Below are 144179 nucleotides of genomic sequence, written 5' to 3' on the forward strand. Positions count from 1 at the left end.
CGTCAGAGGGTTTAACTTGATTAAATATCAAAAGAGGATGCATGATAAATTAAACTCTCTCACACCAGTGCCTCCTTTCCTATTTCCACCGTGACTGCAGTTTTGAAACTCTGTTTAATTCTGCACTGTCTCCACTTTCTACACTTCCATCACAAGATTCTGTGCTTTGGAATAGTGTAGCCCTTGGTCAATTAGTTCACTGATTAAAGCTCCCTAATAACAAAAGTTACAAGTTTTTTGTCTTGCGTTCCAGCTGTGTGATAACTGCGGTGAATACTTCAAGCATTTGGTATATAACAAGTAACATGCACTCACATGCACAAGCTGTGCAGGTGGTCATTCTCTACTTTGACAGTTGCTATTTACGAACTGCATCTAACCAGCCCTACATTTTCTAAAGTGCTTATTCCTGGTCAGGGCCTTGTTGGGAGTGCGGAGTGTTAGCTGGAGCCTATTTCAGCATGCAGTGAGTGAGAGACAGGAAAGCACTCTAGACAGGTCACCAATCCATTGGAGGGCCCACACACCATTCACTCACACATTCATACCTACAATTTAGGGTGTCCAATCAAGCCTACTGCACGTCTTTGGACTGTGGGAAGAAACTGGAGAGCTCGGTCAGGATTCAAACTCCCAGTACTTTTGCTGTGAGGTGGCAGTGCTTCACACACTACAAATGAAGAAAATGGCAAATGCTCTTGAGGCATGGAAAGGTGGCGCAGCTGAGGATGACCTGAATAAGCAACACCTGGATCCACTATGGCAAGACAAGACTCTTCTGAAAGGACCAAAAGCTCTGGTTGTGGAATGAAGCTCCTGTTCACACTGAACCAATCAGCACTAATCTGACTGATATTCAGTATTTATCTAGTAACTGAAGTATTAGGGTGCTGAGCAGTAGTTTTAGCTCTGAAGCTTTTCCTCTGATCCTGACAAGAACAGATTCCAGGGCTTTGTCCTTCTGATGAGACTTGGATCATACTCTGTCTTCTATTATAAAAAAATTAAACTCTATTCTGTGAATTATTAGCAACAGAAGATTTCAAGTAAGCTGGAGGTTGGTTTCAAACTAGGCCTATATATATATATATATATATATATATATATATATATAATCACTTGTGAAATTAGCCTTTTCACATGTGATTGCCTTTTCTTGTGAATGAAAATAAGCTATGCACAACAGTAGAACTAGAAAGTAGCACAAGCACAGAAGAGCAGCCCGTATGTTTTTGCTTTTTGCTGTACTTTTATTAATAAACCGAAAACAAATATGCAAATATGCAACAAATTAAAGAGATAATAAGAGTACTACTCTTCAGGCCTCGGGGGGAGGGAAAAAAAGGCCCGTACTTTCCACGTTTTATGCTCTCCTCCGATGCACGGTTTTTCAGACTTACCACATGTTCCTGTTCTGCTTTTCGTCCTTCACTCTTCCAGAGCTAATTTGAGACATCATGACCGACTCATAATGATACTAACTTTTTATTTGAGAATGCATATTGTGCTGTAACCTTGGCAATCTAACCCTTGAATGTAATTCTGGGCTGTCAATGACCTCAGTGAGTCAGAATCTTTATTTTATTACATTAAATTTATTTAGTAGACGCTTTCATCCAAAGCAACGTACAAAAGTGCATATCATGGTCATTGGGCAACTACAGAACACAGGTTCAATAAGGTACAATACTTATTTCGTACAGCTATTTATAGCCAAGAACACAGTTCAGTTCACGCAGTGAACATTATTCTGACCTAACTTATGCCAAGCCAACCTAGGGAGAAGAACAAGATACAATATTAGGACAAATACAAATGACAAAAAGTGCTGGAATGGGGGTACACGTAACATGAGCGTCATGAAAGAGGGGATTTAAAGTGAAATGATTCACAGAGAGGTGGCAGTTAGTCCATGGTATTGTCTGAAGAGATGAGTCTTTAGACCACGGTGGAAGATGGGTAGTGAAGGAAAGGTTCGAAGAGGGACAGGGAGCTCATTCCACCACTGGGGAGCTAGGGTAGAGAAGCTCCATGATCCCTTTACTCAAGTGGGAGGTTTAAGATGAGTTGGGCAGCAGCATTTTGAATCATCTGTCGTGGTTGTATGGCACAAGCTGGCAGGCTTGCAAGGAGAGAGTTGCCGTAATCAAGGCGGTTTTATGTGTTTCACGTGTAAAAGGTGCCCATTGCCATGCTGTGTCCCTCTCCTCGTCCCCTGGTCTTAGGTACCACGGTCACTTCTACATGCTGTGCAAACACTCATCACCTGTCTGCATCCTCCATGCTGACTGGCAGGCTTACATTGCTAGCCCTTTGTTACGTCCCAAAAACCAACCCGAGTTTCAATAACCAGGGACAACAATGGACAGTAACATAACAAATGCCACAAACAAAACAAGGAGTCAAAATCTACGTGCAACAACAAAAATATGAAATTTATTACAACCAGTAAGACAAAAAACAAAACACATTACCATGTATATTGGTTCAGGCAGAAAACAGACAAGAGCTAGGCTAGTCCTCATCTAAAAGAAAGCACCGTTCTAAACCTCACTACCGGGGCAAAGCAAAAGGAGTGAGTCGTCCGGCAAACTTCTTCCCGCTCTGGCCTGACCATCTGTGTTAAAACAAGAAAACTGCCTGCAACTTATTGGCAGAAAGAGTGGCCCAGATGACACGGTATCTCCCTGGAATACTGCAAGCATCTATTGCGGAGTCGCGCAGATGATAGATCCCAGGCGACACAGCACAGGTGAGCCAGAGGGGCTTGGTGACTCATAACCCGGCTCAAACAGGCCCACGGAGACATAGACAATTATGCCGCTCTGCTGATCCTTTATCCTCATCTGGGCAAATGAAGCTCATTACGCTCAAGCCACAGTCCCCCAATAGCATCCCACGTGAGTTCAAAGAGTACACTTGTTAATTGGTGACAGTGTCTCCCAGTTTGCATTCAGATCTAAATGTCCATATTAGCTTCACATGTGGGGACTTGCAGGGAATATGCAGCTCACCTTGGACTGCGCTGCAAAGTCCCCACAAGTCAGGGCATTACACCCTGTGCTCAGGGCCTCTGCAGGGCCTCCACAAAGACTTGGTGTGAGGAAGAGGAGAGGGAAATATGCTGAGGAGTTGAAGCAGGAGCCTGACAAAAATAGCACAGTAGACAGTTGTGTGTTTGTTCTCCAAGGTTAGATCAGTCAAATGAGGACCAGCTTAATGTGTTGCTGCTTGTTCGGCTGGGGGGGGGGAGTTTTTGAGGATGTGCCCTTGCCCAGTACAGCTCTCCACCTTTTCCATTAGAGCTGTGCAACACTGGGCAGTGGGGGGGGGGGGGGGGGGAGGGGGGCCTGAATGCTCTGTGCCCCCATTCCTTCAAGGCCTCTTTCCAGTCCCAGCTCAATTACCGCTCAATTTCCTGCTCTGGGAGGAGCTGTATGTCAAGGGGCCGTTGGGAACGTGTCACGCTGTTACGTAAGGATGAGAGAGCGAGCCAGACCCTGTCCGTGTCACTTATCTGCGCCTGCTCCTGCAACTGCTCAAAAGACGAAGCGTCGGAAAGAGTAATACATTTAGCCTTCGATTGAGATTTCCTCCCCCTCCCGGACAGAAAACCAAGGAAAGCCAGTAACGAGAGCTCCTCAAGGGGGCGGCAGGCGTTTTAAACTCCGGTAGGCCGTGCAAAGCCTGCGTCAGACATGCTGATATATACGTTTGGCACGATCTCAAGGCTCGATTCTGCGGAGCACTTAATCAGTGTCAGGCTCCCGCGGTGATGGAGGCCATTGATCAGACCCACGATGCACCTCTCACCGATAATGTGGTACTGCGCTTGAAACGCTGTGGCACACTAACGCGAAGCAAAGGGCGATGATGCTGAAACGTGGATGACCTACAGCCACCGTTTTATGTAATCTGCACACCAGGCCCCATCCCCTGCAAAAGGTCAGGCAGGTACAGCGAGTCCTTCATCACTGATTGCATTCACCGCAACACCTGGGGAATTACATAAATGAAACAAATAGAACCATTAAGGGGTCCGCGCCGGCTACGATCGCAGCGAAGACGTCTTCATCACCTCGGCTGCCGTGACAGCCGTGAAACGACTCCGGACACGCAGGATTCAATTACTCATCTCAGAAAAGTCAAATCAAGGGAATGGGGGAGGGGGATTTCACAGCTATAAGCAATGTGCTTGATGTAGGAGAGCCATTTTCATTGTTTGGATTTTCTGTGCCGCACCTTCAAGTGGACGGGGGCTTCAATGCGGAGACAGACATTTTTGCATGAATACTCATTTCCTAATAAGCCTGTTGAAATATGACAAATACAAAAGGGAAAACAGCAATTGTACAAAAAACTGTGTGAGGGTTTGTGGCATATGTGTTTAAATCTTTTTGCCACTGTGAAAAAGGGAAGCATGTGTACTTCTACATAATTACACATTTTCATGTCGGGAAAAAATAAACAATTTGCAGACATGAAAATACATGGCAATTAGTATTTTGTGAAGTGCTCAAATTTGTCAAGCTTTAAACGCATTTAACGTAACATGAAATTTGCTCATCCCAATGATTTATTACCATGTCCGTTACATTGTGTGACAACGAACAAAGAAACACAAGTCAGACAGCTGATAGAAATCGATGAACAGAACACGCACAAATGGTAAATGGACTTTTATCCAAAGCGCTTTACAATTGATGCCTCTCATTCGCCAGAGCAGTTAGGGGTTAGGTGCCTTGCTCAAGGACACTTCGACACGCCCAGGGCGGGGTTTGAACCGGCAACCCTCCGACTGCCAGGCAATGGGTCTTACCTCCTGAGCTATGTCGCAAATTACAGTCTTTGGGAAACAGACCGCCTGCAGATAAATGCTTAGTGCCAGAGTGACTTGTCTCCACTCTGCTCTCTCAGGGAAGTAGGATGGAAGGTCTGTCACTCTGTACCCAAACATGGTATTACAGAATGGCTTTTTTTATAGAGGTGAATCAGCCAAAATGCAGCTCAATACTGCCCCCAAGTGGTAAAATCTGGTCTTCCTCCAATTTCTGAAGAATTTCTTAAGATGCATCAGCATTCAAACAACAAACCCTGTTTTTACACCCCCCCACCCCCCCCACCCCACCCCACCAACAGACACAGACCATTTCCACTGATAGGGTTCCTGTTCCTGTGTGTGCAGATGAGGAGCATGAATCCCTGTAAGTCAGCAGGTGTTACTTGTACACCTGAGCTTGGACAATGAGTATCCGGGAGGCGCAGTTGATAGCGCCTTCAATGAGCGCAGCTCAGAGATATACTGTGGGGAAGGATGGACAAAAAACTGACCTTTTGAGAGGAATAAGACGGTAAAGCCACAGTTCTTTTTTCTGTTTTAGTGTATGTTTTTGAATGGCCCAGAAATTTTTCACGTGCAACAAAGAGCATATCTGACAACCAATTGGCTTTGCAATGGCTGCAAAGGGGGCGTTAGTGGAAGCAAGAAAATACATTTTAAGTAACTCCAAATCAGCTTGCCTAGGAACACTGGGCCTCATTCACAAAACATGTGTACGATCGCATTAGATTGCAAACTGCGTGTAAGAACACTAAGAACACTTCCGCATTCATCATTTATTTCTTATATGTATTTGTTCATGGCTGTTTCCTTATGCTAATAATATGATTCATGAACAGGATTGTGCATAACATTTACACAGCCAGCATTAATCATCTCACACACCTGGGACATGCACGAAAACAAAATGCCTGCACGTGTCATGATTCTTAGTTTTCTCATAGGAACATTTTTAAGACCAAAAGTAAGAATAATTTAAGAAACGTTTTGTGAAAGAGGCCCATTATGTTTTAGGAGGCTGTACTCGTGAGCAGAGTCACTTTACAGCCTTTATTCACAAGCATACATACATGTTGTTACTTCTTTCCTTGAGAGCAGCAGTCTCAGGTTGATGTACTATAAGAAATAGATCCAAACAAAAAACGATATTAAATGGAGGGATACCATCTCCAATTCCACTGGTGTCCTTTTGCACTCTACATCATTTTAGATTAGAATTAATAGAAAAAGGGATCCTCAGAGCTACTTGGGCTATGCCCGTCGAGCAAAAGGCTTCTGCAAACAGCGACTGCTGTCGGGTTGAAATAAAAACCCTTCCCAGAACTCCAGTCATTGTGACGTTTTACTTTTTTCCAACCTAGTTTGTATGTACTGGAATGAAGCAACAAACCATGTGGTACATTAAATTAACAAGCAATTCACATACATAAACACCCATTTAGGTAAGGAATGTGAGGACCAGGCTACGCGTCCACTATATGTATTCACTCCCAATTAGCATGACTGGCTCCATTCATGCCATGAATATCACTGCCTTTGATTACTTGCCTTCAATCTTATTTGACCGAAGGCGCACAAGCAGGTTTCCCATAGCTATTGTTTAAGTAAACAAATGGACAATTGTTAACAGCTTGAAAAATAAAGAAGCTTTCATTTTTCATACTAGAATATTTATTCCATATGATAAAAAGAAAACAAAACTCCACTATTCATAAATTGTCGACCTCATAGGTGCAAAAATTATTTTATACACCTACATCACTAAAAAAAATATTAAGAAGAGCATGGATCCAATAACTGCAACTACAATAACAAAAAAGCATAATCACATCACCAGTTATAACATTGGTAAAAATAATCACTAAATTTAGGAGGAATGGGAGAGAACAAAAAAAACACAATGAAAAATTTAACAGAAAAACTTAGCATTCACTAGTTTGGTTCCAGTTGCAGTCAATCTTTATATTCCTTGACATATGGGCCCAACATTGCATGGTCTTAATGTAAACAAACACGCTGTCCCTAGAACACATCTGCGGCAGAGCGCTCGACCTGGCACTTTGCAGAGGGGCTGAAACAACAAAACAAGCAAAGAGGCATTGTAGGCTGCAAGTGGTCTGCTACATATTTTGCTCTCTATTGCCTCTAGTGGCGAAACATTGCTCTTCGTGAGTGATGTCACCATTTCTTGGCTCTTTGGTTCGAGCTGAATCGAAGGCCGAACTCGCTCAAAATCGGTATTGCAGACAGTACAAGACTGAACAAAGCTGAGCAAAGGACAACAATGTGCACATCTTGACATATACTATTTCAATGGGTAGTTGAAAGACATTCTGTTGAAAACAGAATTATTTTGGCTGTGCTTTGTTTTGGTGCATTGCTAGCCAAATTCACATAAATAGTAGTGTTCTTCGTTAGGTCGGGGGGTGCAGCGTTGACTTTAACCGATTTCCAGATAGGAGAATGTACACATCTCTAACCGGGCTAAATTTACAGCTTATCATTTGCCAGGTGTAATCAGATCAGAGCACACGGACATCGTCCTCGCTAAAATGAAGAATCAAGTGTGATCCCATTGTGATGTGGAATCAAATGAAAACCATTTCTTCTGCCAGAAAAAGAGAACTTGGATTGTGTGTGGGAATAAATTCAAAGGGAAAACTAACCCCATTAACATTTTGGCCAGGACAACAGCCATCTGGATAGCAGATTTGTAGACACCATATTTCAGACTGTATCTTGCCTCCCTCAATCCAATTCCCTTAGGCATCTTAGCACTTAATACAGGGTCTGTTGTCAGTATATTCAATTATGCTGAAAGTACACTTTATTCTAGAACTGCTTGTTTGCACTGTTATTGTCAACTGCCCTCTGTAGTTGTCGCTCTTATAAACCCACTGGAACTGACTTGTCTGCCAAACACATGTACGCTAACAGAAAAACAACGTCTCACGCAAAAGATTCTGTGTGCTACAGAATAGTGCCTGACACTACGGCATCTGTTCTTTTCTGTGTTCCACAAGCCACGATGTACATTTTCTGATGCTAGGAAAAGGTGAAGATCCATATCCATCCAGGTAACTGTGTGACTGGGAAAGAAAAAGTGTATTAATAGACCAAATCCTGTCACGTTCTGACAATGAAACATCTCTAAAACAAAAATATGAGGACTCATGAACACGACAGTAATTGCCATCACGAGTAACTGCTAGTCTTTTAGCAGTAGACAACCCCAGTTGGCTTCTTGCCTCCTGTGTAACAGTACAAGACTTGCCCTGCGCCATCAGGAATGTATACAAATAACTGCGGTTACATTATAATGTGTACAGAATGTTCAGGCCGCTAGTGTCCCAAAAGAAAGTAACACATTTTACTTGATTATACATACAATTCATAATTGTACTTTGTACAAGCAATTTTTGGTGTTTACTGTGAATACAACCATTTACACATTTTAATGGCTTCCGGAAAATGTGAAACTAACACGTGTGGGTGCACAAACGCTAAGGAATCATTTAGTCAGGAATTGGAGCAAGTCTCCGTGTCTAATGCGGTATGGAGTTTCTCCCCATGTGGATCATAGGCTTACAGGTGCTTGTCTGTGGGATTGGTGGGATTGGTCACAGTGCTGGGGGAGGCTGTGACATCACAGCAGGTAGGCGGTGCTGCCGGGTGGAGGGTGGGCGGGCGGGCAGGTGGGGAGGTCACGTGGCGCAGGTGGTCACGCCGGAAGGAGGCGTTCCCGGGGCGGAGGCGGCGGGCGAGCAGTAGCGGGACGCGTCTCGCCCGCGCGGACGCAGCTGCCTGTCCCGCAGGAGCCGCCGGCTGTAGCGGGGTTCCGGCGGGCCGCCGCGCTGGTACAGCCCCTTCCTGTGAGAGCCGGCGCCGGGCCTGTGCCGGAAGGCCCGGGCGGCCCGCCTCGCCGCCGCCGCCTCCCGCTCTGGGCAGCAGGCGGCGTGTTCGACCGCCGCCTCCTCGCTCTCCTGCGGCAGGCCGCAGTGCGGGCAGCGGACGCTGCTGGCTCCGCCGCGGTCCGGCAGGCCCCCCTCCTCCTCCTCCTCCTCCTCCTCCTCCACCTCCTCCCTCGAGCCCCACGGCCAGCCCCGCCCGTCGGCCTCCGCCGGCGACCCCGCGGCGGCAGCGGCGGCGGCGTCCCGCGTCTCCCCGCAGCGCTCAGCGTGCTCCTGCAGCTGGCGGCCCCGGACGAAGACCCGGCCGCAGCGGCCGCAGGCGCAGATGTGGGGCAGGTGGCTGGAGATGTAGTGGGCCGAGCGGTCCTCCTCCTCCAGGGGCGCTCCGCAGAGCTCGCAGGGCTCGCACTCCGAGCCCGGCTCCTCCCTCTTAACCGGCGCCGGGCCCTCGAAAGGGCCGCCGTCCTCCGCGCCCGGCTCCTCGTCCCCTCGGCCAAACGGGCACCGGTCCTTCTCATCCATGTACCGTGGGCTCGACGGGCCGCCGTCCTCCCCGACCTCTCCCACCCGGACCGCCGTGACGCCGTCCATGGTGGAGATCTCCTCCAGCTCCACCTTAACGGCGACTCCTCCGTTCCTGGCGGGCCCGCTGTCGGTGCCCGTCCCCACCGACCTTATCGGCGTGTCCGCGAGGGGGTCGGGGCCGCGCTCGCGCCAGTCGTCCCCCTCTGGGCCCTCGTAGGCCGAGCCCTCCGCCCAGGCGGGGGCGCCGTGGGCCCGGGCTCGGGCCTCCGGGCTCTGGAAGGCCTTGCGGTTGGTGCAGGTGAGGCCGTGCTCCACCAGCAGCTTCTCGCAGCTGAAGACGAAGCCGCAGTCGTCGCAGGTGAAGGTGCGCCCGAAGCGGGGCCGCTCCCTGGCGGGCGCCCGGCGCCCAGGGGGCCTCTTCCGCAGGTCGCAGGGTCGATCCGTTGCCCCGTCCGCCGGTGCGGGCACGGGCACGGGCACGGGCACGGGAACGGGCCTCGGCGCGAGGGGTGTGGCCATGGCCTCCTCCGCGGGCGGCCTGGCGACGCCCTGCGAGACGGGCGCGGGGCCCAGCAGGACGGGCGTGGGGGCCAACGTGCGTTGGACCAGGCGCTCGCCCTCCGCGCTGCCCCGCCTCGGCTGCTCGTACAGGCGCACGCCGAACATCATCTTGGCTTCCGCCGGGCCCAAGGACGGGGAAGAGCTGGAGGAAGACGAGCAGGAGGTGGACGAGGAGGAGGAGGGGGGCGGGGGGAGGTTAGCATTAGCGCTCTGGCTCCCCTTAAGGTCCTCCGGGGAGTCGGGGATGTAGTACATCTGCAGGTAAGCCATGGCCACCTTCAGCTCCTCGAAGTCGCCAGGCTCGGTCAGGGTCCGACCCAGGTACATCAGCTGCAGGATCAGGTCGAAGCACTCGGCGCTGACCGGCATGTTGCTGAGGTCCAGGCGTGCCCGCTGGTCCTTGATGAACATCATCCGGAAGTAGGAGCTGCAGGCTGCCAGGACGGCCTTGTGGGCCCGGAAGTCCACGTCTCCCACTGCAACGGAGCAGTCGCAGAGGAAGCCCCACTCCCTCTGGTTATTGAGCTGTTGCAGGACGTGCTCGCTGTGATTTGGTCGCGTCATTACCTGCCGTCTGCCTGGCATATCCGCCTCCCTGTGAGTCGGGAAAACAAATGGGGGGCTCTTCACAACAATGTGACTCACAATAACCTGCTGTCTAGGATGTAGCGCAACAGCTAATCCTCAAAGAACACGCTTTTTTATGTTAGTTCAAGAGTGTTACACATCATATTTCATAAAAGCTACTAGACAGACAAGTAGTAGGCCAACTTTAGAAAAGGTCTAAATTTATGACAGACAGTGGCCACACTTAGCCTAATTCTGTCACTGAGTTTTTTTTTAACTCACAGTTTCTGTCAGGATTCCCTTTTTTACTTCATGTTTGCGACATTACTGTGCAGCGGTAATTACTCGGAACCGCTCAATTGCACAAAAAAGTCGCGCTAAAGCAGATATTCTGCTCCTCTACTTCCGCCTTCCATCTTGTGGTGCTTAGAGAAACACAGCGGTTACAAAACCAAAAACCGTAGATAGCTAGCAACCTAGTTTAGCAAGGTAATTCTGCCTGCTGTACGTCTGTCTGATGCCGTGCCTGGCAATAATGAAACACTGACACTGTCAAAGATCACGATGATTTAGTAAAAACTCCAAATCGATCAAGCTTCAAGTTAAGCTACCATATCGACCTCAGCTTGCTACCCGGCTGTTTAATCAGATTGCCAGCTAACAGAACATACAAGCTAAAAAAAAAAAAACCGTACATCGAACTTCCGTGACAATGAAATGGCACATGGCACCTTATAACACTTTTTCGTGCACACCACGTGCTTCTAAATGGCATTTACTATCTTTACCGATCAGAACAGTCACGCATTTTCCTGCCTAAGGCTGGCTAATTTCATCCTTTGTTGATACTCATTGTTGACGTCTTCACAAGCTATGTGGTTAAATGTCCCTCCCACGCCTTTCCATTGGCCTGTACTACGATGGAGTCATGCGGGCATTGTGGCTGTCAATCACACCAAAAGTCATCAAACTGTGCTTGTTAACGTGTACTTGAACCTTTTCAGTCAACCCCGTTAAAATCTACAGCATACCTAACAGCAATAGCTAGTACCTTATAAAAGTAGGCTAAGTAACAGCAAACCCGAGACGGAGCTAACCTACAACACTGTGAGGTCTCACATTCAAACGGCCACCCAGCGATAATAAAAGCAATCGAGCCATGGCTGCTCACATACAGAAATAGTCGTAGCCTACTCAAAGAAACGCGTGGCTGATACTCACCACTAATACGGAGCGCCGAGTCCTTCAGAAGAATATCTGAGATTATGCTTGTGACCTGAGATTTTGGTCTTTATTTTTTAGCGTAAAGCATGAGAATTGTCGCGACGGCAGACCACTCCTGCAGCGCGTTTCGAAGCACTTCCGCACAGACACTCATCTACCGCACTGAGTCTGTGTCAGTCTGTTCCAGGTCCAACCCTTCCTACGAAAATTCAGCCCTCCGAAGCTGGTTTAAACTGCTCGAAGAGAAGGGCACTGAACATCTGTCACAATTATTGGCCTGCAGGACACCAACATAGCGCGTAATTTTCAATAGCCTATATGTACATGATTCAAGTTTAATGGTAAATAATGACAATTATAGCCTATGTATCGTTTGTCAACACCAAATGTTGTACGCTAGCAATGTATTGGTTAAGTGCTTTATTTTGCCAGTCCATTTGCTGTGAGAATTAACCTATTTGGTTCTATGTGGAAGTTTAAAATAACAAAAAAGCAGCTAAAATTCACGAAGTTAAACACGGGAGAAATTGCTGCTTGCTGTGGCGTATGTATAACAATAGCCTACTTTTATGATTTAGTAACTCCTTGCAAAGCATTTGACCAAATTCCTTGAACATATTTGTACTTTCCGAAAAACACATGAAAACAGCTAATTGAAGCTTCAAATATAGCTAGTTGGAAGTGCAGTTGTTCGTGTTGCGTGACATCACTTTTCTCACACAGGTAAATGTTTTACCTTTGTCTGTATAGCGCAACAAATGTGGTCGTTTGATATACAACACATTGAGATTGGAGTCGCGCAGGAAAGTAATACATATTGTTAGTAGCCTAACTCCAAGAAAAGCATTTGACCAAATTCCCAGAACATGTAGTAGTTTCCACTTAATTTCACAACACATTAAAACAACGCAATAAAGCTTCCAATACAACATGTTGGAAGTACAGTTGCTGGTGTTGCGGAACATCACTTTATGCAGACAGGTAAATGTTCCACCTTTGTGTGCACAGCGAAACAAATGTGGTCACGTGATAGACAACAAACTGAGCTTAGAGTCGCGCAGGAAGGAGCGCGAGACCGAACGGGAACTACCCTGCAGCAACAAATACTAATCTGAACCTATTTACGTACATAAGCGGTAAGAGGGCTTTTGCATAATCGATGCGAATGAACACCTTTTGCTATTTTCTGCACTGTTCGTAATCGTGTTCAGTTACGACCGGGGATGCATGACACGCTGTTTTTAATTCCCGCAAGAAACAGTTTATTCAGTTCAGACGCGTAAAAATGGATGTGATGCAGTCTTGAAATTAGCTTGGCCGGCTAGCTATCGCGAGTTGGCAAAAATTAAATTTGAGCACCTATCGTAACCATGCAGATCATATTGATAGGTCATGCATTTCTTGAACCGGAATGCATACATGCATGCAAGGGGAAATGGCGCTAATTTTGTCAAGTAGCAGGCCTATGTACATTGACGACGTAAACTGCATTTGATGCTTCAACTGTGATTATTGTCTGGTATGACACGTTATGCGGGGTGCTCTTTAGGCTAGTAGGCTATATCATAAATACGACCGCCACTCTCCTGAATTGATATTTTAGCAGACCGGAAGAAGATAGATGCACCTTGCAAGCTACCTAAAGAATGAACCGCTAATTACCCCGCAAAAAAAAAGTTTAATAAAGAAATTGAGACAACTTAATGGGATGAAGAAAACATCCACTTTGTCATATTTACCCGACATTTCTAATACTTCTAATTGTTTAACCTTTTAATACAAATGCAAATTGAGCCAGCTAAACAATGTGGCCAGGACTGATGAAAAGGCAGGAGAATGCAGTAGCATGCGGTTGCTCATTCCAGATGAAAACAGCTGGCTCTGTTGACTGCAATACAAAAATTTCGCATTTTGACCAGCAGGGGGCGATCCGATTGACCCAGGTTTAACGCGTCAGAGGAGCGAAAAGCCACGGATCATCGAGGTTGGGAGTGGCGACTAAGGGCGCCATGGAAGTGTCCAGCCACAGCTTGTTCCTTCTGCAACAGCTGAACATCCAGAGGGAGTTCGGCTTCCTGTGCGACTGCACCGTCGCCATCGGCAACGTCTATTTCAAAGCCCACCGTGCTGTCTTGGCTGCCTTTTCCAACTACTTCAAAATGATTTTCATCCACCAGTCCAGGTCAGATATTGTGCAGAATATTAATCGCAGGCACTAATGAATAAATATGGCTATAGCAACGTATGTATAATATTAAAATGATTCCATAGGACAGTTCTATTATTTGTTATCATAACCCCCTTTTTATGTCATACGGAGACTTTTGGGCTACAAAAAGATTGTATGGAAAGTGGTTATAAAAGTGATGCCTATTATAATCTTATAGATGTCAGGCAAAGACACACTTGTTTTAGTTCAGCAGACTTCTTACAGCCTGATTAGAAAATGAAAAGCTGAGAGCTAAATTTTAAAGGTAAGCAGAGTTGCCGTTATTTTTTGGCATCATCAATAAGTGATTTCCTTTGTTTTTATAGTGATCAGGACTAGTCTTGAAACCTTGCTTGCTCACCAGAGATAGAATAAAACAAATAATGTGTTTTGGTGAGCTGTAGATTCGAGAGGGTACTGTAAAAAGTTTAGGCAATTTGAGATGGAAGCATTGAATCCACATCCCCGTGATGTCCCCTGTCCCATCTCCTGATTCTCCTCTCGTCCCCCACAGCGAATGCATCAAGATCCAGCCCACTGACATCCAGCCGGACGTGTTCAGCTACCTGCTGCACATCATGTACACAGGCACCGGGCCCAAGCAGCAGGTGGAGCCCAGCCGGCTGCAGGAGGGCATCAAGTTCCTGCACGCCTACCAGCTGCGCCGTAACCCCAGCGATGGGGGCCAGGACGCTGCTGCCCAAGACGCCCTCAAAATGTCGAACCTTTACGGCATCCAGATCTCGTCCCAGTCGGCCGCCAAGGAGGGCCCGGGGCCGAAGGGGGCCCCGGGGCGGGGCCCCGGCGGGGGGCGGAGCACGGGCCGGTCCGAGCGCTCCCGGGCCCAGCCGGCCCCGTCCGCGGGCCCCGGGGGGGCGTCGTCCGACGGGTGCGGCGGGGCGGAGCTCCGCAGGGTGTCCTCGGTGGCCTGCGGGGAGGACCCCGTCGCCGCGGTGACGGTGAAGCAGGAGCAGGTGGAGATGGAGGTGTCGGCGGAGGAGGAGGAGGAGGCGGGGTCGGGGTCAGGGGGTGCGGGAGCGACCCGCTCCCCGGGCCTGAAGAGCCCCAGCCCGAGCTCGCGGGACAGCTGCGAGGCCCGGCAGGGGCCGCGCGGGCACTTCTTCGCCCGCGCCACCGGCTGCCCCCCCCTCGGCGCCCCCGGGGGCGTCGCCGGGGACGGCGGCAGCCCCGGGGAGGCGTCCAAGGGGGCGGGCGAGGAGCTGGAGGAGCTGGAGGGCTCGGGGGAGCGCCTCCTGGGCGGGAGGAGCCCCGGCTCGCGGGAGTCGGAGTCGGGGTCCGGCGGCGGCAGCCTGGAGGAGGCGCTGCGGCAGAGCCGGGCCCTGGCCGAGGAGCTGGCGGCCGAGCTGAGGGGAGGCGGCGGCGCTGGCGGCGGCGGCAGCCCCCGCTCACGCAAGCGCAGGATCGTCTGCGCGGTCTGCGGCCTCCGGTTCGCCCATAAGAGCCAGCTGCAGGAGCACATGTACAGCCACACGGGCCGAGGCTCCCGCTACCACCGCTACAGCCGGCTCTGCAGCCAGCTCATACAGGCCTCCCAGCACTTCTGCGAGAGCCAGGCCGAGCTGGCCGCAGAGGAGTCCCCCAGGGACGTCCCGGACAATGGCAGCTCCTGCTACTCCCTGGACTCCGAGGTCTCCCAGGAAAGCATTGACACTTTCGTTGTGGAGTAGGGGGAAACAAAACGGAAAGAGAGAAAATAAAAATTAAACGGCTTCCCCTCCTGGGATCGTCCTCGGTAGTTGCCGTCCATGTTTCTCTTTCGTTGTCTGTAGCCTTTACATCTTGTCATGTGACACTATTCACACCCGTCCCTGCCCTGGTCTGCTATTGTCAAAGCTCTTGGCAACGTCAGCATTTTTCTTTTCTTTTTTTCTCATCACCTGAGGGTCTGAGATACAACAGCAGTGGGCTACAGTACAACTGTAATCTCATCTGACTGAAGAGCAGCTAATATTTATTGAAAATACATATTTATGTTTGGGTACACTGTGTTTACGTTATAGGCAAGAAAATCTGTCTCTGGCCTTTGAAAAGGGAATTATTGTAACAAACAAGTAAAATGAGACCGGTAAGAAATTAGAGGTATGTGAGTGGACAGCTCACTTCAAAGATTTGTGAAGAAAACACACTAACATGAAAGTCATGGACATGTCCCAACACACTTAGTCATTTATTTGATATTTATATGCAGGCATCGCAGTTTTACAACAGTACTTTACAGTTTGCCTTAGTAACCTCCTTTTTGGGCACCCACAAATAAATAAATAGCCGTTTTTAAATCTTTAAAATGTTCGCCATTAAGAGAAAGTATATTCTCAAATTTCAAACTGGTAAAGGGGTTTACTGACAAATACACATACTGTGGACCTTATCTATCACATCCATTGCTCTATTTTTGATCGCTGTTTAGCATACTTTCCTGGTGACTCATGAATGGGTTTCATGGTACTTCTAAATGATATACCATTCTCCGAAGGGAGCTCTGTTCAGCTATATATGTGTGCCGTGGTTACTGGATGAATTGTAGTTGCTGCATTTAAAATAGTCACACTGGAATGGTTGTACTGTAAAGTACATACAAGTGAATTGAGAACCTCATATTTAGATTTTAGCAACCACATTTTTGTTCCCACGTAGCACTTATTTGAGCCTGCATTGAAGTGAACTGATCCAGAAAATGCAGTTTGTCAATTTAGACAATTGGGATTGGGCAAGGAAAAAGACTTGCCTACAATTTGCTTCATTGTCTTTGTGAGTGTGTGTTAATGGTGTGGTCATTTTTGCTGTGGTAGTTTCAGTTCACTGTTCTGCAATACCTATTGCAATTTGTCAGTAACATCTGTTAGAATACATTAGGATGTCCAAGTATTTATTAATAAGAAACACTAATGTATGTTAATGTTTTGAACATTACAAAAAAAACTTTTGCAAATAAAATTTCATTTTTTAGAAATTGGCGTAATATTTTTTTCTGTGACTTTATCACACATGGACAGACAAATCACGATTGTGGTAAAAAGCTCATATTTTTACTTTGTGATTCAATTAATTTTTTGTGTCTTGTTTTTGTTCTGCAATGTTCAGGTATATTTGACTGTTTAATGAGCTTTTATCATTGTGACTTCAAAGGCAGATAGTTTGAAAAAAGTAGATATTTTCAAATGCAAATCAAAACTAGAAATGCATCACATTGCTTCCCTTGGAGCCCCTGTGGGCATAGGAAGATATATATAGATTTTATTTACTTTATAAGTTCAATACATTTCTTGTGGAAATAAATTGTGAAAATGTGTGATTACAAGCTTCATGCTTCCTCATTGCACTGCAGTACGGCTGTGTCACCTCTAGAGGGAGTGCTAGGACCAAATAATAAATAGACATGTTCTGACACGTCGATGCAGGGTGGGTCCTTATGTGCAACGTATCGCAATGGCTTTACACCATACATTAGTTGTGGCTTTGTGGTGCATACACGAAAGAGTGTTAGGTGTGCAGAATGACCGAAAAGAGAAATATTAATATTGTCTTACTGGTCAGCTTAACCTGGCAGCATCTTTGGGCACTTAGGATACTGAATTCAACATGGAAATTATTCCAGATCGTTGTGCCTGGCAGTTGCTGGTAGTATTCTTAACTTATATAGCTATGTATGTTTCCCTTGTGCCATCTCCTAGTACAACTAAGTTTTTGTTGGTGATAACAGATTAAAACCTGATCTTTTTATACACATAATGCTTACTCTTTGTGTCATATAGGTATTGGACTCTGCTCGATTTACTGCCTTACAAATTGCTATGGAAACAAGATTTACAATCTGTGGTGTCATACTTTGAGTCAGAGAAGATAAAAAAAACTAATTTTGGCACACAGAAATATGTGGATGGATAAAATTACAAAAATGAACCCTTCTGAAGCCTTTTTACTGCAGATTGATCTGTAGTGGAGTCGTGTCAGTCATGTCGTGGTCATAAAAAGACTGAAGGTACACTGACTTGCTAGTACGCTCACACAAATTAACAGCAACAGGCTACAGTGGGATAGGGTCCAGCAATATTCAATCAGGGTATGTATACTGTATAATATTTTATATTACATTTATATTCATGAATTAGATGGTAGGCCACATGACTTACTACAATGTATACTACATTATAGCATGCACAATGCTAGTCATGGCAACGATTAGTCATCTGCAACGCATGTTTCATACTGTAAGTTAAGACGGATTGTGGCAGAAGGCTGTAACCAGTTTATGGTTCCTTTGGATTCCTTATCCAAGTCAATAGCACCATCCTTAGCCGTAGGCCTGATGGACATGCGTATTTTGCTGACTCATTTAAAAATGATAAACACGGTCTACGTGGAAAGGCTGTCTGCTGTTGGATGATGTTTACGCTTATGAAGCGATAGCCTGCCACTAACTGAAAACATCTGTTTGTTGGAAGGACATAAATCTGGATATTAGGTTGTCAGCCTTGCTGAGGATGATGCTGCCAACTCAGTTTTATAATCATACAAATAAGACACATTCACTGAGCATTGTAGAAGATACTACTATTTATAGAGGTACTATTTATACGGCTAACATGGACATGTGCAAGCAGGAGCACTAGGCAACAACAGGAAGACAGAACATTGTGAATGGTCAGAATGGAAACATGTTAGCTGAAAATAAAATGCAACATGAACAATTATATCATGGCACTACATTTACCAGGGCACTTGGAGGAAAAAGCCCTCACCTAACATGAACGCCAACTTTTTTTCAGCTTAACAGGGCATTTTAAATGACAGATATGTCTGTCTGCATGCAAAAGGTCATAATCAACAGGAGTGTCACACTTAGCTGGTTAATTAGGAGATGTGTGGATATTACTGGACAGTGAAATTATATTTCCTGGCTTGAAATGCTATTAAGCCTGAGATTAATTAGGCAATTTTAGATCTGGGCAAAATAACCACAGCTACAGAAGTCCAAATAGCATACCAAATTGAACACAACGTTTGAGAGGAGGAACCACAGGCAAAAAGGGTGATTTTAGCTGGACAGGTCAATTTTGAGAGATTATGATATTTAGCTTCTACAACTTTTGTTTCATAAAATATATGAAACAATGATCAGAGACAACTTTAAATTGTTAATTAAAATATTTCATACCAGCCATATACCAAGCATAACATGAGCTTCTGGTAGCATCTTTCATAAACGTGTGTCACTAAGGCTGTAGGATTGACCCTGTTGACTCGCATATCATTCAAAATTGTGACAATGATTTCTCAAATATAGTTATTAACTAGAATATTATTGGTTTCTGTTGTTAAAAGGCTTTTTCTAATGTTAGTACTCTCCTCAGCTTGCCGATATGAATTGCATACAGTGTGTTATGTATCTGTAAATATTCCGTTTATTATATGTTTTACATTCAATGTATCATCAGCCATTTTTTTCCAGCTTACTTTACAGATTGATTCAATCCACTAAGAAAATAAAGTGTTTAAACGAATATGCAATTTCACTTTTAATTATTCATGAGCCAATTTGCATATGTTCCTAAAAAATAAATAAAAATCATAATACAGAAAATGTTTGCATTAGTGTCCACATTCAAAATATAAAATCTCATTTTGATGGGATGAAACAACATTTTTTTCACTATTCACCTGTGGTATCTCCCCTTAAGGTGTTCCTTTAAAAAAAAAAAAAAATTCTTTAACTATTTTATATTATGTGCATTTAAGTGCTTACAACTGTATTTAAAAATGTTTTAGTGTTTGTGTGAGAGTGCTTGTGTACGTGTATGATCACAAGTTGTGTCTGTTTGTCTGAATGTGATATAATGTCTAAAGTGTTTCTCCTCTCTCGGTCTGTAATTGGTAGTAATTTATTTGCCGAACTTTCCTTCACTATACTTAGTGAGCATCAGTGCAATTTCCTAATCAAATTCAGGCAGACTAGGTGATTAACAATGCATTATTAGAGGCCTTGGCCCTGGAAGAGTGCTCTGACAGCACCGGGCAAGGCATAAAACTGTCTCAAGTGTTGTTTTTTCTTAGAAGATTAATCAACACAAAGGTGTTATTTGGCATTTACCAAACACAGGTCTTCCAGAGGATCTTTGTCATTCTCAGCATTTCTCTATTTTAAGTTCTGTCTCAAAAGCCTTGATGAAATAAAGACTGGTGAGAAAATATGTTGCTTGTCTCTTTCGCTCAATCTGTCAGCAGTGTTCATGAACAGTAACACACCAAATGCATTTTTTTACAGCATGGACATAAATGCATATGACACATGTGATAAATATAAAAAGGTAAAACAGAGCCACTGGTCTACAATAGGTATAACACAGAATCCATTCTGATAAGAATTCTCAAGGGTAAACTTGATAAAAGACTTGTCTTGCTTTGCATTTAATATGGAGGAGCGTACGTGTGCCCAGCTGGTTAGCCATTTGGCCATAAACCCACAAAACCTGTTCAGCAGTAATTATGTGTGTTAGTGATGAAATCACATAAGAAGAAAACTACAGAAAATGCAAGGCAACCTTCCATATTTTGACGGTTTCAACACTGACTACAATTCACATTATTGACAGCTGAAATACCTTACATTTACATAGCTAATGGACTTCAGATCCTTTTCCAATTGCTAAGAGTGAGAAAAATGGTTACACACAGGTTACACATTTCAGATACAATTGTGACTAATTGAATAAAACACATTTAAATGGTCACTTTTTATCAGTGTAAAATAGAATTGCCACTGGCTAGCCTTCACAGAATATGTTTTTTTTTTTTACTCTGGCCTCCAACACAACAAGCCGCTAGATGGATTGAATAAAATATAAATGATTTTTAGGTTTAATTTAATCTGTCCATTATATTTAAAACTGTCTTACCAACATGACAACATATATTTAATGCTCAGATTCCCCTCCCATGACCTTTGAGTAAGCAAGAACACAATAATGGATAGTTCCTTAATTGTACCGTCGTGGTACTCATTTCTGTCTGACATTTTTGGATATTTTATTAAAAGTCACAATGCACTGGTTGGTTGGCACTGCTGGAAAGCTTTTCTTGTTGAAAACGAAGGGATAGATGTGCTCTGTGTGCAGTGTGTATGCGTGGGGGAGGGGAGGTGTATGGTGTTTGGTCACAAGACATTTCTGCTGGCCTCCTGTTTGTTCCTCCCCAATAAGTACTGTTCATTAAGGTGTAGGGAACAGAGTCAATGAGGGGCTCAGAGACACGCTTGTGCCCCCTGGTGGACGCTGGCAGCCGCAGCGTCCAGTTCCGCCGCAAGTTGGTCCAGGGCTGCCTTCACTGCTGCCTGGACCAAGGAGGAGGCGGTCTGTACCAGAAGCGCCTCGCAATTCCGTGGGCCAGATTCACAATAAGGGAGGTCGTTTAGAAAGGACCTGCCCCCAAGGTGGAGGTCCTCCAAAGGGGATCCCATTGGTCCATTGGTAACCACAATGTCTGTTTCCATGGGCACAGTGACCCTGCTGAGGTGTCCCATGCAGTCAATCCCATTGTGTACCCTGACATTCAAGGCAAGGAGATCCTGCACGCTGCTCTCCAGACCAAGTCCACTCAAGGAATGCCCCTCTCCCATTGCATCCTCTGTGTGTGCATTCTCTGGAATTCTGCCATTCTCAGCACATGTGACATCCACTGGAGATCCGGCATCTGATTCCTTTAACCTATCCTTGTGGGGGTTTGCTCTGAGATCAGGGGACCAATCCGAGTCTTTCTCTGCAGCAGAGGTCTCCTCCATCAGCGGTGGGAGGCCACCAGCACTTTTTGAGGGGAGGTCAGATTTCAGTCTCCGCTCAGGTCTGCTGTCCAGCTCATCCTTACAGCCACGCCGAGGTTTAAATTCTTCTGCTATCATTCTCAACCCCACGGGGCTCCCACCGCCATCGGCCCTATTGCTGCTCCCCACGGGACTTCTCTCTTCCGTCCTTCCTTGGCCGAGAGCACTCACCTCCACGCTCACCGTCAGGTGACCCCCTGACTTCGTAGCAGCTTCTGAACAGTCACCCTCTGGGACACTGAGTTCTCCTTGTCCGTGGAGAGGCAGTCCCACGGCCTCTCTGTCCAGAGGAGCTGTTGTGCCCCTGTGCTCTGCTGAGGTAGGGGAATTCTTGCTTCCACGTTTAAAGAAAAGTCCCATTCTTTTCCTGAAGGAAGCTTTTGGGTGAAGCCGGGCTTTAGATCCACTTTGCACTGCGGGTTCCGAATGCACTCCTTTAGGCTTCTTGCGTTTGTCAAATGCAATCAGTCTTTTCAAGGTGGATCCAGTTCTGTCTGAGAATCCACCTTTTCCTTCTGTGACAGCATCGCCTTGATAATGTAAAATGGTGGCCTTGCGGTCTTCGCTTGGGCCAGTGGGGTCATCCACAAGGAGCTCGCCAGCAAGACTGGTCTTCACATCACAGGAGGGTCCATCTGCACCTCGTTCCCCAACAGATCTCCTCCTGCGTCTTCTTATGCAGACCATAGAGGGGGCCCAGAACCACCTCCGGGACCTTTTCTTTGCCCGCTCTTTCACTGTATTTCTATCATCCCGACCCTCTCCCTCTGCGTCACTCTTCTTTGAAGTGGAACACACCTCCAAAGCTACGGCTGGGGCCTGCTCACTCTTCATCTCCGGCTGCTTGGCGGTGAGATTCTGGAAACTCTCCATGGCGATGCTCGGGGAGCCATCATCTGCCGTGTTGCCGTGCTGGCTTTTGGGAGAATCCATTCCGGGCTCCTTGCTGTCACTCCTGTCATCGGGTCCCTCAGTCTGAGCCTCTGTCTCGTTGTCACCTTGAGTTTTAGCCCTGAATTTGCCCAAAAGCAGCCTTGGAGGTCCCGTCAGCTTCCTCTTCAAACCAACCTTTTCTTGGCTCTGTTCAACTTGGACCTCCTGAAATGACATTGCTGACTTTCACCAGGTTTAAAGGTCTTCCCTTCTTAACAAAAACTCAAAGTACACATCAGTGTGCTTATAATTCAGAACAATTTCTTCTGGGTGGGATTTTACATTTCCGACTGCGTTTACCCTAGTTCCTTTATAACGATGTCAGGAAGAAGCACCAAAATACCTGAAGTAAATCAAAACATAACATAAATCATAATTCAACATAATCCAATTCAACAATGGTTGGTGATCAGTGTCATAAGTGTCATACAAAAAGCTTGAACACAGTAACTGTGACAACAAAATAGAAGCTATTGCAAGAATGATATGTATATGTATACATATTTTTAAAGGCTATATATATATATATATATCTGTTTAAATGGTAAAACCCTATAAAAGATTTAACTTTACCCTCCAGTAGAACATTACTGAAAGAGCATCCAACAAATGTATCATGAATCACTACAGTTAATGCACAGATATGCCTGCTCAAAGAACTCACTGTTTTGAAAAGTAAAACCTAATCACGTAATGCCAGTTCCATAAAATTCGGGGATATATTACCAATCATGTTTGGATACATGCAGTTAAGCGATGTCTTGTTTCATTTTGCCTTTGTGTACCGTTGACGATAAGAGATGAACTGTATGATGATGAGATACCCTTCTCCAGCTTTTTTCATACCGGAAAACTCTAAAAGCATATGTGCTAAAAATGTGAATATATTTTTAAAAAATGGAACCAGTGCACTGTATGTTAATAAACATTTCTTTTTTTTTTTTTTACAAATCCGTAAAACACATTTCTTAAAATTAGAGATGAATGCTAGACATGCACTCATATTGTCCGCTTCCACCGCACGTCATACCGAAGCTTTAAACCAACAATGTATACTGCATAGTTATGCTATGTGTTATCGATTCTTATCTTGCATCGTAAAATAAAATAAACCATTTGCGTAAGAACCCTTCAAAATCTAATAAATATTTCATCATGAGCTAATAATCGTCCCTGACGACATTTAGGCTTTTAATTATTCGTTTATTCTTGGTAATATATATTTTTTTAATTTAATAGTTTATAAGAAGTTAAGCAAAATCAAAGATTATGACAATTAAACTCTGCTCACGATTCCAGCAAAACATACAACATATAAAACAGGATGAGCTAACTTACTGTCCTGTAATCTTCTCAAATTACTGCAAGACGGTGTTTTTTTTATTTCTTTTTATTTTTTTATTTTTCCGAAGTTCAAAATGCGCCGGAAGGTGAAAGCCCACTGGACCGAGAAGCAAAGTCTTCTGCAACCACGCGCTTGTCTGCAAGCCTGAAAACACGCTGGTGGCTGTCGTCAGCAAGCAGGTAGGTGTCGGCCACAGTTACCATAGAAACCTAAGGACTGACAGTTTGTTTCCAGAAATGTTTAATACCGTCATTGAGAACGACACTACAGGGAGACCAGCAGGTAATTGCCTAAAATGGCTTAAGGTAGCGATGTGATAGCAGTATGAGTAATTAAAACCGGCATCCTGTCCCCAACCATGAAAAGTGAGGAAATTTGCAAAAATACTATCCAAGCGCGCAAGAACCAGTGCTTAAAAAAAACAGAGTATTGCCTTTCGTTTCTGTTTTTTGTTAGGATACTGGGGGAAAAAAAACCTGTTTCCAGTGCAGATTTATAAAATCTCACCACACCACCCATTGTGTGTTTGTGTTTATGTATGCATGGGCATAAGGGGTGTGCAGATGTGTAAGTAGGTGTATGTGGGGGTGTGCATGGGTGGCTTTGCAATTGCTGGCTGAAAGGTCAACTTGGAGGTTTAACAAAAGTAACTTCAAAATTTGAGAAAAACTTTTTGTTCTTTGTTAATCAAAATTAAAAATAGCAATTCATACATGAAAATATTCCTCTTGTGGGTCATTGTTAAGCAATGTTTTTCCCGTGACGTTGTTTTATTTAGCACAGGTTTTTTTCTGCCTGATTTCTATTCTTGCTTCTCTGTGGGAATGTTTTGTGTATACATCCATTGTATCGCATAAGTTGATGTGGCTGACTAAAAATATCATCAACATCATTATCATCATCAACAAAAACAACAACAACATCAACACGCCTCTGCAGCAGAATTTGTTTCAGACTAGTTCATATTTTGAGACTATCATAAATGTTATTTTGCATTTGAGGGTGCAGTACTTTGCCGATGGAGCTATAAATTGTCTCAGAAACCTGAAAATTCCAATGAAGTACATGAATATATGGAGTCCAGTTCTATAAACTACAGTACATGGCCAAAAGTATGTGGACACCTGACATCCAACATTTCATCCAAAATGATGGGCATTAATATGGAGTTGGTCAACCCTTTGCTGCTATAACAACCTCCACTTTTCTGGGAAGGCTTTATACTAGATGTTGGAGCATTGCTGCTGGAATTTACTTCTATTCAGCCAGAAGAGCATTGGTGAGGTTGGGCACTGATTGGGCGATTAGGCCTGGCTCGCAGTTGGCTTTCCAATTGATCCCAAAGACGTTAGATGGGGTTGAGGTCAGGGCTCTATGCAGACTAATCAAGTTCTTCCACACTGTTCCTGACAAAACCATTTCTATATGGATGTTGCTGTGTGCCCGAGGGCATTGCCATGCTGAAACAGGAAAGGACCATTCTGAAACTCTTGGGGAAGCACAGCATCATCTAGAATGTGATTGTACGCTGTAGCATTACAATTTGTCTTCACTGGAACTAATTGGCTTAGCCCAAACCATATATATGTCCATATATATGTCCTTATACTTTTGGTCATACAGTGTACCTTAATTACCATTTTCTTTCCATGACCCTGGGAATTGATCTTATACATGTCTCTGCCAATGGTGGATCTAAATAAATTGAATTGTGTTATAAGGTGGGATGACTCTTCTCATTGTCGATTGCCACACAACAATTGACTATATGGTTTGACTGGAAAAACATTTTTTCCACCACAGAAATATATTTCTGCAACTGTGCCGAGCTGTGTTTTCACTGCAACACCAAAGAACACTTATCTCACTTTTACAATGCCTTGCAGAGTTGATGTAATCATATGTTTGTGATGGGATATTTCAGTGTGTATCCTGAATTCTGGTGGAAGAAACTGAAATTAATTCTAGATGTCTGAGGTTTTTCTGCCCCAGAAATATATCTCAAAACCCACTATTCCTCATTAGACTTTCACACAAGTTGTTAATATCTAGCAATTCACTTCTCCAGTCAACTACTGACTCTCATGAACTCTCCCTTACTTAATCCCTTCTGAAAGGAAAGATGTCTGGAAAACCTGAGTGGGACAGCATTATAGGAGTCAGATTAAGTGTTCTTGACTGATGTGTTGCATTTCAATCAAGTGTAAATTCCATTCAAAAACATGTTGTAAAACTCCTAAGCACTCAATTAAATGAAGAATAGCTATGTTACTGGGGCTTGGTGTCTTTGCTGCAGTGCACTGTGGCTATTTGATTGGAAATTGATATGATGAAGTCTTTTTGGGAAGGTACAGAATGGAATCAGCATGGAATTATATGCGGTTCCCACTATAGACTTTATCTATTTAAGCAATACACCTCAGCTATGGTCTAGACCCCTCACTCCGCTCCAATCCCCCATCCCCTTAGGTTAGTGAAGATGAAGACTGATTTTTAGTCCACCTTGAAAAAAGTTGTCCTCAGCTGAACTAAGACATTAATGGCTATTCATACTTATCATGATGGCATCTTCCTAATGATGGAAATTCATCTTAGTAATGAAACACATGGCCCTGCAGAAGTAAAACTAATGATCCTTTGGTTTATTTTTCTGAGTAAAATTGGAGCTGCAGTCCATGACATTTTCTCAGAGGGTTTGCTGTATCCAGTTTGGCCGCTGATGGGCACATCACTGCTGCTTTGTTTAGGTTGTGTATATCACATACCTCTAAAAACATGCTCTGGCTCTGTCTGCATTTACAGTATCTGCAAGAAACTTTTGCTGAAGCTTAAGGTTGGTTATTAATCCCTTTATTCGCTCAATTCTCATTGTACTCTCCATTAATACTGTAATCTGATAAAAATTAAAATCTAGGGATGTGTTTTTTGAAACTTCCAAGTATTTATAAATCTACTCTTAGTGAAACCAAACACTCAGTGTGCACTGATGTGCTCCCTGGGGTGTTTGGAATTGCAGAGATTTCTGTGAAGATTAAAATAATTATTCTTGAGTTCCAATTATACTAACAAAGAAAGTGCACGGAAAAGGAAGCACTGTTCCTCTTCATGAGATCAGCCCTGGATGACCATTTACGGTACCTGGTTACAACAGTGTATGAAGGACTTGGGTTATGATTTTGAAAGCAAGTTTCATATCATACTCATTGTCTGGTGGGCAACACGTAGGATGAATCAGTCATAACAGTAGGTTTGAAATTGTCCTGTATGCTAATCCTCCCTCTATGAGAGGTGTCTGCATAACTCTCAAAGCCTATGTTTGTGAAATTCAAAAGTGGCTAAATGCAGTACATGCTGAAACCTGCTTGCCATTTCTAGCTTGTTTGTGGACCGACTGAATTAAAATAAGTGTGTTAGACTGAGCCATGAATTACTGACCTTAGTTTGAAGTCCATTAACTGTGTATCCTGTAAGTAATGCGTTTTTGTGAAATAAATGTTTTGCTGGATATGCACCACACAACATATCTAAATTGAAAGAGCATTTTGTCACCTCCGTTGAATATCAATGAAGAGACAGTGGAGAAATATCTTTACTCATATCTTTCTGTTTACACAAACAGCATTCCAGCAGCAAATTCATTTTCACACAGGATTTAATTCCTGTTAAATAATATGAAATTTAGATGGGATTCCCCATAAATCTCCAGGTTTGTAAAATGTATTTTTATTTGAGTTATTTGCCTCCTCAGCTTCAAAAACAATTTGTGGTTCAAGCATTTGTTAGAGTGTGCACTTTTATATTTACCTTATGGTCATGCCTTTTGGAATTTGAATATATCCACAAGTTTTCCATGGAAAAAAGAAGTTCCACAGTGAGGGGAGTTTGAAGCAGGGCCATGCAGAGACCTTTCGGTGGCACATGGCATGCCAGCACATGCAAACCAAGGTAGTGGGGCAGGACTTTATAGATGCATTAAATGGAACATAGGGTTATATTTGATCAAGCATCTAATCTGAAAATATGAGGTGCCAAATGTAAAGTAATACACATCACATTTTTTTTTCTTCTTCTTATATTTATCCTAAATACAGAATTTTTGATTGAGGCTAAATTGAATCTTTTCTTCCCCCTCAAATTTAGCAGACAGGCTAAATAAACCTTTTAGTTAGTATTTTACGATTTTACTGACAAATCTGAAAATACACAAGCTACATATGTAACATAAATGTTAAATCATTTTTTTTTCTAATGCTGTGAGAAGATATTCCTTTTCTATGTGTTGTGCTTTCTTGGTATAGAGACCAGAACTACAACATGACAATATGCTGCCTTTATTCGTATTAATTCTAGACCTGTGATTTTTCAGCTTTAATTATTACCAAAATCGGCAAACTCCAAACACATGACTTCCATTTCAAAAAGAAACAGATACCAAAACGCATTAGCAAGATGCAAAATATATCTCAATTATATAATTTGTTACATTTGCACCCATGCTGTTAAGGACCTGGGCATGATGCTAATATACTGGAGAAATACCAGCAGTTTAGTGCACACAAAGACAGCACTGGTAATTATTGCATTGGTTGTTACTTAAGCCTTATACCCCAACAATGGCTTTTTTTTATTGATTCAGACAATGACTGAGAAAACAAATAATTGAAAAGGCTAAGTGAACTATGTCAGCAGCACAATGCAATTCCCTTCCCAGTCACCAGAGTCTTCCCCCCCCCCCCAGCCAAGTAATGCGTTTGGAACCATTTTTGTAGGAATCTTGCTTTCCTGAATTTGTCAGGTCACAAACATGTTTTCAAGACATTTTACTTTGGTATAAAGTATGGAACTATTTACAATGTAGCTGGAAAGTTTCAGTTTAGTGGGTTTGTTTGCAAAATTGCGCTACAGTTTTGTTATTTACCATAACTACGCATGACCCTACTGTGACATTATAGAAAAGTTGCAATAACTTGTTGAACTGAGTTAACATTTTAGTATTTAAAAAACTGTGCTTCAGTAAGAATAAACCAGACATGAACTGTAAGCAGAAAATCAGGATTAAGTGATACATTTAAGGGATCACATAAGCACATGCTACACTGAAACTGCGTGGCGTCTAATTACACTGTCTGAATATGGAGGCAGGCAGAAGCACGTGGGATCAGAGCTTTGACCCTGCTGAATGTGAAACATCACGGTAATGCCTATATGTCAGCAAGGAAGCACAGAGCTTGTAACGATACTATTCATTTTAATTATGAGGTCTATTCTTAGTCAGGAGCAGGAAGGAGTACCTTTGTGTATTGTGGTAATGACTGTCAGTCCTTATTCCCAGAAGGACCATATCTTCTCTCATAAAATTATTCAATCATTAAATCAGCACTGACCTTCATCCTAGCAGCTTAAATAACAACAAACTAAGCTGGAGAGTGTGACATTACAGAGTAGTAAAATTGCAGGAAGACTACAAAGGACCATTAAACAACTATATGAGAAGAGTATACATATTCAAGAAAGTATAATGGTCCTTCTCCTGAATCATCTGTTTCAGATCTTTCCATTGGGACGGAGGCTTAGGTCCCTAACCTTTAAAACAAGGCGAATACTCAACAGTTTTGTGCCAGCATCTGTTTGCGTCATCAATGACGCAACACACCGTCATTTTAATGCCTAATTAAATTTTCTTATTTAGCATAGGCTGAAATTTATTTTTGTGTTCAGTGTTTTAGTTCAATGTAATTTATGTATGATATTTTTTTTACTAGAATGTCCTTGACAGAATTCTTTATTTCTCATTTGTAGTAATAGTAATATAGTATAGGTATATGAAAATGCAATTTATGCAAATATATTTCTTACTGTAATTTATGTAAATTGTTTATTTAATTTTTTGTATGCCAGCTACTTGAAGTTGAAGTTCACCCAAGGAAAAATAAAGTTATCCTATTCTATTTTATACAAGATAAACAGTATTACATTGACACTTCAAGAAAGGAAGTTTGCTGCCCAGTCCTGACCTGAAATTGCTATATTCTGCCTAAGAGACATAGTCAGAACTGATCACAAGCAAACAGCATGTTTTTCTCCCTGTGGGGTAGTCAGTTTTCTTATCTACATCTTCAGGAATAGATGCATTTTGGCAGCAGAGTCTATGGTAGAAAAACGATAGCAGGGCATGCATATAGTGTGGATATCACATGGAGTCCCAGTCTGTCTCCGGTTCCCAACAGTGAGGATGCAGGGAGTTGGCTAGAGACAGTGTATAGCACAGCAGGAAGGTATCAATGAAAGAAGAACAGCACTGTCGTTGAGGAGGAAGTCTCTCTGGTTCTAATGCAGACAACTCTGTGCTGTAGCAGAGAGAGAGAGAGAGAGAGAGAAAGAGAGATAGAGATAGATAGATAGATAGAGAGAGAAAGAGAGTGAGAGAGAGTGAGAGAGAGAGAGAGAGAGAGAGAGAGAATGCAAGTGGTCCTTACAATACACTAAATAAATGGAGTATCTAGCTGTGCCTAGCTGTCTTCTCGTAGGCTAAAATTGCAGCAAGCAGAATTTATTTCAAAGTCTCATCAAGTATGCAGTTTTTCCCATAGAGCCGTATGGTGCTTTTTCATGCATTCATGCAGTAATTATAGTTATAGTTATGTTGCTCCTGTTGCTCTAGAACAGTGGTTCTTAACCTTGTTGGAGGCACCGAACCCCACCAGTTTCATATGCTCATTCACCGAACCCTTCTTTAGTAAAAAAACTAACTAACTGCAGACTAGACTGAGGGGTGGACCTCTGCGGCGGAGGCTCCACCGAACCCCTGAGACCGACTCACCGAACCCCTAGGGTTCGACCGAACCCAGGTTAAGAACCACTGCTCTAGAACTATTAATAATTGTTTTACAGTACACACAGACACACAAAAATGTTGGCCTGTGGCGATGAGTGAACCTGGCAAGGGCAAAAAGTGTATGTTTGAATTTGTTATCAACTATGCTAAAATTGAAAACCCGTTAGCTGATGTCCTTACCAGATCTGAATCATAGGAGACAGTCTTCATGACTGGTCCCTGAATCCAGGTCCACGTCATGGAAACAGGGCCATTCAGGTTCCCTTGGAAATACAAGCTCCTGGGATAGGCATACAAAAGCATGGAACAGTAACTTATATGTCTTATTGAGTATAGTTTAGCACACTGGAATCTGCTTTAGTTGTAGTACCCTTCAGGTTCTTCGTCTCAATATATGCTATTGTATGTGCTTATGTAAGATCTGCCCATTGGAAATGGCCTTGGGTAAAGCTCATGGTAGGAATTGTTTGATTAAAAGTGTATAGAAAGTCTATGAAAGTAATTTAAATCCAATGAATAAAATATAGAAAGACATAAATAATAGCTACAATACAAAACACCACAAGGAAATGACAAGGATTGATATATATGGCTTTTTCAATAATGATTGAGTATTTCTATATTTTACTCTTATGTTAACATGCGTTATTTTTCCTCTGTGGAATAAATTTCAGCCTTCAGAAACAAAACAAGCAATACGTCACTCAGCCAGAAATACTGTCAAGCATACCTGTTAAGAGGCACCCTTTGGAACAGACAGACGGAACAAACGGTAAAAATATAAACTCGGAGACAGCTGACATCAATTATTCTGCATATTCATATTCAGTGCTGCCTCACGACCCGTTGCAGCTAGTTAAAAATAGTCCTGTGGTCCATGGTTAATTTAGTTTCTCACGGCTTAATCAACACCTCCTGATGCCTCACGGATGTTCCTGACAAGTTAGCTCTTCCTCTGTGCTCGGAGTGCGTGGGGGTGGCGACCTTCAAGTCCTCCATGTGATTCTAAAGACGCTGGATCTGTGTTTTCCATGGCACTATTTTCACTCCTGATGTATTACCGCGTCAGAACAGGTTATGCCGCTCAGATTCTTATCTATTCATGAGCTGTTTGTGAGTTATTTTGCAATTTCTTCCTTTATTAAAGACTTATTGTATCTGCCATATGACAAAGAAATATTGAATTAAATCCTTAATAGAAAGCATAGGACTATGTGGATCTGAAACTGTATGATATTTGAGACCTCTAGTAAGTTCCACAATATGAGTTTGTGAAATAAGAATGGGAATGGAGCTATTCTTCACTATCCATCCCTCTCATTTTATATTAGGGCTAAATCAATGCTGCAATGATTGGACAAGCTTGTATAGAAATCACTTGGAGAAACATGCAGTGCTTTATCCTCAGTTAACACAGGACAAAAATCTGGCACAACTCACCACATTTACCAGCACATAGAGATATCCAGCTCCCACGTTGACTCCAATGTCCTGGATGGGCAGAACGAAGCTAGCTGGCACCCCCTTCTTCTCAGGGTCATGTGACAGTGAGAGGGGAGTCTTGGCCATGCAGATGGGCAGACTACCGTAGCCCTAAACAAGAAACCATTGTGTTGCCCACAAAGGTGCAAAGGTCGCCACACTTCAGATTCTTAGAAAGAGCTCCAATTTGAAATGTGAGATGGGAAAATGTATGACGGTTGCAGTTGTTCCAGAGTATTGTTCAACAGATGGGAGAGCAAAACTTCATGGGCCCATCAGAATGCTTGGAACTATTTCACCCCATCAAGGGCTCACTGGTCTGAACCAAACATAGTGTTTGGCTATGAAGAGCAAAATTGCTGATTTGAGTCAGTTATTGACCACCTGACTCTCCACTATGCTGCTTGCACAGAATCAGCATCAAAACCCTCAACATGGCATCAAACCATTAAATTCCCATGGAGGCAGCAACGCTAAGCCTGGCATAGTGCACAGCTCAAAATTAATTCCTGATCCTCAATCCAATCGTTTGAACTTTGAACTTGTTTGAAGCTGACCTTTAGACATCCAATCACATCACAGCTTTGTATGAATCAGGCAGATGTAAACAAGGAAGGACATTTTGGGATAAACCCAGGAGTTTCACAAAGTAATTCACAATTTAGCCTCATACCACAGACAACCTACTACTATCACCGCCTGTTACAGCTTTCCGAAACCAACTGCTTTCCTGGATGGATGATGTAAAGTTTCAACAGCTGTCAGCACTTCTCATGTGTAGTCGCTGCCTTACTTGGTGTCTAGTGCTTGTCATGAGAAAGCGGATTTATGGGGCCACAAAGCTCATTATCCAGAATGAGATCGTCGAGTCCAGTCACCATCCAAACAAGGTGCATTTACCATCCCAGCGAGAATTCAAATTCTCCTGAATGCAAACCTGCCTACCATCAACATTACCTTCAAAGGCAGTGTGATACGTACGAATGACGAACAAAATTTGCCCACATTCATAACTGCCCAGCCCCACCCATCCCCCCTTCCAGTGCATGCCTTCACTCTCGAAACCTCACCCGGTTAGTGAACAGTTCCACTTTGCGCTTGGCCTCTGGAAGAAGCTCCACATCTTTGGCGCCGTACATCTCCATGGCAACGACTCTGATCTTGTCCACTATTGGCAGCTGTGGGAGACGTGTCACACCCGGGTGAGTGGCTAGGTTCACACCAAGCAGGGGGTTTGTGGAGCCACCATGCTAAAATCTTTCATGGAGGCTTAAATACAAGGGTATGTGGTCAGGGAAACAATTTTTTTTTTAACTAAGGGCCTCCCAGTGAATACAATCATAATTACATGACACAAAAACATTTCTTTTGAATACAGATGTGAACAAATTTTAATTCCCCAAATCCTGAATTGCCTGGACTTTGCATATATTATCAGTGCACTGAAAGATAATGCTATAACTGAACTTGCCATCAAGCAATGTACTTTCACCTTCTTCGGAAGTGTGCGAGACGACAGGAAGCGACAGTACGATGTGCACTGTGTCTGCAGGAACTCCTGCCTTTGGCTATGTATAAAATATTTAAAGTGACGGGATTCATCAACAGTTTGATTTAATCAAGGGAAATGTACTTCAAATTTAAATTATGCACATTGAGGATATATCTGAGAGAAGTCTAGTACCTTTGTGTATGTGCAGTAAAACAGTTGTGTGGTTGAATCATGTACACCTTAAACGACCCCTACCTCGGCATCATAGAGGAACCTGAGGGAGGTGGGCTCCTCCGCTGCCCTTATCACGGCCTCGCCAAGCTCCACTGCCCCGGCGCCTCCTTCAGCCCGGGGGGAGCAGGGCACGGCGTCGAATGCCCCCGCCGATTTGGCTGCGTGGCAAACGAGGTCCAGCTCTGCTTCTGTGTCCGTCCTGCGGTCGCACGCAGAACGTCAGGCCCCTCCCACCAAAGCCACACCCCACCTATTACACATCCCACCCCCCCACCCCCAACATACCACCCTTCAGTCCATGTCCACCACACCTCGCCCATAAGCCCACCCATAAAACTTTGGTTCAGAACAAATGCACAACAGGCGAGGTATTACAGCCATTTGATGTAGCGGAGGTGGTGAGGTTGGGCTTGTGACTATAATGCTTCAGGTTTGTTTTCCTAAGGGAAGCATTTTCATTTGCATATTTATCAATGCATATGAATCAAATAGCTTGCTTGCGTAAACGGATGAATATAAAGTGTGAGCCCTGTATTAGTGTACCTGCTGCACATATTTTACCTGCTGACGTGTTTTGTAGGTAACGATGACGTATGTGAAATGATGAAGTGTCTGGCAGCTCGGTCTTAAACCTACTGTAATGTTCCATAAATACTACAGGTGCAACACAAATCATCTCTTAACAAGCCTTTGGACGGCCGGTGCTGGTAGCGCTGTCACAACAGAAGGAATGAGTGGGGATGTCTTGTAGGGGTCACTCACTCAAAGGTGTTGACTGCCACGACCACAGGAATCCCGAAGGCCTGGCAGTTCTGCACCTGCCTCTTAAGGTGACTGCAGCCTTTCTCCAGCAGAGGCAAATTCTACAGGGCAACAAATGAGTCCTCACCACAGGATCCTACACTCTCAGGTTATTTGCCCTCTCTTCATACAGATCTGTCTGTAATTCTTCACACCTTTCATCTGCAAACCAGGCTTATTATCAACACACCTGTCTGTTCTGTGCTCAGCTTCTATCCACAGACCTGTCTGTTCTGTGCCCTCTCCCAATCTACAGACCCATCTGTTCTGTACCCTTCCCCTATCAACAGACCTGTCTGTTCTGTACCCTTCCCTTACCTACAGACATGTCTCTTCTCTTCCCAAATACCTGTCTGACTGCCTTCCATTTATCACTACAGACCTGTCGGCACTGGGCTTCCTCCTGTTATCTACGTGTGATAGACGTGTAGAAGATGGAAGAGTGATGGACACACTGGGCAACAAGCTGTTTTCATCTGTCAGTTCTCTTTGAAGTACAAAAGGAAGATGAATGAAGTGGAGATGAAGAAGAAGTGATCTGTCGTGCAGTGAGGAGGGGAACGACCAGTCTGTAGATTACCTCCTCTTTGTACTCCTTTGGGTGAGGCTGCCCAGCAAGAACCTGTACCACAGCAGCAAAGGTAGCTGGTTAGATAAGAGTGTTAAAGATGCATGTGTAGATTTTTATACTCTCTCTAGTGATAAATATATCTGCAAGAGGTTGAACGCAGTCTGGAGCAATCATTCCAGCAGGGGGACCAGGGCTCAAAAGGGGGGCTTGGGATGGTGCCAGGGGGGCCTTGCGATGATAGGAAATTATTGAAAGCCTCAATCACAAAACATCAAGACATAAGTACTTATTCTGCTGAATAAAAAACACAAAGCAAGCAATTAATTGTATTTAAAATATATTAACCTTTTAAACGTTCTGTTGATGTCCCACTCTCATGTTTGCTATTTGCCATTAAATTTGTATGGCATATTTTTAAAAAGGTTGGGAACGACTGCTCTGGGCATCATACAGACTGACTTGCACAGATAAGACACATAGTCGCATGATTCATGACATCGCACCTGTGGGCTAAGACTACACACCTCCGCTGTGAAGTTACGCACCTTTGTGTGAGGTGCAAGGCATTTATAATCTGGAAAATATTCCAGTTCTTCTGCAAAAGGTGACATTTTAAAAAGAAAATGTGGGAGTGTTCTCGCCCCCTAGCCTCTTGGAACCCCGGTTGCTCGCTCACCGTGGGACCACCTCCGTGCAGCTTCAGCCCACAGACTGTGGCAACCAGGACTGCGACCTGCGGCTGCAGTCCGGAGGTGCGGCACTTGATATCGAAAAACTTCTCCGCGCCGATGTCGGCACCGTACCCGGCCTCCGTGACTGAGGGAGGAGAGGTGGGTCACATGTCGACTCAGGACTAACCGCGAGCAAGATAATAGATAAAAGATAATAACACGCGTTTGATCTTCAAATAGTGTATTTCTTAATCAATCAGGTACAAATGTCACTACGATCATCTGAATCTCATATTCAGAATTAAGCGTTTCAGTTTGTATTTAATATTCTTTATGAGGTGCCTTTATATTTCTGCAGCAAAAGCCAAGGTGCCTGAAAAAATGGCTAAAGATCAATTTCAAGATTTTATATGCAAATATTGTAAATTAGACATAACCCGGTCTATTTCTGTTCTGTAAAAACATGTCTTTGAGAGACGATGGGGAATAAAGCACACAAGAGACGGTCGGCCATCAACGAAGAACTCACCCACAAATCCTTCTGGGCCCACCAGCTTCAAGGCGATTTTGTCGGCGAGAACGGAGGGGTTGCCATGGGCGATATCGGCAAACGGGTTTGTGTGAACAAATACGGGGGTCCCCTGGGGAGAGGCGTCGCTTTAGTCATTGAGCGGGATGACAGCAGACTCTGCAGCTGCGATAAGCATCATAACTGCAGCCCGTGGACCGCAGTAACGCGCATCACCGCTCACGGTCCACAGACAGATTAATGATGCGTCAGTCCTCAAGTATCAGTCTGCCCTCAGTTTAGAGATAGGCAATCTAACCACAGTCTGCATTGCATTTCACTTTCACTTAAGAGATCTCACTTCGAGTAAACTGAAGAGATTAAATAGGTTTTGCATTATTATATTCATACAGCATTTAATAAACATATCACTGAATTATGCCTGAATGAACCCCATCTCAAGTCTCATTTTACACTGAGGACCAATTTGCAGTCATATGTGATATTTTATCAGTTTTAAACACACCCGTTTTCCAAGTAAACAACTAAGACCTTTAGTGACAGGCTAGTTTCTAAAAGTACAAGTCAGGGTAGTCATTCAGTCATGTACACATAGAACAGCAATGCAAGTCAAGAGACTTATCTGCAAGCTTCAATTGTGCTCAGTACAAAAATACACCAGTAGGACATGTGTGTCTATGGGTATCATTCTTTTTAGCCATTTATGGCAGTTCATGCTTCATCGTTAAACGTTTTACATTTGTGTGGCCCTGTATTGTGAATTAAAATCTAAACTAATTATCTAAAGGATTCATGGATCTTTCAAATGTACTTATATGTAAGATTTATATAGGAAAAAAAATAATATACACATTTCTGCTTGATATGTTACATGTGAAAATAAAATGTCTAATGTACAGGTAGTGGACAAAAACATGGAGAGATCAAATGTGTTACAAAATTGAAGGGTTTTGGTGGTTCCATAAAGAGTGGGGCTTTCCTGTATATCCTTAGAATTCAACCATTATTTAACTGTACCGAGCACCTGTAGCTTGCTTTAACTGTACTGAGCACCTACACATGTCGTGCTGTCACGAAGTGCAGTTGCTATGTTTTTATAAATGTATAAATGTGATATAAATAAATGTGGAAAATGAGCACTCCCCCAGTGATATCTGCCCACACGGCAAGATGTAATTAGCACTGATTCATGGGTGATCTTTGCGACTCTGCTGGAGTGATCATGCTCCACCCTCAGTGCCTCGCTTCCATTGTCTCCTTTCCCATAATCCCCTTTCTGAAATAACAGACGTGCGGGAGAACATTGCGCCACTACTTTAGCGTTTGGTGTTTCGTTTCATGGGGAAGAATATGGAGCCCATCTCCCATGGAGCCCGGTCTAAGACTGCCTGTTGGTTTCCGCCCACCTCCAAAGTCTGGATCAAATTCGGCTTGATGGCGTCTCGCAGCAACGCAGCCAGTGCTCTGCTCACTCCCTGCCGGAGAAGAAAAACCACGGATAAATCTCAGGAGGACCTGGACTCCATCTCGAGTGGGCGAGACACGTGCCGTTCTCAGCCTTTCAACCAACCGGTTTCCACAGATTTCAGCAAGTCCTAACACGAACTAAGAGCAGTAATTATGAGCAGTAAACGTAACAACATAATCTTTTCCAGAACGTCATCTGAGTGGAACTCAATGTATGATACATGAGTCACATGCAGATGAACACACAGTACTCTTGCGCATACACTTAAACACACACACTACACATTCAAACACACAGGCACACACGTGGACAGCTCAGGTACACTGACCAGGTCCTCCGTCGTGATGGGCTCCCCACTTCGGTTGGTAGCCACCACCATTTTCTCCAGACGCTGTTGCATGTCATCCATGCCACTGGAAAGGGCCAGAATGGCCATGATTTCACTGGCCACCGCAATATTGAACTGGGGGAAAAAACAGACATTGCTTCTGCAAAAGTTTCAAAGTCTGCATGCAAGGAAATGTTTTTCAGTACTGTAAGTGGAAACTGCAATATACAACTATCTGATTGTCACAGATTTAATCCTTACACATTCTGAATGGGGCTGCCAATTTGTTATTCCTGAACTCACAACTGCATTTGTGATAGTATTTTCGTTGTATGACAAGATATGCTGTGCATCATTTTACATTGTTAGAAGATGGCTATTTATATTTCACTCTTGCCTCAAACTTGTTTTTGCTCTCTGTAATACATAAATATTGAAATGCCAAATAAATACATGAATGCAGTTTGTAGGGTGACGTTGTGGCCATCATCTGAAAATACTCTTACATCCAGTATTTTTCTCCTTCACCACTCACCATCCTGGCCAATCTTGTTTCCATCAGAGACTGGCTCTGGTTATTGGTATCCAGTCCTGAAATAAAAATAGACTGTAAACTCAAAAGTTCTGAAGGAAGTTTCACTTGGCCTCTTTACCCAAATATTTCTCCAAAAAAAGTTGCAAATTTCAATCTCCTGAGGAAGCCATGTGTCAGTCAGGATTACATTAACACATGGTGACACACCTGTGTGGCAGAGTGAAATCACGTGGCTTGTCCAAATAATAGCTTCGCTGGTATAGAGGCAACTCTGTGCTGGTGTTACTTGGTGAAACCACAACGCAATGTGAGAACTTCAAAACACTAATGCAAATGCACCAGCAAAACAGTAATGGTGCAAAACACAAGTATAGTAGATGTGCATCATTAGATATACAAGCCACACACCAGACGTGATAAAACCGCATATAGAAATTTCCTTGCATGGGTTACTTAGAACAGGGATGGTATACCTCTTTCCCAAACGCTGGCATCAGGATCGATGTTCAGCCGGACCAATCGGGTGATCTCTTGTTCTGTCAGTGTCGCTGGGTCAGTCTTGTCAATCCCCAATCTCTAAAAGAGGGAGAGAGAAGTGGAACCCAACCAGAAGGCAAAAGAAAACAACAACAGCATACGGAATGATGAAAATGATGTGGCTGACAACACACTGGCCATCTGTCATCCCATGTTTCTTACATTCTCATCTCAGTCACGTGTGCTGAAGGGTTTGTAGACATGCAAATGATTTGCGTGTTCTTTCTGGACCTGTGGGGGTAGTAAACTACAGAGAAAACCTGCAATAATTATGACTTCAAACATATATAATGAGAGATTGCAAGAGAGACAGGGAGAGGGAGACAGAGAAAGACAGACAGTCGGACAGGCAGACAGACAGACAAGCAGACAGATGCTTTATTAATTTTCAGAGGGAAATTGGACAATCAATATTTGGACTGCCTCAAAGAAGAAGAAAAATGGCCGTTGAGAGCAGAGCCAGAACACATAGTTTGGCGGGTGGTCATCCACAATATCATGCCTGCAGTTACAAACTACTGAGTATTTCACAGCCAATAACAATCAGGGGTGTCATCAGCCGTTTGTAAGGCTTGTTTATCTGACAGCCTCTTGTATCTCAGAGCACAGGAACGGCCTCGGTTGTGTACTACGGTGTCGTGTGCTCACGTACAGTACACTAAGATAGCAACTCCAAGGTGTAGGCAAGTACAAATATTCCAGCAGAAACCGGCCAAAAACTAGCAACTCCTTCTGCTGTGTGCAGAAGGAGTGGCAGGTGGAGAACGTAATGCACGCGTGGGGAGAGGTACCCTCCAAGCACAACGCTTGCAAGTGGGCAGGCTTTTCGGGGGAGGTGTGATGGTGTGGGATGTTCTCCAAAATGGGTGGACATCAGTTACTGGTTATTGTTGGGCCACATTGCATACACAGAAGATGAAATAATCTGCTCCATTACATTACAGGCATTTAGCAGACACTCTTATCCAGAGCGACTTACACAACTTTTACATAGCATTTTACATTGCATCCATTTATACAGCTGGATATATACTGAAGCAATTCCGGTTAAGTGTCCTTACCCGGGAATTGAACCTGCGACCTTTCGGTTACAAGCCCAGTTCCTTACCCACTGTGCCACACTCCGTCCGTATTGCGTGTTTCTTTGTGTTAAATTAGTCCTTTACATTAACAGTATCTCAGGCACTGGGAAACATTGGATACATGTAGCCTGCCTTCACCAGACTTTCTAACCCATCCTATTAGACAACAGGAACCTAGCATGGAATACACACAAGGGAAGTCACACCCCTCTGGAATACACTTGAGTTATGATAATGATCACATGTACTAGCTGAACTGTGTAAATAAAGTTTGACTGGGTGTATTAGATATAATGATTGTTGTTGTATTGGGTGCAAATCTAATTATTTCACCTCCTTTGGTTTGAATATGTGTTGGAATATTGAGGTTGTTTAATTGGATTTTAAAAAACATAGTACTTGTCTAATGGGTTTCAGCATTGATAAATTAATAGAACTCTTAAACCACCTGAGAAAATGATGTTTAAAGTTTTAAAGTTACTGGCGGTAGGTTTTTATTTGCGCTGAAAACACTATGAATAAATACAAATAAACATCAATGCAATAAAATGCAACAAGAATTTATTCTGTTTTCCAAAAATTATCGATATCTTGTGAGATGGCTAGAAGAACACATGTTGATTCCCAAACCTTGCCTCGAGGCCCCCCCACCCTTCCATGAAATTGTTAAATTCTGCCACCAGCACATGTGATTCCACTCAATTAAGTATTTATTAGCTGAACCAAGTGTGCTGACAGTGAAATTTAACAAATACGGGGAATATCTGGGGTGCCACAAGGACAACTTTGGAAACAGTTAAGCTAACACAGTTTAACAGCCATAAAATGAACCGCATAAACAAGGCAATTTGAAGCAACCAATAGCTCGCCTAACCAGATTTTCAAGATGTGGTGTTCCAGCTGTCAAATAAATTTGAATGAACTGGCTGAGACAAAGACAGAAAATGCAATGGAAGACCCAAAAAGCTGTTTGCATCTGGTGAACAGTACTTGTAAAATGCCATTTTCTTGAAAGACAGAAATAAATCCAGCGAAGGGCTTGCTCAGCGTGTGGTGATTTGTCAAGCCCCCTCGTAAACAATTATCCAATTTGCACCACCTCGATGATCTAAGATGAAGTAATTGCTTTAATTAAGCACAGATGATGATTGACAGCGATGCTTACAAGTGACACTCACATGTTAAATTCAGTTTGATTACTTACTCCTGTGAACATGCTGCAGTATTTTTAAATGTTGTACAGCAGCATGATAGGCTTTGTTAGAAGCAGTGGGAAATGCCCAAATTGAAAATTAGAGCAGTTATATAACATTGAACTAATTACCTAATCATGGCCTTCAATCAAGACTTTAAGTAGAATCAAGTGTCACAGTGCCCAGCTACAATAAAAAGCTACTGCCACACTAACCAATTTCAGTTAAGATTGGATACTCCTGCTTTATGTGGATGCATTTTTCTTTTTACTGATACCCAGTCCGGGGCCTGGAGAGCCACACAGTCAGGTGGTTTCTGTTTTATCCTTAAGATTAAGCATCGATTCAGATCCAAGAAACCAGGTGAGCTGACTTAACTGTGTAAAAAAAACTGCTTTAATTGATCAATTGCTTCGCTACTCATGTTCTGAGAGACAACAAAAGCCAGCAGAGCCTGTGGCTCTCCACGACAAGGAGTGAGGACCATTGGTTCAAAGACATGCTTTTCATAGCATTTAAACTTCCCGCTCACTTTCCTAACTCTATCATACTAGTTCAACTAATAGTTTTTTTTTTTTTTTTTTTAAATAAATGTCTCAATTATAAACTCAATTGTACAATTAGTCATCAGACTGAGCTGCTGGTGTGCCTATGGGGATCCCTAGAGGATAACTATTAAAAAACAAGTGTTAATCCCTGTAGTTGACATGGTGGACATAAACTGGTGGCCGTAGTCATATGGTACCAAAGCACAGTTTCAACCGTGAGAAGAAGCCGTTCAAAAAATAGGGGCATATTGCAGCAAGAAAACCATTCTGGGTGGAAAGAGGACAAGCAGAAGAGATTGCAATACTTGATAGAGGATGTGCATAAAGCATGGGATGAGACCCATCATTCATCATGTTGTTTACCTTTAGGAAAACAACGGATTAGCAAAATCTTTCAGCACGGTAATGACTCCAAACACTCTGCAAACACAATTATAATCTACTCGGAGTGGAAGTCTGCAGACGCCACACTGACAGTATTAGATTGTCCTCCTGAGGGACCTGACCTCAACAAAATTGAAGCTGTGGATCACTTGGACAGGGAAAAGGAGAAGTGTTCAAAAGAAGTGTTATGGCAAATCCTCAAAGAAACTTTGAAGCTTTAAAGATTTTATCACAGGACTACACGACAGTCTACCAAAGTGAATTACTTCAGTTTTGCATTCTAAGGGAGGAAACACAAAACACTGACTTGTTTAAAAAATACAATATGGTTCTGTTAAGTGCTATAATATTGTTTCTTTTTTTTCTTTGTGTTTAGTTTATATAGTCCAACCACCCCCAAACAAAGAGTTACTGCGCAGATAAATGGCATTAATTAGAATTTTTCAGAGTGGTCTAAGGTTTAAAAGTGCTATCTTTTTAAATACATTAAATAAATATGCATTTATATATTGAATACAGTTATTAAAATTAATCATATGTGGCAATCGGTGTTTCAGAGAATCGAATTTGTCTCTGCCACGCCTATCAGTGGAGAGAACAGACGCACCTGAGTTGTGTTAACTAATCAGCCCAGGTGCTTAAAGGTATGTTACTCTACACCAGGGGTGGCCAACCCAGGTCCTGGAGAGCCACAGGGTCTGCTGGTTTTAGTTTTTACTCTGCACTTAATTGATTAATTATAGCAGTTGATTACACAGTTAACTCACCTCACCTGGTTTCTTCAGTCTTAGTGGTTGCTGTATTTAAGGTGAAAACAAAAACCAGCAGACCCTGTGGCTCCCCAGGACCAGGGCCGGCCACCCCTGCTCTACGCAGTATGGGGCTGAGACGAGGAGCCCGTGTTGAGAGATTGAGTTTGTGTAAGAATTTTTGTTTCTGCGTAAAGAAAGAAAATACTGCTAAAAAAGCGGAGGAGCTGGAGGAGTTTGTGTTAGTTTATTGTTCTTGCCGGGAAGCTGTGAGAGAGAGAAGGGTGAAGATGTTTATTTTTTTTGTGTTGGTATGGGTGCACTCTCTCTCCATATGGCAAATTACAGTGCACACCTGGAACTGCCCTATCTCCCTCCTAGGGGTGTCACACAGTGAGAGTCTAAAATGGTGCCAAAACCCTGGAATGTGTGGTCTCGGTGCAAGCCGAATTAGCCTTTGGCTGAATTCTGGTGGTCGAGGAGTGTGGCAGTCCGACATAAAGCAGACTGGTCTTAGCCTTCTGGTGGAGAGAACACATGCACCTGGTTTGTGTTAATTAATCAGCCCAGGTGCTTAACAGTGTGTTCCTCTCCACCGGTAAATGTGGCCGAGAACTTCTCCACTGGACCAAATGCCACAATAAATGTATCGTATTGTAGAAAACTTGGGCTTGGGATTTTTGTTGCAAGTGGGTTCGTTCAGGGTGGTGATAATTTACCTTCAGTGTCCTGAGCTGGGTGGGGGAGAACTTCCTCTGATCCTTGTCCTGTGGAACCAGTTGGTCACACAGAGCCTGTGTGTGTGTGTGAGAGAGGGCAGAGGGCTCAAGGCATGCTCACAGTGCAACAAATAAGGGTGAAAATTGATTTCAATGACCCTTGTCATCTTCAGTAATCCACAGTCCTATAATGCATACCCTGTCGGTCAGCACAGACTCTTGAAACAGGCGGGCATCCACGGCGTTGGCCACCAGGCGGCTGGCAGCAAGGACGGCCTGGATGTCCCCACTGAGGTGGAGGTTGACCTGGATCCCAAAACCAGAAAAGATTTTAATTTGTTTGGGTCAGGGACACCAAACTGGTGTGCTGGTGCACACACTAATTTTTTTCTTTCAAGCAATTACCCTGAATGAATTGCCATATTAATTAATTCATAAATTAATTAGCAGCTAATGAATAATTGCTTAATTAGCTCCATTTGCACTAATGCATTTCCCAGTCTTTACAAATTAAAAATTGGATGGCTTGTGCAGTTCGCAGCTCTAAAGGGCAGTTTTATCAGACTGCAAACTGCATAAAGTTTAAGATTTAAATGCTCTGGAGGAGAAGTTGTAGCAAAACCTGACATGCGTCAAGCTCTCTGTGACCTGAAATTTGTTTATCTTGCTTTGACAATGCTCCCCATTCAATTTGTGAATACTAAAGAACAGCCTCTTCTCACCTCTTCCATTGGAATAGCCTGGGAATATCCACCTCCAATAACACCTCCTAAGGAATGATTGGAAATACACCAGGTTTCAGGTTTCCTGTTTCTGTCTAGTTGAAAGCTGTTCTTCAGTGACCATGGCTAGACAAATTTTTTCAGTTTCTCATACACTTACCCATGTGAATGCTGGCTGACCTCATCATTTTATGGATCAGTTTGTCAATTACAGGTTCTTGAGCCCCTTAAGGACCATACTTACTTAATGACCCATACATATCCCATTCAGTGCAGTGTAAGATTTTATCGGTGTGACTGTCAATGGAAATATATATCATATATAATGTATGCAATATGTCCAATATTCTTTTTCAACTTGTTTCTCATCTCAACACAGACCACGCCCATGCACACAATTACCTCGAATCCCAAAGTCTGGGCCCGGGCTGGGCTGGCGCATGCAGGCGAGGGCATTAACATTGTGATGTGCCCCCAATGCCTGTGCCAGTCCTAGTGCAGTTGTCCTCTTCCCCTCCCCCAGGAGCGTGGGTGTGATCCTGGTGGAGCACACAGAGATATCAAGGCTCAGAATTCTGCTCAAGTTGTCTCCTGATTCCTGAATCCAGAGAATAGTTCATCAGATGAAACATTGCCTACTTATCGCTAATAAGAGCTTGACTTTTCAGACTGTGTCTTAACTCAGCTTTAGAGTCTAAGCCATATCAGACCCTCTACACAACTCTGAATGGGCATAAAGTGCCTTCCAAAATGAATGACATCCCTGAGCAAGAAAGGCTAACAAAATATAAAAAAACACAGGTAATCAGCAATATTGTGTGCTAAAAATGGAAAATCGTGAATACAATAATTTTAAAAAGTAATTTTATTGCCCAAAAAAGTCAAAATACCTTTTTACCCTCCCTTTGCAAGGATGAGATTAGTGAGCATGTTAGAGAGGATCCTTGAGGACCATTCCTCCATAGAGAGAAATGTTTGGTCTGTGCTTGTGGACGGCCCTCTTCAAGGGAAACCACAAATTTTGATCAAGTTCAAGTCTTCAGATGTGAGACGGCTATTGTAAAACAGTAATTTTGTGGACAGTATATATACACACACACACACACACACAATGCTTTTTTGCTCATCGTTATCAAGCTTAGTAATCATTTCAGAGGGCATTGTATATATATATATATATATATATATATATATATATATATATATATATATAGATATATATATACAATATATATATATATATATGTTTTTTTATTAAGTAATTAATTTTTTTCTGAAAACCATAGGTGCCATAATTATTGGCACCCCTAACAATTATTGTAAGTAAAATCAAACAAAATGAAATTGGCAATACAATTTTACTTAATTTAGTTAATCTCAGTCTAAAGGAACTATATTGTGTCATTCCATCACTTCCAGTTTCAATAGAGAATAAAAATGAGGTAACAAGCATAAAAAATCCCTTTGTCATCCATCAGCATGGGAAAAGCCAAATAACTGTCAATTCAGAAGAGAACGATGGTAATTTACCGTCACAAGTCTGGTAATGGGTACAAAAAAGACCTCATACCCACGGTCAAATGTGGAGGTGGGTCATTGATATTTTGGAGATGTTTTGTTGGCAGTGGTCCCGGGGCACTATTTTAGATCAATGGCACAATGAATTCAACAAAGTACCAGGAAATACTGGCAGCAAATTTTGTCTCTGCTAAGTAGCTAGGACTTGGTCATAGGTAGATTGTCCATCAGGACAATGACTCCAAGCATACATCAAAATCTAAACAGAAATGCTTCAGTGAAATCAACATCCATGTTTTCCAATGGCCATCTCAGTCTCCAGACTTAAATTCCATCAAAAACCTGTGGTCTGAACTGAAGAGGGGGGTCCATAAGCACAAACCTAAAGATATCAATGATTCTGAAAAGTTCTACATGGAGCAATGGTCAAAAATCCAAATGTGTTCTCTAAACTTATCACAAATTATAGGAAAAGACTTGTGGCTGTCATCTTTGCCAGGGGTGTTTTCACAAAGTATTAAACCAGGGGTGCCATAATTGTGGAACCTGTGTTTTTTGGGGAAATATTTTTTTTATTAAAAAATGTAAGACTTTGGTTGATTCCAATGAATCATTAATCAAGCACACTAGTTTACACATGTTGGAAAATAAAGCTTATGTCAATAATTGTATTCATTTTCAGTTTAGCAAATTTTTTAAACATTTTTTGTGCATATTTATCAAGGGTGCCAATAATTCTGGAGCTCACTGTATATGCCTTGGACATTTTTCACTCCCCTTCCACAGAGTGTAAGATGTCATATGTGCCAATGTACATTATAAAACCCTCCTGGACAGCTTCCTATCCACTGGTGTAACAGATAATTTAACCTTCTTACTTTTTTACTCCTCATTTCACTCCCTTTCCTCAATGTGTAAGGAAATGTCATATGTATGGATGTACATTATTATCACCATATTCTTCAAAGTGGCGTTTGTTACTTATCTATTTATATAGCTTTCAGTATTCCAACATCACTGGCATTTGTTGCCAGTGAACTCTTAAAAATGGGGAATACTAAAGTTGCACATGCATTTAAATATATTGTTAATGAATTGTGTAGAAGATTTTTAGTCTTTCTTTATAATTAGCTACAGTCTCCTGTTCCTCCAAGTAATTGTGGCAGTAGGCCTATTTTCATGATAGTAAACTTGTCTTTCTAGTGTCTTTTCATTGATTAATACAGGCATTTCCCTGCAGTGCATACAGAATTGCAGACTAATAACTATGTCTGACTGTTGAATAGCTGAAGAAATTTGAAAGTGGGTTATTTGTTATGGTTTGATTGCAACCATATTTGTGCAATAGTCTCAAAGTTAGAGGACAGTGCAGTGGATAGCAACGTTGTCTCATGGCTAAGGCCTGTCTGTGTGGCGTTTGCATGCTTTCCCTGTGCCCCACGTGAGTTTCCTCTGGGTACTCTGGATTCCTTCCATAGTGCAAAGACATGCAGGCTTGGCTAACTGTTGATCAAAATTGTCTGTAGGTACGGGTGCATGCGTGAATGATGTGTGTGGCCTCCAATGGATTGGCAATGTGTCCAGGGTGTATTCCTGGCTGTCGGCCAATGAATACCGGGCGGGGTAGGCTCTAGCCACATGACCCCAACCAGAAATAAGCAGGTTAGACAATTAAATTAAAAATCACAAGGCTACTTACATTACTGTAATTTAAAGCATTATATTTTATAACATATGATTGTAAATCTACAACACAATTTACAATATATTACAGTAAACTGTGCAGTAGAATACTGTAAAAAATATTTTTACTGTTATTTCAAATAAATTTGACTAAACATTTAACATCTCAGTTGAATCTCATTTGGCTGTAAAAAAAATACAGCAATTAACTTTTTAATTACTGTAATTACAGTAGTGCTGACAGTAATTTACTCTTCATGTTTTACAGTAAATTACTGTAAAATGTGCACACGTTTGTTTATGCTCAACGTAATCATGAGGGGTAGGGGGTCTTACCCTGTAACTATTACATATTTCCCATCTGGATTTTTTTGAAGACGCTTGACGACATCCAAGCACACCTTGGCCTTAGACTCTCCATATAGATCCACCTCTGTAGACAAGAGACCGATTTCCTTGGCCAGTTGGGTTATAGGCTTGGGTGAGCAGGAGTGTGAGATCACAGTGTCACTAAGGGACGGACAGAAAGGTGCCAACATGACATAACAGTCAGCACTTCAATGTCAACAAATGTCAATATCACTGAGACGCACGGCATTTCTTGCAAATTTTCATCACAGTTTAACAGCATTCTGTTAAACTGTTTTATTTATTAGGAAACCTAATAAGGAAACCTAATAAATATGTTGCTTCCCTTGACTTTTGGAACAATTTCTTCCGTAGTCTTTTTAATTGTCTGCTAATTTGGCACAGTGCATCATTTTCATATGCCCATCCAATTACTCCAATGTCCTCCATCAGTTCAGGAGAGGGCAATCAAACATATGCTTCCTCCATAAGAACATATTGCAAACTGCAGATTGTCCTAGACTCTTTCGTTGTTACTGACTGAGCTGCACAGTCATTTACAGCCTTGCCATGCACTGCTTGTGAAGCTAGGCTATAAACTATAACCATACCGTTTTACATTGTGAAATAATTTTGAAATATAACTTTAAAATAAAGGCATATTTCTCAGATTTGCCATCTTGAATGAATGAAGTGCAGAGATATTGATATTCATAATTACATCTAATACTTTCAATCTCAAGTATAGAAAAACAAAAACTAAAGAAGAAACCATACTACATTTGAGTTTCAGTACAAATGAGCCCAAAATTGAAAATAAGAGGTGTGAGACCACAATGTCAAAGGCTCGCTGGTACAGTATGTACCTCGGTACTGGTGTCTCCTTCTTTATATTGGTGTAGGTAATGTTCCACTTTCCTGGCTTGTAGCTCTGGAGGAAACGTTTGGCACTCTCCACTGTATTCTAAAAATAAGATGAGTCCAAAAACAATAATATATAAATATAATAACAACAGGCAAAACAAAGCACACCCATCTAAAAATTGCACAGAAAAAAAACGAAAGCATTTCTATTTTAAACATGATGTGCTAAACCAGTTTAAACCTAAAATACAACATAACTCATCTGAGCATTCTGGCCCATGACTTATGGAAAGAAGCAGCAAGCCTGGGCAGGAAAAATAAAATGAATTTTTCAATTTTACAGTCATCTTTTTTTGCTGGGGAGCCAACATTCCATGGTTTGGAATTCAAATGAAGTCAAAAACCTATTGCTTAGTATTCAAACTATGAGACAGTCTACCCATTTTGAAAAATGAACCAAGTAATATTTTGCAAGTGTACTGTTCTCAATTTCATCACTACTCATCACTCTATAAAATGCAAAACTTTAGGCAAGAGCTAAATGGAATGATAAACAAACTTAACTTGGATACAGATATAATTAAATCTTTTTTGAAAGTTTAAAGTGGTCCACATGAAATTCGAAGCTAACTAGCTTAAAATGGTACGCCTGCAAGAGCTCCACAAATAAAGAGGAACACAGGAATATTCACCTTTCAGTAAAATCCAAAGCACAGCCCTGTCACCATTAGTCAGTTAATGGCAGATTTGCATTTTAAATTTCCTGGCAGAAGATAGGGTACCTCCATGAGCATAGCAACAGTCATGGGCCCAACACCCCCAGGTACAGGTGTGATGAATCCTGCCCGCTCCTTGGCAGAGAGGTAGTGTACGTCCCCCACCACTCGCTTCCCACTGGCTTTGCTGCTGTCTGTGAGGGCGGGGCCAAAGAGGCGGGGTTTAACTAACAGACAAATCACCTGCTTTTTACTGCCACACAAAGGCTGCAGCAGTGCTTCCCTAGGTAACTATCTGCCATTCATTCTTACCTCCGCTGCATATTAATGTCCATCAGTCATCACATAGTGTAAAAGCCACATTGGTACAGTATGTCCCCTGATTTTAATCCCCCCCCCACCCAAAACAAAAGCACCAGCTCCTCCAAGGAGAGGAGGGCTCTCGTAGTGCACACCTGGAATGTGATTGATGCCGCAGTCGATGACCACCGCCCCCTTCTTCACCCACTCTCCCTTCACCATCTCTGCCTTTCCTGCCCCCACCACCAATATGTCTGCCCGGCCCACCTGGAAATAATGCAGAGTTGTGATTGGCTTTAATGAATGCCTGTTTGGGAACCAGGCATGATTGGCACATATCTGGTTAATTCTTTACAAACCAAAGCTCTGACTTCATCAAACTGCTATGGCAGGAAATTAAAGTAGTTGTTACATTTATTTCAATGCCTGCAACATGGCACAGAGTCAGTGCTTGCTGCATTTAATAAACACTTATTAGAAAAACTGCTAGCGCTTGGTGAAAAGTTAGTTAGGCCTAGGAGTTACAATTGAGTAAGGTCTAAGGTTTACAATGCATTCTTGTAACTGGGTAATCACATTTCAAGACATATTTTCCAATATTTCATGAAAGCTTCAATAGATATGCTATTGGTTAACTGGAGGATCAGCAGCCGGTGATCTTTTTCAGCGAGCAGCCGGAGGGGCGGGGTCTTACCTCGGCGGGGAGATCCGCCGTCTTCGAGTGGCAGGTGGTCACCGTCGCGTGGCTCCACAGCAGCAGATCGTGCATTGGCGCCCCCACAATTTTGCTTCGGCCAATAACCACAGCTCTCTTCCCGGCCACCGACGTGCCTGTGTACAGAGAGACACACCACAGAAACCCATTGCAGTGCAGTTTCAAATCGCTCTGTCAGAATTTTTATGTATGAACTCAATGTTCTTACTCACAAGGTTACTTTGTGTCACCGTGAAGGGTGACATTGGTATATTTGTACATAATGATATACATTTTTACTAGCTGTGGAGAGACCCGGGGATGCAGGAGTTCTATTGGCTAAAGCACCTGTCTGTCTGATGAGCTCCATGCAGCCATTGGGCGTGCAGGGAATGAAGCAGTCTCCAAGGTCCCCACGAGCGAGCTTCCCTGCATTTATACTGGTCAAACTGGGGAAATACACAGACACAGTTTCACATGGATGCTCACACAGACACATATTCACAGACAAAATTGGAGGGGGGGCATGCCTTCATTACTCTCTCCCTCAGTCTAGTTCAGACCATTCCCTCATCCCAAACATAATTGCAATCTGGGAGGTTTGCCATTGGAATCACCGAAAATCCGTAATTCAGATCGACAGTACTACGAGTGCCAAATGACCACATGTCTAAGCAAGTAAACAAAAAATCTGATACACGAAACTACTGTCAGGAATACACCACATGTTTAAATCTTAATGTGTACATTTTCCAAATATGGTGCTTCCAGTTTTTTTTTTACACTGGCTCAAAATGCAGATGATCTAATTAATATTGTACAAAGTTTGTTTTCACTATCATTATGAGGTACTTTAGAGCTGATACAACGCTCTCAGCGATGACATTGGTGGGCGTTTGAATCAAAATATTTATCATTCAATGAACATTGCTTGACTGAGGGAAACCTCAGCTCTAGACGTAGGCTCTGGAAATGGGTGGACCCAAGCTATCAAATCAAATGAAATCAATTTTATTTGCATGTTTACAGAAAATTGTCACAGATGCTTCACAGAGTAGCGGGAAAACTTGGCCTGAGCCTCCAAATAGTAAGCACTTGAGGGAGGGGGGTGGGGGTGGGGGGCCGGGTGGGGGGGGCGGGATTATCGCTGTGAATGTGAGATAGAGTAAAAGTTAGGAAAATCCCCCCACCCCCTCCTCCTCTGTGTTTGTCTGTATGTTATTAATTGGTAACGATTGATAAACCAACAATGATTGTATCTTAGGGGTAGAGTGCCATCTACATGACTGTCAACCAGGAAACCGGGATCATTTATTTTCTTTGGGTGTTTATGTTGGCAACCTGTCATGGGCATATAAACTCCCTGGAATCTGAGTGTATGCAATCAATGCCACACTAGTTTGGAGTGGTTAATGAATAAAACATTGGGATGGGTTTGTAAAGAAGAACGCTGTTTAAATCAGTCTGTTGGTCAGCGAACGACTTGGGTTCTTACCCATCCACATCCTTCCCTGGTGCCACGGCGTTAGTGACCTTCTCGGTGTCTATTGGGTGGATGGAGTCCAGGGGCAGCTGGACAATGAGTCCGTGGACGGCGGGGTCCTCGTTTACTGCCTTGATGCTCCGTAGAACCTGTGGCAAACGAGACAGGGGGAACATTTTAGTTCCTGTGTTCTTGAAGACCCCGCAAGTTAGCGAGTAGTGTATACAGGCTGCCCGCTACCAGCCTGCCATCTGCAAAACCTTTGGCCCACAACGGTTTTGCAAATCAGCGCTAAGGTGGGCAGGCAGTCGCAATGAGGGCCTGGTAAATGAACGCAAGGTGGCATGATCCTGCTGCTATTGGTCCATTTGAAAATTGCTTGGGGCTGTGGGAGGGAATGGGAAAAGCTTTCAGGTTCCCAATCACTGGAAGGGGCCAAGCAACCCATCTAGTCTGTGATTCCATCCACCCCCAGGATCACAATAACCCAATTCAACCCCCACCTCCAGCCCCTCCACCCCTCTGGTCCGCGATTGCAATTTGCAGTTCCACCCTCTTCCTCTCCAGTTCATGATGGCATTCTATAACTACCCAAAAACACGCCCCCCCCCCCCCCCCCCCCCCCCCCCGCCCCTCCCCCCCGCTCCTTTGGGAACCATTGCTCTAATATACCATGCAGGACTATTCTCTGTTCTTTGAATGCACAGTCACTATGTATCACCCACCTCAGCTTCTGTTGCAGTCTTTGGCAGCCTAATGTGGTTGGCGTTGATCCCAATCTTTAAAAAAAAAAAAATTAAAAAACAGCAGTGAAATGTTTCAAAACCAGTTTAGCCAGTATCCATAACTATTCCAAACTGTAATGAAAGTACACCTGCAGACTCAATGACAAAGAAAGGCTATCAAACAGCATTGGCGTGGGAAGAGCACAGCTGCTGACATACAGGAAGAGGGTACAGTACACTGCAGGATGGTATGAGACGCTGTTACATAAAGCATTTTATCCGTTAGCATTTACGTATATGCTATTATGGATACTGTACCAATATGCCCCTGTCCAATCAGAGAAAGATCTTAGATTAAGCCATGTTTAACAGAAGATAAAGATAGATTCTCAATAACCATAATAGAAGGATCGATGCTAGATGTCTCTAATTGAGTGGCATTCCTGCTGATAAAGACAAAGCAAGGCTTTATTGGGATCTTGTGGTACATCAATACCTGAGCTGCAGCTTTCAACTTCATGCTGATGTAGAGGTTGGAGTCTTCTCTGTCTCCCACCTGGAAAACACGAGGAGAAACATCGCCTTCTGGTGCTCAACAAGGCCTTCTGATAATTCTGTAGCACAACCAGCAATGCAAGATCGAAGCCCACTGACCCATTCATTCAACCTGCTGAACTACTGGCTCAAATCCCTGACACATTACCTACTGATCTCTCTACAGCAGGGGTGTCCAATATTACATGGTTTTTGTTTTAGCCTAGCACTAAGACACCTTATTCTATTTGATTGAAGATCTTGATCCATTATTTATTTGAATCAGGTGTCGTAATAGTGGGCTAAAATGTAAACCTGCACCCACACCAGCCCTTTTCAGATAAGACTGGACACCCCTGCTCTACAGTATACCAAATGCTACATGAGCACTCAGACCTCTGAATGGCCCTGTGACTGTGTGTAGTCGGTGGATCTCTAGCATTAGCACGACTGAACGACTGAGTCAATATCACAGATTTGGTGAACATTTCAAGTGCACTGTTAATATTTCACTGTCGATAATTTAACACTTGCTGACTTTTACTGCTTCATGGTACTACCAGTCTTGTAAATGACCCGGTGGCTGGTTTGTGATACACACAATGAGAGCCACAGTCCTACACCGATCCTAAGATCTACACACAGTTGTGTATGTTTGTGTGCATTTCTGCACTTGCAGGCATCGTCTAAAAATTTTTGCTCTCAGCTCAACAGCAATATCCAGCCTGTTTCCCACCACCAATCATAGTAGAGGTAGAAAGTGGAATTCACCTATCAGAGTTAAAAATATTCCACCAAAGTCCATTTTAATCAGTACTTTGCACCGCGTGGGAAGGCATGCGACAGACACACCTGCAGCACCACCAGGCCCGGACGGAACCTGGGAAACTGCGCCCCCATCTTCTCCACGTCCCTCTTGAGCCTCTCCCGCACCTGTCTGGGGACACAAGCGCACGCCGGTCAGCCGTAGGGCCAAAAACGCTGGTGGGAACAGGGGGGTTAAGCCAGGAGGTCAGCGCTCTGAAGGCGGGAATCCTTGTGCGGTTAGTCCTTACTGGGAAGTCTTGTTTCCTGAGATGACGGTGCCGATGGCCCTTCCTGGCGTCCAGCTCCTGGGTGCATGCCTGAGGGTCAGGGTGACCGCGGAATACATGGCTGAATGCCTGGCACTGGTTCCTTTGGTGAGAGAGAGAGAGAGATAGAGAGAGACAGAGACAGAAAGAGAGGGTGCAGTGGAGGGAACTGAAAGAGCTCCCCTTCACTCAGAAGTGCAATGGCTGTTCTGCAGGACCGAGAAAGCACAGCTCAGCAGGCAGCAGTGACCTCGATGAGGAATCCTGATACAGCTGGCGGGTGGATCTGGGTACGAGTATGACTGTCCATTGGAGGCGTATCCAGAGTGCAGTCGAACCTCCTGCCAGCCAAGCCTGGCTGCCCCTCCCACCATCGCTGATTTACAACCTTGTTAGCACAGCTGTGCAGGATTCCGTCTGCACCTTATCGTGCCAGACTCTTTTCTGCCTTATCCTGCTCGCTCCGGCGCAAATCTGAATCAGCTTGACTGGAAAATGCGCCGTCAAGGCCAGCCAGTGAAGCGCTGGGCCAAATTTACTCGGAGGAGGGGTTAACCAGCACCCAGGGGAGAGGTTCCGCCTCGACCAATCAGACGGCGGGGTGACCGAGGGCTAGAGGGAGGAAACGTGTAACCCGAGTCTGTTTTTCTTCTCCGGAGCAGCACGAGGGTGCACTCTGGCACTGAGAGGGTGGGAGGGTTCCCGCTCGGGGAGAAGAATAGTTTCACTTTACATGGAGTCGTGTCAGTCTCGAGCGGAAAAGCTTTGTGCTCCTCCCCCCACCACCGGCCCACCCCCAAACTTCCTTCGCATTGAAATGAACTTCCCACGTGTTGCTTGGCAGCGCTCCGGAGGTTAAGAAACGGAGCTCTCTATTGGCCCATTTCCATACAGATCCTTCAGCGGATCAGACTGCCTAACCTTTGAAAGGCAGTTTGTTACACTAGAAATGACACCCCTGGCTGAATCAGTGATTTTTTCGGAACAACTTCTTGACTACTCAGTGAAATGTAAAATGGTAATTCAACTGAACAAAATTTATATATGCCCAGAAATGAAGCAAATCAACTCTGAGTTGATTTCATCTTTAGCAGTATTCACACACTGCACAACTCATTGTTCTGTGTATTTTCCTAAGAATGCCTTAAATTATGTATTGTTCAGAATGTAAATACGAATTGCATACGAAATCTAAGAAAAGCAGGGGAAGCAATCCTAAATTGTGCTCTCCTTTCCAGCTTCTCTTCTTCTAAAACAACAAATGTAATGTGGTGTAAAAACATGGTTAAGACGATTTTAACTGGAACCAAGAAATTTACCAAATACTCGGGAGCAAAACCCGTTTATTTCAGTTCATTCATACTCAAACTCTCACAAGAAAAGCCGCTTATTTTGAGAGTAAGAGCTCAGTACAAATAGTCAAAACCCCGGGGACCGATGAGAATAAGTCGAGAAAGAATGAAAAGGAACTGAAGGAGAAGGATGCTGGACAGATGTGTGGACGGGCGGTGGGTGCAGTGAACAGCATGAATCGCTTAAGCTGTTTGAGAATACTGCACAGCTGCACAGATGTGTGGACGGGCGGTGGGTGCAGTGAACAGCATGAATCGCTTAAGCTGTTTGAGAATACTGCACAGCATGACACCCTCAAACTAAATTTTTAAAAGGGAATTGATTGGCTCTGAGAAGGCTGAGCACTCGTGTTCATCAGAATGGTCTTAACAATTCGTTCAGTAAGGAGCTCGTTTCAAAAATGGCCTAAGTAATAGAAATTGTCAGTGTCAGCATGTCTGTGAACGTTTGTCTTAAGCAATAAGTGAGTGTACTCATATTTAATCCTCTCAATGTTTGTGAAAGCCAAGAGAACCCCAGCAATAGCCTTTGAGTACTTTACAACTGAAGCCTCTAATTTGGCAGATGCACCTATTAGTCATGGCATAAATGTGGGCGTGTTGGAGGTCAAAGCCTGCTCTGCTAGATGGCAGGTTGTGTAACTACCAAGCAGAAATTAGATGAAATGGATTAGCCCTGATATTATATTTTACTCAAAAATGATCCAACACTCCCTACTAGGGATTATTCATTGGACATTGCTCTAAACATAACATATGGGGCACTAATCTGTCCAGTCTGGATGAAATATTTTTGAATCCACATAATTTAAAATGATTATTTAATAGTTAAAAAAAACATTGAATGTAGCCTGTTGCTTTCTGTATTTATCAGTGTCCATGACAACAATCTCTTAGTTACATTGCTATAGTTACCTTACGCTGACAGGTCTTTAATTTTCTTCTTTGTTTCTCTTTTACGTTCACGCTGGTTTCACTGGGCCTCATTCATGATGCATGCATATGATCAGATTTGAATGTAAACTGTGCTTAAGAACATTTTCTTGAACATGTTGACATTCATCATTACTACAGGGCCAAACACCAAGGATGCATAGAACCCCTATTGTTTTTTTCCAGGGTTCTTCTTCTTCTTCGTCTTTTTCTTCTGCCACTCACTAAATTTTCACCTGTTTCGCATGCTCAAAAACAAATTTGGCAGGCATGACGGTATGGCTGCAAATTTATTATGCAGGACACCCATGCACCTGGCACTTGCCACATTTTTCTTCTGTGTGTACTTCCTCATCCTGAACAAATTTGCCCATAAAACTCATAAAGTCAGCCATATTAGATTTTCTTCCATTTTCAATTTTTAAAAAAGAGGTTTCATACTCCTACAATGTTTGTCCAATTCTCCCCAAATGCAGCATCGATGATTTACAGCATTTCCCTGTACTACATTGCAAAGATAATTTTCAAAAGGTTAGCTGCAGGACAAAAAATTTAATTTAACCAAGGCTGACCATGTCCAAATTCTGCACATGGCCCCAAATTTAGGTTGATTGCAGCAATACTTCAGGAGATAGAAACCCATATTGTGGATGGGCATGCACAGGCATGCTGTGTTATAACACAATATGGCCTATAGGGGGTGCTTTTTGCAAAATACTAATTTGCATTTCCCTGCAACCTCAAACTGTATGAAATCTGACAGGAACCCTCAGACAGCTTCTCCGCAACAGTCCTGAGAAGCATGCCCCCCTCAGTGCACGGTCCTTAAAGACAATTCAATATGATTATGCATAAGATGTGAAAAAGATATTTGACACCTTTGTTAAATCCAGCCTCTATTAAAATGTTTAATGTATAATTTAAAGAGGGACTAGGGTTGCCAGAAGTACAGATTTTTACCATAATTTACAGTTTTAAAATTATTTGTACAGGTCAGGTTTAGGGTCTTGACCAAACAGTGTAATGTCTGGTCAGAATAATTGATATAAGACATTTAGTGGTAGTTTCCAATGAATATGTTTGTCAATGAATCCCAGTTCTGATAGAATGGCTCCCCAGTCCGGAATTGGTTCCAAGGGATTTTCCCCCCTCCCTAACCCGGTCTGACCTTGTTCCTCATTACTCCTCCTGCTGTACATGTCATCCTGTTTTGACTAATTCTATATCTGGCAACCCTAAAAGAGACCCATGTAGGTCATGTGTAACATATGTCGTGCCACTACCACCCTAGGTGGTGCTAGTGCACCACTTCAAAATTATAATTTTCAAATAATTATTAAAGATTACATTACATTACATTACATTTATTTGGCAGACGCTTTTATCCAAAGCGACGTACAAAACGTGCATTTCATGGTCATAGACAACTAGTAAACACAGGTTCAGTAAGATACAATACTTATTTTGTACAGCTATTTCTAGCCAAGAACACATTTTAGTTCACACAGTGAACACTATTCAGATCTAACCTCTGCAAAGCCAACTAGGCAGAAGAATAAGCTACAGTATTAGGACAAATACAAATTACCAAAAAGTGCTGGGATGGGGCAACATGTAACAAGTGTCATGAAAAAAAGGGGGGGGGGATTTAGAGTGAAATATACAGCGTGGTGGTGGTTAGTCTAGGTATAGTCTGAAGAGATGAGTCTTCAGGCCACGGCGGAAGATGGGTAGTGAGGGGGAGGTTCGGAGAGGTTCGTTCCACCACTGGGGAGCTAGGGTGGAGAAGCTCTGGTCGGGTGGGAGGGGTTACAAGGCGCCCTTCTGCCGCAGGACGGCACATAGTATCAAAACATGTCCTGCAAGTAGATGGGGGCTGTCCTGTTGGCTGCAATGTAGGTAAGGGTCAGGGCTTTGAACCGGATCCTGGCAGCGACCGGTAGCCAGTGGAGCGATCGCAGCAGGGGAGTGACGTGGGAGAATTTGGGATGTTCTTACAGATGTTCTGTAAAGATGTTCTTACATCAAACCGACTAGTACTATGATGGTTAGGATGTACTGCAGTAATCATGTGACTTGAGTTATGAGTTGAAACTCATCTCCATGTGTTGAAAATTAGATTAATATCCTCAAGAAATCATTGCACTCTAAACTCTATAACATACACTCCTGTGCAGGCTCTATCAATTAATCACACTTCCCAGAAGAGTAGAGGTTATAGCAGCTATGGGTGGGACTCCATTTTAATGACAAATAATTGAGTTGGATGTCAGGTGTCCACATACTTTCGGCCATGCAGTGTATCTTGCAGAGGAGCTGATTAAACGGATGAGGGGAGCAATTTCCCAAAATAATTATTCTTACACGATAGCCTCACGATGAGTCACTGTTTTTATGTGAAGGGGCCAGGCAATATAATTGTAATGAAACGTGTTAACAAACATAAAAGTTAATTAGAACAACACTATTTAATCAGCTCAGGCTGAAGATTATTACAGTGTCTTGAATGCAAGAGGACGGCATGCTGCACCTTCCCACACAAATCACTGCCGCCCACACATTCGAAAAAGCAAAGGTGAAGCGAACTGTAAAAATTCTCTTTACTGCACTCCTCTGTGACTTTCGAGCATTGTACATTCTTTTCTTTCTGGCTCACTTGATTACATTTTCAGTTTTCCCTTAACTGGCTGGAATGGAGTAAGTTCAGCAGATGCAAGGTTACTGTTCCCTCAGTCAACTTTCAGCCACTATATAAACACACACACACAAACAGAGAGAGAGAGAGAGAGAGAGAGAGAGAGAGAGAGAGAGAGAGAGACAGAGAGAGAGAGAGAGAGAGAGAGAGAGAGACAGAGAGAGAGAGAGAGAGAGAGAGAGAGAGAGAGAGAGAGAGAGAGAGAGAGAGAGAGAGAGAGATACCCTCCTGCCAGCAAAGACTGCTCTGTTCTAGAGTGACAAGGTCAATCATTTATGTTTCTGTTAATGGTCAAGGCCCCATTGAAGGTCAGTGAAACAGTCATACTGTGTCTTGTTCAGATAGGCAGTCCAACAAATAAGGAAATAAAGATTCCCATGTACAAAAGTATGGATTCCCAAATGAAACACACACACACACACACGCACACACGCACACACACACACACAAACGCACAAAGGCACATACAAGCACTTCTATACACACAACTGACACAGATAGACACACACTCTTATTTTCTTTGCTATTAATATTGCTTCAACAGTAACAGCTTCCTGAGAATTTCACAAGATATCATCTTGTACTTGTTTCTGTTAATTTGGGTTTCAAACATGTGAAAGCCAAGACATTTTGAACTCTCTTAGCAATGAACTAAGAGAGTTCAAATGGGGATATTTAAATTACATTATAATCATCAAACACCCACATCTTTATGATGGTCATTGGTGTTTAAATTAATTTTACCTCCAGTAAATAATCAGAATTTGCTTTTCAATTTACTTTGACAGCTTATATCAATGATGTGTGAGTGTCATAAAAAGAGATTATAAAGTACCCATCAAAAATATGGTAACATCCATCCATCATCTATACCTGCTTATCCTAGTCAGAGCCGCTGGGGGTGCTGGAGCCTCAGTGTGCATTGGACAAGAGGCAGGAATACACCCTGGACAGGTCGCCAATCGACTGCAGGGCACACATGCCATTGATTTACTTTTCACTCACACGCTCATACCTATGGGCAATTTAGAGTTTCCAATTAGCCTACCTGCATGTCTTTGGACTGTGTGAGGAAATTGGAGTACCTGGAGGAAACCCACGTGGGGCACAGGGAAAACAGGCAAACTCCACAGAGAAAGGCCCAGGCCAGGATCTGAACCTTTTTTGTTGTGAGGCGACAGTGCTACTTTCTTGGTAAATTGTATTTGTCCTAATACTCTAGCTTAATCTTCTGCCTAGTTTGGCTTTGCAGATGTTAGACCAGGATAGTGTTCATTGCTCTCAGCTAGAAATAGCTGTACAAAATAAGTAATTGTACCTTACTGAACCCGTGTTCAGCAGTTGTCTACGATCATGAAAATGCACTTCTTGTACGTCGCTTTGGATAAAAGCGTCTGCCAAATGAATGTAATGTAATGTAATGCTACCCACTGCACCACCGTGCTGCCCAAGTATGGAAACAGTAGAGTGAAATTAGTTATTTTTGCTACAGTCATTTGGATTTGAGATCAAAACAAAAACATGTGACAAAAGTGCAGATAATCATGTTTTGTTTCCTGTCATTTGCATGCATATATATTTTACCATTTTACAAAAACAGCTGTTTTTTTTTCTCTGCATTTTCAGCTGTACAAAATTTACTTAACAGATGAACTTGCAGTACTAGTACTACAAAGCTCTAGCATTTGGTTGCATAGCTCTTAGATGCAACAACTGCATCAAGTCTATGAGCCACTAACATTACCAAAAATTTGGTATTTTCGGCAATGCCTTTACAGGCCCGTTTCTGTCAGTCTGTTTGAATTTTGATTCTAAAGTGGAACTAGTGCCATCTAGTGGCAATTACCCATATTTCAATGAATAACGCAATAACAAATTGAACATTAATTGAATAGTGTAATATGACAAACATTTACAAAATCATTTCAATTTCCAATTTGCTGTCTTCCACTGTTATTGCATGTGTGAAAAGCTTTGGATCTCAGTATCACCTTTATTGACCAATTTTGACCCCAAATGAGTTTGTAACTGTGAGTGGATGTTCTGTTGGGGAAAAAATGCCTAGTCAATGAGAGGTCATAGGCAAATAGGCAGACTTGTTCAAGCTAACAGAGTCCCATTGATTTTCATTCCTCATCTCCTTTCTTCCACTCCCACACTACCACTCATCTCCTACTTGGAAGTATGTGGAGGAATGGAGGAGAGGAGATGAATGGAGGAAAGGAGAGAACGAGAAGAAAATTGGGACTGCTTATCTGCTTCTCTGTCGTGAAAGCTTATGTCAACTACTGATGAAATAGCCCTATCATAATCGTTTTATTTTGCTGAGCCCAAAAATTGTCCCATAGCCAATCACAGAATCTTACACGTGGTCAGCCCATTTAAAGCTGCAAAATGGTTTGTTAGTTCACGTATAAGTACATGAATGTGGGCTACAGTAGCCTGTACAAACATGGACATGACATTGCGGTTTGTGTCAAGACACTAATAATGAATAATGAATAATGAATATGTAATCTGCCACATTATATCAAAGTAAATATCTCATAATATACAAATATAACAATTTACTGTAATTCCAGAATCCCGATGTGCCCAATGTCTGAACACACAGAGCTCTAATTCACCTCATATACAACAACTATACTGTGACAGTCAACATTATATTGCCAGTTTTTGGTTTTTCAGATTGACTAATTCAGAGACATTTTCATTGATTAGTGCAACAGATGGACTACATGACCAAAGGTATGTAGAGACCCAAACATCATACCCATATGTGCATGTTGAACATCTCATTCCTAAGCCAACAGTCCCCCCTTTGCTGCTAGAACATCCTCTACTCTTCTGGGAAGACTTTCCACTAGATTTTGTAACATGCCTGCAGGGATTTGCTTCCATTCAGTCGCAAGTGCATAAATTAGGTATCAATTCATCCCAAAGGTGTTCGATGGGGTTGAGGTCAGGGCTTTGTACAGGCCAGTCAATTTCTTCCACAGCAAACCATTGCTTTATGGACCTTGGTTTGTGGATGGGGGCATTATCATGCTGAAACAGGAAAGGGCCTTTCCCAAACCGTTGCCACGAAGTTGGAAGCACACAATTCTCTAGAATGGCATTGTATGCTGGAGCATTAAGGTTTCCCTTCACTGGAACTAAAGGGCCTATCCCAAACCACAAAAAACAGCCCCAGGCCATTATTTCTCCTCCACCAAACTTTACAGTTGGCACCATGCATTCGGGCAGGTAGTGTTCTCCTGGCATTCTCCAAACCCAGATTCATCAATCAGACTGCCAGATTGTGAAGAATGATTGATCTCTCCAGAAAACGCATTTCCACTGCTCCAGAGTCCAACGGCCGTATGCTTTAAACAACTCCAGCCGACGCTTGGCGTTGCGCATGCTGATCTTGGGCTTGTGTGCAGCTGCTCGGCAAAATATTGTGCATAATTGGGGAAATTAAAGTTCTCTGCCATCTTCGCCTTCTAAAGTTTGGATTGTGTCAGATTCTGTGGGATGGTCCAGTCAGTCACTGTAGGCGTGAACACAGGATGTCACCCAGAAATGTGAAAATACTCTCGCAGTAGGATACACCGATGTATCCTTCACCAGGAGGAGGTGAGCAGCTTGAGGCAGCAGTGAGTTTGAAGCCGCTACACTGGTCTCCTCCAATATTGGGACACTCGAGATAAAGGAATGACGCAAAGATCGGTTTCTGTGGCACGCAGGAGACAAGTTAGTAGTCGAGGAAAGGATGATTCATTTTTTCAGCACTGGGACGTGCCCAGAAAGGTCATAAATGCTCAAAAAACGGCTGTTTATAACAGTGGTGTGCAGAAGGGCATCTCTGAACGCACAACATGTTGAACCTTGATGCAGATGGGCTATAGTAGCAGGAGACAATGCTGGGTTTCACTCCTGTCAGCTAAGAACAGGGAAATCACGCGATCACTAGAACTGTACGATTGATTTTTTTAAAACATCAACTGGTCTGACGAATTTCAATTTCTGCTGCAGCATGCAGATGCTGGGGACAGAATATTGTGTAAACAGCATGGAACAATGAATCAGTCCTGCCTTTAGTCAACAGCACAGGCTGATGGTGGTGGTGAAATGGTGGGGGGGTGTTTTCTTTGCACACATTAGGCCCCTTAATACTGGTTGAGCATCATTTGGATGCAACAGAATACCTGATATCTATTTCTGTTGAACATGTGCATCCCTTTATAGCCACAGTCTACCCTTTTTCAAATGGATACCTCCAGCAGGATAATGCATCACAAAGCATGCATCATTTCAAACTAGTTCCATGAACATCACAGCGACTTCAGTTTACTCTGACCTGCACAGTCCACAGATCTAAATCTAATAGAGCACCTTTAGGATGAGGTGGAACAGGAGGTTTGCATGTTTGGCTGAAAAATCTGTGGGAGCTGTGTAATGCTATTGAGTCAGCATAGACCCAAATCCCTAAGGAATGTTTCCAGCAATGTGTTGAATCGATGACATTAAGAATGCAGGTGGTTCTGGAGGCAAAAGTGGGTCCTATCTGGTCCTAAACAGGTGTACCAGATAAAGTGGCCCCTGAGTCTAAGTATCACTATAACTTCAGTTCCAAGTCCATTTTGAAATGTATCACTAGATGGCAGTATGTAATCATCACAGGCAACCACTGAGGAGACAAATAAAACAGAAATATATTGTCATAAATATACTTCAGTTAATTGACAAAACAGGGCTTTGGGGACAGTGATATTCCAATTGAATATGAAAAAGAATTAGCCACAAGTATTATGTGAATATCTAATCCATGGATGAGCCCTGGAATTTTAATCCACACTTGCTAAGATTTGAGGGAATTAAAGAATAGTGCACAGGTCACCAATTCATTGCAGGGCACACACACTATTCACTCACACACTCATACCTACAGGCAATTCAGATTGTCCAGCTAGCCTAACCTGAATGTCTATGGACTGTGGTAGGAAGCCAGACTACCTAGAGGAAACCCACATGGACACAGGGGGAACATGCAGACTCAACACAGAAAGGCCTCAAATGGGATTATAATCTGGGACCTTCTTGCTGTGTGGCGACAGTGCTATCCACTAAACAATCTTGCCACTTATCACATTCAAGGCATTTTGATATTCATTTAGTTTTCATTTACATGTTGAATTGGCCTAGACAATTTCTCTGTATAATGCAGGATATTTTAGATACTTCAACAACAAGCTAAGATTTTACAATTTATCTAGGGGCATTCAAGCGTTTAGGTGTGTTAAAGTAAGATAATACAGTTCAGGAAACTCCAAAGGAGTTTGTACAGTGAATTTATGCTCAAAGTGCCCATACTGTATGGGCAGATTAATTTTAATTGTGTATATTTTACAGAATTATGAACCTAAAACAAGTGTTTATATTGTGCTGGTGCTTCTTTCCTTAAGCAGAATGCACACACCATAGAACATAGCTACAAATTAATATTATCATAACTTCTCAACAAATAATTGGATAATATCTACATGTACAACCAACCAACTTAAAACTACTGCATAAAACTACTGCACAGGATATATGGAGTTACTTTGAGTGTTTTATCTAGCCTGTTTGGATCCTGAACACCAAAAATCCCTCTTACCATTTGTAAGGTCACCAGAAATTCTGTAAATGTCAATAAATATCCTTCATCATACACAGAAACTGTCTGGGACATTTGAAAACATACACAAAAACTGAAATTATATATATATATATATATATATATATATATATATATATATATATATATGTATGTATATAAACCCTTAGAGAGGATAGAGAGTAATCTTGATAATTAGCTGTTAATGTTGCACTTGATGATGTCACATTGCAATTATGTCATTCATGCACAGTAGGAGGGGGTGAATGAAGCGCATAGATTTCCTTGAACCTGCCACTTTTCTTAAACTGATTATTCGCTGCCAAAAAAAGAACTTCTAGGCTGTTCAGATACATGAACTTTATAAAATTGTTGGACTGGCTAATACAGCATGTCAGAGCAATTAGCCTGACAGCTCAGCACACACTCTGAAAATGTATGCTTAACTTATACAGATAAAATTAACATGTTTTACTAAAATGTAACTTTTCAAACAAATCCGAACTTGAGCAAAGTGCACCAAAATGAGATTGTGGAAAATGCTTCATGCCATTTTTCTTGTTTATGCCAAAGACTTGTGTGGGCATGCATTTTAAGGATTTGAGGCCAGCAATAACTTAGTAGGCTCTAACAATATCTGACACATGTACAGTAAAGTGGCAATACTCTGTAACAAATACCATTGCAAGCATCTCACCCTCAGTATTTGAGTCTGCACAGTGATCAATTTTAATTTACATGCAAAATCCATATACATTTTATTGTGTGTGTCTTTGGGCTTTCCCTGTTTTAGATGTTTAAAATACATTGTTCATAGCTAATAAAAAGTGAGGCATTGTAGCTAAACATAATAAGTATGGCATCACAATAGTCACAGATTCCTCAAGTAAGTAGTCTACTTACTAGTTCTCACAGAATACTGTACAAAGGTACAAAAATACTAAATTATTTTACTCTTAGTTTTGTAATTTAGTATTTTTTATTGTCTCCTAAATGAGAGAAGGGATTGGGGACATTATTGTTCTGGAAAATGTGCATTTTCCTTTCTTTTGCACAGTTGAACTTGGTAGTTTACAGTAAGAGTGCCTGATTTCACAGAAACAGACGTCATCCAAATATAACTGCGGAGAATCTGAAGCGGGTAGAATATGTCCACCGGCAAGTTTAGCTGGTTCAGTGAAACAGGAATGCAAAACCTGCCTTTGTGACATTTATAGACTGTGCTGTCCTCAGACTCAGACAGGACTTCAACATCACGGCAACCTTTTCTCAGCCATTCCTGTGACTTTTTACACACAATCACACAATCACACAATCTATCAGGCCCCTACTGAACTGACATCAGTGACCAAGGATGGGATGGTGTCGTGCTGGCAAGACAATTACACCAGTTGTAGGCTTGAATTCCAAGTGCTGTCATTATCCTTTAGAATGCTACTTAACTTATAGTTTTTAGTTTAAGGCAAAATGCCCATGAAAAATGAGACTGGGCAAAAATGGAATTCAAGGGAGAGTAGCAAGGCGGGAACCTTTGGTACCCAATAGAAACACGAATGTTCGTCTCACATTAGATTTTTTTTTAAAAAAGCACTTGGATGATCCTTTTGGGTCTTTTGGGATGATGTTCTATGGACAGATAAGTCAGAAGTTGTCATAAGTTACAAAAATACAACATTTCACAGTAAGAACATCATACCAACAGTCAAATACGGTGGTGGTAGTGTGATGGTATGAGGATGCCTTGGGACCTGGAGGACTTTCCAGAATTGAAGGGACCTTGAATTCTGCTCTGTACTGGAAAATTCTTTAGGAGAATTTCCAGTCATCTGCCCATGAGCTGAAGCTGAAGCGTCATTGGGTTATGCAGCTTGACAAGCACATCAGATATTATCACACCAATAGACCACAATGCATAAACAGACAAGCTTTCTATCCTTCGTTATAAAAAGCAACATTTCTCCCCTGTGATTGATGGACTATAATTTCTGTTAAAAATATTGTGAGATGATTGGAGAGGTGAAGCATACTCTATGGCATAGAGCTTTAAATGAATGATAAATGAAAAAAGTGTGGCAAGCAAACATGCACTAACTGCAAAATTATGCCAATTTTTCAGTACGCAGGGGACCAGTGGACTCAGTGGAGCATAACAACAACAAATCATCATGATCATCATCACCATATGACAACAATGGGAACGGATTCTGAAACCCCGCCGTTTGTTACAGCATGTAGAAAACTGAGCTGACACTGCTTCCAATCCTGGAGGAGCTGAGTTGAAGAGAGGAGCCACTACTGAGTGATCCCGAAACAATACCATGACCATGGTCAGCATTGCTCTGTGTGTCAGTGAAATGGATGTGCTTTGGTTCAGACCCTGACCTTCTCAACGTAGACAGAACCTGAGTCCAGATGTAATGTGATTCTTGATATGTGTGCCATTAAAAAAAAATACAAATAAAAATTGGGTCCCCAAATGGTGCTGTACGTATCCAATCACCACCCTAATTTGGAGTGTCCAATTACCTGCAATCGCAGCTGTGTGCAAACGCCAGTGATGATTCCATGGAGTGTAGACATCCACGGTTCTTCAAAGTATGTGGTGTCACCAGATGCTTCTTTTCACACTGCTGACCACAGCCAGGCTGGCAGACCTGTCATGTGGCTTTGACACGAAGTCCATGGGCACCCAATCGACAAAATGCAGACCCCTGAACCTTTCTATACCCTGGGTGACGCAATCGCCAGTTGTGCTTTGTCTTAGGGAGCTACCGGCCACATTTCGGCACTGGCAGAGTCTGGATACGATTCAAGACCGTGGGGGCTCATCCATGCACCACAGCGTGGTGCCTTGACCACCCAGCAAAATACTATTCACGCAGTCAGGAACTCCCACATGCTTATCTGATTGAAGGAGAAACAACTGCCATATGACATTAAAATCAGCCTGTGAGTCTTTTTAAACACTGTGTCATTCAGGGCTAAGAGTTTGGTAGTCCTGGACAAAAACATAGTACAGTGGTCAAGAGCGTCTGTATTATCCGTTTGTCCACAAATTGTCTTACCAAATGGCTTAATGGAAAGAAAAAGTGAATTGTGATGTAGTACAATAAAGGTCCTTTTCAACTACAGACCTTACTTTCACTATTGTTTTTGATATTAGTTCAACAATCCTATTTCATTTTAATTATACTTGTTCCGGTGTTTTCTTTACCTTTAGTGCTATCATGTGTTTTTTTCTTCTTTAATAATGTTTAACCAAATAAAAATGTCAAAAAGTGCGTAGAAGTGAAACCTACAGGGAGTGTTTAGCTGGCACACACACACAAAGTACAACTCAATGCAATTAAGAGAGATACAGATAAAATATCCAACTATACTCATTACCTTATTTTCACAAACAATCACCAGAGTTGTCTTTAAATCCCCCCTTTCATGACACTCACATTACATGTACCCCCATTCCAGAAGTTTTTGTAATTTGCACTTGTCCAAATATTGTAGCTTGTGCTTCTCCCTAGTTTGACTTGGCATAAGTTAGGTCAGAATAGTGTTCACTGCGTGAACTGAACTGTGTTCTTGGCTATAAGTAGCTGTATGAAATTATTATTGTACCTTATTGAACCTGTGTTTTGTAGTTGTCCTATGACCATGATATACACTTTTTGTACGTCGCTTCGGAAAAAAGCGTCTGCTAAATAAATGTATTGTAATGAAATGTAATGTCTTGGTTTACACGACTCAATCAACATAGTGTATGGATGTTGCAAAAGCTATGAAATATGGCTGGTGCATTTTTGGAGTCAGAACTTCTGAAGGCCTTTGTTGCATGCTGTTGTGTAGTTTTTAGACAGGGTGGCTCTCGTCCTGCAGCTCTGTCTGGTTTCACCGCACCAGCAAGTCCATCCGGAGGGGGAGCCTTGTGTTCTCTCAGATTCCTGCTGCGGCCCTTCCTCTTCGCTTCCTCCCAGTGTCGCGACGCGGCGCAGATTCCGATCTCCGAACCATTTCTGCTCAATGACCTCACTCACCCGGGCCACAACCATAATCTACGCCTTCTCATGCAATGCCCCACTGTCCGGTCACATGAAGTATGTGTGTGTATGTGGGGGGGGGGGGGGGGGGGGGTCGAGTCATGTGCAGCTGCTGTAAAGCTAGAGAAAAAGAGCCAAAATGGTGGCTGTTTCCTCAGAGGTGGCTCATCAAACCAGTTTCATTGTTGAGTTCTCCTGGCTGTCAGGCTCTTTGGTGAACCTGAAAGCACTGGCGTCACAGGGGATGCCAGGGATGCCTTTCACAATGTGGCTCTTTCTCTGATCCTCAGGTGGAATGCTGATAATGGTGCCAAGGCATGATAAATCGTGGACTGACATCACCCTATTCAGGGTGCATTCATACACAACGTAAATGCAGCGTATTTCAGCAAATGAGGATGGGTATCACAATTTTAGTAAGGCCTTTTGCTTTGGTTTTGCCTGGGACTAAAAACCAATCTAAATATTTGTGGATTACCCTTTTCAATTCAAACCACATATTTTAAGTCGTGTTTTGCATGTGTTAATCTAATTTTATACCCCAGTGAAACAATAAATAAATAAAAACCAATAATGTAATAAGTAGTAGTAGTAGTAGTGTACTTTATTGATCCCCGGGGGGAATTTGCACTGTTGCAGCATCAAAGACAACAAAGTAACACAATCAGATACAAATTTACAGTAGATACAAATATATACAGAAATCAAAATATACCAGAGGACACCTTCAGAGGTGGAGTCCATGCCTCGATGGGTCAGAGGTGTTTTGGGGGCATGAGGGTCCCACAATATTAATAGACAATACACAATATTAGGTAGGTGGTTTTAGTGTTGTAGCTCATCGGTGTATATTGCATAGTATTTTGTGATTTGACGTTTTACTATATTATGGTCTTATACAGTATATACACTATGCACAGTATACTGCTGTTTTGTAATGATGACTGCCTCTGAGCAGGATTCGGCCTGGGGCAGTTTGACATCTTGGTTGGTGAATTTCTGGATTCACTCTAGTATACCTCTGACTGACACTTGAGGAGTCAGTTACTCTGTCCCAAACAGAGTTATCTTTTGGGGTTCCATTGGTGGTACCTGTACCCTTAAAAATATATAACCTAAATAACTACATAACCTGTACGCATTATAGATCACAGCACAAGCATACTTATTTCAAAAGGATGTTTCCCACAGTTGTTTATGCGGTAAATTGTTTCATATAATAGTTGTATTACTGTAAAAGGAAGGGAAGGGAGTAACTCGGTGGAATGAGGATGTAACACTGTTAATGCTCTTCCTAGAGACAGACTCACGCTCTCACATCAAAGATGGCAGTTTCACTTAATGCGTCCTCCCAAACAGGATTTCATTGTAAGATCAGGTTTGTTGGTTGTTTTATCCCAGGCTCTATGTTGGTGGTAGTAATGCTATCATAGTTTGAGTCCCCCCACCCCACCCTAAACCAGCATTCCTTGGCCCAAACACCACAAACTAGCAATAGAAACAGATGGCAAATTCACCCTAATTATGTCATATTTTGATTCCCACTGAATCAAAGTCACATCGGTGGTTAATGCCATCTAATGAGAATGAAAAGCACTGACTGTTGAGATGTGATCATTTAATCAGTACTCTGACTGGGAGCAAGTTAATTTCTCGAAGCATATTACCACTTCACTTCCTGTGCTCTGAGGTTAACGCTGTTAATAGCTAAATTATTTTTCTTCATTGTTGGGGTTATCAGAGAAAACTGCCACACTTAATAGCAGTCTTACAGCATTTGAACTGAAAGCATTGCTAATTTGATACTCATTTGTTTGGATTCATGCGAGTTCCTTGCGGAGTGGCTATAATGCCTCTTTATTATTTCGCAAACTTTTCTATTTAAATTACTGTAAATTATCATCACTGCCACTTCAGGTGTTGGTGCTTGATTACGGTAACCCCTCCAGCTCACCATTTGTTTATGAATAAGGTCTGAAAGATCACGTATGTTTTCAAAACTATGATTCATCGTGATTATTTTTGCTAAAAAATATTGCAATTATTTGTGAATGCCAACAGGAACTGTAGGAACTTGCTAATCAGAGTTGAATTGAAGGTGTTGGCTGGACCAATGACTTGATTTAATTGTTTCCTGGTGTTTGATACAGTAGACATGTCAAACATCTCTGCAATCAATGCAACCACATGACGTGATTGCCTTTGTTCAGCCTGAAATACTTGTTCCATTAAGAGTTCTCCTTCAAGTGAACACTGACATACTTCCACCCCAGCCTGCTTCCTCTGGCCTTGTACAGGAGAAGGACTGACAGTAGTATTTATACTGATACATGCAACATACATACCCTCAATGTATGTATCAAATGTATGTTAATATACACTTATATATTTAATTAATCTCACCCTAGACCAATCATTTATCGTTAATTTGACAGTATATGTCTTGAGTAAGCATAATGAAAACAATGGTTGTGTTTATTCCACATTTGTTTTATCAGGGTGGTGTATGTTGAGTGGTGTAATCATTCAATTATGCTTTATTGAATTATTTATATTATATATGATATTATTTATTTCATTATTATCCTACTGGCTGATACTGTCGTTAGATAAAATCATCGTGACAGCCTCATAACGTGTGTTGTGTTACTTCCGCAGATGTGAGCAAAATATGGTCAAGAATAATATTTTTGCTTTTAAAACACACTTATTTTATATGCATGCATTCATTTTACTCATAAGAAAACGGCATGTTTCATTACAGAGAAGAAATGACAAGAAACTACATGTTAGTAAATGCATTTGAAATATGCACATTTGAAATTAAAGACAGGCATTCAAAGGAGACATATATTCAAAACAAAAACAACAAACATAAATAATGCATGTCTTATCAAACTTTAGAATTATATATAATTAGAAGAAATTAGACAAATATATAATATACACAAACATTGTGGAAGGTCTGCAGCATTTATGAAATGTGTTATATATGTGATTTCAAAAATATTGCAAGCGCAATGCTACAAAATGCTTTCCATTCATTCAATTCAAGACCTTGTGGCCCATCCATGGACTTCAACAGTGTCCTAACAGGAAGAGATACCCAACAGGTCCCATGTTGGTCAACCTAACTTGAACAAATCAAGAAGAATATCTAAATTTGAATTACCTGAGGTAATTCTACCTATATTCATAGCCTCCCTCCATTTCTAGGCACCATAATGTTTGTACACCATAAAGGTTCTGTGATTTCTACATGATAAAACCAAAGTATATAAAAATACCCTTTAATAAACTATGAGAATCTTCGCTTTAAACACATGTGAATTGTTTGATTACAAATCTAAAATTGGGAAGTACAGAAAAAAAAGGTTTTGTTCCTATTGCCCTCTGTGGCGACTGAAATCATAATGCTGAACAAATACAAATATAATGCATTTCATCTCTTTAATGCCAAGCACTATGTTTTATATTTATAAGGTGTACCATCAGTCTTTTTGAATAAAGAAGCTAAAATAGTGATGGCATGGGCAGTTTCTCAATGAAGGAGAATTTAATGAAAATTGCAGGTACACAGTAAAATGTTCAGTGTTAAATCAACTCTTACAGAGTACATGTGGTCCCTATCGGACTCATATGTACTCTGTTAAAGTTGAAATAACTCTGGACATTTTACTGTGCACATGTGTACAGAATTATACAAGTTTTCACTGGTTGAGAGACCCAGCTAGCTATTTATGTTGGTGTCTAGGGTCACAAAACAAAGCAAAACCTTTAACCAACGCCATCTGGATTGCTGTTAAAAATGCAAATGCGATAAAACTGAAGAATTGCACCTTTGCATGAAATACATCAAAAGCGCAACAGTCCAAGCTAGTGTGGAGTCCAGAATATTCGCGAGAGAGAAATTATTATTATATGTTTTATTGGGTATAGAAGTCAACATAGAGTACCCTCCCAGTTTTTAAGGTGCAGTATATACTGTAGATGATTAAAGGCATATATTTATCGAAGTGAGATTCAAAGAAACTAAATAATAGCATTTGTTTGTCCTGCGGAGGCTCGGTTTAAAAAATATATATATCTGCTTCCTGTGTGTCTCCGTGTTGTTGGTGTGTAGAGCCTGAGGGTGCAGCTCTCTCGGGTGTACAGGAGTGCCCTCTCGCCTCAAACCAGTCCGACAGGTGAACAGCGAATCGCTGACGTTCACCACCGCGCGTTAGCCGCTCTCTCCCTTCTGAAAGTCGTCCTCGGTGCTATGGGAACCCCGCCATACAGGTCAGACCGGCAACGACTTCATTCCTATCCGAATCATAGGACCTGTTTGGACTGCCTACCTGCGAGTGGTGCATAAAAGGAGGCGATCAGGTACGGTATGAACGACACAGCTGACATGGAGCCCGCTCCCTTCACAGGGTAAACATTTAACATATTTACTAGGCGTATGGGGCTGTATACCGACTTGCGAGCTATCAAACCTTACATTACGGGGATGCGAAGTTATGGTCGGCGCGTGCGGGACAGAAGCGATGTGAAGTTCAGGAATCACAAGCTTTCTCGCTTCTGAGAACCGAGCATTCCTTAACATTTCTCTTGTTTTTCTTCACAAGCAGAAGCTGACTTAAAGCATGGTTCCACGCCTGGATTTAAGAAGATCGTTCAGGACAGTTTGATCTCTCGGGTCGAGTGGTTCTTAACAGTTCAACAGTTCATTACCAAATTGTGAAATGTTTAGGACCACTTGATCAGAGGGATGCTAGCTTCCAAAAGAAGGTGAGAGACGGTGATCGAAAAATGAACAAATTCGAAGAGTGGAAGGCAGGAAGTAAAGGAATAGAGTATGGTGAATTACAATTTCTGTCAAGCTCCTGTTAAAATCGTAATTTTGTGTTTGGCAAAAGGTATTTTATTTGCTTATTGTTCACCCAGCTAAAAGCATGGACTTCTGGAAAACAGTCAGTCGGTTTCATTTCAGTTTAAATGATCTACCTAGAAACCTTCAGCTGAAGACTCAGATAATTCCACAAGTTGGAGTTTGTTTTTCATTTACTTGTAAAGAAAGTTCAGGCTACCACATGTTCCACGAAGAAAACTATTTTATTCAACAGTAAACGGGTTTACTAACTTGGTTTCGTTTCTTGAAACTCCGTTCTTACTGTAAATAAATCACCTGTTTAGGCTGCACGTTTTTGTACTGTCTCAAAGTATTTATTAAAATAAGGAAATTGATTTCTCTCTCTCTCTCTCTCTCTCTCTCTCTCTCTCTCTCTCTCTCTCCTCTCTCTCTCTCTCTCTCTCTCTCTCTCTCTCTCTCTCCCTCTCTCTGCATTTGGGAAGAAGTTCCGTTTAGTGCCTTCTTCAGTTCTATAGGATTTTATATCTGCCAAGGCACACAAAGCCAGCGCGGAAGAACGCGCATATGCGCATGGGATTTTCTTAAACATGATTTTTGTTTCCTACGGAAACATTTGTGGATCCTCAAACTATAGGCCATCTGTTTTCCCCGTATGCTTACTTGGACTGTACATCAACAATAATTAATAGTCTTGCCTTCCTACCCATACAAAAATTAATTTGTATGCCAACACCCTAAGTAAGAGAAGGTTTTAATTTTAAAAAACTTGTTCAGAATTTGAATGGTCAAATGATGCATTGTCAGTGAACAAAGTCAATCAGGAGATCAATACAATTTCAGTCAGGCAGTGTCAGTAGAGTTGGGCGGAGGATTGACCAAGTTCGCTCTCCGTGGTGCTGATACGTTGTTATGTCATTGTCCTTTTGAGAAAGGGTTTACAGGAGATCCAGGGTCAAGCCTGTGAGTTTCTCCTGTAGAACAGACTCCATCGACCCCCTCTTCCCTGGTTAGTGATTCATTCCATCCATTGGTTCATCAGTCTTGTCTCTTATCTCTGTACCACGGTCGCATTTATCCATATCTTCCATATGGCAATATCGTACGGGCTGGCACATTCCCCTCCTGTCTTCACAGAATCTTCATCTTGCCGAAAAAAATTGTACGACTAATGACTCTCTCTAACTGTTCACGAACCATCATCCCCACTTATTACTAAGGTGAATGTACAACCAATTTTAATTGAAACGTTCATGTAACATGCCTTTTCATGTATAAATATTCATATTGTCCTTCCCAAACCATGTCACAGTCTACTCCACCTAAATTCTCAAGCTCACACATATAACACGAGACATGCCAGTAGTTTTCATCTCCCTCTCTTTCACTCCTCTCATTGCCAGTTTTCAGCTCAGCACAGAGGAGCACATTTATGGAAAGAGTATACAGCAAATTTACAAACAGCTACGTCTCTTTTGAACTTCAAACACAAGTTAAGGGGGACCCTTATGCATTAGTTTATCTGAGGATGTTGTGTATTCTATTTCTCTCCCTTTTCTTCTCTGTCTTGCTCTCTCTCTCTAAACTTCTCTGTCTTCTCTCTGCTCCTCTCCTACTTGCTTTAGCCTACCCACCCATGACTGCATGCTCACACACTCACCTGAGTACACGCCCACGCATACATGTCTGCACGTACACACACACACACCCACATATACTTTTGAAATGACTACTATAAGTTTTTTTTTGTTTTGTTTTTTTTTACTATACTGTGATTTTTATTATTGTGTGTTAAGTATCATAAATTAGGAGAGGACTCTTGTAAGCCCACTAGGGTTTGTTTCCTCTTCCTCACACTTGTCTTGTAGTTTAGGTCTGATGTTGGTATCCTTTTATGTCCTTTATTGTGTTTTGAGTAAATCAAATCAAATCAAGTGCTCCCCACACGACAGGGACAACTTCAGTAGCAGATTTGACTTTATCAAGGGAGATGTAGTTCTACTAAAATCGAAAATGTGAAATTGTAACTATTCTTTTTTATGCTGTAATGCCATGTTCCAGTTTTAAGGTTCCTTGGAAGCAAATTAGTCAGTATAAAAATGTGCAGAATACATACAAAGGGAATTTTTAAAGATGTTTTACATATGAATTATAAAATAAATGAAATGGCTTGTGCCTCAGCTTATCAAACGCTCTTCCCCTATAAATGACATTCATTGCAGAAGTGAGTCTTCTTCTCACTCATCTTCTTCAGTGAAGGCTCCAAGTCTATGCCTCCCTAAAGGTTTTCTCTCAATCAAAATGCACTCTATGTTCTATTAAAAGAACAATCAATCAACAGCCAGCTCAGAGTTGGTTGGGCGTTCTCTACCTTTTCTGTAAAGATCTAAATTATTCAAAGCCTGTCCAAAATAATGACATCATTTTGATGGTTACTGGCCATGTGTGTGTCAAGAACGGAGACTAAGTCAATGCGATGTGAATGTTATTTATTCCAACGCTATCTAAATCTCCCTCTCAAAGCCTCACAATAATAAAACATTTCAGCTACTCAATTAACCCACCTGTTTGTTCTGGTCAAATCTGACTCATTTACAAATTTCATATATCAGAAATGTAGTTTTGTTCATCTAATTAGCATAAGGCTGTAGTTTTCCACACAAGGCATCTGAACATATAAATTATCACCACTATTATTAAATATTAGGTGTTTCATGAATTAATTAATAGGAAATTAATGGGTGAAACTGGAATATTAAGTTCATATAGGAGTTTGAAAACACTCACTTACACACAAATTCATATGCATACAGGCATGCATGCAAACACACTTGCACACACAGATACACACAGACAGACAGACACAAAATGGGACTGTTTATGTTGTCCTATGATCTGTTTTGAGGTTGAATTTGTGATGTTAACAAAATAAATGTGACCCAACTTGGACTTGAGATACACGTCTCACACTCGACCATTTCACTGGAGAGGCAAGGAATGTCACAAAATCACAAACACTGTTAAAGTATGATCTCCATCTGTAAGAGAATACCAAACGAACGTGCGTAAATTAGAGAAAGTTTTGTTCAGGGCTCCAACACTGCAGTGATTCGGGGTGTTCCCGAGGGTTAAGCATGGGCTACTCAGCAGCTTGAGCATGTTCTCTGCACTGACTACAAACATCATGTATTTGACTAACATTAAACTTTGAACGTCGCATAGTTTAAAGTTATGACACTCTTTCTAATGCAGGCAAGATTCCCTATGCATGACACACTGGACTACGTCCAGTCAAAATATCCAGTTACAGCATTGTGGTTTTGAGCGGCCATTCTTGGACTTTATGATTTACGTGTTAATTGCCTGCGCAACACCTCAGGTTTCCTTGCCAGGCAGTCTGACAGTGCGTTCTGGCAGACAGACTCCAATTAACAGCTCCTCTTGTGATTCGAATGGTGGGAGTGGAGGCGCAGAATATTTAACAAAGCCATAAAACTAGATTGCGTCGCATTTTGTTGCTTCAATTTTAATTTGGTCTAAATACACGGACCTTGCTAGCACTACTCGCTATAACCTGTCCGTGCATTTAAATGCATGGTCACACTTAAAAGTGTGTGATGTTCTTATAATACAAAACCAGGACATGTTGACCCGACAGGATTTTGACACAAACAGCTGCCAAAATGTGCGCATAATGCATCGAGGGAATGACTGACGCTGAACGAGTGAACGTGTGACAACCACGCGAGTTGGTGACAGGCTAAAGAGGGAGAGGGGAAGAATGGGCGAGGAACGTTGAGTCTTTGTAAAGATGTCATTTAATTCCTGCGCGAAATGGAAGAGGCACAACCCCACCCGAAAAGTCAGAGGGCATAAAATAAAACATATGCAACTTTTGGGATTTACTAACGGATTGCATCGATTGGAAAACCTGGCTGGACAATATGATAAGGCAAAAGTCATTGTAGAGTCGGTTGCCTCGGTGAATCATTTTAGGAGCGTCATCTCAATATGGTCCTAGAATAAATGGATTTGCAAAAGACGGATACTGATTGGATGAAGTTCCCGTGCGATATTTGGTGGACAAAAACACAAATGCAATCACGGCCATAAGCAATATGCCCGACCGATAGGATAGGGCAGTATTTAAGTCTTATTCCTTGATGGATTTGCACAATTCCACAGGGGGTATTAAGACTATAAAGGCGACACGGACTATCGCTGATTTGGGCGCAACATGCCTGGACTCGGATATCATTTTTGGATTTACAAGTCACCTTGCGAAAAGACCCCCGAAGGTAGGTTCACCCCAAACGGAACAATATGAAAAACTTAATTGAACCAAATCCGACATTGAGCAAGAAATTTGTTGCTCATCAAATTGACCAACAGTAGGCTAATTGGCTGTAAAATAAAGCTCGCTCATTCTACTTGCACCGAGGCAACACTTTACAATACAAGTAGCAAGGATCAGGATAACTAAAGGTGAATAGGATGAATTGGGGGGATAATTGTTGGTCACCACATGTATAAAACTGCAATGAAGATTTAATTAAGCACATTAAAAACATGTTCCTGTTTGAAATGTGTCAGTTTGTTGTCAGCGTATTCCCATGACCAGCTACCGAGCATTCAGCACCAGGAACAGTGGACGCATTCCAAAATTGTAGCTGTTCTTGCTTTTCGCTTGTGGAGCTTCCATATTTTTATAGGCCTATATTCATTTTCTTAGACAGTTTAAATACGTAAAACAATATACTATACTGTGCACCTTAATTACCGCACTCTGTACACAATACAATGTCCTAAAATGTCCAATGTTAATTCAACTCTAACGGAGTCATGTGTACTCTGAAAGAGTTGACTTAACGCCGGACATTTTACTGTGTACCCTACTAAAATCATGAAATGAGCAGACAGACTACTTATGAAGTGTCGGACATTTATACACCCTCTCGAGAACTTTTCGAGGCACACAATCTTATTCAACCAAACATTCTTGGCTGAACATGGTCTATCTGATTTAAAATTTTGCAGACGGTCATTTGTGAGTTCTCGATCAAAGATATGGCTATGGCTTTAAATAATCAAATTGCATAATTAGAAAATCAAAACCAAAGGATTCGTGCCACAACACAACTTGTTCATCACTGCAAAACACACGAAAACTTGCATATGCTACAAACCATGTTGTAAAAAGTAAACATATAAAATAGAGTATAGTGTCATACGTGATGGCATATAGATCTATACAGGTTGGAGTTCCAGTTTGTAATGTCAAGCTATTGGTTGCCGTCTTTTTAACATGTATTTTCTAATTCCTTGCTAGATGCCCTGATTTAGGTACATAAGTCCCTACAGTCTACACAAACACACTATTTGAAGGGGTTAGAGTAAGACAGCGATAACAGGGATGTATTTTGACGGCAGAGCGATCATTTCTATATTTTCAATATGGACAATCAAATATTTAACCTGCCCAGGTAACCTATTCAAAGGTGATCGTTGAGCATCTATTTCGTACAGTGTCCAGAAGATGACGCTAAAGTAAACTGCACGGAGTTTCGATTTTCCAGTCATATTTTCTAAGACATATGACAATGTACATGTGGTTCCAGTTGGACCAATATAAACTCCGTTAGACTTGAATTAACACTGGACATTTTACCGTGTATAAATCAACCGTGCTGATACAGACTTCAGGCTACTTGAAAGTTTGTAACCATACATAGAGGTGGCCTAGGACATGTTTAGGTTTACCATTACGCCTCGTACTTTGTGGAGATAGAGACGACGCAGTTTATTTGTGGATACAGTTCTGCCTGTCAAGCTATTTATTAATTGAATTAAATGTCTTATTATACACCCATGGAACAATAAATCTCAAATGTTCAATGTTCAAATGTTTTCCACTCTTTTCTATTTTCTTCACCTTTTTATTTTCGTTCTCGGAAAAGATTCCTGAACCTTGTTCCGACGTACAGAACCCGCCGTCTCATGAAAAAAGCACGAGGACGAGCCTTCTTCATTCGGCGGAGGAAACTCAGCGCTGCAGCAGGCCACCGCCGGAGGGCTCTGGGAGCGCATGCATATCTGAGAACTGTCCCTCCGAGAGAAGCGAGGACAAAAGCAACTTGTGTAAACGATGTCAGGTCGTCGCCAACCCGACGATGCAAGCACTGGACTTGACTGATCCAGAGTCAGAAAAGGTTTGTAAAGTTGAGTTATTCTACCAACAACAGAAAATGAATGGGGATGTGTCAGTGCTCATCGATCTCTTCTATTTAACACTTTGACGCTATGACCGCCGCTGTCAAAGCACCTCGATTCGTGTCCCTAGGAACCACTGCAATGCATTCAAAAAGCTTTAGATGAGTTGGAACATCACTAAATTAAGTCATTTTTGCATGGACATTAGAAGCTGTAAGATGTACAGGATTTTGGTGAATAACTCATACTAATATAAAAGAAAATTATATATTGTAATTTAAATCATCACGTGGATTCAAAGTTTCAAGGAGAATGAGTGAGTAAGAAAGGCCAAAAATGGAATGGATTCAGGAATATGTCTACCTTTTTAATGGAGGCTCATGGGAACAGTGGTTCCTACAATCTGCCTCACTGGGGGCGACGTAGCTCAGGAGGTAAGAGCGGTTGCTTGGCAGTCGGAGGGTTGCTGGTTCGATCCCCTGCCCTGGGCATGTCGAAGTGTCCCTGAGCAGGACACCTAACCCCTAATTGCTCTGGTGAATGCGAGGCATCAATTGTAAAGCGATTTGGGTAAAAGCGCTATATAAATGCAGTCCATTTACCATTCACTAATACCAAAGCACACTCTGCATCTGCAAAGATTGCACACCTGACATAATTTATGTATTTTACTGCCCTGCCATTGAAGACAGGAGCATCAGCCCCTGTTGTGCTGAGTTTAGCCAATTAATGAGTGCTAAAATGATTTAAAGGTTAGATACTGCAAAGAACAGGGAGTGCAAAGCGCATAAAAATGTCTACATATCCACCTGGACCCCCTAGCAGAGGATTGTATAATCTCTTCAGGTTTTAGTGCTCTTTACTCGCTACTAAAGTTTAGTTTTTTTCCCTGCTCAGTTTAACACATCATAAACAACACAAAAGCTAATGTCCCATGGAAGTGGCTCTTTGTCTTGGAAAGTGTTGCACATTTCACCATCCTGCTGCAGGGCAAAACCAAGGTTCAGGTAACAGCAGAGCAAAAGCATCACTCTGTGGAGTTTGCCCTGAAAAGACCCACAGATCTCTGGAGCCATTATGAATGCTGGTGAGCAATTCCCAGCAGCCAGGGTCCTTAAATAGAAATGGTTGCTATGGCTCACCCAGGTGGGTGCTGTCCCTTGGTGTGATCTTAACCCATTCACAATAATTTTCTTCAAAGTCTTTGGATAAAAGCCAACATCATGGAGAAAATAAGCTTTGGTTTAAAAGCCAAATTCAGTCACCATCATTGCATATTTCCAAGACATGGTGTCTAGGTTCATTCAGGCAGTAACCATCCTTTGCTACAACAGCTTAACAACTGACAAGTGTCAATAAATGAGCAAGAGAAAGTGATCACTGCATCAAAAATGATATACATGAAGCACTTGTCACTGACTTTACCAAGAATTTAAAGCCATGAATGACATAAATATGCTAGGCTATACAGTCTTAATCTTTAGTTGTAGTTCATAGAATGCATTGGGGGTCTCCTGTGTAATGTGTTGAGGTGACGTTCTCGATGCAATGATGTTTCTAGTTATGGAGTAGTCAGGCGTAGTTGACTCTACTAGTGCTGACTGTGACCTGTAGCCCTTTAGCCCAGGATGTGATGGCTTTTGGTTGGCAGTTATCCCCCACCTCAGTGCTCAACCGCAGTCATGGTCAAAGACACATAATCTGTCTGCTCCATTTGTGCAGTCCTCCAGTGCATTAAGTATGCAGCTCAGCTGGCTAACGGAACAGAAGCAGTGGCGTGAGGTAGACACCTATGCTAGTGTGTGCCTTTTAAAATGCAAGATGAATGCTGGCAACAGTGAGACAGGCTGAAAATCACAATCGGGCATTTAAACCGAGGGAGAAAATGGCAGAGTACAAACTTGTTAAAAATTTAAAAGACTGAAGCTTTTTTTCTATCATTGTTTGTGTCGCTTCGATAAGCTAAAAACCCCTTGACCTATTTTGGAGCCACTTTGATAAATGAAATGGGTTTTCCCCCCTTCCCTTTGTTCCTCAAAGTGTTATCTTCTCAAAGGCCCAGGTGGTCATGTGATGTGTTGAATTAGGCGGTAGCACTTTTCATTGGCACTGACAAATTGTACCAACGAGGCTGAAGTGGCTGGCAGATTCAACAACTGCCTCTCAAATTTCAGTACCCGAGCAAGCTGTAATTAAAGCCACCTGTGAAAATCGCTGTTTTGACAGATGAGCTGTATTAGATTCACCTGAAAGTTCCCGACAGCTGATCCTTTTTTCCCTCCCATCTTTCTGTAGGTGAACTGGATAGACATATATGCTGATTTTATGAGAAATTATAATCTTCTTTATAATCTCTTGCTATCTTCTTTCTGAGTTTTTGCTCTTGCTTCTATTTTAGGTGAAAATTAGGGTTCTCCATTGGATAGTCCATTTATAAATCATCCTCATTAAGGCCAATAAGTCTATCTGTGCTTTGTGTTCCTAAAAACCTTCCTTAGGATTCTTGGTTAAATTTTATCTTTTATTATATGTTCTCTAACTTGATAACTGTAAGAGAATGGACCATAATAAAATAGAAGAATTTTATTTAAAAATTATGTTATATTTCAAGAAACCACACTGCCTTCTGATTTAATCTGGAGATAGTTTCCATATTCAGTACTTAAATAGTTACATTTTGCATGAAATTTTCTGTGAAGCCTTTTTGGAGTTTTCGTTAATACAGGGTTTTGTCATTCTGTTTATAAATTGTATATGCGAGAGGGGGGGAAAAAACATTAAGATAGACATGCGTGTTCCAGGAGATCTAGAATACTGAAAATATATACAAGCATTCACCAATTAGGAAAAGGAAATACACATTAAATACTGTTTTTAAACAAGTATGTGTCCATGGTATTGAAATAAGACAGACAAGTAAGAATCAGTGGAAATCAGATGCTACAGTAGACAATACACACCAGTGTGCATGCATATTTTCCCTGTTTCTTTCAAATACCGCTTCTTCACCAAACTACAGTAGCAATTGAAAATTATATTAAATGAAAGACGTCCTGTTTCACAAAGTAGACGATACGATAAGATGATAAATCCAAACGAACATTTGGGATGCTGGGACAGCAATAACTGAAACATGTTTTGAAGTCATATGATATCAGAGGATGGGCATGTGGGTAATGAAGTTAGACGTCCATTAAATAAAAAAAACACGGACACAACGAAATTGATTTTAAAATAAATCTTGTACCCTGTTTCACAAAAGCGCGACCGCACCAGTAGATATTATAACGATCATCTTGGTTTCTATTGTGCATTTCCATTAAACCAGTAATATTAAGGGTGGAAATGCGTGGGTTGCAAAGAAATCTCGGGTTATGTTACTCCAGGACGCACTGGGACTTGTTGGAAGCGAGGTAATGCCGGTGGGTGAGGTCATGTATTATGTCGCGGGAGTCTGGGCGGTGTCTTCCCCGTCTCCATTAGTGAATTTGTGTGGCACACAGACAGAATGTTGTTGATCAAGCCCGCGGACGGAATCCAGATCACTGCTACCGGCTGCGCCTTTAGTGATTAAGCGACTCTACAGTTGTCTTTTGCTGGAGGTAAATGGAAACTAAATTCCGCGCTACTTTTGTTAGATTATAAATATTTTGTGGACAATTTTGCCAACGGTTGATTTGTGGAAGTAGAAATAGCACGAAAAAAAAAACTCTACGATGTTATTGTACACGTGCACTTAGGGACCAATGAGCAATGCATAATTAGTTAACTGTGCAGTTAGTACAAGGTGTTAGACGAACGTGTTATAGACTACTGTAGTGGAGACGCACGCGCAAAGTTATGCATTCACAGAGTAGCTGAAACTGATTTTAACTTCCTTTAAACAATCAGTTTCCTTCTCAACGCGCACCATTGGAAAACAGGTCTAAGTTATAATACGGTAAATTGTATATATAGTATTTTCTATACTATGATTTGGCTTAATGAACCTGTTTTTGTTTTTACAATTGTCTGGCACATGTCCATTGCTTTTAGTGTCCAGGAGCATCTTCTGTTTCTATTTGCACACAGGGGGCAGTGTGAGTCTGGATGGCCTTTGCATAACATTACTAAATCTTGCTTAGTCACTTAGGCTCTTAGACACATAGTGTGCCCTGGACAGTCGTAGACATTTCAAAATGTTTCCAGGGTGTTCTAAGATAGCTGTAGTACCACTGTAGGAAACCACTTGTACTCTAGTTCAAATGTACTGTACATTTAATGAAACTCTGGCAAAGACCTACTCGTATCTGTTAAGTGTGCTAAATTAATTTGTCCTTTACTATAATTCTGCTTTAATTTTGCAGACATGTAACGTAGATGATTTATGTAGCCCTGTGCATTGTCCCGTCTCCAGCATTTTTCATTGAATCTAAACCATGCAAGTAGCTGTGGCTGGGTCTCCCACAGGGAGATGTACAATTGGCGGCAGTGTTGCTCAGGATTTCCCCTGAAATAAGAGCAACTCACAAATAGCAATGGCTGTGCAGCTCAGCTGGTGGGCTGCAATGTGAAAATAAGCAGTGACTGGCAGAACGCGCTTCAGAACATGCCTGTATGCGCTTTCCAGATTTTTAGAGACCATTGCAGTGATGGGTGGATACGCTGAGATGGGAGAATCCAGTGCCAACTAAAACCCTCCCTCCCTAGGCAATGCTATGGCCAATTGTACACGATATCATGGGAATGCTGGCCACAGGTGACAATGGCACGGTCAGATTAGATTCAAGACCACGGGGAATGTCAGTATACGGAGGGCTAGTGCTTCACAAATGGCCATTTGCACCGCTGGTGTAAAAAAAAATAAATGCAGTTGATCCTGATAACGTGACCCTGGAGGTTTCAGATGGATGAAATCGATCAGGCCAGAAAACGTAAGTGTTTCATGAGTGGATTGAGTCCTTCGGTTTAACCGCTCCGCTGCCGTGTCTTTACAGAATTGGGACTGCCCGGGCTTTTCAGAGGTCCAAGAACCCGAGCTCCCTCTGAGAGGGCAGAATGTGGGCAAGAGCCGCCGTCGGCTCTGTGGCTCCTCCCACCGCTCATTAATCCGGCGGGTTCCCCAAGCGGTGCCTAGCCCCGGCAGAGACATGCCTGACCTGCAGCCCGCCACCTTCTCAGGGCTCCCCGTGGTCACGGTGTTTTCCTCCCCGCGCCGGGCTCATCCTCCCGTGCTGGACGGCCGGCAGGGCGGCGCCGGCAAGCACGGCGTCCGGGCGACGGTGGGGAACGGGCCGGCAGCCGGTGGTCGCGGCTCCTTCGCGGCCCGGTCCCTGTGCCGCCACGAGGGCGCGTGGAGCGCCCTGTTTCAGCCTTGCCTGGTAGGTCCTGCCACTTACTCCTCCAGGAAAGACAGAGTTCTGAAACACACTGAGCACTGCAAACCAGTTACCTGGGCAGTTAGGGTTGTATCAGTGTGGCAGAGAGATTGTTCCTGGAACCAGTGTAAGAAAGCAACTCTGAAACTTTATAACAAGAGGGCTATTCCATCTTTTCATGCACAAGTAGGCCAAAAGTATGTGGAAACCTGACATTCGACATGCTGGTCCACCCTTTGCTGCTTTAACAACCTCCAGTCTTCTGGGAAGGCTTTATACTAGGTGTTGGGATTTGGATTTGGTCCCATTCAGCCAGAAGAGCTTTAGGTGTGGCTTGCAGTTGGCTTTCCAATTCATCCCGTAGGTGTTGGATGACATTGAGGTCTGAGCTCTGTGCAGGCCAGTCAAGTTCTTCCACATCAATCTCGACAAAACCATTTCTATATGGACCTTGCGGTGTGCCTGGAGGCATTGTCATGCTGAAACAGGAAAGGGCCTTCCCCAAACTGTTGCCACAAATTTGTAAGCACAGAATCATCTAGAATGCCATTGCATTTAGATGTGCCTTCCCTGGAACTAAGGGAACAGGCCAAGGGCTGCCCACATACTTTTGGCCGTGTAGAGTATTTTTTGGAGTGGTGAAAGCTGGTGGAGTTGTGATTGTGTTGTTTTCATAGTCTGGAACATTTGTTTTGTTTATAGTAGTTAAAGCTCAGGCAGCCAGAAACTCATGTCCTTTCATTCCCAGAGCTTTTTGTTTGTTATAACGAGATCCCCCACAGCCCTTGAGAGTGTGCTCTGTGTTTGAAAGTGTATCATTTGTACTTTTGGATTGTGCCTCGATGGATGTGTGTGTTAGAATAGCTGAAGGAGGCATCAGTTAGTTTGTCAGAAAAGGCTGATTTGCAGAGTCTGAGGCAGCTTCATCACGCAGCAAATTTAGCAGGACACATTGAAAGTTTACTTCCCCAGGGCACTGGGACAGTGAGAAAGATGAATAATTTGAATGGAAGAAATACTGTCTCCCAGCAGCGATGAGACCTCAAGCTTCACCTTCCCGGAAACATAGCATCCGCCGTCCATCTTGGGAGGCTTAATTAGACAATTGCACACAGGGACCAGCACATGCCTTTCTGGTCTGTTTAGATTCTGAAGGACCCCACCTGCGAAAGACACAGTCAAGATGCATACAATAACAAAAATAATTGAGGTGCAATGCCACCTCTGTGCTGGCTAAAGACCTCACTCAGGTCTGCATTTGTACGTATGCAGTGCATAGCTGCATCTGCAGCTACATTGCAACTTCTAGAAGTGTAAAGCTGGGCTAGTTCAAAGAAGTAATAAAACATTTTTTGATAATCAGACATATTTACCAACCCTTGGAACCTTTTAGGGCACACATTGGGAAACTCATACCAGTATTTTTCAAATTAAGTTTTAACTAAATATAATGAAAAAAGCATGAAAAAAAATTGTTGAGAGTTCAGCAATGTCAAAAGTGAAATCAAGGTGATCTTTGGAAGAAAGGATTTATAGACTTGAAACTCAGGCAAAGTTCTCTTGATATAGGTAAAGCCGTATTCAGTTAGTCGTGAAATGGGTGACTCTTCTTTTGAAAAGTTATAAGCATTTAATTCATCTAGTTTCCACCGAGGATTGGAATTTGATATGGTATTCTTTGGCTTGTTTCTTTCTGCAGTGTTCTCTGTAAATTTATGAGAGCACAGACAAGCACAAGCTCTCCACCGAAGTGCATACAACCAGCTAGCTTACACAGTTCTTACTCTTCAGTCCACTGTGCTGCACGGTCAGTTATATAGTCCATCAGAGGGCTTACTGTTGTGTGATGAGACTAGAACAAGCCATTTAACTAGAACCCTATTTCCCTGGGTATTGTTTGGAGCATTTATTGGTGCTGCGGGCCATAGTCAGCACTTTCGCGACATTTAATATGGGATGTGAGTCTGGGCTGAAAAACTCCTTTGTTGCTTTAGAAGTATGTTTGGGAGTTTAGATGCATTTGCTTGCATTTGAGCAGATAAGATGCTTCTGTAGACTTCAGAATTAATTTTGCTGCTACTGTCATTAGTTACATCATCAATGAAGACAAGTGAGCCAAGTACCTGTTGCAGCCATAGATGCCCAAACCATAACCCCCCACCACCATGTTTCACAGATGAGGGAGGGGCGTTGGATCTTGAGCAGTTCCGTTTGGCCTCCACACTTTGTTCTTGCCATCTCTCTGATACAAGTAAATCTTGGTCTCATCTGTCCACAAGACCCTTTTCCAGAACTCTGCCTGCTCTTTTCGGTATATGTTTGCGAACTGTAACCTGGCCATCGTGTTTTTGCGGCTAATTAGTGGTTTGTAGCCTCTGCAGTTCTGTTTGTGAAGTCTTCTGTGGACAGTAGTCACTGTCACATCCATGGTTCCTTGAATTTCATTGGCACAACCCTGGTCCTCATGTTGTCAAGCATCAATAACAGACTCTAAAGGTCTGTGGTATGAAGTGTGAAAAGTAGTGCCTGGCAACACCACATGTTTTAGAGGGGAGCCATGGATGTCTACACTCTCCCGAATTGGCCGTGGGGTTCACAGTGGGGTTCATCTGCCTGTGGTTACAGTTGATTGGCCCTTCCAATTTTGGGTGGGAACTGGAGATGCTCAAAAAGAAATGGGTCTACTATGGGACTCACCCTTACAATTTCTTAGTAGGGAGAGCAACCCCGCTAGCTTTGCCAAGGTCATTTCTGAGACTTAAAGTGATTAAGGTGTGAGGGGAGTCATTTATTTTGTGTCACTTTTCCCATGGAGGCAATAATCTGAGCCACCAGTAAGCGCACAATTTTGATCTTTTCTGAGGAGCATCACCAATTTATCTGTGTCCTGTACAGTAAAGCTTGGTGGATTGATTTGTGTTTTTTTATGCGGAAAGAAAGTGTCTCTGACTACCTGATAAGCTAGAGAGAGGGATGGCTAACAGGTATTGCCGGGTCCAACCGGCTGCCACTGGATTCAAAGCGGAAAGGTATTGGCTTTATTTCATATGGAGCAGAGTGTGCCATTCCCACAGCTGCTGCCTGTGTCAGCGAGGGGATTATTTTGGATTATTTGAAACAGATTGATATGTGCTCAGTGCCAGGCTATGCATTTGAGGGCTACTCCTGCGACAAAGCTTGCATGACAATGGGCTTTTTTGCTGCTCCCAGTGCTTGCAATGGTTTCTCATTTTGATTTTGCATTTTCAATTGGCCAGTCAGTGTTTTGGCCATCACAAATGTCACGTAAACAAACCTTTCCGAAATATTCATATCCCTGGACCGTTCTGCTATAATTTGTTTAACACATTAATTCCTTATAATAACTGTATTTTCTTGTGCATCTGTTTTGCTTTGATTGAGAGAAATCAGTAAATAAACATAAGAATCAGGGCAAGGAAAGGTTTGACATTTTAATCATGTGCCTAAAATAATCAGAGGGTAAATATAGCAATGCTTGCCCGCAAGAATTATTACAGGATGTGACTGTGAAAATATGGTGTTAAAAGTGTCTCCTTGGTGGGAGAAATAGTGTTGTTACACCCTGCATCTCAAGATATTTGAGGCAGCTGGGTACTTTTCTGGGGTTGCAGTTTCAAATCCCAGGTGTGACACTGCTATTGTATCATTGAGCAAAAAGTACTAACACCCTAACCCTTTGTTGTTTCAGTATAGGATCCACTTGTCTGGATGTAAATGTAGCTGCATGAGTTGCTTTGAATAAGAGCATCTCTAAGCAAATAAATCATGTAAAATGATGTAATATGGCACTTGCGCATGTAATATGGCTGATGCACATATTTGTGGTTAGCCCACTAAGTATATAAGTGATGTTATTTTTGTAAGCTCATGAATCTAGGACACAGTGAATACTCTGGCTGGCTGGGAGAGATAAGATAATGAATACAGTACCCTCCCCTTTGGGTTATCAAGTTTGAATGCTGCCACACCCAGCCACGAATGTGCTTCATGCAAAGACCTGAGACCAAAGGCCTTTCAGCAGCCTCCATTTTATCAGTGACTTCACCTTTTTCATTAATACAGATCTCATTAGAACTAATTCACAGGTTAAAGTAAGTTTCTCATTTGAATATTAGGAATTAGGAATTAGTTCAGATTAGGAATCATGGAGATGATAAAAGTAAGACCAGGACTGGCTCCTTGTTCATCTAGAGTAAAGATGCAACTGTGTTCCCTCAGCTCTGATGAAATTTCACACTTTTCGCATTCTGTCCGTCTCTTACATGCGTGAATTTATTCTTTCACATTTTATTCCAACAATGCAGTATATTTATGGGTTTGGTTCTGACACGAATGAGACTGGGGCTGTTTCACTGGGTACAAATGACTGCTTGTGCATCCAGGGAGAATATGCACCTGAAATCACTGACTGTTATAAACATCACCTGAGACAGTGCACTTTCATTTTTCACCTTTTATTGGGTCTGTATATTGCTTATTGTGGGTGAAATTCAACAGGGATGCCTGTGTCCGTGCTGCATCTGCACACGGGCTGCGGGGAAGGTTTTCCTTCCTTTGGAGTTCAGTGAAGCGACTCTGCATGATCCCATGCACTTGCGTGGACCAAGGCTGTCAAACAGGCGGCCGACAGCTTACCGTTCAGCGGCTGCTTTATCAGCCTGCTGCCTGGCGCCTCATTAAGTTTGCCTGCATGGAGGAGAGTTTGGACCGTCTGTCAGGATTTAGATTTAGAGATTTAGAGTTTGGGCTTCAGCAAGCAAATTCTCTTTCTCTTATTCTCGAAACTTCAACTCTTCCCTCAACTCATTGTAATTGCATGATAAAACTACCTCTTACACCAGAGATTTAGGCACAGGAAACCAACTGTAGAGGTGAAAGTTGTGTTTATAATAGAGCAAATAAATCAAAATTAACAGTGTGATACACATCATGGGATATATCTCTGCGGGTGTGAAGGCCTCAGTCGTGGGGGACCAGGGGTGCCCTGGTGCTGGAGCTGAGAAGGTGGGTGGAATCCTTTGGGACTGGTTCACCTGCTCACAAGGATAGTCACTAGGAAAGCAGGCTGTTTATTTTTGGGATTGTGTTGTCTTCTTTCTGATTGGCCGTACAGCAGAGAAGCACATCATTACACCTGGTGACTTTTTCATTTCGAGTGTTACACCTGTCTGTCGCCTCTGATTTATTCATGAAACACCATTGACTGCTGCTTGTGGCAGTTTGTACTGTATTTTGTTTGTTTTATGCTACAGTGGCAGTTTGTACTGTATTTTGTTTGTTTTATGCTACAGTGGCACTAGCGATATGCCTTTAAAAGAGAATATTCTTCTCGAAATGCAGTCATAAGTTTGGGCCACGTCTAAGCTGAGTTATCAGTATTTTTGAGGAAATAGCTGTACCTATGATGGAGATCTGGGATTTTGGGATCTGTGATCCTTCTTCAGCAATGGTGACTTAAATGGAAGCCAGGGGATCTTGCTGCTTCCTGTCATTGTTTCTATGTAGGATTTTATTTTCAGAATGTGTTTGATGCATTTTTCACCTTGCCTTTCTGTTCATACAGGCCCCAACAAGGGAGGCAGAGCAGGATTGGGGCGTGGCCCTGGGGACCCCCAGCGCTGACGTCACTGGCCCCATGCAGATGGTACAGGGCGTGGCATTGCCACCTGCCGCCACCCTGGGAACCTCCGCCACCGTCTCCTTCTTTGCCAGGTAAAACACGATCCCCGTGCATCTTGGGGGCATGTCATGTGACCTGCTGCCAGAGTCCCCTGGGGCTGACACAGCCAGCCACATTCAGAGAGCATGTCTGTATAGGTTTTCTCTGGGGGTTGCATGTGGTAGCTTTTCCATCTGTCGGGCTCCGTGCTCTGTTATGGCAGATTGCTACCGCATCTCAGAGCCTTCCCTTTAGTGATGGGAGAGTGAGTGGGTGGGACCATTGTGTTATCATCATTTATTCAATGAATTAAACCAATCGTGGCCAAGGAAGTGAAAGCCTTCTGAATGGATTATGGAAGTCATTTCTTGGCACTGCATAGTAGCTCCGCTCATCATGGCAAACATGGAGCCTCATGCTACCATTTCATAGAACTAAAGCCCATCAAGGCATGTGCTGTCATGCGAACGGTCTGCTTGAGGACAGTGATTAGTCATGTGAGAATTAACGGAGCATTTGTTTGGAAGTTGGATGATGCCAGTTTGACTAGATTAAGTGAGTGAGACAGTGAGTCAGTCCGTCCATCAGTCAGTCCGTCCATCTGTCCGTCCATCCATTCGTCCTCTAAGGGCAGCCCCAGAGAAGTGTCGCCTCCATGTTTCCAAAGCTGTAAGCATCTGTGGGAAGGCTGTGGAGAAGGGGACAGCCCCAACAAGGCCACCAATCCCTCTAGAGCCGCAGCCAAACCTTCCGCCTCCTCAAGAGAGAAGCAAATGGCTGGCAGTGCCCTTTGGGGTGACAGCTGCTATGATGACATTTCGCATAACTATTGGACAACATCAGTGCAGGTGATGTATCTTTGTTTAACACAAAAAAACTGCTTTCCTTTTGCAATAAAACCTGTTGACTAACTCTCAGACTTAATCCCTTCAATCAGTATAAAAGCTCCTTTTAATTCTGTGCTGTTTGAATTATACTTTAAGCACTTGAAAATGTCCAGACCATTGTTCCTTGACAACATGGTGACCACAGTCTAAATTTATTTTTCTGTTAAATTTCTCATTTTAAGACTACAGATATGGAATCCTAGCCCATCCTTGGTTTTTCCACCACGGATAGGCAACTGATTTTTGCTGTAGGCTAATTAACCCGAAAGCTGCTAGGCTGATTTCTCAGATCTCTCCCCCCCCAGGCCAGTCATTGAGTAGGTATGCCACAAGTTTTAGTGGTGTTAAAAACTCAGGAGGCTTGCAGGGAAAGTGATATCAAAACCTAACCAGCTCCTCCTTCTCTGAGCTTTGGCATCTTGGCTCTGTGGAGTCTCTCTGGAGTTTGCTTTGAGCTTCCATGGATAATAATAATAATAATAATAATAATAATAATAATAACCACCTTAAATATACGCAACAGCACTGTGATTAAAAAAACGATGCTTTTTAATAAAAACCTACACAGAAACGCGTTAAAATCAAATCGAAACAGACGCACCGTGCGGACAGAAACAAGAACCTCGTAAGATCAAAGATAGGGTGAATCGTTAAAAAAAAAAAACATATCGGAGAGCCCTTTAAGAAGGAATCTTTTCAGTGCAGCTTTTAAAGAGGACACGGTTGGTAAACCCCCTGGCGGAGTTTGGGAGATGCGTTCCACAGGCTCAGCTCCTGGCAGGAGGGGCCTCTCCCTGGCTTCTGCTCCGCCTAGCAGGAAGCCTGAAGCCGTGGGGTAGATGAGCCGCACCGGCCTGCCTCCCGCTGTGTCTCTGAGACAGAGTATGTAGCGTTGTGGTTGCTGCAGGGCCACGGTCCGCAGTGAATTCGGGTTAAGATTGATATGGAAGGTGGGAGGGAAAAAAAGAAAAAAAAACGAGCTGGTTATTTTATGCTATTTCTGCGCTTTGAATTGATTGATTCAGTCTGCAGCATGTCACACGTTTCCACGGTAACTGCGGCAGGAAGAGGTGAGGTGGTGCTGGGTGGAACAGAAAACATCCTTACTCCCTGGTAACGCTTTGGAATGGGTTTTTCCCCAGAGCGATTAATTTGTGTGTGTGTGTACTTGTGTGATTGTGTGTGTGCGTGTGTGTGTGCATGTGTGTGTGTGTGTGTGTGCGTGCGCGCACACTCTTGATTTGCATGCTCATTGAATATGGGTATATGATCAAAAGTCTCTTCAGTTCCGGACATGAATAAAACAGAGTGTGACAGTGACGTCCTCCCACTCCTCAGATCTTTCTGAACATTTTCGCTGTTCTTTGAAGGATGAGATGCGCTCAGCCTTACCTTTGAACCATTCCCTGAGCTCCACTCAAATTTCGCATTAAATCTTTCTAACTCCTGGAGCGGAGCACTGTGTCCATCCACCAGGCGAACCCCTTTCCCCTTGCCTGCCCTCCCCGCTTGCCAGGAACAGGTGCCAATGTGACATACATAGGGCCTCCAAACCAAAGGTTTCTGGGCCTGGTTCATAGGTGGTGATGCTGCTGCTGTTCCTTTCAGTGAAGTTCCTAACCCATAACTAATTCTGTAAATAAATCTACTGTAGGATACTTTGTAATGTATAAATGGGCTGTTAAATTCACTGTATGTAAGTATTTCCAAGGAAATTAATAATGCAATTTAAAGTGGATCTCTTAATAGTTTATGGCCTGCCCTTTGGCTGGTTCGTAGAGCAGAGGGTAAAGTATGCAGGGTTCCTCTGGCGTCATTTTGGCAGCTGTTGTTTAATCAGCGACAGAGTTTCCCAGCAGCCTGTGGTCATTTTGCACGTGCGCCGCCCACAGCGTCCTTCCTGCCAACCGCGGACTGCAGAAAATGAATAAATAATAACAGAAAGCTTATTTTCCCCGTGGAAGAATGAGACGGGCTGAGGGCAGCGTTCTTTCTCTCTTCCGTTCCGTGAGTCATCGTTTGTCAATACGAGCTTTGACGGTTTTGTCTCTCAGACACCGGCTGATTATGGACACGCGGGTGTTTCCTGAATCCCTTTAGGACGGCCCAGATGAAAATGCGGAGGGCTCGTCGAATGCGGTTCAGTCTGCTTTGCTCTTCAAATAGGCTCCCATGGGCTGATGCCTGTCAGTGCGGCTGCAGTTAAAACTGTAAGGGAAAGAAGGGCTTCCTCGCTCTGTAGTTCGAAAGAGTTTCTTGGAGGCATTCGTTTATTTTATTTTCTCTGTTATTCCGATTGAGCCTATCCCCAGGGTTACAGTAACAACCGCTGTTCTCTGAATGATATTCAGAGAGGTTCAGTGGAAGTGACAGGACCATGGGAGTTCAGAAACCCCAATTGTGGACATATAGCTATATTGTGCCGTCAGTCAATGTCCAATGAGCTTGTTCTGAACCGCAGTGCAATATAATTGGTTTATTTCGGGGAGTTGAGGAAAGCAAATGGGCTCCACCCATTTTTTGGGTTCATTTAGCTTCAGGCTATCCCTGACAGGAGCTTGCTAACTGTGGGCAGCACTGAGCACTACTGTGGCACTATAAAGCTCTTTTGCACTTTTAACATGCCTTAAGGTTCTTGTTTTCAGAGCCTGTGGCTTACTGGGTAATGCATTTCACAAGTTGTCTGTCTTGGGACTTTCCTTAAATTCAAGTAAAGTAAAAGTAAAGCAGTAAAGGATTTATAGTTCTGCCCATTTTTAAGACTCTACCTCTGCTTGTACCCATCCCATTTCATTGTCCAATTTTACCCTTCTGAAATCCACTTCCGTGCGATTTTTAAGCACAACACTGCGATGCTCTTAAAAAGTTGAGAGCCCGCTTCTGGCAGATCCTATTCAGTTCACGTACCTGAGCGGGTTGCGACAACCGCGAGGCGTGGAATCGGAGTAGCGGAGAGGCGCTCGCTGTCGAGGGACGAGCCTGTTGCGCGGGGAGACGGATGCAGTTTATCAGCTCGGCTCCATCATGTTTCCGCTGTCCTCCTTACCGCCTCAGTCCCCTGGGGCGTTAAGATAAAGTGGGATGCTTTTTATTCTAACCTCAATAGTGGAGAGAAGGGGGGAAAGCCTCAAAAGAGCAAAACACACAACTGATAAAAAAAAAAAAAACCCTTTCTCGCTCCCTCATTTCGGGAATGGCATTTTCATTTTTTTAATTCTTAATTAGAATGTCTTTATTTTTCATTCAGCTTTAATTGTTTTATGCGTTTTTTTGGTTGGTGGAATTCCTGCCCTTGGGGGAAAAAGCAGTTGGAGAGAAAATCGGGCAGAACGATGTACAGTAAACTGAAAGTGATTTATCTTAACCCGTTATGTATTGCCCCCTTTTTTTAACACAAGCCTGAAAATGACATACACAAAATGAAATGGCTACTGTCTTTAACACCTTTTGACTACAGACATACTCCTGGTCTCTTCTGAAAGGTAATCCTTGGGAGTTTGTTGTCCAAGAGTCAGAATTACTCTATATATTACTGAAACCAAGTAACTCCAACAGTGCAAGTGGAAGTTTTTTCTCCACTAAAAGATTTTTGTTTTTGGGTGGATATGGATGCTTGAGGTTGTGCCTGGTGAGCGTAGAAACACAATGTATACAATACCACAATGCTGGACAAATCTTTTTTTTGCCAATTTCTCCCATTTTCTCCCCAATTTAGTCGTTATACCAATTCCCTGTGTGTATCACGGTCCTGGTCAATGCGCTATCCTTCTGTTGGTCTGGGGAGGGTGTAGACTACCACATGCCTCCTCCGGTACATGTGGAGTTGCCAGCCGTTTCTTTTCACCTGACTGGACAAATCATTTTGGTGGCATTGTTCATATTTGATGACAACACCAAAAATAAGAATTTTCTATTGTTTTTTTTCTGAGCTATGTCTAGGCATGTTTCCAAAAAGGCCATTTAGAGACTCACACCTGGCTCAGTTTATAATGTCCTCCCCGCCTCCACCCCGCCCCAAGCAAACTTCACTATCTCTCTGTTGCACACACACACACACACACACACACACTCACATACACAAGCATACACATACACACACACACACACACACACCCTCACTTCATTCATTCCCCTTTGGATTTTCTCATTTCACACCAATATACACAGGGTATGTCACCACTGCGATCAGTTGTTTTGTATTTTATTTTTGTCAGACATTTCGCGCTTTCCCGACTCTTTATTCCCTGTGACTTGAAGTCAGCCCCTAGGCACGAGAACGCCAGCCCTTCTCTACCCTGGCGGTCACCCTCGCCCGTGGTGCTGAGGTGGGCGTGGACAGGTAGATGCTCGTTAAGTGAACATGCAGATTGGATGAGATATTTCCCAGGCCAATTAAGGCTAACAAGCTGAGGCGCTGTATCACATTGTGACAAGACAGATCAAACATGTGCAGTAATTGGCATCCTGACTGGCAACAAATGAGCCGGGTAACCAAGGCCAGGAGCTCCCTAATTACACCATCTGATCTGGTGTTCCAAACTTCTCTTGGTAGCCCCACTGCATTAACATGAAGCCAAATTTTTTTGGCCGGTTTAGCAGATGTAATAATAATCTTTGCTTTGTGTTGAATGTATAGTATATTGCTTTAATTTTGCCTTGGTACACATGAGGTGTTAATTTAAAGTGGGGGGGGGGTAACTAACAAACCCTGCCTATTATGCCTTGGCCAAGTGGGAAAATGTGCTTAGGAGGAGGCTCTTAACCACCGCTTTCTCCTCTCCTGCTGCTGGAGAAGCACCCATTGGCAGGCACTGCGTGAATGCAGGCTTTCTTTTGTAAGGGCTCTAATGAGGATTTCCTTTTCCCTCTGGCCGTCTGTCGAAAGGTGATTGAAGGAGCATACTGTAGGTAGTGGGGATTGAATCCTAAAGAGGAGAGCAAGGAGAGAGACACGCGCATTGTTTTCCCCATAATTCCAAGCATTCTCTATATGGAGAATACAAAATACCTCTCAAAAATGATCTATAAACTACGAGCCAAAATGGCGAGGGTGTAGGTGAGGTGAGAGAGGCTGCTGGATGGCTCTATTTAAGTGCAGAAATTGTTTCTACTATGCAGTGGTCCGAGCCAGTTCTGATCTTACCCCTGAATCTCATGTTCAGAAACTAAAATGATGACATCATGTCCTTGATTCAAAATTGATGTGGTGTTCAGTGATGACCTGACATTGTTTGAGAACTATAATAGTCAAGGGCAGGTATTTTTCAGATGGGGTGCAATAAGTAGTATAGGAGAGCTTTTTATGTTTAAATATATCTTCTATATCTTGCCTTAGTAAATATATATTCATAAGTATGTATATACATGCAGAATATTACTACACTAAGATAGAGAGTAGACAGGTAGTGAAAAAAATGAAAATTCCAATGTAATGTCATATAATAGGGAGCAGGCAACCACATGCAATCGATACAACCTCTATTATCCACGACAGTCTGCCGGTGTCTGAAATTCTTCGGGAGGAATATGACACCGCTCTTCCACAAGAAAGTCAATCAGCGCACACTTAGTTGCTGCAAGTGGGAAATGCTGTCTCGAGCATCGCTTCAGAATAAAGTATAAATGATTGACTGGCCTCGTATCTGGTGGCAGCGAAGGCATCGATGGATCATAACAGCGTTACCCAAACCGCTGGTTGTCCACTGGTGCTCCGTGGCCCCTGTCATTTTTGAAGTACGCCCTTCTCTGCGGGAATGACATGCTTTAATGCGAAGCGGAATTCATCGCTAAGTACCATTAAGTAATGGATTACATTTACCTTGCCTTCTGAGGTTAATGAATGTACCATCATAAGCCTTCTACTATCTTCCACTTCGTGTACTTTGTGGAATATTTAAGCGTACGCTGTTTGATGCGTGTAATTCCTATTATGCTAAAAATTGCATAAGACTAATTCTTTTCCTTACAGAGCATGATGCATATTCAGTTTTTTTAGAGCGCACATGGGTATTCATTTTCACCAGACTCGCTCAAGTAGCGGCTGCATATGCTGGCGCCGGTGTTAGCCTCGTTCTGTGAATCGCGTGCGTGACTCGTGACGGCCTATGAATAATGCATTTCTGACTTTTAATTTAACACCTTAGCGGTGCGTCTGAGAGCCTGCGCGCGGCGCGTCGCGTAGCGCTCACCCGCCGTCTCCCCCCCCCCCTCGGTAACCGCGCACGTAACGGCCGCGGCGAAGCGCGCGCTGTAGCACCGCGAGTAACGTCGGAGAGAAAATGTTTTCACCCGCCTTCCGCTTTATTAAAACAATAATTTTCCCGTTTCTGTCCTTTCCTGGCGCAAAAAACAATGCCTTTTTGGTCCACCTGAGCCTCTCCATCTCTCTGGTTTTTTTTTTCTCCTTTTCCCTCTCTCTCCGTTCCAGCCTGGGATAAATTTAGATCTCCACTCACTAGCGCATAATAAAGGATGTGGGTTGTTAACTGCCTGGCTACCCTGTTCTAATATGACCTGCATCATCTGTAAATGTGTTAGAACGTGTCAGAATTAGGGCAGTGCAGACAGCGTGCGGCTGTTTATGGATACTTCGGTCCCTGCCCCGCACTCAATTTTGTACCGTATCAAATCCGTTGGCGATGCTTCCAGGAGGGCGGTGCGGTTCGATTGTCTCGTTGCCAAGCCTCTTTCAAAGCTGCATCACGCTCATCTCGCAGAGCTAGTTAAAGCACTAAATAAGGTTCAGTTTTTTTGGAAAAGGCGAATTTAAAGAATGATGGTATTGTTATGCTGCTATCGCTATCAGTGTGTGCGCTCTACTGCTGTACAGAAAAACAGGTACATTTCCAGTGAACAGCTCTCTTGGCAAAATAATTGCATTTTTTGTTGCATTGGGCACCCCGTGGCCCCATTTGTGCATCTTGTCAGATGCAGGAATGGCCGGCCTTTTTAGTCAACGCTACCCAGATTGGAAATTCACTTACCTTAATCTCCGTATTACATTAAAACCCACGTATAATCTATATTTTGTAAAGATCGGTGCATCTGCTTGGCGTCAATCCTGTCAAACAAGCCCAATATAGCCAGTTTGTCATTTGTTCCAACTTGGAAATGACCGGGAAAAATATGCATCATTCTAGGTGAGGTCACTTGCATCTCTCTCTGGCGCAGTGCCTTTTGTACAACAGAGACTGAAACCATTCTGTCATCATGATTCATACACTCATTTCTGATGGGCACTTATCACAGAGTTCTGTAGAATATCTGCGTCGATACACTGAGATAAGGAAGTATAGCATGTAACTGGTGGTGAGAGTATCCTACAGTACATACTCCTCTATGAGTGACAGAAGTCATGTGATACCCTTTCACACACTGCTAGCTGGCCTCTGGAGGCGACCTATTCCAGCAGCCCGGAGAAGAGCTGCAAGAGGCCTGGAGGAAACAGATGCTAATTTACATATGCTAATTAGTTTCACTTTCACCTGCACCCTGTCTCCCGTCTCCTGTCTTGCATGGTGCAGGAGCAAATTTCGAGCTGTCAGGGGGCTACCCTGCTAGCACAGGGAGAAGGGAGAGCGGAGTCAGCACCCAGACAGTCGAGGAGGTCAGAGCAGGGCTGTTCTGGCACACTTCCCTCCAGCCCTCTTTGTCTTCTACATTTGGTCTTTCCAGTTGTCAATCATTAATTTATTCGACATCTCTCTCCATTCTCTTTCTTTATGTCATACATCTTACTCTGAGCATCCGTTCTGTGTATTACCTCTCCATATTCATCAGCCCCTTTATAGTTTCGTATGTTAAATTTGTGTAATTACATTGCAGCCGGGGTTCAGAAGTGAGAAGTGGTTCGCATATGGTCGTTCACGCATGCAGACGCACTAACCAAATCTCTTTGAAGTCCGAGACTGAATAAGAAGTGGGGGGTTTTTCTTGGCTCATGAACATTTCATGAGATTGCATGTGTGTGTGTGCGTGTGTGTGCGTGTGTGTGTGTGTGAGAGAGTTTGTGTTTATCCGTAGAGTGTGTGTAGAATGTGAGTCTATGGTGTTTGATTATATGGAGTAGGTGTAGTGTGTGTAGAATGTGTAGTGTGTGAGTTCAGTGTGTGTGTGTGTGTGTGAAATGCGATTATGCAGGTTGGCAGTTCACACGGCAGTGCATTGATACCTCAACTGACAATCAGAAGTGGGGAGAAAGAGAGAGAGAATGAGGGAGAGAGAGAGAGAGAGAGAGAGAGAGTGAGAGAGACATAGAAGAGGGAAATGGGGACAGCTGGACGGCTGCCAGTGTTTCTCAGCAACAGTGGGATCAGGACTTGGCTATTCCCCTTGCGCTCCTCTGTTTTTGTTCGCCCCCCAGGACTCGCCCCTGTGTGCGTGTATGTGTGTGTGTGTGTGCGTGTGCAACGGGAGAGAGGAGCAAGTGCTTCTCACAGGGGAGGCACGTAGACCTCAGAGCTGCAGCGTCACAGCAGAGGTGCAGAGGGAAGGGTTAAGAAAGGGGGAGAGAGAGAGAGAGAGAGAGAGAGAGAGAGAGGGAGTGAGAGAGAAAGAGAGAGAGAGAGGGAATGAGAGAGAGAGAGGGAGAGAGAGAGGGAGTGAGAGAGAGAGAGAGAGAGGAAGAGAGAGACAGAGAGGGAGACAGAGCCGAACAGAAATTTTGCATCTTTGCATTGAAGAGCCCAGTGGAAGGACTCGGATAACTAGCGAAAGAGGAGCTGCCGAGGGTCGCAGCCACCTGTCATATGACGGCGCTGGACGGAGCTCAGACAGAACGGCCTGGAGCTACGAGGTGAAGGGGGAGGGGGCGCTGAGCATGTGCCAGATGTGCCGCCGCCTCACCGCCTGGCCGCCGAACTCCTCCAACAACTTTTCCTGCGAGCGCTCGCCCCCCCGCGCCGCTACCCTCCACCCCACCCCCCCGTCCACCTGCGGGGACTGACGGACGGGCGGAAATGTTTCACCCCGCCTGTTTCTGCCGGACTGCGCCGTGCGGTGGAAGTCGCCGTGGAAACCGGGGAAGCCCTCAATGAAAGCAGGTGGGGTAAAGCGAACCCCCTCCCAGACCCTGTCGGCGACTACCTTGAAATTTTTCGCTGGTCATCTCCGAAAAACTCCATCACGCGGGAGCTATGGAGCACCCTGGATACAAGACGTGATCGAGAACCGGTTGCTGTTTGCGGTCTGGCCGTGAGCTCGGCTTAAAGATGATGGACTGGAAGGAACTGTGAGTAGACATTAAATGTTTTAAAGTGCTTCGCTCTCTGTGTGCTTCCCTCTCTGTGAAACTTCGCCCGCGCTGTGAGCTCAGTGCATCTCTCGCACCCTGCTCTCCGGCGTAGCTCGCTCCCCTCAGAGCGAGCAGCTTTCCTGTTCGCCTCCATCTGACATGATCTGGCGGTCTGTCCAATAGGTGTGTCTTGACACAAGGCTTTCCGGTAGGCTACCGTGTGTTTTGGGCAGCAGTGTGGTATTGGCAGAATTTTACTTGGAAAATTCTGTTCAAAATCCTGGGTGGGGCACTGTTTCCTTTAAATTGGTTCATGCAGTATTTAAGCAAAAATACAGTTATGTTGCCGAATAATATGTGAAATTTAAGTTATAGTTATGGCATTTTAGTCCCATGATAGCATGGGTAACTAAGAGAATTTGTATCTCTGTGTGGAATCTCTATGTGTGTAACAGGAGGAGGCTGGTGCTTTTGATTCGCTTATGTACTATTTTTATACTGAGTGTCTCTGAAGATGCAGTGTCATTGTGCTGATCCTCACGTTGTTTAGGCACTTATCTAAAATCTGACAGGCTCACCTTCAGTGCTGCAATGCTGTGAGCTCAGGAGAGAGAGAGAGAGAGAGAGAGAGAGAGAGAGAGTGCGAGTGCGTGTAGGGAGGGCGTGGTGCTGTCTCAGTGCCTTGGCGATTTGGTCACACCTGGTGAAATAAGGGAGGGCTTTATCACGTGTTACAGACATACAGACAGATGCATGCACACACACACACACCCACACATACACACACACGCACACACACACACACACACACACACACACACACACACACATACACGCACTCACTCACACACACACACACACACACACACACACACTCACAGTTCCCTTGCGAGCATCCATCTGGAGCCTTTATTGAAACAGTAATTATTGTGTGATATTGTGCTCTTTATCTGTAGGGGAAGGGGGTCCTGGCAGATGCCCCAGTGTCTGAAGAGCACTGAGCAGGTTTGAATAAACACGGCAGACTTACGCTTATGATAGGACCTTCCTTAGACATTCATTTATTCACTTTCATACTCTCTCTCTATAGTTCTGTTTCTCTCCCTCTTCCTCTCTGACTCACTCATCACATGCAGGGGCAGACACACACACAAAGGCGGACACACACACACATAGACACACACATGCATACACACACACACACACACAGAGCCATGCACACACAAACGCACGCACACACACACACACATACACACACACACGCACACACACACACACACACATAGACACACACTCACACACACAGGCATACACACACATGCATACACACACACACACACACACACACAGAGGCATGCACACACACGCACGCACACACACACACACACACACATGCACACACTAGTTCCAGCAGTATATTTCTTGGGATAGTCATATCCCGACATTGGCAGTGACATTGAACCCCCTTTTCCTCTTGAATGAAAAAGTACATGTTATTAGGTAGCATATGTGTTCAGAGACTGATCTGAAACAAATTATAAGCACCTTCTTGTCTGACACCGGTATTTGTCTCATCTCCCGATGATCTATATACTGCCCCTACTGATGAATGGAGAGAACTGAGTACCTTTACGATATTTTAGAAGTGCTAGATTATGCAGATGAAATTTATCCAGTTTTTTTTTTTTCTTGTAAATGTGTGTTGGAGGTCAGTTAGAGCCACATGAGACCCACAAGGACTTTTTTCACACCTCCAAATTGGATAGCAATTATGGAGACCAACTGGCGATAAAAGCGATGTCTGGCCAACCCGGTAATGAGGATATTTTGACTGTGGGGATGTTTTTGCTCCGTCCATTAATTTGACCATTTCGCTTTTGAGAAGCTGAGTCAGTTTATTGTGCCTTTAATCTTCTTTGTTCAGTGCACATGGCATAAATGTTCACTGACACAACCTCATTGTGGGTGCGAGTGCTAAGCTGTCACCTAATTTAAGTCTTAAGGTTGCAATGAATTATTCTCTCCAAAATAATTACAGAACACTTTTTCTTCCACCCCCACCCCTGGGACAGTCAGAGTAATTTTATAGTATGTCTACCTGTGATAAAATCAAAGCAAATAATTAAAGGAAAGGCATCCAGTTTCATTGAATCCACACGCTGTTACCAAACACATCGATTGGAGCTTGAAAGCTCCGTATTGACAACATTAAGGAAGGTGTGAGTCCAATAATAAGTAGGAAGAGAATCTGGAAGCTTCTGTCGTACTGCTAGAATTTTGCTGCGTCACATTTCATGAACTCACTGTCTGTCTATCTGCTGTGGTGACAATGAGGAATGATTTATTTATTTATTTATTTATTTATTTGTTTATTTATTTTATGTCCATCACTCAAACCCTCTGGCCCTGAAGTGTAAATCTCACCTAAATGACAGTTGAAAATGAAGCCCCTAGAACACGTTTGGTTGAATAAACAAAGTGATTCTAAGTCTCATAAGGGCCATTTCCATGTGACATCTTGGAATCTGTGCACTGTGGTTCATTGGTTCATTTTTTATTCATATTTTCTCATTTGAAGTGGCACTATTGCTTAATGGGTGATCCACATAAATGAGTTATTCTCTAAAGTGTCAAAAAGCCAGTATGTCTTATGGTCTTATGTTGAATGAACATGCCTGTCTTCAATAATGTCTCTCAGGCTTATAAAATGTATAAAAAGTGGCTTATTTTGGTTGTGTTGCCATTTTCTTGCCAGGATTTCTTGTGAGTTTCTGGTAACAGGAGTAGTGATTCGGCCTTAACCATGACTGAAAATTGTAATGCGATTGATATTGAGCTGCTGCAATGCTCACACGTTGCTGGCATCCATTACTCAAAGCTGAAATATGAATCATATCACTGCAAGCGCCTCATATGCTCTGCTTTATATTTGATTTTGTGCTCCCGTTAGATGTAGGCCTATATATCTGTAAAGTGATCAGTGAAAGGTCAACTATAGAGGCAGACATCTGGGTGCCCTTTAAGGGAAAAAGGAAACAGACAATAAGCACAGGGGAAGAGTCTCACAGCAGTTCATATATGGCCAGGGCTTGGTGTTTCTTTGTGCTAATCTGTATGTGTGTGTGTGTGTGTGTGTGTGTGTGTGTGTGTATTTGTGTGTGTGCGTGTGTGTGTGTGTGCATATGCATGTGCATGTGTATGTGTCTGTATGTGCCTGTGTTTGTAAGTGTTTGTATGTGTGTGTGTGCATGTGCGTGCGTGTGTCTGCATGTGTGTGATTTCACTGTTTTCATTGAACTCTTTTGCTGGACAGCAAGGTGATGAAGGGGGGGTAGTGAAAGGAGCAGGGGATCTTGAAGAGTACATGACAGCAGAGGAAAGGGATCTTCTTTGTTCTGACCTTTTTCTGGCCTCATTTCCAAGCATGACCTTTGGAGTGTCTCAGTCACAGGAATGTCAAACTATCTCAGCAAAAAAAAGTATTGATCATCTGTGCTCTCCGATCTGCAAGGAGCATTCCCTGTCACTCCTTTCAGCTGCTCCACCCACTGACACCCTCCCCATAACAGGACCTTGTAGCTTACCCCCCACCTTGTTGAGGGACGAGGAACCCTCAGCCACTAAGCATGAGATGAGCTGATAATAATAAACACTGGTTATACTAAAAATTCAATATGATGGAATGTATCATTGTTCTAAAAAACTTTTCTCTGACTTTTATTGATAACCTAGATAGCTGGCAAGCTAGTTAACTAGCACAGCACTCCATAAATTAGATGAAAGTATCAGTAAATTGATTGCATGGCTGCTTTGTTTACATATACGGGGTTGTTTATATATACCATAAATAAATTATATATGTGTGTATAATTTTGTGTCATTTCACCCTCAGGGCAGCCCAGAAACTGAGCCTGTCCTCCAAGCGGAAGAAGTCCCACTCCCGCTCAGCTCCACCAACCAATTTTAGCACCACCCTGCGGCGAGCTCCGCCCCCCATGCCGCCATGCCTCCTGCGGGCCAGGTCAAAGGTCAAGGACAATCCTGGAATGGGAAAGGTAAGGGCAGGGCATCTCACCAGCCCAACAGCACATGCACAGGGATTCCAAAACAGCCGTTCTGTGGACCCCTTCAGCGGATAAAATGTGCTGATGTCACTATGTGAGGGGGATGGTACTTCAAAATGGATGGAGCTACCACCTGCTATTGATGACTTATTGATTTACTGATCACACAAACACACACACACGCATGCATGCTATGCTGGGAACTAGCTAGCAGCCTTCTTTCTGGTGTAATAAGCCAATTACCCTACACGCCAGGCTGTGAATGAACATAATGAAATGAGACATGGCATGAATTAGCAACGGCTCACTGGTCACATGATGTGATCAGCATGTCATTAGTGTTTGTGTGGATGTGTGTGAGCGTACACATGCCTGTGTGTGTCAGTTTCCCATGCCAATTACAGAGCCAGTGATCAGAGCTTGTGATCCGAAGAGATTAGGCCCTATGTAGAGATTACTGTGAAGAGAATTCTGAGGTATTTAAATAGCCCTCTATAAATCTGAAAAGAAAGCAATGGAAATTGACCGCAAGTATAAGGTTAAAGAGGGAAGGAGCCCTCATGGGATATAGAATACTTTAAGTTATTAGCTATTATAGTTTATTTTTGCTTGAATAAATAACAAAGTGTATGTTGAGTCACATATGGTCAGATTCATGTATAGCCTACTGTTGATACTGTAGAATTGAAAGAGGGTGTACTTTCTTATTCATATGAATTATGTCAATGTATATACTTCCAAGAAGCATTGGATTAACATCATATTTCTTTGCTTTTATTTGCTTTTCTCATCTTTGAACATTTTCCCATCGTGCAGTCTGTCTGCTCCATGGAATCCTGGCATCTGTCTAGCCTGACATCCATCTACTCTGTCACAAGAGATTCCTGTTAAATATGCTCCCTTTAACAAAGTGTGCAAATACACCCCAGGATCCTTAGGATGTAGTGCCAAGAAGATGGGCTTTGCAATCGCAGAATTCCCTGCTAATGTATGATGTTTTTACAAATTCTTGTTAAATTGTTATTTCTTTGTTCCTGGGTATGGTAATGTAACTTTATGTAATTTGTGGGAGCTCAAGTACCTATTTGGGGGGCCACTAACCCCCAACCCAACCCCCCCCCCCCCCCACTGGTACCACTCAGTAGTGCTGTGGTTGGAGCTGATCAGCTTCAGTAGAGTCAACACTGAAGCTGAGTCTCTTTAATAAGAGAGGCTCTGTTGGCCTCTCTCCTGGTTCATTTTTGGCTGTAGTGTTGAAGGCACACTGTGATCTTGGCATGCGTGATGAGGGAGGGCCGGAAAGCAAAGGTCAGTCTTCTCAACCAATTAAAGTGAGCGGATCTTTCTTTCTTTCTTTCCCCGGATGACCCCAATGAAGCGGGCCAATGCCTGCGTCACATCGCGCTTTTGCGTCAATCACAGCAGTGGGAAGGTAAACCCAGGTCGGGAAGCCAATTAAAGCAAAACAAAAGACAAGTCATATGTCAAATGCACTACCTTTCCCATGCATTGCATGGGATCTCAAACACACACACACAAACGTGGACACTTACAGACACAGACACACACAACAGGCAGTATGAAGGAACACACATGCAGAAACATGCACGCTGTCTCTCACATTGACATAATTCACGCGCATTCTCACACACACATGCTAAGGGGAACAGGCTCATTAGCAGTGCAGAGTCTGCTGGAAGGCTTTGAGGGAAACCCTGGTTGATTATAAGCTACCGCTCTGGTTCTTTCTGAGTTTGTGAGTTTATGCGTCTGCCTTCTGGCTTCTGAGAAACAGAACCGTGTATTTGGTTCAAAAGGTGAAGTGGAGGGCAGCAGTAGATTATGGCAGTTAAATCAATGAGCTTGCTAGTTCCTATGCGAATCTCTGATGTTTTCCTGCTGAATGAGATACTTAAGATAAATATTGTAGTGTATGTTACCATGGAAAAAAAGGCATCAGCCAAGCAAATCAAATCAATACAATGTAAGATCCCAGTGTCCCTTCAGAAACAGGGACCGCAGGTCATCTTGGGGTGTAACACTCCTGACGGAATTTAGGGAGCACACGTGTCTCCCACGTTCAGGGTTTGGCACATTCAGTCACTGGTGTGTTCTGCAGGATGTGCACCCATTTTCTGGCGTGTTAAGTTTTCAGTGTGTTCAGGGTGACCATGTGAGTGAAGGTAAAGTAGAATGGGAAGCGTTGCTGGCTTTACTGATGAGCAACAAAATTCTAATTTCACAATAAAGGCATTCCAAAAATGACTCAAAAATGCAAATAATATAGCTGTTTAGCTCCATTCTGAACTAGAATTACTAGAATCACAAATTGTACTATCATTTTAACTATTTATTTTATTTATGTACTATTACGTCTCCTCAGTAGGCCTAATATAGCCTATACTTTATAGTAACATTAGGCCTTTTGCTATTTGTAATATTCAAATTAAACCTTCCAACTGTCATCTAGAAGCCATCTGTCAGTAATGCCTCCTGTGACAAAGCAGTGACACAAATCAGAGTTGCTCCAAATGTAGCGTTGTAGTTGTGTGTGCTCGCAGGGCATTTTATGACAAATATTCATTAATGTCTTAATATGTAATATAAGTACATATTAAGAATATACTTGAAATATACTTAAAATAAACTTAATGTAGCTAATAATGTTAAAAAATGTCTATGTACTACATTTTGCAACAGAACACTTTAAAGTGTTTTATATCTTTCAAGAAAATCTTCTTAGTTAGCTAAAGGATGGGTGTGATCACAGAAGATTTTTTTGGAGTGTGCCTCTGTCTCTTCACAATCAACACAAACACTGCATTTGCAAGGAAATATTTGCATGTACAAATGGCCTGTAGTCGTTGCTCTTTTATATGCGATTTACAAGCAATGCATTTTTGTGAAAGACGTTTTTGCGAGATATTGTCATCTGCAAGTGAAAATCCTCGCAAATCGCTTTTTTGAAAAGAGGCCCAGTACTCCTACTCTGAGGCACTGTACGAATGTAGGCCTTGGTCTTTAAATCCAGGGAGTAAGTTGTATTTTCAGCTTCAAAGACCTGAAGTGAATTCCACAGGGCATGTAACTCTGAACTAATTAAAACTGAAGTTTTGGAGGGCACATTTATTTTTTAATTAATTGATACACAATACGAGGCAGCACACACCAGTGTCAAGTACAAGCAGAGGGCATGGCAGCTTTGTTGCATCCAAAATGCCATGCACAATCTTTCTCTTTGGCGGGAAGTCTTGGCTGTTTTCTCAGGCTGTCACTACGCATTGTCAGATCATGTCGGGAAAATCCCAGACAGTTCGGATTGTGCCACCAGCTGGATATTGCTCTGCTGGGGAGTGAGGGGGCACTGCCAAATTTCACTGGGCCCAACAACCAGGAGGCTTATATCTAGCACTGTGGCTAAAGGACTCCAGCTGGCCGATTTTACCCATGCTGTATCAATAGAGATCTCTTGGTTTGTATTGAGTAAAATGTTAATTCAATTCAATTATGCTTTTACTGATAGGAGTTCCTGTGCCTGTTTACCAACACTTACGGGGCGTGGGGACTTCATTAGCTGATTTTATTGTGCATTTGTCTGTGGAGGTGCTTTAAAGTTGTGTTTTCTACTGTACTCTGCAAGTGATTTAACAAGTGCATTCTTGGCATAAATGTTCTTGTTAAATCACTTGTTAAATGTGTTTTGGAGTAAAAATGTCCAAATTCATCAAATTAGTCAATTATCTCGTAGTATTCTACAATTTTCCCCTTTTAATTTTAGCACTGAATCCTTTGATATTCAACATTAGGCTTTTAAAAATTAGCTAGCCAGCCAACTGTCTAGCATCTATAGAAAAAGCAGGATTTGAGGCACGTTGCCATGTCTGACACGCATAAGGTCATTTTCCCACGTGCTCTCTTTCATCCCTCCTGCAGGTGAAGGTGATGGTGCGGGTGTGTCCCTCCCACGTGTCCCACGACGGCCCCAAATCCGCTTCCTTCCTGAAGGCGGACCCCCGAAAAAAGCAGCTGACCCTGTCCGATCCGTTTCGCCTGGGTCCTGACCACGCCCGGTCCAGCGCCCCTAAAACCTTCACCTTCGATACTGTCTTTACCCAGGATGCCTCACAGGTAGGGTAGCGGAGCAAGAAAGGCATTAATAGAAGACTGACTTGCTATTGGAATTACTGTTATTTTTAAAAGCATCATCACTGCAATTTCAGTCCATCGTTGCAATAAATGCAGAGCATATAATGCACACCTTAAGAGCTGCTTGGGAATGGGTGCAGAATATCAAGTAATTCATCAGTGACAGCATCAAACTGTAAAATGGGGAACATGAGAGAAGATAAGCATAATCATGTGTAAGTGTATGCATAGTGCTTAAAATGTTGAAGTGGGAAAGTTTTCTAATCGTGTAAAATAGCTTTAAAAAAGCAGACAGAAAGTGGAAAATAGGAGCTGCATTGGCTTGCCCGTCCACCATTGTGCAAACTCTTTGTGTGTGTGTGTAAGAGTGTGTGTGTGTGTGTGTGTGTGTGTGTGTGAGAGAGAGAGAGAGAGAGAGGGAAAGGGAGAGGGAAGAGTGTGGGGATATGTGGAGGAAATAAAATAAGAGAGGGAGAGAGACAATCAGAATGAAACAGAGAGTGGTAGTGAGGCAAAATGCAGGAAGAGAAGGAGAATGAGGGAGAGACAGATGAAAACAAAGGAAGAGAGATGAGCGTGTCAGAGATATCAGTGGAGGAGAGCAGATTGTTATCAAAATTATGGGAGGGAGAGAAGGCAGGCAGGGTAGGTGAGAGGTGAGTCCCTTTGAAGCCTCTGGATTTTCATTGACATTGTTCTGTTTCATACTAAAGCCTGTGCTTGTTTACCTGGTAGTGGGGGTTCTTCGCCTGCTACATCACACCAGATAAGAGAGTGCCAGTCCCTGAGAGTAAGAATTATGATTATGAAAGAAGGTGCGCATAACATGTCTGCTGAAGCTTGCTTTGGAGTTCACAGTTCCCGCTCAAGGTGCCATGTCCAAGTTCTGGCTACTTCCCCTCAGGTGTAGGACTAATCTGACAGTCTCTCAAACCATCGGTGTTTGGAGATGGGCATCTCAGGCTCTGCCTTTACATGGCTTGCCTCATCTTGCTGAGTAATCCTGCCACTTGGCTTTGAGGGCATCTGTCGCCCCCCACCTCATCTTGACTGGTGTCCCACTGGGTTCGGTACTTGGTCCTACACAAAATCACTTGGTCCAGTTTGCTCATGACATGTCATATAATTGCTATAATGATGACACTGGACTCTGCCCCTTCCTTGCTTAAGAGGCTGCATAGTTACTTGTGCAAGTCTTTGTAATCTCTTGTCTTGAACAACTGCAATGCCTTGCTAGCCTGCTTTCCAGTATGTGCCATTAGGCAACTGTAACTTGTACAGTATGCTGTTTTCCGCCTTCTCTTCCACCTGCGTAAATTCACAAATGCCTCAGACCCATAGAACATCACTCTCTGTCTTCTGCCTTCAGTTCAAATCACTAGCATATCAAACTGTGAATGGTACTTACACCAAACTCTCAAACCCGACCTCTCCATTCAGCATCATTTTGGCAGTTACAGTTGCTATCCCATCGCTTAAAGCACCTGGCAGCCTCCTCTTGCAGTCACAGTTCTTCTCTGCTCTTGTCCTCCGGTGGTGGAACGACCTTCCCCGATCTTTCAGGAAGGCAGATTCAGTGGCTGTTTTCTGCAAATTCCTGAAAACCCAACTTTTGGGTCTTCAGCCATGATGGCTCACTTATTTTATTGTAACTTTGTCTATCTGTAGCTCTAGTAGTGTATGCTTACCATGTAAAATGCATTTTAATTTCATCTGCTAAATTAATTTATATATTAAATAATAAATTATAGATTAAGTGATATATTCTCCCTCTCCTCTGCCACACATAACCATGCCGTTGCAATGCATGCTGGGACAGGCCTGATGTGCCACGTGCTTTGTGTCTGCAGGCTGAAGTTTGCGCCGGGACAGTGGCGGAGGTCCTCCAATCGGTGGTGAACGGTGCAGACGGCTGCGTCTTCTGCTTCGGCCATGTTGGTCTAGGTAAGCACCCTGTACCAAACATTTACTGAGTAAGGAAAAAAGTCACTGAGCACATGAGAGCCCAAAAACACTCAGTAAACATGGCAGAGCATAAAGGAACACATCCTGTAGGCTTCTGTGTCTGCTGAAGTATCAGGATGTGTTTCCTCAGCAGAGTTGGAGTCATTTCAGTTCAAGTAATTTAGGAAATTAAATTCAGGAACTGAAAACTCCTCATAGAGCATCAAAGCATTTTTAATTAATTCGTTGAATTTTAACTAATTTCATGAACTGAACTGAAGTGGAATTCCTCCAAACCCTGCAGAGAAATTAAACACCTGCTGATACCTGGACCATGCACCCTATTTCAACAGAATGTTTTCTTTAGGTAGTGTCTTCACCTTCTTTGACATTTTGTTTTTATCTTAACATGCATAATGCCAGCCTCACCCTAAACCAGTAGTATCCAGTAATATCCAAGAAGGACCAGTGTGGGTGTCAGTTTTTGATTTATCCCAGTACTAAAACATCTGATTCAGTGAATCATCTAATCATGATCTTCAATCAGGTGTTATATCTGCACCCAGTGTTGGGAAATCATGGATAGCATTGGACACCGCTAAACCATCTACCTGCATTCCCTTCTCTGACCCCCTGCAGGTAAGACCTACACCATGATGGGCAGCGACGGCTCCACCCAAAGCTTGGGCGTGGTGCCCTGCGCCATCTCCTGGCTCTACCGGCTGGTGGAGGAGCGTCAGGAGCGGACGGGCGCTCGCTTTTCGCTCGGCGTGTCGGCCGTGGAGATCAGCGGCAGGGACGAGACGCTCCGGGACCTGCTGGGAGGGGTCAGCGGGGACGGTCCGCGGGACGGCCGGACCCCCGCCCTCTACCTGCACGAGGACCCGATTTGCGGCTCTCAGGTAGGCTGAGGGGACGGGGTGTAGGTGCCTGCCTGCCCGCCTGCGATTGGGTCAGTGCTGCATGCGGTCAGTGCGTCTCCATCTCAGTGTCTCTCTCTCCAGGGGAGTCGGTGTGGAATGGGATTTAATGAATGGGGTGTCTCGACCTGTCCCTCTCTGAAAGTGAACTGTCCCTCTACACCGCCACCCCTGGCCCTTTTCTCTCTATCAGAGCTTCAACCTCGATCTTCCTGCCTCTGTGTGTGTGTGACACCGGGCTCATAATTCCTATCCCTCTGTGCGTATCTCTTTCTCTGCTAGCCCAGGAGACTTGGGCTAATGGAAAAGAAATGGACCTTCTCCTCTATCCCTCACTCCCATCATCCTCACCGCTGACACTCTCATCTCTCTTATTTCCCTTTGTTTTCATCTGTCTCTCTCCCTCATTCTCCTTCTCTACCTGCATCTCCTATTCTCTCTTGCCTCAATAACCCCCTCTCTCTCTAGTTCTGATTGTCTCTCTCCTTGCAACTCTCTTACTTACTTTCTCTTTCTCTCCCCCTATATCCCCACACTCTCCCTTTCCCTTTTTTTGTGTCCCTGACTCCACCTGTTTGGTCTCTCCCCCCCCCCTCTCTCTCTCTCCCTCTCCCCCCTCTCTCTCTCTCTCTCTCTCTCTCTCTGTGTCTCTCTCTCCCTCCCTCCGCTCCTCCCCCAGCTGCGTAACCAGAGTGAGCTGGGGGCCCCCTCCCCTGAGCACGCTGCCTCTCTCCTGGATGAGGCCCTGGCCGCGCGGAGCTCCAGCAGGGACAGTGAGGAGGAGGAGCGGCGTCACTCACACATGCTCTTCACCCTGCATCTGTACCAGCAGCACCTGGACCACAGCCAGGCAACACGTAAGTGCCAGCGTGTGTGTGTGTGTGCATATATATGTGTGTGTGTGTGTGTGTGTGTGTGTGTAGGTGTGTGTGTGCTTGTGTGCGTGTGTGTGTGTGTGCATGTATATATGTGTGTGTGTGTGTGTGTGTGTGCGTGTGTGTATGTGTATGTCTACCAGCACCACTACAGAGCATGCAAGGGGCAGTGTGTGTTTGTGCATAGCTTAGTATGAATATTTTATATTTTTACATTTTTATTTAACACATATACGTGCATTTACCCTCCCTTCCACATAACAAGAAAAAAAAGAAGTGGAAATATTTCGATTTTTAAATACGTCAGATACCTCCAACTACATACATACATGGATATGACCGAGTAAACATTTAATACATGGACATCCAGTTTAAAAAGAGCCCCCAGTTTTTTCATCCTGTATATTTGTATAAATCACCTTCCCATATTAAGCAGTTTTTAGTAGTAGATTTAACCAGTGATAAACCTATATTGGCTTTTCCGTCTCATATTGATATGTTTTTAGTTCCTACAAATTTAATTAAAAAAAAAAAAAAAAACCTTGGAATTAATGGGTCTGCAACTGCAATGACTACAAAAAATATTCTTATATTTTTGAGTACCTCTGCCAAAAATGTTTGATGTACTTGGCATTCTCAGATCATGAGATAACAGGTCCCCTCTACAGTCTTACATGTCCAGCATAGAACTGATTCCAGGAGTCCAAACCTGTGCATTTTGCTGGGGGTCCAGTGGAAGCGGTGTAGGGTTTAAAATTGGGATACTTTTAAGGGATACGTCTTTAGATATGGTACAGTCATTGTGCCTGTGTCTGTCTCCCATAAGGTCTTAATTGATTGTGGAGTGGGGGATCCTTTGCTCAGTGGGAATTTATGTATTACAATGCAGCTCCTTAATTGTAAATTGTAAATATCTCCACCACTGTGTGACTTGTGGAGACATAATATTGGTAATTGAGGCAAATAAGAGAAATCCATTTGCATCGTAAATCTGGAAATGTGGTTACAATCGCACATTTCTGCCACTAATGCCATTTGATTGAGCTTTTACCAATCTTTATAAATGGGTTTCCCCATTGGCATCCCAGGAGAATTACATTTTCTCTTTTGTAATTTTATGAATTTTCTTCCAAATTAAATGTATCAAGTTTAAATGTGAACGTCTATGCCTTTAGGGTTAGATGTCATAATATCATACAGGTCATGTTCTCAATATCAGTTGGGAAGACTAATGTGGATCCACTGTAGTCACAGCACAACTATAGATAGATCCTTTTTTTCCCTTTGCAATACAATGTGCAGCTGTGAAATGTTAATAAAAATGTTTTAAAAAATGGTATGATTCATAAAATACTGAATTAAAGGGCATCAACACAGTGTAGTTTGTACTTTGACAGGTCTTCACATTTCAGTCTCAGCGGACCTCAGTCCAATTTGAAATGGATTATAGCTGTTCATTAAAAACCAATTAAATAACACCTTCACAAGAATTTACAAGGGTAGTTTTTTCTTTCTTTCAACACTAGCAGATTTAACATGACATCCTGCTACAGTATGTGTCACTGAAGTACCTTTACATTAGCTTTGTCATTAGCCCTGCAGTCCCAGTGCCAGAATGGTGGGGGATGTCGGGTGATATTTGAATAAATCTGAATACGTAATCAGGCTGAACTCATCTTCAGTGGAATGCTGATGAAGGCTAGTTTGAAGGCTAGTCTGCATCACTATATCGAGAGTGCTGTTGAAGGCTTTGCTTGCATCTGTATGCCGGGAATGTTTCAGATTCTGTGGCCAATTCCCGAATATTGTTGCTTTAAAGTCTGCACTCCTATCAGTGAGTTGCATTAATGCGCTTCTCTCGTGGAATTTACTCTTCTCTCCCGGTCTTTCTGATTTTCTCCACCTCATGCAAGTAAAAGAAATGGGGAAGAGGCAACACTCAAAGATGGTGGTTTGGATGGACAAAACCCTTGTTTGATATTTTTGCCATCAAAAATATTTATAAACCAGAGGCTTGTTTCACAAAAGTGATTTTTCACTTGACAATTTTCACTGACAGATCGCAACATCTGGTAAAAATGTGTTTTGCGAAAATGATTGCCTTGTAAATCACGAAAAAAAATGTGACAACTACTGGACTCTTGAACATCCAATTCTTTCCTCACAAGTAGCTTTTTCCTTTGATTGTGCAGAGACATCTTTTTTTGGGCTATTTAAGCTAGCTATTTTGATCTTAAAAAATTCCACTTAGCTGCATCCATAGTCAAAATTGTAATTGATGCACTGTCCATTGTTTGTAAACAGGATACTCATCAATGAGATTCATGCTAATATGTTTTAGCTCAGCTAACCTCCATCTGAGCATGTGCAAATCATTTTATTCAGTATCAAATTACATATCTGCAATCTATCAACATGCAATTGCCTCAACAAGACATTTCACAGTAAGCAAAAGTATCCATGTATGCTAAATGTTGACAATTAGTGTTAATGTGTGCACTGTGTGCACTGTACCACTTAATGCTAAAATGTGATTCACATGTCCTCCCCGCCCCTCCCACAGTGTCTGGGGGGAGGTGCCGCCTGCACTTCATTGACCTGGGGAGCTGTGACCCAATCACAAGTGAGGGCCACAACAGGGGTGGCGGCCACTGCCTGACTCTGCCCATCCTGGGAAATGTCATCCTAGCCCTGACCAGTGGCGCCAAGCATGTACCGTACAGGTGAGTCTTGTATAGGGAAAGAAAAAAGGTCTCTCTAGCTTTTCAGTCAACTTCCTGCCAAAAAAATGGCTTAAAACAAATACAGAAACCCCCATTTAAGAATGTTCCATTTTATTGCAAGTGAACCAGGCTAGGTCATTTTTCTAAACAGGCACAAACAAAACTCTCTTAAACACAGGTATAGAGTATGAAGGATTACACTGTGAAGGCTGTGCACCATCTTGTCCTTTTGCACATCAACATCAAGGGCTGTTTTTACATATGGTAATGCTGATGCAGGGACAGCAAGCTTACGATGCTGCTGAGGGAGTCCCTGGGGAACATCAACTGCAGAACCACCATGATCGCTCATGTCTCCGACTCTGCAACCAATTATGCTGAGACGCTAAACACCATCCAGCTGGCCTCCCACATTCACCGTACGAGGAAGAAGAAATCTAAGGTCAGTGTGTGTGTATGTGTGTGTGTAAGGGAGGGTGTGTCCATAAGAACAGCCACGAATGATATTCTGTGCAGGTAGTCAGACCTTAAATGTTTGTAATTTCTTTCTTGTAATACGCTCTGCTGCTAGTCATGGGATTGCTCAATTAAACCTTTATAAATTAGTAGTTGTTTTTAATAGTTCTTTTAAACTAGGGTGTATAAAAAATGACCATTGTGCAGAAATCTGGCCCTATCATTAACTGTTCTGCTTTGAATAGAATGTCTTGCTATAAGTAGCATGAAATTTGAACCTTTTTCCTGTTCAATTTTAAACTGTAAACACATTGACCTATAGGTTCAAAGGGACTGAATTTTTACTAATTGCACTCTTATCTCTGTTCCTTTAATGTGCTGGCTATAATTGAAGCAATAATTTGTGTTGAGAGAATTAAAAGGGAGAGTGTGCATGTGTGTTCATTTTTGTATATTCTTACACATGTGCGTGTGTGTACAAATGTGTGCTTATGTGTGTGTATGTATTTATATGTTCATATGTGTGTGTGTATGTGTTCTGTCCACAGTGTTCATCAAGCTCCTCTGGTGGGGACACTCTTTGGGAAAGTCAAAGTCAAGGGCTATCAGACCTGAAGTTTTCCCATCCTCAAGCTCTTAGCCTATCACTGCCCAGCTTGCGCTATGGTGACAGAGGCTGCTCTTCCAGCAGAGTGCAGCCTAGAGATACAGTTGTCTATGTGGGACTGGGAGGAACAGCTGTCTGTGAGCGTGAGTTGTGTGTCACTGAGGCCCCGCCTACCTCTGTGCCCATCATCCCCTCACTGAACAGGAAGCGAGTGCAAGAGGGCCACCCTGGAGATGGGGATCACATAAAGTGCAACACCTTTGCAGAGCTACAGGAGTGGCTGGATTGTGTGGGGGATAACGAAGGAGGCAGGGGGTGTCCATTGGCTCCTGGGACAGGACGTGGGGTGGCCAAACTAACGGAGCGGTCCCAGTTTCCCTCCAGAAATCCCACGCTCTCTTACAAGCTTAGTAATTCTCACGAATGCCTTTCCAGCTGCATGTCACCCTCCCACTTGGCCAGCAGCGCCTCCTCAGAGTCTGAGAAGGGCCATTATAAGTGGCCAGAACAAACCCCAGATAGTTTTGGTGGGATGGGTGTGGACCGGCAGAAGGCCTTTTACTCTGGTGCATTTAATAAGAGTGCGTCTCTGAACAGAAGACATCAATCAAAACCTGCACATCCCATTACAGAGCAGGTTATGTCACAGAGGCTCCCGCTGTTGACAGAGGACATCTCGACCTGCAGGGCACCTCCAGTGGGAATGAGCCAGAAAGCAGAGCCCAGGAGGTCCCCTATCCCAGGAACCCGTAGCCCCAGCGAGGCCCCCTCGGAGATGAGACCCTTGCGCTCAACCCCAAGAGGCAGGTCCTTCGACCGGGATGCCCTGATGACCACCGTCACCCTGCGGCGGCCTGTGGAGCTAAACGGGGAGGACGAGTTGGTGTTCACCCGGGTGGAGGAGCTGTCTATTGGAGGGCTTGTGGAGAACTCCATGCCATCAGGCATGACTCGCTTCCATGGTGACCACCGCTCTTCTCAGACTCTGCCTGCTGGGTTCCACCGGGTTGCCATTGTCAGCAGCATCAACGACGAGTTTGATGCCTACACATCTCAGGTGGACGTGTCAGGACTGAGAAAGGGGAAGGTACACACAAAGGGTATTGGTCCAGAGAGCACCCTCTGTGCAGATTTCCCTGGAATGCCCCGTGAGGAATCTTCCTTCAAAAAGGATACCAGAACTTTGACAACTGATGGCACCACTGCTGCCTCCAGCAAATTTCTCCCTAGCAAGTACTTGCCTACCCTTGAGTCCACAAAAACACCTTCCAGGGATTATAAAACAAGAGTCAATGCTGTCGGTACCTTTCCACACCCACATGTTTACTCGACTCTTCCAAGGAATATCAAACCTACCTCGCCTATAGCACAAAGTAACATCAACTATGAACAGCAGAAGCTGAAGGGAAAGCTGGATGACCCTTGGTTGCACTTTGACAGACACTTCGATCCTAGAGCTGCTGAGATGGATTCCCCCAGCAGGCATTCAAGAAACAGCACCAAAAGGCCTGTTGGAAATAGCAACAGTGTACCCCGACCACCAAAGCAACAGGGACATTGTTCACCCAAAAGGGTAGTGGACGGATGCGAGAGGTCCAACAACAGCAAAGGTGAGGCTTCCCACAGGGTTCCAATGCTCAGACGAGAGGCGACCACACTTGGCATAATGCCTGTTATTCACAGTTCCTCATTCATTAAACCAAATGAAGACAGTATATTGGCAACTGGCAGCCTGAAGTTTTTGTCCTTAAGAAAAAAGACCAGTGGACTAAATGGCGCATCTTCCAAGCCTCAGTGCAGCTCACCTCCCATCCAACCTGTCCAAAGATACAACCTAGATCCGAAGTCCAGGAACAATTTGTCCTCAAGGTCTACTGAATCCAAGTTATCCGTATTGGAAGTGGAGTTTGACATGCGATTCAAAGGTTACTCAAGTGGCCACAAAACTTCTAGCCTTAAGGCTGACTACACCTCAGCCAAACCAAAATCGAGTCAGAAGGCCCGAAAGCAGAAAGGCAGTACTGGACATAGTCATGGAAGTCTTACGTCCTTGGAAAGGTGTGACAGCCTGACATCGATGGGCTCCAAACTGGGGCTTTCCAGAGAGAACAGTGATGCCAGCTTGGGTAGCAGGGGCAGGTCTGGCAGGTCGGGGGCTCAGCAGGGATCTCCAGGCTCTGCTTCTACTTCCCCACCTCCTTCTGCCCCACCCAGAACCTCTGGCAAGCTAGAGCACATGCAAGGAAGCACAGTCACCGCAGCTGTGGCTATGAATGGAAACCAGGCCCACAGCATGTTTTCCGGGAACTCTCAGCCACAGTGTTCCACTAGCATATGCAGTGTCGCTCCATTCACTTGGAATGTAAACCTACCTCCGAATGGCAAGAGCACACCTTTTTCTGCACCAGAGGGCAATGGCAAATTGGGGAGAGACGCCGCCATGAGTACTAAGCAAGTCATCCGTGCCGCCAACAGCAGGGTCAGCGAGCTGGCGTCCGGGAGCTCTGTCAGGCACCTCGGGGGCTCCGGGGACACGGAGAGAGGAAGAAACCTCGGCGACAGTGACCACCTCACCACAGTGCCGCCGTCGCCTTACAGCAAGATGACGGCCCCGAGAATGCCGTCGCGCTACAGCAGCGGGCACTGCAGCGACAACAGCAGCGTGCTGAGCGGGGAGCTGCCCCCGGCCATGGGCCGCACCGCCATCTTCTACCACAGCGGGGGCAGCAGCGGCTACGAGAGCATGATCCGCGACAGCGAGGCCACGGGCAGCACCTCGTCCGCCCATGATTCCCTGAGCGAGAGCGGCGCCTCCTCCTTGGGCCGAATCCGAACGCCCAGGTCCCCCAAGAAGCGCTCAAATGGTGAGTGCTGCTGTTTGCAGGGAATTCTGGGACTCCACAGCATGAAAACAGCTCTGACAAAGATGAAGTTCGGCATTCTTTGTTCTTTAACAGTCATGTCTTGCATGTTCACAAGCCTGACACTATTTTAACAGGGTAAATGAGAGAGAAAGAATTAAAAATCATTGCTATCAAAGCAAATAGACACACACACAAACACACACACACACACACATATATATTTATATTTTATTTTATTTTTTAACTACAGCTACAAAAATAATGAAGATCAAAATGGGTATGGAGCTGACAAATCATAGGATGCATTCTCACCATTAGCTCATAACCTCACTCATCACATTTGTCTATTAGAATAAACCTTCAATTCTGTATTCTCTTTCCTAAGGTGCAACCAAATTTACGAACATTTAAAATTACATGGGTTTTACGAAGCAGATTATTCTGTATTCCCCAATGATTTTCCCCAAAGTTAAACTGACACAGTCCTTAAAATGATTTGCTGTGCTCCAAGAGGGAAGTCTTTCTATTTACAACATAAGCACTATTTTTAAAGGGCTAATAATCTGGAGTTAATCCTGAACATCACTCTTATCAAGACTCAAATGAAATGGCGTAGGTAATGGAGGTGGTTTCTCTAAGCAGCTTTAGTACCTGTCTATAAAATGCTTTCATTTAAGCCATTGAGCGAATTCTGTAAATACTCCCGGATTGAGGAGCAGCTCTGAGACCATCTGAGAGCACAAAGGTCAATCAGCGGTTTATGGGAGTGCCTGCAAGGGAAATTAGCTCTGACTGGTCCTTCTTTCTTTGTCTAGCTGGTTTGCATTCTAACAGCTCGCTGGGTTGTGGCTTTGCCTCTGTCTCAATTTCTTCTATGGTTTTCTTAGCACAGGCTGAATCTGATTTGAGTCTGAAATGTGAGTGTGCAAATCAATGATGATTGCTCTAAAAAAATTGTATCCCTCTCTCTGTAAAAGGAATTACAGCACATCCACATCCTTGAGGAGTCTGTCTGAGTGGATCACAGTTCATAATAGATGGAGAGAGAGAGAGAGAGAGAGTGAGAGAGAGAGAAGAGTAGGGGGAACATGGCAGGTTGACTCAAGAGCAGACGGATTCCCTACTGTTATCATTACTTATTTCTTTTGTGAATTCAATTCTTTTTATAACGCCCCTTTTTATACCTCCCTCCCAGTTGCCAGCCTGACTATATCAATCCTTTACATGGTAAAAATTTTAATGTCTTCATACCTTGCATCAATGAAACTGACAGCGATTGCTCTGAAAGTCTGAAGTTGCTGTATTTATAAAACATGCACAGTATGCTCAAGTGGGCAGTGATCTCTGAAATGACTCAATCCTTTTTCAGAAAATTCACCTCAGAAAAACCAGATACTATTAATTGCAATTTGCATTTGATGAAAAACAGACGTCAACCTTAAACACAGAACAGGACTGAGAACCTGTAGCCTACGCATTACCAAGAGACCTAGCCTTCAATTATATAGTAACAAGGGCATTGGGGCATTGAAGATCAAGGATTATTCTGTAAGAACATTCAAAAAATTCATTGACAAGATTTTTAAGAATTAGAAATTACTCTGAATTACTCTCAGAATTCTGAAATACTCGTGAAACTCACATTAATTCTGTAAAGTGTCTATAGTATACTACTTGTGCTGTTGATAAGGGTCTGTCGATGGTTTTGCTTTGTTTTTGTAGTTTTTTTGTTTATACGGGGGGGGTTGTTGTCTTTTTTTGTCGTTGCGTTTTTCTTCTTGTGCTATGACCGCCTCCCCCAGGCTACCAGCGGAGACGCCTGATCCCGGCCCCCCTGCCGGACGCCCCGCCCTCGGGGAGGAAGGCCGGCGCCGCGGGCCAGCGGGTGGACCTGCTGCCCCTGCCCGGCCCGCTGAAGGAGCCCTTCGAGATCAAGGTGTACGAGATCGATGGCGCGGCCCACCTGCAGCGGCAGTGCCCGGGCGGCGCGGCGGAGGCGAGCACGCGGTTTTGTCGTCCATTTCATCCCGCATGATAATGGCGCCCGTGTTCGTCCCATTGGTTTGATGGTGTCGTTTCATCATCAGCAGCGGCGGTTCCGGGTTCATGCCTGAGAGCTGAACCATGGAAACAAGAATTTGAAACATTCCGATTTTTCAATCTGATAGTAACATGATTTTTGGTACTACTCCCAAAAAATTAAGGAGTACGCATACCCAGTTGGTGCAGTTCTCAGTTCTGTTCATGGTTGATGTAATATTAAAACCAGCACAGTTCTCTTTAATGTAATCTTCAAACCTACGCAATTCCCATTAATATTATGATAAAACCCAGCCCAGTTCTCATTAATGCAGAGATCAGACCAGGTCACTTCTTATGAATATAGTATTTCAACCTGCTTCGTTCTTATTAACTGTAGAATCTCTCAGTGTGTGTCTGGATTTAATGCTTCATTCGTCACCGGTGCTCACGGCTGCGAATACAAAGCAGAGCTGAAAAACAGCTGGCTGACAGTGGAGAAACGCCCAAGTTCATGGTTCTGCAATTAATCAGGTCCCTTGTTAATGCCTGACGTGTTGTTGATTGGCTAATTAACCTTTCACCCATGTGGGAGAGTGTTCTTAATTGGCCTAGTTCCTGCTGTACTACAGCATCGCGGTGCAGGCCCTGCCAGGAATGGAAGGGAGGAGAGCGGTCATGTGATGCCTGTGGCTAGTTGGTTTAACCAATGGTAAAGCACTGACCCAAGCAGGCTTGGGGAAACATGGAGCTAGACTGGGTGGGGAGAGGAAATTTGATGAATGAAGGTTCTGGCCACGATTCTGAAGTGGTCCTTCTGGTGTTCCCTTTTCTGATTCCATGGGTCATTAACCGTTCCTGTGCCTTTTATTCAGCCCAGATTGGGGCTTGTGGAGGCTACATCATAAATTTGTTGGATTTGATAATGAAATTTGGAATAAATATCCTGTGTGTGTTTGTCTGTGTGTCTGCATGCCGGTGTGTGTGCGTGTGTCCGTGCGTGTATGTCTGCATGTCATAAGCTCATTCTTACTGTTTTCTCTTCTGTCATGTTTCCAGCAGCCATTTCAGGATGTTAAGAAAGGTACATAGAATGGGTAGGATCAGATGCAACTGAACTTCATGCAGAAACCATAAAGGATATTAGTTTGAGGCATTATAATGTAAATCCGATGGAGTCTGGACGACCATAGTAAGTAATGTGAAATGTAATACTTTGCAAACATACCGAACTGGGTAAAGGCCTGTGGTTCTTCAGCAGCAACTGAAAAGCCCTGTCAGAAGGATAGGAGCAAGAATAACCCGCATCATGGTTCTACTTTTCAATAACGTGTTCCTCTTGACTAGGTCTATGCTTAATCCTCCTGCAAACAGGTCTCCTGTAGATTAAGAAAGTGCTGGGATTGGGGGGGGGCGTAGAGTGTGGCGGGGATGCTGATTTATTTGGAGCTCTGCTCTAATTAATCCATCCGACAGGAAGGGGGGAAGGTAAGTCTGCAGGTTAGAGTCCTGATTTAATTTACCATAATCTCTCCCTGTATAAAGCCGGCTTTGGTGTCAGCGATGCAGGTCTTTTCATCCGGGAGGGCTCAGTAGAGACGCTGTGTCACGGTGAACGGTGGCTGTGCAGTGGCGACGGCTGATGCAGGCTCTCTCTCTCTCTCTGCCCTCCCATTCTCTCTCTCTCCCTTCCTCTCTCTGTCCTCCCATCGCAGGGCTTGCTGTACTTCAATGCCAGGCTCAAGATGCTGGAGAGGCGGCAGCAGCAGATCCGGGACCTGCGGGTCAAGCACGAGAAGCTAAAGGGGGAACTGGAGGACGTCAAAAACAAGCTGATGCTGGACCCTCAAAAATGGATAGGAGAGTGTGAGTACCTTTGGATCCTCTAATAAAAACCATGTAGTTTGAAGCCGTATTAGATCTTTATTACTGTCTCAATTGTATTTTTTCCCGTGTGGTGGGCTGTGTTTAAGGGGATACTTTTATTAGCTTTCATATTGTAGGACACATTGTATTAGCAGTTTGCCCTCACTTTTTTTCAGCTAGCTCCAGCATTTGTCAGGCTGGACTGTGTTACTTCATTTGGGAGCTTTGGCTTGGTAAAGAGGATGTTGTTCCTGTTGGCCGTAGTTCTTCAGCTACTGAGCTATCCCTTGCTGTTGTTGTTTTGACAGTGCGAAGCACATGGTTATTTCCTCTAGTCTATTTATAGAGGTTATTTCCTCTAAAGACAATCTGCCATGAATGGGCCCTCTGCTTGCTTTTCCCACAGGCCCACCTGGTTTCTTACCCATCCAGGGTTCCAGAACTATGGAAGTGGGCAGTACCATAAGAAAACCAATTGGTGATTGATTCCAATTCTAATGGGGCTTACTGGTGACTCAGGAAGCAATGTTAGAGATTTATAAGGCTGTTGTTGAAAGTGTACCCACTTTTTTAATGACTGTTTGGTATGGCAGTACAACAGCTCAGGAGAAGAAACATTTAGAGAGAGCTACATGCACAGGACCTAAAATCATTGGCTGTAAACTTCCCTCTGTTTCCTCCATATGTGTCATCCGTATCCAACGGAAAGCTATGAAACTGTCCACTGACTCATCCCATCCAACCAGCTTTTTCTTTAAAGCCCTTCCTTCAGGAAAGAGATACCAGTCTATTAGCTGCAGAACCTCTTGCTTTCCTAATAGCACCTATCTGTTTCCCATCTGAACTCAATGAAATGCACAAGAGTGTCCATTTCTTACTGTTGGCTTAATGTACATGCTTTTTAGAGTGAGCATTCTTTTATTCAGGTTTTATTTTAGGGAGTTTACATCCATAATTAATTCACTTATAGCATTTTGTATTGCATTTGTAGTTGTTTTTAATTGGGTGATCTGTGTGTTTTAGGTGTTATGTGTAAAATGTCAGTTTTGTGAAGCCTTTGTCTAAATGTATTATGATTATTGGTATAGAGCATTATTGTTTATAACTATAATTATACTGTATTATGCATATTATAAGACATTTTAAGTATGTTACAATGTACTTGGACATAGGCTTCATGGAAAGTGTTACCGGAACTTTCTATATGAAAAAATAAATGTTAGCGTCACGTCTCATGCATAGAAAGTGTAAGAAGTGGGCAGAGAAATCAATCTCCCGATATGGAAATTAAACACCTTTCCTTTTCTTTTGACACCCCTTTCATAAGAAAAGGTCGCATGTTGAAAAATGAATTCATGCAGCACCCATCTGTCGGTTAGTGAAAGCCTTGCCTTTGTGTACATACTCTGTATGTGGAGAAATCAATAAGCCTCCATTTCTCCCAAAACCTTGACCAGCAGCGTCTGCTATTCATCCATGACTCCTGGAATGAACACTGCGGTGCTATATTAATTACATTTCCCTCATGAAGAGAGTGGTACTGCTGTGTATAGTGGAGTCAATGGCTGTTTCATCCAAACACCTCACTATTCTTATTTGTATCAGGTGAACATTCCGTAGGGTTTTTTAAGGCATTCTGAATAATCCTTCTGCTACGCACAAACCTTACCTGTAAATGGATGGTTGCTACAAATTCAATGTGTCTTACCCCCATTTAATACATCTGTTACCCTTTTGAGGGTGCTCTTTGTCCTCTTTTTTAAAATAAATGTATCTAAAGCGCATGTATTTTCTTGTTTGTTAAAATACATGTTTTTCTTCCTAAATACTATTTGAGTTTCCTTCAGGAACAGTACTGGACTGTGTACATTATATAGCTTTGTATATATATTTATGAAAATATTTAGCAGTGTATGCAATTTCATTTATAATATATAATAAATATATTCTACATCCTTTTCTTAATGTGGTATGTAGAAGTAGCAGAAATAGAAATATTGTCCGATATATGCAGCCTATATTCAATAATACTCAAGGCTTTCATATTATATTTTTACATATAGCCAACCACTTATACTCATATTTTACTCTTTGTCTGTGGTGACTTGTCTCAGACTCCTCTTTCATCCCTTGCTCTCTTTCTTCTTTCTCTCTCAAACTCTTTCCCTCTCCCTTTCTCCTCTTCTTTGCTCCCCAGTTGAGGTTGAACCAGACCTGGACAAGGAGTCGCAGGAGTACCTGGAGGCCCTGGCGCAGGTGACCGGTGAGCTGGAGTACTGCGTCAACCTGTGCAAGTCGCGCGTGATGATGGAGACCTGCTTCGACGTCGAGGCGACGTCCCTGCCGCACGGCGGACCCCGGGAGCTGCGGGTGTGAGCTCGGACCCGGGGGAACTGAACTGGCCTAAACTGGCCCAAACTGGGCCGAACACTGGCCGAACTCTGAGCGATCGCCAGAGAAGCCGTGACGAGCTGCCGCAGCGCTGATGACAAGCATGCGTCTCATTGCCAGGCTGCCGCATCCATGCATTATGGCCTGCGGCGCAGTTAGCGCCATCCCGCGGAAGACAAACCAAGGCCTGGATTCAGTTTAACTGCAACGTATCTTACGCTCACCTCTGAATAGCTGCATTTCCATTATAGTGAATTTCTATTACTTTATTTGCCTTTCTTTGCAACAGAAATGTAAGGGCGACTTTTTAAAAACCCTAACTTAGTCATAAGATGTAAAATGACTGTTCCTAAATGTGCATTAAATGCTAAAGGGAATGGACACTAAGCTAGTAATTGATTGAGTCATCACTGACTACATCGATGTGGCTTAAACAAATCACATGAAACCACTTTTCCTGACAAAAAAAACAATGGAAACAGGTTTCTTTTGCATGCAAGTGAAGGCGACTGTTTGTATAGTGCCCCATTTTCTCTGTGACTTCCCAAAGGATATGTAGCTACAGTACAAACTCATTTGGGGGTTTCTGTCCTCATTAAATTATTATGCATTTGGTGGTGTTGTGCAAGTATTTAAAGAAAGTGTCTCCGGGCAAATATTTATAATGGTTAAATTGAATCCTGGGTCAAGATTTCTGGAAGTGCCTTTTCTGATTGTTTTCATGTGAATATTATTTTCTATGGTGCTAGTATTAACTGCAGCATACCGAAGACAAATCCTCAACATATTCCTTTAAGGGAAAAAAAAACTTTTATATTGTGTTCTATAGTGCATTTATATGATTTTACTTCATGTACAAATGTAATTTTAGCTAAGAAATAAAAGCTGACAAAAGAAAAGCAACAAGTTGGTTATTACTTCAACATCAAACCACTATGACTCGACCAAATCATGAATGACACCAAATAGCCCTGCCCCACGCTCCTATTGCCTCTGTAAGTAGGAGAATCCACCATTGCAGCTGGGGTGTCACTGTAATGCTTAATAGTCTCTGATAGGGTTCCCAGTGTGGTATGCTGCTCAGGCCCTCATTGTTTTTGGATGGAAGTGTGGTGACGTTTGCTTATTAGCTTTTCCTGTTAGGTCACCGCGACATGATCAGCTGACATAAGACCACCCCCATAACATTCTCCCAGCATGCACCTCACAACAGTAGGTATACTGTCAGGTTATGCCATCATTACCACCTGTGACTCAGGGGCTTAAATTGGGATTAAGTTTAAGGTGGAAGGTTGTGCAATGTGCTCCTCAGATCAACAGGGGGCGCTGTCCCTGCTGGACACTTTTTCTACATTTACATCCTGGCTAGCCTTCACAGCTCATTACATGCAGTGGTGTTAGGAGTCAGTGAATACGTTAGCCAGTGAATTGTAGTTAAACTCTCTGTGAGAACATTGAAGTTGAAAAGGACAGCCTCTCAGAATGGCGACAAAACAGCTATCTGACTGTATATTCCTCTGTAGTTACTTTAGGCAAGTCATATGTACAGTGTTCTATACGGGGCTGTGCAGTTGAGACTACGGCACTGGACACCTGCGGAAGAAAAATAGCGGAAATGATTGAAAATCATCCACACATCACGGCTGAAAAAATCCGACTCTCCCACCTGCAGATGGTGGGCTAGGTGGCCATCAAGCCATGTGCAGCGAGTGTGATCTGTCCTCTGATTGGAGGCTGTAGGGCACGGAGTTCTTTTCCAGTTGCAAAGCTTCTTCTCCTCAATTGGATGCCAGCTTTAATAAAGATCAAATCTTCAATGTAATTGACTTCCTGTTGTTCTAGTCAAAGAGTTGGCATGGTAATGCAGTGCGTGTTTGGAATTGAGAGGAGCATGTATGCAGGTTTTCTGGACCGTGCTTTTATCTATATTTATATGCAGGCATAATCTGTCTCTATCATTCAGTGGTGAGGATGTCATTTTCATGCAAATAGTGCAATCTATATTTCACACTATATTTAATGTGCACACTTCCACAGTGGCTTCAAGAAAGAGTGTCATTACTGGACATATATTCTTTTTATAATATTTGGATTTAATCTTATGTGTGTTTAAAGCAGATTCAATGTCATTCATATTTCATCACATTATCAATTAAAAAATTAGATAATATAATATATAATGAGGGGGAGATTGCATTGGATGATATTTTACACACTTGTTAACCCTACCTTTTTCTTGTGCTTTTTAATGATTATTTGCTTACTCACAGTAATCATTTAATTTAATTCAGTCATTTAAACATGCCCTTGTGCACACACACACACACACTTTACTAATTCATTTATCAATTATTTTACCTTAGTTGATATCTAGTTGATATTTCTTGAGATTATTTTGTACAAAGGGCAGTAAACATACTCAGCACTGAGCACATATTGTTCACTGGTTGAGGGAAAAAACATCTGGCTAATTAACTGCCACACGTTCATAACTTGACCTCTCACTGGTTTTACAATCATTTCAAACAACATTGTGGTAATGAAAATAAATTAGATTTGTTAAGTGCTTGGGAAACATTGCTTTTCAGTCCTTTGGTACAGTTACTACTCATAGAACAGGAGAAAGCTGGATGCTCAGCCATTCAAGTGGAAAAACAAACTTGGCCAGATGTCACCATTAGAGTAATTACAGCCAGCTGGGGCGGGAAATAAATTATCAGGTTGAGGGGAGATTCAGTGGCCATATATGTCTCCTTCATGCTATTATTATTTTTTAAAAATACCTTCAAGCGTTTTATTTAAAATTTTATGGTTCAAAAGGTTAACCTCTAAAGTTAGGCCTGACAGACTGGCATTGCGATAAACATGAACCTCAGCTCCCAAATCCACTCAGAGCAATTCATTTTCAAAGACATGAATTAGCCTTCTGCAGCTTGATGACAGGTTCATACAGAGATGATTCAGTTTAGGGGCCTGAGAGTTAATGACTGTTCAGTAAGGATGTGATCTATGTAAGATGGTACCACCACAGAGCAGATGGAACATGTGTAGAACCCAGATATGAGTGGTAAAGGAGGAAGAACAACCTGTGAGGTTAAGGCTTTTTGACTTGATTTGCATATTATGTGTAAACAATGTGAATATATTGGTTTGTTTGTATATTGGAGTGAAAGGCTTTTATAATGCTTTTTATAAGGCTTTCATAATGTCTCTGCTGTTCCATTTTGGCCACAAAAGTCTCAATTGAAAAAATGTTAAGCAAAATACTTATGTGATATAGCATAATGTTGGGCTACAGTGTACAAGAAGTTTTTTTTCAGTGGTCCAAAGAAACAGGAGAAGGAAAAATCCTTATGTGATTTGCCCACCACAACTCGTCTGATGTTTTGTTTTCATGGATCTGCTTTCTGTATTTAGTTTAAATTCATTTGAAAGTTAGATTAACATTTTAAAGTGAACTTGGGCCTTATTAACTGCAATTGGGAACAAAGTTCAAAAGATAATTTTAAAATTGGTTGAATGTTTTAATTGTTCTTTTATAATTATTATCATGACCTCAGACTAGTAAGGAGTACCTATTTTAACAGAACGGGACTTTTCAAATTTACTTTCAATGTTATAATACTGTATATAGAACATGTATCAAAGCTTCATTGGGAAGAAACTGCGTTTTAGATGGGCTATGATTTGAGTTGAAATAAAATTGTTTTATCCCCAATATATCAGGTTTCCCGAACAAAGATTAGGGTTAGGAGATTTCAGACAGCTGCCAATTACCTGAAAAAGCAGGAAACACCTGCTGCCATTTAAACCCCACACACATGCTCTCTTTCATGTCTGGTGTTTTTACCCCTCCCCCACCCCACACGTCTGTGCCCTTGTGCCTTTGCCTTGTGGTGGGGAGGGGCCAGGGCTCACGGGAGGAAGCTAACGAGGATGGGTGCCGCTCCTGAACTGTACCTTGATCTCATTACAATCGATCGGTTCTGTTTTTGCAGGTTTAGCCGACTTGGGCTTTGGCACCAGGATAGGGGTGATGTCATTGCTCATGTGGTAAGTAGCAGTCATGATACAGCCCTGGGCTATGCCCAGGCAACCAGAGGAGCCGACAGTGGAGTAGATCATGTGACCACAGTCTGGAGACCGCTGCAGCTCGGCTCAAACCCATACAATGCAGAATGTAAATTAGCAATTAAAGGGCTTTCATAATGCTGTCTCCTGCAATTGCAGCAACGTATGTCACTCAAAGAAGGGAATCTCAGGGACATTTTTTCAATTAGCAGAATCAATTAAATGCCTTGTAGTGAATGCAATTAACAAGAGTGCTCATGAATGTAAATCATTGCTTTCCACTAACTGTTTGAATTCATCTTGCCTGAATGACTATGCCATAAAGTGGCAGTGCTTTAAGCATAAGCCTGTTTCTGAATGCCCTCTAATAATTGAACAGCAAACACAGCTGGAGGGCTGTAAATGCATGTCTGTCTGTATGTATATATGTTTGTGTGTATGTATGCATTCTTTCTTTCTTTATTTTTTCTTTCTTTCTTTCTTTCAACTTTTCAACCTTTCAACAAGGACAGTGCACAGCCACTTAGCTGTTCTGGAATTATCAATCAAGCTAAATTCCATATATCGTCTCTGGGCAGGTAACACTAAAAAACAGGATGTATGTGGACATGCACAGTCATTAGTACATCTCAGACATCCATCCATCGGTCCATCCATTATTTATACCCGCTTATCCTGGGCAGGGTCACGGGGGGTGCTGGAGCCTATCCCAGCATGCATTGGGTGAGAGGCAGGAATACACCCTGGACAAGCCGCCAATCTATCGCAGACGTCTCAGACATATAGCCTCATACCATTAATGTACAAAATTATATGCAATAATGTCCCTCATGTCTCCACGGATAAGGAAAAAGAAAAGAGGAACGAGAGTTACATTAATAGTTGCATAGTGGTCCAATGATTGATTGTTTTCAGGCATGGTTTCATGATTTATATAGCTAAAACTTTAAACAGATGTATTGTCTTGTATTGCTAGGCTTCGCATTTCAAATATTTGTTGCCCTGATCAAAATGGCTGATCATACAAATTTAGTAATGCACTGTAATACACCAGTAGTGCACTGCAATGCAATATATATAACCCTCTTGGTCATAAGCTCTTTTCCCAGCATTTTCTGAACATGCTGATATGGATTATTTTATTGGAGGAGGGGCAAGATCATGTTACCTTATTCATGAGTTACTTTGTACATCAAGTGTGCTCCACAAATGAGATTTTGAAGTGTTTTTCCCTTGAAATGTCCTCCAGAAAAATGTATTTTCTTGCTCCTACAAATATACACATTGTGGTTACTGTAGGTATTCATAACAGCTAAGATGATATTGGTTGGGTATTATGGAAGACTGAATATCTTCATGTAGGAAGTCACAGGTAATTAGATTTGTGTGGCTGTTGCTTAAATTAATTATAACCTCAGTAGCATTGCAAAAGGATCCATGTAAAATAACCAGGAGCTGTACTGTGGCACGCCTTGTTGGCTACCAGGAAAATCTACTACTCCTTCAACAAAGTTGCTTATTTATGACTTAATGAAAATGAAAGTTGCTAAATGTATTCATGTTTTCTGTGAAAATGTTGTATGATTACTACATTATGTGTATACTTTATATCAGGAGTGTCCAAGATTATCCCAAAAGGGCAAAGTTTTTGTTTTAGCCCAGCACTACAACGCCTGATTTAACTAATTAACAAATTGTGGTCTTCAATTAAGACCTTGATAAGCAGAATCGGGTGTAAAATAAAGACCTGCAGCCACATCAGCCTTTTTTGGAAAAGATTGGACACCCCTGCTTTCTATAAATCAATGACACTATCTGCAGATACATATTAGCATGTATCATAGAATATATGTTTCATTCCATTATGTATTGTGTATGCATGTTTACATATATTGTATACTGTACATGCATCCATAAAGATGCAGAGATATAATGTGGAAACTAGTGAGTATTACAATAGGCATGAATATCTTCAGTGATTGCCTAGCGTCAGGTGGTTTTAGAGCATAGATAAGCAGAAATGAGAGGTGATTCTTTGGGGATGTGTGTGATGGCTGTTCTTTGGGGATGTGTGTGATGGTGTTCATGTTGCCCAACTTTTATTCATTTATTCTAAGACAGTCTTCTCTTTCATGCTTTGTCAGCCCAAATTCTGGCCATGCAGCTCCAATTGAGAGCAGTGTGTACATTAGTTTAGCAAAGTGGAATATGGCGGTAGATGACAATGCACGGAACTACAATGCTGAGTTTTTCTAGGTTTTCTCATCAGAGGGTGAAGAGATAATGCATTGTGCTTTTCCACAAGTAACTTTGGAGTGGTCAGTCAATGTACACTCTGTTCTTCCATCTGTCTACAGTAACTAATAGCCCTAACAGATCTGTGTCAGGAATGATGACTCACATTTAATGATAAATGCTGGAAGCATACAGAGAAAATGCATTACAGCGACTTACAAGCTAATTGCTGCCATAAATTTACTGTAAATTCTGCAGTATTCCATTGACAGTATAACTAACTCTGAAGCACACTTACTATACTCTGGATTTATCCACACAAAAAAATCTGTCAATACAAAAGATATCTTACATTACTCCATCACAGAAGAAGACCTTGTAAATTCAGGTTCAGGCTGTGTTGCTAAATACGATTTTATGTTTGCTGTAGTTAGTTGAGGGATGAGAAATATGCCAACATTGAAAAAGTACAGTTGATGTTGTATGCCCAACATAGCCTTGAATCATCCGGGACATGGGAAGTCAAACAGATGACCTCAATTTGGAAATGGAGTGCTGGAACCAGGAGGGCCAGACCAGAGTAAAAGATACCACTTGCCAGACTGATCAAGTGGCACTTAACATCTCTACGCAGGTCAATAAGAAGCCTGAAAGGAGAGGTAAGGGTATGTGTGGTGCCCAGAATTTGTGCAGTTTCATCGTATTGTTATATGTGCATGCCCTCTTATGGAACAGTACTGTGAACAACCAGTTTACAAGTAGCTTTTTATAAGTTAGACTTTGGAGTTTCTGGAAGCTAAAGTTTTACTAAAGAAATTCAGGTCTTTGTTCTAGGGTACAATTGCAGTGCAATGCCTAAGAATCAAGCTCATGACCTGAATACAACCAATCCTATGTTGTGCTAGCTTGGATAGCCTCTGATAATTAACAACACCCGCTCAGGCAGGATTGTTTAATATGGACCCAGTAAATATAATCAAAATAGCACTGACGCCTTCATTTTTAATTGCCAAATTTGTCATCATTTAATTTGCATTATTAAAAAGTTTTCATGTTAACACCCTTGTTTGACGTCCGGCACTCTGAATACCCAACGCAAGTACATCAACAGTTGAAACACCTCACTTATCCAACATGTAAAATATATTTGTTTCATTTAATTTGGTAACTACTATCCAAGATCAATCAATTATCAGTTAAATCACCAAATTTGTTCTACACCTCCCCAAAACTTCTGAAAGACATGGAGAAGATTAGCTTGAAATACCAGACCTCCACAATAGAAGCTCTCCACAGCCTGATCCCAAGAATGTTGCATACTGCTGTCTGGGGTTGTTGATTCGATGTGTTTTCATTCTATCACTATTACACTATTTTTGTGTTTTCCACTTAAAACCCATGTGCTTGTATTCATTGTCCCATTTGATTTATTGTAGATTGCAAGTGGCTGTGATGCACTACAAGGAGAACAGCAAGAGACTTTGTGCGTTCACAAAGGATGGACACCTGCAGCACAGCATCTTGTATCCAAAAAACAAGTGTGGTGAATATGTTGTACGGCCCCCTTAAGATGAGTCCTACCTTCGCTGAGAATTGTTTTGGTCTTGGGACAATTTTTGCTCTGACTGTTGCTCGTAGAGTACTTGAATATTTGAATTATGAAGTTCTTACATCCTTTTTTCACATCTTCCAACCAATGAACGCTATGTTGACAGTTTTATTGAGCAGCTTTTTGAGCATGTACTGAAAGACCCAGGGGTGTATCAGGAGCTGTTATGGAAGAAATATATCCCTGAGGACCTATGTACTCAATTTCAGAGAGTGGACATAGAGGGGGCAGTGTTGAGGCATCAATCTCGCTTCTGGCAACCACATTACAAGGAGGAAAATGATTAGGTAAATTGATTTCCTGCTCTATAACATTTTTCATGTCATATTATTTACAGATTAAATTATGACTCTGGTGTCAACTTTAATGGGCTACAGCATTAAATCAGTGTGACACTAAATCATCTGAGCGTGTTGGTTCTCCTTTTTCTTATGTCACCCTTCTACATAGGTTCTTGGCCCTCTTGGAAAATGGGTTCTCAAGCAACCTTGTGTGTCAGTGAAAAATAATAATAAGAAACCTATCAAGAACAATATGGTTCTAAAGCTTTGTTCCAAGCTTTGCTGCTTGGACTCCTAATAACAATAGCAATAGTGAAAAAATCTGACAATTAGTATATGTGCCTATGGACGGTTGGAGCTTGGCCCCTCTTAGTCCAAATTTTAAGGACATTGATATTTACGGCAAGAATAAATTTGCAGAACATTTCTGCTTCCATCAAATTTTGACCTGAATGCTTTGCAGATCTACAACTACATACTGTATACAAAATCTACAGTAAGGATTTGTTCATTATACAATGATATTTAAAAAACTACAGAGAAAACTACAGAAATCATTTATAGTGTACTGCAGGATGATGTCAGGAACAATTTAGAGCTGCATTGGGGAAAATTGATATCTGATTCAAAAGTCTGACAGTATCTGAGAGATATAGACTTCATATAGCAGGAATGTGTCATGGTCCTGTGTACTCCTGTCTGCGTTTTCCCTGTTGGGCCGCCAGATGGCGGCACTTCTGTTTTGTGTCCTGTTCCCCCCCTGTTAATTGTATTATTGGTTGTCTCGTTATCCCATCATTGTTCCCACCTGTGTCTTGTTATCCCCTCCTTCTGGTTTGATTGTTTTTTGAGTTCACCTGTGTCTTGTCACCCCCCTGTCTATTTAAGTTCTCTGTTCCCTTGACTCGGGTGCTGGTTCCTTGTGTTTGTTACCTGACATACATGTTCCTGCCTGCTTGTGTTTGTTTCCCGACTTTCATGTACCTGCCTTCTTGTGTTTGTTTCCCGACTTTCTTGTACCTGCCTGCGTTTGTTACCCGTTTGTGTTTTGTTCCTGACCCGTATGTATTTTCTGGTGTTTCTTTTATGTGTTTGTTTCCGATGTTGCAAACTGTATGTACCTGCTTGTTCCCTTGTGCTCTGCCTTCCCGTGTTCTGCCCCGGCTGTGTTTTTGAGTTCTTGTTGTTTTCTGTTTCATTAGATTATTTTTTGAGTTTGTGTTTCACCTGCCTGTATTTTGTTCCTGACTTGTGTTTTTGACCTTCCCTTGTGCTCTGCCTTCCCGTGTTCTGCCCTGTCTGTGTTTTTGAGTTCCTGTTTTCTGTTTCATTAGATTATTTTTTGAGTTTGTGTTTTAGCCCATTGTGGCCTTGTCTGTTCCTTGTTTGTTCACCTTGTGTTAGTAAAGTCTTTGTTAATTTTCCCTTTTGAGTTTGTGTTTTTTTTCCCTCTGCGCTTGGGTCCCCCCTACCCGGACCGTCACAGAATGTAACAGGATTGAACACATATAGATCAATATCCAATTTTGATCTATATGCCTCTTCACTTATTTTGGGATCATGTGTCAACAAATGAGTCGTTGTCTGATTAAGAAGTAACAAGGTTTATTTGTTGAAGAACAGATTTATTTTTCATAAAATGAATTCACCTTTATTTAGCTCAACTAATGATGAAGACTTCAAATCCGCTACAATTCTGATTCCACCAGAAAACTGTGTGTGTGTGTGTGTGTGCTTATCTTTGAAAGCAGTATTTTGGGATCTATGTATAAATCCACCAACAGTTTTATGGACAATTTGACGGACATATTAACATGAAACAATTTCCTGTTCTAACATTGTCAATTGGCACATTTGAAAGAACAAATAAAATAGCGTTGAAGGGTATTCGTATAATTGCATGGAAAACCACACAACTGATTAACACTTCAAAGATTTTATTCAATAAATGCTCAAAATTTGCCAGAATGGCAGAATACAATTTATCATAAACCCCCAGCTGACCTAGCCACAAATGTAATTAAGTATGTGAAGAAACAGTCTTCTTTCAAAGAAGCTTAAAACCGACACATAACAAATTCTTTCTTGTTGGAATATACGTACACACACACACACACACACACACATGCACATGCACACACACACACATACACACACACAATATATACTGTATATAATCTTTGTCAATATATATGTACATGCTTTTTTCTCAAGCAAGATGCAATAGTTGAATATAATGCTGCAATCTCTGCATAAGAGTGTATATTATCTATGCTGCACAGAAACGTTTTATCAATAAAAAAAGAGACACAATAAAAAAGAAATTTCCAAGTACAGCAGCGTTATTTTTCAGTCAAGTCATTTTGGTTTTATCACCAGGGATTTTGAAACAGCCTTTTGTGATTTTCTTAGTTGTTGAGTTATGAGACATCTACAGCCCGTAGCTTGCAGGACATGTTTTTGGAGGTTCTGCAAGAACTTATTGTTTGTGTTTTACGTAATACACTACTGCATATGTAATAAACACAGATGGGTAGGACACTATTAAAGGTGAATGCAGAATACAACAAAGAATACAATACAGTCTATAAGTTTTTTACCTGCCCAAATTATTTGCTTGTGTTTCACATATTATTGTTGTATATACTTATTGTACTCATGGCTGTTTATGTGGACTCTCTTATCAGTTATTTTTAGTTATTTTCTGCTGTGCAGAAACTCTTTGACGCTCTCTGCAATATGTGATAATGACTAATCAATCACTGTCCATGTAATTTAATTTACAGCGAATGGCATTTATTGATTTGTTGGTTGTTCCAGCTCACACAACACCGCAACAGCATGGTAACAGCAAGAAAAGTGCTTCCCATTGACTGTCCTGGAACATGACAACCATTTCTAAACATGTGGGCTGTGTGTAAGGCTTAGAGTGGCATGACTGTGTGCATGAGCATTTCAGAACCTTACTTTTATTTGGACCCTGATACCCTGTTTCAAATAAAGGCTTCAAACAGAGATTAACACTGTACATTAGAAGTAGACTGGCTCTGTGACCTCATTCCCAGGAGATGGGTTTTCACCACCGTCTGTTCAAACTCAAATTACACTACACCGCTCATGATGTCAGGATAGCAAATACAACCTAATACACAACTGAGAGTAAGCCTTTCCTTCATGAAGGGGACAATAGCAGTGCCCAGGGTTACAACCTGTAGGTTATAAATCTGCTTCTCCTACCACTACACCGCACTGCCACCTGTACAGTATGTCCTGCAGAATTAAAAAGAAATTTTAAAAACTTGTTAATAGTCCAATATTGACCGTTTGTATAGATTGTTTTCTACCATTGATGTTGGGATGGTGTCATTGACATCTAGTTGAATTGCTGAAATTATAGAGTGGACTGTAGTCGCAATGTACTGTATATGGATCTGGTGAAGAAACAAGCTGAAAATGAATAGCATTTAATGTTCACTCACTGTAATAAGCTGTGTCGTTTGGAAATGTTTCATGGTAATTGATAAAAACTCTCTATCCCCTTTGGTATTTATGTGAAAAATTAAAATGAAATTCCAATTACCAAAAGATTTTACCTGTTTTCACAGCTCTGTATTCTCCATTTTTAATTTCTTTTGGCAAGAATAATAATAATAGAATTAATTTCAGAGTACTCACAGGTTCTCTCTCTCTGTTGAGCAAACTGTGGATACCAAGCACATTGTTTGATGCGCTGAGACAGGTGATTCCTTGGCCACTGTACTAAACAGGCAGCATGGTGCATGTTTGAGGCCCGTTTGAGCTCCCGAAACTGACAGGCAGTGGGGGTTCACAACAAAGCCACGGCGTTGCGGCGAAGGACATTGTCTGCATGCCTGAAGTAACCTGTACTTATTCAAATCAATCCTATAGTCTAATGGACAGCGGGTTATGAAGTTCAATGGAGATGCTTTCAAAGGGAACAACTGGCTCTTCACCCTGAGAGAGAGAAGCATTTCTAGAAGTGAGAAGAAAATAAATGAGGGAAAATTAAGTCACTTCATTGGTTCACTTCAGGAGCAGTAGTCACATCTGATTAGATTTTTTTTTTTTTCACTTTTGTTTTTTTTTTTTGGTTTAAGGAAGGTTTAATCTCGCTCAAAGGCTCTTTCACCCATTCCAAAAACTCTCTAGAAAGTTTTTAGATGGCACAGCAGAGAAAGGATGTCCATGGCCTTGATTGCATTCAACTTCCTGAGACCCACCAGAAAAAAATATTATAAAAAAGTTGAAGTATTATATATTTTTTTTACATAATACATAAAACGTCCTGGCTGACAAAAACATGCTGCAATGAAATAATGTTCAAAAATATTTAGAAAATTTTTATTTTTAAAAACTTTTATTTTTATTGAATTCGTAAGTTTCAGCATAGTAGAATAAATAGTCCTATGGCAGACAAAAAAAACTTTCTGGGCCTTTGAAGCTATAGACCGAGGTCATTGGAAATTTCTGTAGGCTATTGCTGTGATAACAGGGTGGCCAGCCTATGCAAATTTTAGAATAAAGAATTCATTTATAGTTAGCAATTACATACAATACATGCTTGCGTTTGTTTGTATTCTTTGCAAAGCTCATGCCATAGAGGCACAATTGAATTGAATGTGAACTGTAAATAGAAAACAAGAGAAAATGTGGGCCTAAGTTTGCATTGAATGTATGACATTTGATTGACAGCACACTCATACGTAATTCCTTCAGATTAATAATAGATGTCCCCTTTTGCTTAGTCTTGTTCATGGAAACTACATCATCATTTCACGTGGCTCTCTGGATCATGAATCAGTTTTAGAAACATTCTCAAAGTCAAGAAGGACTTGGCATGGGCTATGTTGACTCACTGATGAAGTCATATCGTCCAGAAAGATTTAACCATTTAAATACCTAGAAATGTAAAGGGTAGGTTAAGGTAGGGTTAATCTTTCTCAAAGATATAATGGCATGGGGATTTGCACACGCAGCCTTATCATGGTATTCAATGTTCCTACACTGCATTGATTAATCCTATGAGCGACACGACATGAAATGCAACAAGGGCTTGTTCAAGAACTAGAATCAACTTTGGCATTGCTTTTCATTTGTGTGAAAAACAGTTTATATTTGCATGTTTGCTTTTAAACAGAGGCACTCACTAACGGAACAATCGAGACTATAGCCATTCTTTTTTGTGATTGACAACCTAATAACCTATCATTTCATAGAGTATGTAGGGTGGCACCCCTGGTGGCCAATACAATTTCTCTAGGGCTGAGTGCTACCACATGCCCCTCCCTGCACATGCGCCTGAGGTGAATGCTTTAACAGATTACACATTGAATAATTTATCCTGAACAATCGAGATGATTATTTTACCTAATCCACTGCCTTTTCAGAGAGAATTACCATAAAAAAACATTGCCAATTGCAATTGGTGCTCTAATGCAGTGATGGAGTTGTGAATAGATAGGGGGTGAGGAATAATAATTAGACAATTGTTTACAGAATTATGTGCTGCTAGTAATATGTAAAATGTATCTTTGTCAGAAGTTCTGGTAGCTCCATTGGAAGCATAATAATACAGTATTCATGCAGAGCAAAGTATAAAACCTACATTTTCTGTTCTTTGCTTGTTTGAATAAGGATTAAAATTGGCTATAATAATGTATCTCTTAATAATAATCAATGGACTAATCCAATAATCCCTTGATCAATTTATTTTGATATTCATTGTCACATTTTCTGTGAGTAGTTGTCAAGCTATGTCCCCATATTCATACACTATATGGCCAAACGTGTGTGGACAGCTGACATCCAACATCTCATCCAAAAGTATGGGCATTAATATGAATTTGGTCCACCCTTTGCTGCTGTAATAACCTCCACTCTTCTGGGAAGGCTTTATGCAACAATTAGAGCATTGTTGCAGGGATATTGAGCCTGGCCCACAGTTGGCTTTCCAATTGATCCCAAAGATGTTGGATGGGGTTGAGGTCAGGGCTCTTTGCAGGCCAGTCAAGTTCTTCCACACTAGTTTCGACAAAATAATGTCTGCATGTGCCCAGAGACATTATCATGCTAAAGCAGACACATCATATAGTCATGGTCACCTACAGCAAGAACAGCAGAGAGGAGTTTGTTACGTGCAATGAAATTCATTTTCTCAGAGGGAAAGTGACTCAGCTGGACTCCATAGTGAGTGGTCACATACTGAGAGTGCTCCTTCGACATCATCAGGGATGTCTCATCTAACAGCATTGTGAGCTCCGGCCTCCATCAGAGCTGAAGTCATAAAGACAACCTTTACACGTCACCGGCATCCAAACAGTTACGTTTGTACTACCAATATCATCTTTTATAAGCATATTACAGAAGAAAATATATTATCAAGTAAATACAATGCTTTTAATGACTTAATGAATACATTCAAGTAAATGAAATGTGCTTGTAAATTAATGTAGTGGTAATACTTTGATGATTTTGATGTTTTCTCTACTACCTATAAAACATATAAAATGTACATAATAGGGGCGACATAGCTCAGGAGGTAAGAGCGGTTATCTGGCAGTCGGAGGGCTGCCGGTTCGATCCCCGCTCTGGGTGTGTCGAAGTGTCCTTGAGCAAGACACCTAACCCCTAACCCTTAACTGCTCTGGTGAATGAGAGGCCTCAATTGCAAAGAGCTTTGGATAAAAGCACTATATAAATGCAGTCCATTTACCATTTACATAAGTTCTCCTTGAATCTTGTTCATCTCTGCAAGCATTCAGACATCTTCCTAGATAAGGAGGTCATGGAAACTGTATGTTTGCAAGTCATATGTGGTTACATCACAGGCATCTAAAACAGGTAATAGTAATTTGTTCACCTCATGGTTATTGTAACACTTTCAATGGTGGGAGTTCAGATGATAGCCCATTAGAAACAGTATATACATACTTATTTTTAAAATCAAATTCAAAAACTAAAATGAAACAAATTTACCTTGAATGTATGAAAATTAATTTTAAAATGCACCAGTTAGCGCTTTAGTTTTAATGTGTGTAATGCTATTCAAATAACAGAACAAACTTTTAAGAATATGTCCAAATTTACAACTGGTTTTGTCCAAATGTAAAAAAAAATAATGAATGAGAATAATTGCTGTTTTTTTCCTAATCCGTACAGCATATTTTCATAAACAAATAAATTTACTAGTTTCTACTAGGCTTTCACATGTGTAACTTATTTGTATGGGCCATTTCTAATTAAATCTCATAACGTCTGCAATCAGGAAAAGTGAAACGATTGATGATCCATTAAGGAGCATCCATTCAAAATGAAATGACATCATCATCTCAGATCAAAGTGCACGGTGGCTGGATACTGGCCGCTTGGGTCCCTCCCAGGGGAAGTGTGTTCAAACACAAGATGGCCGGGAAATGATGCATGTCCCCATTTTTTTTTTTTTTCGAATAAATGCCTCAATGCTTTATCGGATTTGAGCTCCGACCAGAAAGCCGGCGAGTGTGTAGCATTGCGGACGTGCGTATGCCTCGCTTCCAATAAACATTAATATTTCACGATAATGAAGGCATCGCCCTGCCACTTTCATCATTCACCGCCTGTTGAGATCGACAGCGCGTGGTCATCTCCCCCAGAGACCGTCTGTTCTCTTTCACGGATTATAATTAGCGGAATGAAGCCGCGTGCAACGTGAACTGTGCGGTAATATTCATATAAAGCCTGTGAGGAAGCAGCAATCTGTAATTTTCTTAATTTCATAATGGGACAATGACGTATCTCTCTTACGTAGTGCTTTTCTCACACTCAACTCCCTTCAATGGAATATGCCATTATGCCGTAAAATTTGAGTAAGTACAATGTAAATCAGATGTAAAAACAGAGTACACAAACTGCAACGAGAGAACATGTTATTAGATTGGCAACATTAAAGTATTTTGTAAAATCAGATGTTAAATGGAATACTGTACTGACATTAAAATGTTGTTTTGAAGAAACATATTCAACACATACTAGATAATAACCATGTGATCTCACCATAGATTATGCTCTAATGTCGCTTTACTGAAGTTCTGACCCTCTGCACCAGCGGGACAGATCTACCCTCAGTTAAGCCTCGATCCCTTGATGCTTATAGAGCCATCGATGTGTCACACTGGCTGTGCCAATGTGTTTACATTTTTTATAATTACTATTGATTTAGTGCCTGGCCCTTGAATGTCAGTCTTGTTGGCTTCACAATTTTGTGAATATGTCTCTTCAGACTGGCTCTTCCTGTATGATTACATCATATACCTCAACTAGACCTCTCTGTTCAGTATCCTCTAACCAGAAGGCCACCCCATTTCTTTGGGCAGCCACTGCTCACGTCTCCGTTTTTTTCTCCACTGATGATGGTAGAAACGACCATCCCCAATCAGTAGTGATGGGCATTCCGAGTGTTGTTGAAAATCTTTTGGCACCATTCACTAAAAAGAGCTGTTCGTTTGGCTTTCGTGTGGTTCTTCGTTCACTTATACTTCCGAGTTTCACGATTTCTTGTCAGATCAGTGCAGAGACACACATCATCCTGGTGTAAAGGAGAACATACACCATCTTGAGGCACCAGTGCTACAGTTAAGCCAGGAACTAAAGGATGTGAACCACGACTTCAGAGCTGGAATCAAAGCCAGGTTATGGTTGGGGTTAGGAATGGTAAACACAAGGGATTATGGGATAGATAAGTAGCTATTGTAGCTTAGCTGTAAGGCTGTTTACAGAGGTACACAGCGTTTTTGGACTGATGGTTGGGGGCTTGTATCTCATAGAAGCACACACTGCATCCATATCCCCTTAACTTGGAAGGTCTAGTCAGTAGAAATGTTAAAATATGCCTGGAAAAGTATGAGCTACTTTATAAAGGGTGCCCCAAGTGAATGCCCAAATACAGAAGATGACTATGGCCTAATACGGTTGAAGTATGGTGGACATACAGGATTTTTTAGTGTTATGTGTCCACTGAACTGGGACTACAGTCCCCAGCCTTGTTAGCTCCAGAATAATTTTGACTTTGGTCGAGGTGCATAGGTCTCTCTTGGGCAGGTGTGTGTCTGGCAGAGCCGCTAAAGCAAAAAAAAAAAAAAAAAACCAACTGTGATCATAACTCATTCTGTCACGGTTAAAATGCCAACTCCTGAATCCTACTCGAGTGTCCCAAAAAAAGAAAAAATGGTCCTCGAACAGAAAGTGGGGCAAGAAAGTTGTAGGCAGAAAGGAATGAGACATGCTGGGAATACCAACATGCGGTACCTGCAATGCCAATGTGCAGCCACCAGGTGGTTCTAGGTCAGACAGGTCTTTCTTAGGGTGCTGGATTTCAGACTGAGTAGTTCAAGTCCGTTCCTTCCTTCTGTCACTTGAGCTGACAGTAACTGGGAAGCCCTAACAGTGGCTTCACCCTGCAAGATTATT

The 144179-nt window shown here is 42.6% G+C and overlaps 5 protein-coding genes across 17 annotated transcripts; 2 read left to right on the forward strand and 3 right to left on the reverse strand.

Annotated features, from left to right (window-relative positions):
• Nucleotides 1-6164: 6164 nt before the first annotated feature.
• LOC118230762 (zinc finger and BTB domain-containing protein 1-like) lies at nucleotides 6165-11930 on the reverse strand. 4 transcript variants are annotated; one of them, XR_004765917.1, is made up of 3 exons: nucleotides 11100-11230; nucleotides 8430-10432; nucleotides 6165-7929 (listed from the first exon to the last, which is right to left on the reverse strand). XR_004765917.1 is itself a non-coding variant. In XM_035424065.1 (2 exons), the coding sequence occupies exon 2, from the start codon at nucleotides 10420-10422 to the stop codon at nucleotides 8545-8547; it is 1878 nt and encodes a 625-aa protein (XP_035279956.1). In that variant the 5' UTR covers nucleotides 10423-10432; nucleotides 11626-11930; the 3' UTR covers nucleotides 6165-8544. The 4 variants fall into 4 exon arrangements, 3 of the variants coding, with proteins under 3 accessions (XP_035279956.1, XP_035279955.1, XP_035279954.1); XM_035424065.1 differs by lacking the exon at nucleotides 11100-11230 and adding an exon at nucleotides 11626-11930 and having other exon boundaries at nucleotides 6165-10432; XM_035424064.1 differs by having other exon boundaries at nucleotides 6165-10432; nucleotides 11193-11292.
• Nucleotides 11931-12680: 750 nt separating this feature from the next.
• On the forward strand, nucleotides 12681-16808 carry LOC118230191 (zinc finger and BTB domain-containing protein 25-like). The gene is made up of 3 exons (XM_035423003.1): nucleotides 12681-12764; nucleotides 13551-13810; nucleotides 14352-16808. The coding sequence occupies exons 2-3, from the start codon at nucleotides 13638-13640 to the stop codon at nucleotides 15523-15525; spliced, it is 1347 nt and encodes a 448-aa protein (XP_035278894.1). The 5' UTR covers nucleotides 12681-12764; nucleotides 13551-13637; the 3' UTR covers nucleotides 15526-16808.
• Nucleotides 16809-18394: 1586 nt separating this feature from the next.
• LOC118229884 lies at nucleotides 18395-24864 on the reverse strand. 4 transcript variants are annotated; one of them, XM_035422374.1, is made up of 3 exons: nucleotides 23943-24864; nucleotides 23331-23459; nucleotides 18395-22769 (listed from the first exon to the last, which is right to left on the reverse strand). In XM_035422374.1, exon 3 carries the CDS (start codon nucleotides 22602-22604, stop codon nucleotides 21096-21098), a length of 1509 nt encoding a protein of 502 aa, XP_035278265.1. In that variant the 5' UTR covers nucleotides 22605-22769; nucleotides 23331-23459; nucleotides 23943-24864; the 3' UTR covers nucleotides 18395-21095. The 4 variants fall into 4 exon arrangements, with proteins under 4 accessions (XP_035278265.1, XP_035278262.1, XP_035278263.1 ...); XM_035422371.1 differs by having other exon boundaries at nucleotides 18395-22947; nucleotides 23943-24419; XM_035422372.1 differs by lacking the exon at nucleotides 23331-23459.
• Nucleotides 24865-28264: 3400 nt separating this feature from the next.
• On the reverse strand, nucleotides 28265-55477 carry LOC118229883 (C-1-tetrahydrofolate synthase, cytoplasmic-like). The gene is made up of 28 exons (XM_035422369.1): nucleotides 54750-55477; nucleotides 54547-54631; nucleotides 53657-53716; nucleotides 53161-53214; nucleotides 52448-52584; nucleotides 51301-51401; nucleotides 50953-51089; nucleotides 50414-50525; nucleotides 50025-50152; nucleotides 49245-49342; nucleotides 48367-48540; nucleotides 45232-45368; nucleotides 44830-44876; nucleotides 44306-44413; nucleotides 44108-44182; nucleotides 39369-39471; nucleotides 38896-38951; nucleotides 38361-38495; nucleotides 37971-38039; nucleotides 36565-36676; nucleotides 36041-36180; nucleotides 35374-35415; nucleotides 34755-34855; nucleotides 34014-34191; nucleotides 33337-33444; nucleotides 32225-32377; nucleotides 30965-31064; nucleotides 28265-30296 (listed from the first exon to the last, which is right to left on the reverse strand). Exons 1-27 carry the CDS (start codon nucleotides 54845-54847, stop codon nucleotides 30975-30977), a joined length of 2838 nt encoding a protein of 945 aa, XP_035278260.1. The 5' UTR covers nucleotides 54848-55477; the 3' UTR covers nucleotides 28265-30296; nucleotides 30965-30974.
• A 22567-nt stretch (nucleotides 55478-78044) lies between these two features.
• LOC118230421 (kinesin-like protein KIF26A) lies at nucleotides 78045-127421 on the forward strand. Of its 7 annotated transcripts, XM_035423427.1 has the most exons (15): nucleotides 78046-78574; nucleotides 80222-80486; nucleotides 91429-91577; nucleotides 105536-105698; nucleotides 109641-109835; nucleotides 111704-111797; nucleotides 112437-112699; nucleotides 113397-113574; nucleotides 116156-116315; nucleotides 116595-116757; nucleotides 117320-120242; nucleotides 122045-122238; nucleotides 123321-123345; nucleotides 123977-124127; nucleotides 126325-126463. In XM_035423427.1, the coding sequence occupies exons 1-15, from the start codon at nucleotides 78441-78443 to the stop codon at nucleotides 126326-126328; spliced, it is 5061 nt and encodes a 1686-aa protein (XP_035279318.1). In that variant the 5' UTR covers nucleotides 78046-78440; the 3' UTR covers nucleotides 126329-126463. The 7 variants fall into 7 exon arrangements, with proteins under 7 accessions (XP_035279317.1, XP_035279318.1, XP_035279316.1 ...); XM_035423426.1 differs by lacking the exon at nucleotides 123321-123345 and having other exon boundaries at nucleotides 78045-78575; nucleotides 80235-80486; nucleotides 126325-127421; XM_035423425.1 differs by lacking the exon at nucleotides 123321-123345 and having other exon boundaries at nucleotides 78047-78574; nucleotides 126325-127421.
• The last annotated feature ends 16758 nt before the right edge of the window (nucleotides 127422-144179 follow it).

The sequence above is a fragment of the Anguilla anguilla genome, chromosome 6 (assembly GCF_013347855.1).
Source record: "Anguilla anguilla isolate fAngAng1 chromosome 6, fAngAng1.pri, whole genome shotgun sequence".
Taxonomy (NCBI): domain Eukaryota; kingdom Metazoa; phylum Chordata; class Actinopteri; order Anguilliformes; family Anguillidae; genus Anguilla; species Anguilla anguilla.

Excerpts from the sequence above, each read along its gene's own strand:
- LOC118230762 (XM_035424063.1), bottom strand. The coding sequence starts at position 11,179 with ATGCCATTTAGAAGCACGTGGTGTGCACGAAAAAGTGTTATAAGGTGC. Across the intron at positions 10,433-11,099 it reads CATTGTCACGGAAGTTCGAT|GGAGGCGGATATGCCAGGCA; the intron begins GTACGGTTTTTT and ends CCCGACTCACAG.
- LOC118230191 (XM_035423003.1), top strand. The coding sequence starts at position 13,638 with ATGGAAGTGTCCAGCCACAGCTTGTTCCTTCTGCAACAGCTGAACATC. Across the intron at positions 13,811-14,351 it reads ATTTTCATCCACCAGTCCAG|CGAATGCATCAAGATCCAGC; the intron begins GTCAGATATTGT and ends CGTCCCCCACAG.
- LOC118229884 (XM_035422370.1), bottom strand. The coding sequence starts at position 22,781 with ATGTCATTTCAGGAGGTCCAAGTTGAACAGAGCCAAGAAAAGGTTGGT.
- LOC118229883 (XM_035422369.1), bottom strand. The coding sequence starts at position 54,847 with ATGTATTCCGCGGTCACCCTGACCCTCAGGCATGCACCCAGGAGCTGG. Across the intron at positions 49,343-50,024 it reads CTGTTGCTATGCTCATGGAG|AATACAGTGGAGAGTGCCAA; the intron begins GTACCCTATCTT and ends TCTTATTTTTAG. Across the intron at positions 45,369-48,366 it reads AAATATGTAATAGTTACAGG|GATCACACCCACGCTCCTGG; the intron begins GTAAGACCCCCT and ends GTGCTCCACCAG.
- LOC118230421 (XM_035423425.1), top strand. The coding sequence starts at position 78,441 with ATGGATTTGCACAATTCCACAGGGGGTATTAAGACTATAAAGGCGACA. Across the intron at positions 116,758-117,319 it reads CGAGGAAGAAGAAATCTAAG|TGTTCATCAAGCTCCTCTGG; the intron begins GTCAGTGTGTGT and ends TTCTGTCCACAG. Across the intron at positions 120,243-122,044 it reads CCCCAAGAAGCGCTCAAATG|GCTACCAGCGGAGACGCCTG; the intron begins GTGAGTGCTGCT and ends CGCCTCCCCCAG.